The sequence below is a fragment of the Fistularia commersonii genome, chromosome 24 (assembly GCF_037954325.1).
Source record: "Fistularia commersonii isolate RoL2024-O1a breed Wild chromosome 24, RoL_Fcom_v1.0, whole genome shotgun sequence".
In the NCBI taxonomy this organism is placed as follows: domain Eukaryota; kingdom Metazoa; phylum Chordata; class Actinopteri; order Syngnathiformes; family Fistulariidae; genus Fistularia; species Fistularia commersonii.
This window is the reverse complement of record NC_141307.1, coordinates 7333250-7461319: the sequence shown is the minus strand read 5'-3', so window position 1 is coordinate 7461319 and position 128070 is coordinate 7333250. Positions and strand designations below refer to the sequence as shown.

General features: G+C 46.4%; 22 non-coding genes and 1 pseudogene across 22 annotated transcripts; all 23 read left to right on the top strand.

Moving 5' to 3' along the window:
• Positions 1-23459: 23459 nt before the first annotated feature.
• Positions 23460-23650, top strand: LOC147219863 (U2 spliceosomal RNA). The gene has a single exon (XR_015108161.1). It is a non-coding gene; the product is annotated as a U2 spliceosomal RNA (small nuclear RNA).
• Positions 23651-24275: 625 nt separating this feature from the next.
• On the top strand, positions 24276-24439 carry LOC147219862 (U1 spliceosomal RNA). The gene has a single exon (XR_015108517.1). It is a non-coding gene; the product is annotated as a U1 spliceosomal RNA (small nuclear RNA).
• A 4380-nt stretch (positions 24440-28819) lies between these two features.
• Positions 28820-28984, top strand: LOC147219861 (U1 spliceosomal RNA). The gene has a single exon (XR_015108259.1). It is a non-coding gene; the product is annotated as a U1 spliceosomal RNA (small nuclear RNA).
• Positions 28985-29278: 294 nt separating this feature from the next.
• On the top strand, positions 29279-29469 carry LOC147219860 (U2 spliceosomal RNA). The gene has a single exon (XR_015108154.1). It is a non-coding gene; the product is annotated as a U2 spliceosomal RNA (small nuclear RNA).
• A 654-nt stretch (positions 29470-30123) lies between these two features.
• On the top strand, positions 30124-30287 carry LOC147219859 (U1 spliceosomal RNA). The gene has a single exon (XR_015108406.1). It is a non-coding gene; the product is annotated as a U1 spliceosomal RNA (small nuclear RNA).
• Positions 30288-32865: 2578 nt separating this feature from the next.
• On the top strand, positions 32866-32984 carry LOC147219858 (5S ribosomal RNA; annotated as a pseudogene).
• Positions 32985-34351: 1367 nt separating this feature from the next.
• On the top strand, positions 34352-34470 carry LOC147219857 (5S ribosomal RNA). The gene has a single exon (XR_015108654.1). It is a non-coding gene; the product is annotated as a 5S ribosomal RNA (ribosomal RNA).
• Positions 34471-40433: 5963 nt separating this feature from the next.
• On the top strand, positions 40434-40552 carry LOC147219856 (5S ribosomal RNA). Its single transcript, XR_015108310.1, has one exon. It is a non-coding gene; the product is annotated as a 5S ribosomal RNA (ribosomal RNA).
• Positions 40553-42403: 1851 nt separating this feature from the next.
• On the top strand, positions 42404-42594 carry LOC147219855 (U2 spliceosomal RNA). The gene has a single exon (XR_015108179.1). It is a non-coding gene; the product is annotated as a U2 spliceosomal RNA (small nuclear RNA).
• A 993-nt stretch (positions 42595-43587) lies between these two features.
• On the top strand, positions 43588-43706 carry LOC147219854 (5S ribosomal RNA). Its single transcript, XR_015108634.1, has one exon. It is a non-coding gene; the product is annotated as a 5S ribosomal RNA (ribosomal RNA).
• Positions 43707-46134: 2428 nt separating this feature from the next.
• Positions 46135-46253, top strand: LOC147219853 (5S ribosomal RNA). Its single transcript, XR_015108556.1, has one exon. It is a non-coding gene; the product is annotated as a 5S ribosomal RNA (ribosomal RNA).
• A 4082-nt stretch (positions 46254-50335) lies between these two features.
• trnap-ugg (transfer RNA proline (anticodon UGG)) lies at positions 50336-50407 on the top strand. The gene has a single exon. It is a non-coding gene; the product is annotated as a tRNA-Pro (tRNA).
• A 19050-nt stretch (positions 50408-69457) lies between these two features.
• LOC147219851 (U2 spliceosomal RNA) lies at positions 69458-69648 on the top strand. The gene has a single exon (XR_015108141.1). It is a non-coding gene; the product is annotated as a U2 spliceosomal RNA (small nuclear RNA).
• A 628-nt stretch (positions 69649-70276) lies between these two features.
• On the top strand, positions 70277-70440 carry LOC147219850 (U1 spliceosomal RNA). The gene has a single exon (XR_015108198.1). It is a non-coding gene; the product is annotated as a U1 spliceosomal RNA (small nuclear RNA).
• A 25846-nt stretch (positions 70441-96286) lies between these two features.
• Positions 96287-96477, top strand: LOC147219849 (U2 spliceosomal RNA). The gene has a single exon (XR_015108162.1). It is a non-coding gene; the product is annotated as a U2 spliceosomal RNA (small nuclear RNA).
• A 598-nt stretch (positions 96478-97075) lies between these two features.
• LOC147219848 (U1 spliceosomal RNA) lies at positions 97076-97239 on the top strand. The gene has a single exon (XR_015108247.1). It is a non-coding gene; the product is annotated as a U1 spliceosomal RNA (small nuclear RNA).
• Positions 97240-98448: 1209 nt separating this feature from the next.
• On the top strand, positions 98449-98567 carry LOC147219847 (5S ribosomal RNA). Its single transcript, XR_015108438.1, has one exon. It is a non-coding gene; the product is annotated as a 5S ribosomal RNA (ribosomal RNA).
• A 1380-nt stretch (positions 98568-99947) lies between these two features.
• On the top strand, positions 99948-100066 carry LOC147219846 (5S ribosomal RNA). Its single transcript, XR_015108309.1, has one exon. It is a non-coding gene; the product is annotated as a 5S ribosomal RNA (ribosomal RNA).
• Positions 100067-101448: 1382 nt separating this feature from the next.
• Positions 101449-101567, top strand: LOC147219845 (5S ribosomal RNA). The gene has a single exon (XR_015108425.1). It is a non-coding gene; the product is annotated as a 5S ribosomal RNA (ribosomal RNA).
• A 1378-nt stretch (positions 101568-102945) lies between these two features.
• On the top strand, positions 102946-103064 carry LOC147219844 (5S ribosomal RNA). The gene has a single exon (XR_015108415.1). It is a non-coding gene; the product is annotated as a 5S ribosomal RNA (ribosomal RNA).
• Positions 103065-104444: 1380 nt separating this feature from the next.
• On the top strand, positions 104445-104563 carry LOC147219843 (5S ribosomal RNA). The gene has a single exon (XR_015108308.1). It is a non-coding gene; the product is annotated as a 5S ribosomal RNA (ribosomal RNA).
• Positions 104564-105939: 1376 nt separating this feature from the next.
• On the top strand, positions 105940-106058 carry LOC147219842 (5S ribosomal RNA). Its single transcript, XR_015108479.1, has one exon. It is a non-coding gene; the product is annotated as a 5S ribosomal RNA (ribosomal RNA).
• A 1380-nt stretch (positions 106059-107438) lies between these two features.
• On the top strand, positions 107439-107557 carry LOC147219841 (5S ribosomal RNA). Its single transcript, XR_015108307.1, has one exon. It is a non-coding gene; the product is annotated as a 5S ribosomal RNA (ribosomal RNA).
• Positions 107558-128070: the final 20513 nt, after the last annotated feature.

Sequence of the window (128070 nt, the reverse complement as noted above, 5' to 3'; positions counted from 1 at the left end):
ATGCTGTCTGGCAACACTCTCACCTACAACTGCTTTGCAGTCACTGATCTCTTTCACGTTACCTCGTCTATACAAGATGTAGTCTAGCTGCGTGCTCCTACCTCCGCTCTTATAAGTTACCCTATGTTCCTTTTTTTCTGGAAAAAGGTGTTCACTACAGCCATTCCCATCCTTTTTGCAAAATCTACTACCATCTGTCCCTCTGCATTCCTATCCTAGATACCTAATCTGCCCATCACTTCTTCATCCCCTCTATTGCCTTCACCAACATGTCCGTTGACGTCTGCACCAATTACCACTCTCTCATTTCTGGGAATATTCTGCATCACTTCATCCAACTCATTCCAGAACTTCTCCTTCTCTTCAGATTCACATCCCACCTGCGGGGCATAGCCACTAACAACATTGAGCATCACACCTGCAATTTCCAATTTCAGACTCACAAGTCTGTCTGACATTATTTTCACCTCTTGGACGTTCCTTACAAACTCCTCCTTCAAGATAACTCCTACTCCATTTCTCTTCTTGTCAGTACCATAATAGTACAACTTAAAGCCTGCTCCTAAGCTTCTAGCCTTACTACCTTTCCACCTGGTCTCCTGGACACACAGCATATCCACCCTCCTTCTCTGCATCATGTCGACCAACTCTCTACCTTTTCCTGTCATAGTCCCAATATTCAAAGTCCCTACTCTCAGTCCCAGGCTCTTTCCTTTCCTCCTCTCTCTCTGCTTCCGAACACGCACTCTTCTTCTTGTTCTTGTTCTTCGACCCACAGTAGCCCAATTTTCATTAGTACCCTGTAGGTCCTCAGTACCAATGGCGGTCGTTGTTAACCCGGTCCGCGACCGAGCCGGAATGGTATAGTTTTGGTTGACTCGCATGTTTGGTTTAGGCAAAACTTTAACGCCGGATGCCCTTCCTGACGCAACCCTCTGCATTTACGCTTGGGACCAGCTCAGGGAGACACTGCTCCATGCCCCCCCGAAGGCAGGCTTGGAGAGACACGGGCCAGTGCCGCACTGAGGCTGCATTCCAATGCTGCTCCAAATCAACTCATAAAATCTATTAACCAAATAAATGTCAACTTTATCTGGAGGAACAGACCACACAATCTAAAAAAAAAATCACATTTGGCGAAAGAAACAAGTGAAGGAGAGCTGAAAGTGATAGATTTTGACTGCCTGGATGGGACATTGAAGGTGAACTGGTTGAAATCCTGGATCAAACATCATCATTCTTTCTGGTATTGTATTCCAAACTACTTATTCAACAAAGTCGGTGGCCTAAGTCTTCTGCTCATCTCTGACTTTGAAAATTTGACAGGAATCTTGTTGATATCAGAGTTCCATATACAAATTTTATTATACTGGAAAATGATATATATACACACACAATTTCTCACCACATAGTACAATAATTTGGATCAATAGACATGTACTGCATCACAACAAATCTCTATTTTACAAGGAATGGTTTGAGAAAAGTATATGGTCAATAATTGACTTGATGGATGACAATGGCAGTCTTCTAGACTATGAACAATTCTGTACTAAATCCAGATTTAACCCTCCCATATTAGAGTTCATAAAGTTACGAAACGCACTACCTCGACAATTTGTATTCCTGACCAAAAATATAATGCATACCAAACCATATAACCACAGTTACCCCAACTATAACTCCAGGGAATCTCAATTCTGGACAGAAAGTGCAGCAACTCCTTTATTAGGAAATGTTTCACCCCTGGATGTCAAAACAAAAATAATGTTTAATAAATTTGATAAGGAATCGATTGCCACGCTGCGAACTATGTATCTGACTCTACCCATACCCCCCCCAGGGTAAAAGGGACCCACTTCAAAATTATGAGTGACATCTACCCATCTAAGGAATTATTGAGGGTACTCTTTAATTTTGAAGATAATGTTTGTACATTTTGTGAAGATAACACTGACTGTCACGAACCGCTGGGGCGGACTCGGGCAGGGAACCACGCTTCGGGGCAGAGATGGGTTGAAAGCGCTTTTATTGGGGTTGAAATGGCGGAACGGGATGCAGACGGGATGGGTTGCAGACGGGACGGGATGCAGACGGGACTGCAGAGGCTGGGTCTCACCAGTGCGGGTTGCAGACGGGACTGCAGAGGCTGGGTCTCACCAGTACGGGATGCAGACGGGACTGCAGAGGCTGGGTCTCACCAGTGCGGGTTGCAGACGGGACGGGTTGCAGACGGGACTGCAGAGGCTGGGTCTCACCAGTACGGGATGCAGACGGGACTGCAGAGGCTGGGTCTCACCAGTGCGGGTTGCAGACAGGACGAGTTGCAGACTGGACAGGATACAGACTGGACGGGTGTGCAGACGGGACGGGTGTGCAGACGGGACTGCAGAGGCTGGGCCTCACCAGTACGGGTTGCAGACGGGACACGGGAGGGGACAGAGGCTACACCAGCCGACTTGGTCCGGTCGTAACGAGGGATGGGACAGAGGTTACACCTGGGGTCCGGTCTTAGCAAGGGATGGGGTCCTGGTCGTGGCAAGGGATGGGGGTCCTGGTCGTGGCAAGGGATGGGGGTCCTGGTCGTGGCAAGGGATGGGGGTCCTGGTCGTGGCAAGGGATGGGGGTCCTGGTCGTGGCAAGGGCTTCACAGTGGTCTGTGACAGCCACAATCCCCCAGCGCCAGGCAGAGCGTGCTGCTGCCCTTTATAGGGATCTTGATTAGCGGCATCTGCTGCAGCTGGTGCGGATTACAATGGGGATCAGGTGTGAACCCTGACAATACCCCCCCCTCAATGGGCGCCTCCTGGCGCCCCACGGAGCCGGCCTGGGTGGGTGGGTGTGGTTCCCCGAGTCCATGTTGGCCGGGGGATTCTGTCATGAACCACTGGGGCGGACTCGGGCAGGGAACCACGCTTCGGGGCAGAGATGGGTTGAAAGCGCTTTTATGGGGGTTGAAATGGCAGAACGGGATGCAGACGGGATGGGATGCAGGGTCTCGCCAGAACGGGTTGCAGATGGGGCTGGTTGCAGACCGGGCTGCGGACTGGACGGGTGTCCAGACGGGACTGCAGAGGCTGGGTCTCACCAGTACGGGTTGCAGACGGGACGGGTTGCAGACGGGACTGCAGAGGCTGGGCCTCACCAGTACGGGTTGCAGATGGGACGAGTTGCAGACTGGACGGGATGCAGACTGGACGGGTGTGCAGATGGGACGCAGGGGCTCACCGGGGCGGGTATGCAGACAGGAGGCAGACACCCAGACACACTTGGTCCGGTCGTAACGAGGGAGGGGACAGAGGTTACACCGGCCGACTTGGTCCGGTCGTAACGAGAGACGGGACAGAGGTTACACCTGGGGTCTGACACCACTGACCATATATTTTTCTTATGTGAAAAAGTACAGGGCTTTTGGGCTAAAACTCAAAAATGGGTTAAAGATAATTTTCCATCGTCACCACTTTCCTTCTCAAGAGATGATATAACATTTGGACTACTTTTAAGCAACAAAAGAGATGAACTCTGTGTCAATGTTATTTTAGGCCTGTCCAAGTTCATCATTCACAAAAACAGAATGCAAAAATGTTCCCCAAATTTTAATTTCTTCAAAAACGATTTTGAATTATATGAAAAAAAGTCTTAAAACTTATGGAAAAATCCAAAAACCAAAACATATACAGTTTGATGGCTGAGATTCCTTGTGAACCGCCAACTTAATGACATGTTATATTCCCCTTGCAATTTTTTTTTTTTTTTTCGTTTTAATCTTATTTGTCTATCTCTTTATTCAATTATTTCCTTTTAATTTCTTTCTTTTTTGTCTAGCATTATAAATTTCTCACAAACCGTGAACACTATTAACTTCTGATTACATCCAGAACGAATGTCCTTATGTCCTTTGCTTCCTCATCCCTGGTTGTTTCATTGACATTCAGTTCTACCTTGCCATGTTTATGTGTACATTTGTATAATTGCGTGTACTATTTATCTTCAATAAAAAAAAAAAAAAAATGAGAGGCTGAGAGAACTTCCTTGTCTCTCTCGCCCCCTCCCCCCTTAACGCCCCCCTCTTCTTCCTCACGGCGGCCGATGGGACGCGATTCTCGCCGTTGTCGTGGGAGTAGGGTAAAGGATTCCCCACGTCGGTGCGAGCGATGGGTTTCGAGGCGTATTGCATGTGTGTGTGGATGGGGGGGGTTGACAACCACCCCCTCCCTCCCCCAGCACAGCAACGACGTACTTCCCCAGCCTAAAATCCAAGTCGAAAGCAATTCAGTCTTGTTTTAAGACGGTGTGAGGGTGACAGCAATTGTCCAAGAAGCTTTCTTCGGTTATTTTTGAGGTTTCTCAATGTACTCCTAATGGGAGAGAAGGTAAAGCCCACAGTAAAGGCTACAGGCTTTGCCCTTGTCCGCGCTGCAAGGGACTTTACCCGGTTTTCGAGGGGACCTCCTGCGTAATGGTGTTGAATTGACCGTCTGCTAGGGTGGTTTGATTTTCTCCCTTGAAGCTTTGCCCACATGGGGTGTTCCCTGTTTGTGGGGTCCCCTGACTCTAGATGACCTTGAGCATTGCTGGCCCTCCATGGTGTTTGTCTCATTTGAATGTCTGCCCTATCACCTTTCAATGGTACTTTCACTGTTACCCATGGTCACCATGGTAGGCACAATCAGGGTTTTATTCTGGAGAGGGAGCCTGAGAAACGGCTACCACATCCAAGGAAGGCAGCAGGTGTTACCTACTCCCGACCCGGGGAGTTAGTGATGCAAAATAACAATACAGGACTCTTGAGGCCCTGTAATTGGAAAGAGTACACTTTAAATCCTTTGGCAAGGAACGATTGGAGGGCAAGTCTGGTGCCAGCAGCTGTGGTAATTCCAGCTCCAATAGTGTATCTTAGTTGCTGCAGTTAAAAAGCTCGTAGTTGGATGTCGGGATTGAACTTATGGTATCTCCCCTCCTGACGTATGCGTGGCCCTGTCGAATATGACCTCGGATGAGACGACCCACTAAATTTAAGCATTAAGCGGAGGAAAAGAAACTAACCAGGGTTCCCTCAGTAGCAGCATGGAGGGCAGAGCCCTGTGCCAAATCCCTGCTGGACAGGCTGGTGCATGACATGTAGTGTATCGAAGTCTGCTCGCCCGGTGTGGCTCGGTGGCCTGAGTCCTTCTGATTGAGGCTCAGCCCGTGGACGGTATGAGGCCGGTAAGGGCTCCTGTTGCGCCGGGGTGCGGTCTTCTTGGAGTTGCGTTGCTCTGGAATGCATCCCAAAGCGGGTGGCAAACTCCATCTGAGGCTTAATACCGGCATGAGACCAATAGTTGACAAGTACCTTAAGGGATAGTTGAAAAGAACTTTGAAGAGAGAGTTCAAGAGGGTGTGAAACGGGTAGGGTCGGCGCAGTCCACCTGGGGGATTCAACTTGGTGGGCCAGGGTCAGCAACTTGGATCCCCTCATGGGATCTCTGCCTGGGTGGTGCCGGCCCACTGAGTGCGTTTCCTCCAAGGCTGGTGCGCCATGACCGGCTGTGGGTCGGCTTAGAAAGGCTTGGGACGAAGGTGGCATGTGGCCCAGGGGGCTTTACAGCTACCCCCTCCCGCCTGCACCTCGCTCCCGGGGTGGACTGTCCTTACTACGCCATGCCGTCAAAGGCAGGGAGTGGCCCACGTCTTCCCTGAGGCGCCAGGGGTCAGCAGCAATGTCGGCTACCCACGTGACCCGTCTCGAAACACGGACCAAGGAGTCTAGCGCACGTGCAAGTCAGAGGGTCAGTGACAAGCCCGTGGTGCAATGAAAAGATCAGGAGTACCAGGCCCCGCAGCGAGGAGCAGAAGCCTGGCCCACGATTCGCCCAAGTCCCCTGGATCAGGAGTACCAGGCCCCAGGGCGGAGGACTGGAGGAGCAGAGGAGAGCAGAAGCATGGCTCGCGATTCACCTGAGTCCCCCGGATTGGGAGTACCAGGACCAGGAGTGGAGGAGAGCAGAAACACATTCCGCGATTCGCCTAAGTCCCCTTGATCGCGAGTTTCAGGGCCCGGGGCGGAGGAGCGGAGGAGAGCAGAAGCATTGCCCGCGATTCGCCTGAGTCTGGCGGATCGGGAGTCCCAGGACCATGAGTGGAGGAGCGGAGGAGAGCTGAAGCTCGGCCCGTGATTCGCCTTAGTCCCCTTGATCGCGAGTGCCAGGGCCCGGGGCGGAGGAGTGGAGGAGCGGAGGAGAGCAGAAGCCCGGCCCGTGATTGGCCTAAGTCCCCCGGATCGCGAGTACCAGGACCAGGAGCGGAGGAGCTTTGTCATTTGATTGACTTCCTCACTCAGCCGCCAGTTCTGGGATATCCAGTTTTTGAACAGCCCTTCACGGTACACTGTGATGCTACGCAGGAGAGATTTCGGGCTGTGCTATAACAGCGACAGGGTGGAAAGCTGGTTGTGATTGCTTACGGATCAAGAACTCTGACTTTCTTTTTTTTTTTTGAACTTTTATTAGAACAGGTTCCTCAGCAGAGTCGCACACATTCTTACAAAACCTCATAACAAGATACACATTATACTATATTCTTTATAGGTCACTTATTTCCTCACTAGTGCGCGAAAAATAAAATAAAAAAAAATAAAAAAATAAAAAATAAAAAAAATAAAACACAAAAACAAACAAACAAAAAAAAAACATCTAACTCAGTCAAATAGAGATAATATCTTCAACTCTCCAAATATTTTTTAATGGGTGCCCATTTGTCAAGATATAGGTCTGTCTGAAGTCGTAAGTTTTTTCTGTTATGCGTTCCATGCAGTTTACATCCTTAAGTCTCTGACGCCACTGGTCCAGGGAAGGTGGGGGGGGTTTGAGCCAGTTTACTGTGATCATTTTATGTGCAATTAATAGAAGAACTCTAAGCGTAAACACCTGTTTTTTCCTTAGGCCGCTTGTTGATGCTGTACCCATAATAAATTGCTGTGGATCAATTGGTCTGTTTAATTTCAAAATCTCACTTATTTGTTTTTTTACCTCTTCCCAGAATTTCATCAGTTTAGGGCAGTCCCAAAAAATGTGGGAAAAGTCCCCCGTTATGCCACAGCCCCTCCAACACAGGGGAGAACAGTTATTATCATACGAAGCTATTATCAAGGGAGATTTAAAATACCTTATTCTTAACTTCCAGCTGAACTCCCTCCATGTTGGGCTGCTTAAACATTGTTGCCAGGGCAACCAAGAACTCTCCCGTTCTCCATCAGCAATCATGGCATTAGATTGCAGTTCCCACTTAGCTTTCACATCCAGTGTGTCTACTGAAGTGTCCATATGTATCCTGCCATATATATCTGATATTGTATTTTTAATGTTCATTTTGTTCTCAACTATCTCAGTCCAATATTGTTCAAAATTAGTTGAAGCTTCTTTAATATTGTCCCATTCTTTGTGTGTCATCAAATAATGTCGAATTTGAAAATATCAAAATAAATCCTTAGAATCAATGTCGTATTTTGCCTGAAGTTGTGAAAAAGCCCTCAGAGTTCTTCCTTCAAATAACTGATTTATTGTGATTAAACCTTTCCCTGCCCATCTAATGAAACCACCGTCCATCTTTGCTGGCAGAAAGTCACCTGCTGCTGTTATTTTTGCTGCCCTCGATAGAGCTAGAGGTAGATTCAGGAATCGTCTTGTCTTTTCCCAAACCTTAAGTGTATGGTTGACATATTCATTTTGTATCTTAAGTCCACGTCTTGCTTTTGAATTTAGAAAGGGGAGAGTTGAAAGCGAAACATTTTTATCTGAACCTTGCTCTATATGCACCCATCTTGTGTCCATATCTAGTTTTATCCATGAGACCATTTTTCCAAGTTGTGCTGGCAGGTAGTAACTTCTTAAGTGTGGCAAGGCCAATCCGCCCTTATCTCTGGGTGCACAGAGTATTTTCAATCTCACTCTGGGCCTCTTGTTCTGCCATATATATTTGGAAATGAGCTTATCCAGTAATGTAAAGGTAGATACAGGAACAGTGATAGGCAGAGCATTGAACAGAAACAGCATTCTAGGTAGGACATTCATCCTGATACTTTCTATCCTCCCAACTAAGGACAAAGGAAGCACCTCCCATCTTTCCATGTCATTTTTGATCTGAGAAATTAGTTTGCCATAATTTGCCTTATATAGCTGACTTGTGTCGTGTGTGAGAATGATTCCCAGGTATCTAAAGCCCCCTTTTGACCACTTGAATTTCACCTGTCCGTCCAAGCATGTCGGCCAGCATCCTGTTATCATCATTGCTTCTGATTTCCCCTCATTCACCTTGTACCCTGACACCTCCCCATAGTCCCTCAGGCATTGCATAAGGGCCGGTATAGATGACTGAGGGTTTCTTATAAACAAAAGAACGTCATCCGCGAACAACGAAATTTTGTGTATCTCCCCTTCTTCATCTACTATTACCTCGATCTGATCGTTTGTCCTTATCAATTCAGCAAGCGGTTCGATACACAATGTGAACAAAATAGGTGAGATTGGGTTCCCCTGCCTGACTCCTTTTTTAAGGTGGAAAAATTGGGAGCGGTACCCATTCACCCTGACCCTTGATATTGGGTCTTTATTCAGTGCTTCAATCCATTTATAAATGTCATATTAAATCCCATTTGTTCCATAGTAAATTTCAGATATGTCCAGTCCACTCTGTCGAACGCCTTCTCAGCATCTAGACTGAGAAGCATTGACGGGTGAACTGAATGTCTTGCCACTGATTGTACATTTAATGCTCTTCTAATATTTGCTCCTTGTCGACCTGGTATGAAACCGGTCTGGTCTGGATTAATCAATTTACCTAAATACTTCTGCATTCTATTTGCTAATATGGCACTAATAATCTTTACGTCATTCCCCAACAAACTGATTGGCCTATAGGCACCACAATCTAATGGATCTTTCCCCTCTTTGTGTATAACCGCTATTACTGCCTCAGACCAGGTCTTAGGTGGGTCAGATAGGTGGGTTTTCTCAGATAGGAGCTATTAATTCGTCCGCCTCAGATGCAGAGAGTTTTCTTAAATCAAGATTTTTGAATATATCTTCTAATTTCCTTTTGTCTTGTGTTTCTCCTGATGTATCATAAAGGTTTTTATAGTAAGTTTGGAATGCCTCAGCTATCTCCTCTGGGTGGGAGACCTCGGTCAGAGAGGAGGGGTGTTTTATCTTAGGGACAATACGGCTTGATTGTTGTTTCCTCAGTTGAAAGGCAAGTAGCCGGCTTGCCCTATTTCCCTTTTCATAGTACCTTTGGCTTGTATATCGAAGTGCTCCCTCTGCTTTTTGTGTGAGAAGTTCATCCAAGGAGGTTTTACTTTCTTGTATTTGTTTAAAGACATTTTTGTCCCTTGTCATTTTGTGTTCATGTACTAGTCTTTTTATGTCACTTTCCAGCTGTTTTTCCTTTTCCATTCTCTGTCGGTTTAATCTAATCGCAATTTCAATACATTTCCCTCTCAGCACCACCTTTGCCCCCTCCCAAAGAGTCGAGGGGGATACTGATCCATTATCATTAATTTTGAAGTACTCATCAATTGCTTTTTTTATGTTTTCCTTTATACTTGAATCTGTCAACAATAAAATATTTAGTCTCCAGTATTTGAAGTGCCAACCAAAGCCTAAATTTAATTTCATATATACAGGACCATGATCAGATAGGGTACCAGGTTCAATAACACATTCTATGACTTTATATAAGCTTTGTTTTGAAATGCAAATCAAATCAATTCTTGGGTATGACCCATGTACCATGGACAGAAAGGTGAAATCTCTCGTGGTCGGGTTCTTAGCCCTCCAAACATCCACAAGTCCTAATTCTTCCAACATATGTTTTGCTGCCCTGGATTTCCTGCTAATGGGCCCATAATCATAAGGAGTTTTATCCAATTTTACATTTAAAACACAATTGAAATCTCCTCCTAAAATTATAGTACCTCTGGCTTCTCTTGCCATTACAGTTGCCACTTCTTTAAAGAAATTGGGGTCATCTTCATTAGGGGCATAGATATTCATGATAGTTAGCTCTACTCCACTCAAGGTTCCCATAATAAGTATATATCTCCCCGCTTTATCCTTCACTTCTCTCTGAATTGCAAAACTAATTGAATGACTAATTAAAATTGCTACTCCTCTTTCTGCTGTTTGAAGAAAAAGCATAGAATACCTGTGCAACCCAGTCTCTCCTCAATTTCTTATGTTCTACCTCATTTAAGTGAGTTTCCTGTGGTAACGCTATTGAGCAATTAAATTTCTTCAACTGAGTCAGCATTTTCTTTCTTTTTATAGGATTATTTAATCCTTTGACATTATAACTGACAATCCCTACCGCTGACATAAATCGGTATTTCCTATTTTCATTTTACTCTCCCCAGATTCACCTTTGCATAAAGTAACTATCCTTGCCCTCGTAGTAACAAAAATCACTTGTGCCGACCTAACCGACATGTCAAGGAAATAAGAACTCTTAAAACACAGAACAGAAAAAATAAAGTAAACATATGTGACTTCCAATAGTCCAGCTGAGTACAGAGATCTGTCCAGCTCCTGTTGTAATGCAGGCAGAGGGTTGGGATTTAAGATTCCCTCTGGGCAAAGTGCACTGAGTGCTGTCCAAACCACAGACCAAAGAAAAAAACAAAATCTTTGGTGAGGCGGTGATCCCAACACGGGTCTCATCGTAAAAAAATATTAATTGAAAATAATAGCAAAGTTAACTCTCCTCTCCTCTCAATAACTTTACAATATGATTCACTTAACTTCAGCATATTTGGCTGTTTAAACTATGAACAGTAATACACATAGAACTTTAAGATTGACAGTAATAACATTATCTAATTATTTTAACATTACCCGGGCACAGTACTCCTCATCATTTTAGTCCAGCAAAACAGCCCGCAGGTCTGCGGCGGACAGTGATGTGTCCTTTCTTTCTCTCTTCCCACCATCCTGTCTTGTATGTATCATGTATCTTTTGAGAGTTCCCATTCCAGTCTCTCTCTCTTGCGAACCTGCAACTCGATGCCCAGCTTCTTCAACGTTGGCACAGCATCCACCAGCGGAGGAAATGTTTTCACTCCCGACTCCAAGTTGATTCTCAGCTGCGCCGGATAGCGGCACATTGCCCGGATCTCCTTCTCCTTCAGCTGCTTGATCACTCCTCGGACCCGCGTTCTCTTCCTCTGTATTTCTGGAGAGTAATCCTGGTTAAAGTAAATCACTCCCTTCTGGAACTTCACTCGTTTTTGGGCCCATGCTTGTCGCAGCACTGCTTCCTTTACTGTATAATCCAGAAACCTCACGATAATGGAGCGCGGAGGCGCTGAACTCGCAGGCTTTAGCCCCAGTGATCTGTGTGCCCTCTCGATTTTTATATTTAGCTCGGGCGGGAGTTGTAGCGCCGTCTCAATTAAGTTCCTCACAAAACCAATCATGCCACCTTTCTCACTTTCCTCGGGGACTTGATAAATTCTCAGATTGTTGCGGCGCATCCGGTTCTGTAGATCATCGCACATGTTCTTCAGGGCCGCCTCCCGTTTCAACAGGTGCCTCAGCATCCTCTCATGGTGCTGGCTTGTGTCTTCCACCTGGCATACCCTGGTCTCCACTTCCTCAGTTCTCCGCTCTAGCTTCTCCATCCTTTGAATCAAGTCCGTGACCGACACCTCCAGTCTAGTTAATTGTTCCTTGTGTCTGCAAATGCTTGCTTATTTTCTTTCCTCAACTCTTTCAACTCGCGAAGAATGTTCTCCATGTTCTGTTCATCCGTTTTTCCGCTCACCTGGCTTGGGGAAGATGGCGGCCGATGTTTTCCTTTCGCTTCTTCTTGCTGTTTTTGCTATTTTGCTGCATTCCGTGTGTCTCTGACCGTGCTCATCCCAATCTGCAATGCTTCAGACCCACTTTTCCACCATTAAATTGTCAAGTATTTTTTCATAAACAGCCGAATACTACCAATTTTCAGGAGAGCTCAACTCCGTGCCTGTGTCTCAGTACATTGCGTCACCGGAAGCCCCATGTGGAGGATTTTTGCTACAAGTCTCACTAGTGTTTGGCTTGCAGCCGATGACCTACAAGACAGACGAACGGAAGATAGCATATACCATCAGTCTACTCACCGGAGCTGCACTACGCTGGGGGTCGGCGGTGTGGCGGAGAGACGGACTGCGACGATCTACAGAATGCCTATGCCGCTTTCACCACCGAGATGAGAGAAGTTTTCGACCACCCTCTCCAGGGAGACGACGCAGCGAAACGCTTGGATGACCTCAGTGTGGCTGAGTATGCTGTTGAGTTTCAGACCCTGGCGGCAGCGTGTGACTGGAATGACCCGGCACTACGATACACCTTTCAGAGGGGGCTCAATGATGAGCTGAAGGATGAGCTGGCGGGGAGGGACGGACCTCCGGACCTGCATGCACTGATCAACCTCGCAATCCGGATAGACAATCGGCTCCGCGAGAGGCGGCGGGAGAAGAAAGCCCCGGGACCCCCTTCGTACCGAACCTCAGCCCTGCCTCGCCCCTATCCCGGCTCCCGTAACCCCACTTCACCACTCCGCCCGAATTCCAGCCCCGGGTCCCGCCGCGTCAGGGGAGGAGCCCATGCAGCTGGGCCGAGCGCACCTCACCGCTGAGGAGAAGACTGCCCGGCGGCACCGGAACGCCTGTCTCTACTACGGTGAGGTGGGCCACTACACCGCCACCTGCTCGGCCAAGCTGGGAAAAGCCAAGGCTCGCCAGTGACTCGCCAGTGATCTCCTCCCCGCTGGCTCACCTACGGGTGCCAACCTCGCTGGAGTGGGGCATGCACCAGCGCTCGGTCTCGGCGCTGGTAGACTCAGGGGCAGAGGGCAACTTCATAGACGAGGCCCTGGTTAAAGAGCTCCTCATCCCCACCACAGCTATCCAACCACCCCGCTGCGCCCTGTCATTGAACAACCGCCGGCTGGCCCATGTACAGCGCCAGACCGTCCCTGTCCGTATCCGGATTTCTGGTAACCATTCCGAATCAATCTCCTTCGCCATCCTGTCTGGACTTCACTCCCCCCTGGTGCTCAGGTTCCCCTGGCTGCAACTACAAAATCCCCACATCGACTGGGCCGCCGGCAAAATCCGGACCTGGAGCACATCATGCCATGCAACCTGCCTGACCTCCGCCCCAACCCCAGGTAGTTCCGCAGCCCCAGATCGACCATTAACCCTGGACCTATCCTGCGTCCCTTCCGGGTATCATGACCTCACCCGGGTCTTCGACAAGGACAAAGCCCTGACCCTCCCCCCTCACCGGCCTTATGACTGCGCCATAGACCTCCAGCAGGACGCAGTTCTACACAGAGGTCGACTATATAATCTGTCAAGACCCGAGAGAACCGCCATAGAAGAGTATATCAGAGATTCCCTGGCGACGACCATCCACCTCTCCGGCCGGGGCGGGGTTCTTCTTCGTGGGGAAGAAGGATGGGGGCCTCAGACCCTGCGTGGACTACCGGGGTCTGAACAGGATCACCATCCGGAACAAGTACCCACTTCCCCTTATTGACTTGGCTTTTACTCTGCTCCACGGGGCCCAGATTTTCACGAAATTGGATTTAAGAAATGTGTATCATTTGCAATATCTGGTGGACTGGAAGGGCTATGGTCAGGAGGCAAGATCCTGGGTTTCGGCTCGGCGGATCCTGGACCCCTCGTTAATACGGCAATACCACCACGACCGCCCAGGCCGGCTCCGTGGGGCGCCGGGAGGCGCCCGTTGAGGGGGGGGTACTGTCAGGATCTCCTCTCGGCAGCCGAGAGGAGACATGGCTGGGTCCAATTGAGAATCAGCAGCCAGCTGCCGCTAATCAACATCCCCATAAAGAGCAGCGGCACGCACTGCCTGGCGCCAGAGAATTGTAACTCTGCTATAACTCTACTGAGACCCTGCCTAAATAAAGAGATCGGATTCCAGCCCTGTTGGTGTGGTTCCCTGCCCGAGTCCGCCCCCGACCCGTGACACTATCCTTTCAACATATAGCATGATTTCAGTAAATGTGAAAGATAGCGTATAGAATCACATCCTATTCAGCATAATTCAGCACCAGACACCAGCATTAACCATTTCCAAAGTTATTTACAACTTGTGCCAAAATCTTTCAAATTCGTGAGACAAACACTTTTGGACCATATAGCTTTATCTCTGAAACCTGCGGATTGATTTCATTAAATCTGACATAAATTTTGTAGAATCACATCTTGTTCAGCATATTTAAGCACCAGACACCAGCTTTAGAGAATTATCTTGGGATTTAAAAGGTGTTCCAATAAGCGTAAACTTGGTTAGATAAACTATTTAACCAAATGGCTTTATCTTTTGAACCTGCGTCTGGATTTTGGGAAGTGTGAAGTATTTTGTGTAGTATCACATGCCATTAAGCATATTTCAGCACCAGACATGAGTTTTAATGATTTCCAAAGTTATTTTCAACTTGCGTGAAAGAGCTTCAAACTGTGGAGGTAAACACTTGTTTACCAAATTGCTTTATCCTTTAAACCTGATGCATGGTTTCAGTAAATGTGACATATATTTTATGGAATGATATTCTTTTAAACGTTTTTGACCACCACATACCTGCTTTAACGAATCGCGTAGTTATTTCCAACTTGTACCAAAGTCTTTCAACCTCGTGTGTTTAACACTTTTTGACCAAATGGCTTTATCTCTGAAACTTGCGGCTTGATTTCAGTTAATGTGACATAAATTGTGTAGAATCACATTCTATTCAGCATATTTCATCACCAGACACCAGCTTTAAAGAATTCCAAAGTTATTTACAACTTCTGCCTAAAACCTCAAACCTCTTGAGATAAACACATTTTTTTTCCAAATGGCTTTATCCTCTTAACCTTCGGCTGGATTTAAGAATAAGAATAAGAATAAGAATAAGAATAAGAACAACCTTATTAATCCCGAAGGAAATTGCTGTGCCAGAGTTACAGAAAAATATAACAGTAATAAATAATAAAGAAAGGCAGAATTAGAAATAAAAATAAACTATAAACTATAAAGTGTCTCAGTGAAACTATAAAGTGTCTTAGTAAGCAGTGATAAAACTATAAGTGTCTTAGTAACAAGTGAGGTAAGGAGTGCACAATAGTATGATAGAAGGGAACGTTGTAGTGTAGCTGTTATGAGATGAGATGAAATATTGCACAGTGTAGCTGTTATGAGATGAAATATTGCACAGTTTCTGAATATTGCACAGAAATTAGATATTGCACATTTTTGTTTGTTTTTAGGTTAAAGATAGGATGTCAGATTTCAGTAAATGTGACATTAAGTGTGTAAAATCACTTCCTATCTAGCACATTTCAGAAACCGACACTTGCTTTAAAGAATCCAAAAGTAATTTACAACTTGTTCCAAATTCATTCAATTTGGCAAGATGAACATTTTTTACCAAATGGCTTTATCTTTCATTCTTCGGCTGGATAATAATGAATTTATGCATTGTGTGGATTTAAGATTGTGTATAATCACATCCATTTCAACATATTTCAACAAAAGAAACGAGCCTCAAAGAATTCCAAAGTAATTAACAACTTGTTCCAAAACCTTTCAATTGTGAGATAATTTTTTTGGAAATAATGGCTTTATCTTTCATTCTTGCAACTGGATTTTAGTGATTTTATACATTGTGTGGATTTGATGTTGTGAAGAATCAGATAAAATTCAGCATATCTAATCCCCAGACACCAGGTTTAATGAATTACAAATTTATTGACAGCTTCTGCCAAAAACCTTCATGTTGGTGAGATAAACACTTACCGTCCAACTGGCTCTTTATTTTAAACCTGAGGCTGGATTTAAGTAAATATAATATATATAGTGTAGATTCACATCCTATCCAGTATATGTCAGCAACAGACACCAGGTTTAAAGAATCCAAAAGTTATTTACAGTTTGTGCCAAAAATCTTCATCTTGGTAAGATAAACACTCTTGACCAAATGGCTATTTCTTTCATTCATATGGCTAGATTTGAGTGAATTTATACATTGTGTTTATTCTGTATTGTGTAGAACCACATCCTTATCAGCAAATTTCATTACCAGACACCAGCTTAAAAGAATGAAAAAATAATTACAACTTATTCCAAATGACTTCAATTTGGTGAGATAAATACTTGATGTCCAACTGGCTTTATCATTTAAACCTGCGGCTGGATTATTGTAAATTCAACATACATTGTGTAGAATCCCGTTCAATTCGACATATTTAACCACCAGACACCAGTTTTAAAGAATTCCCTTGATATTTAAAACATTTCCCAAGATGCTTCAACTTGGTGAGATAAATAATTTTGACCAAATGGTTCTATCTTTTACAACACAGGGCTGGATTTCAGTAAATGTAAAATATATAATGCGAAGTCCCGTCCAATCCAGCATATGTCAGCAACAAACACCAGATTTAAAGAATGCCTTCAACTTGGCAAGATAAACATTTTTTACCAAATGGCTTTATCTTCCATTCTTGGGACTGAATTTGAGTGAATTTATACAGTATGTGGTTTTAATATTGTGTAGTCATTCCTAATCAGCATATTCGTTCACCAGATCTTCTTCTTCTTTCGGCTTTTCCCTTCAGGGGTCGCCACAGCGGGTCAACTTTCTCCATCTAACTCTATTCTCTTATCCTCCTCTCTCACACCAACTACCTTCATATCCTCTCTCACTACGGCCATAAATCATTACATTACATTACATTACATTACATTGCATTTGGCAGACGCTTTTATCCAAAGCGACTTACAATAGAGGACATAGGGACTGCAAATACACTTGCAAATACACCTGCAAAATACACGATGCACATGAAATATACAGAACAGTAAGCTTGGGTTAGTGAGCTTTTTTTTTTTGTTTTTTTTTTGACAAAGACATACACAAACGTACACACACACACACACACACACTGCATAGCCTAACTTGCTGCCTAACCTGACTTGGGGCATCAGCGCAGTAAAAAGTCCTGAAAGAGAACAGTTTTTACCTGTTTCTTGAAGGTTGAGATAGGTGACGCTAGTCTTGTTGCTTCTGGAAGTTTGTTCCACCACTGAGGTAGTAGAACTGAGAACAGTTTTGCCTGAGATCGCTTAGAGCGAGCAAAAGGTACTGCTAGTAGGTTTGTATTAGAGGAACGCAGCTCTCTGCCGGGAGCATAAGGTCTTATCATTTTGTTCAGATATGCTGGACCTGTTCCTGAGGTGGTTTTGAATGCCAGGGTCAGGGCCTTATGCTTGACACTTGTTGGCTTCCAACTTCTTCTTCCCCAGGTAGTGTTGGAGTGAAGCTTCTCCAGCTGGCATTTGATAGAAGTGATGGTGGGGATCTAGGTGGTCATTTCATGTTCTTTGACTTTTGTACTGGGGGGCTTTTCCAATAATTATTTGGAGGCACGAATCGGAGGCAGCCGCTGTCAAGCCTGCAGTAGCTCCCCTCCGTCGTTCCACCGAGATGCACCGGTGATCATCTCCATTGCCATGGTAAAGGCTAGAGGGGATGTGGCGCAGCCTGCCCTGAAGCCCACTTCCAATGATCACCATGTTTTGTACTCTGTGGTTATTTTACAGAAGAAGAAATGCTGGAGGAAGCTTCTGACCAGGTTTGTGGTGGTTTCATGCACTTGCAAGAGGTTGAAGGCCTCCCAGATGACAGATGTGGGGATGGATTAAGAAGCCTTGGCTCGGTTGAGGAATAAAACATGCAGGTCTCTTCTGTACCCTTTGAAGATTTTATTTGTTATTGTGTTTCAGGTAAGTTTGGAGTGAGAAGTTATGACTTGTTATCGCAAAGACATGCACCGGGGGTTCAAGATATGTTTAAAGAGGACAGAATTCACGCAGAGGTGCACTGTTTGTCATAGCTTAATTTTGACATTGATTTTCAGTCCAGTCAAGGTGCTGTGAGACTTCAGTGTGTTGTTGGTGCTGATTGCTATCACCCTGTTCATAGGTGAAACTAAAAACGTGAATGTCGTATTTGAATATTTGACAATTTGATTAAAATAAGCTCAAAATGATCATTACAATCCAAATCAGCTCATTTCAAAATGTTGATTTGAATAGGTGTCAGTGCCCAGTATCCAGATAAAGTGGGGCAAAACAGTATTTAGTCAGCCAACAATTGTGCAAGTTCTCCCACTTAAAAACATGATAGAGGTCTTTCATTTTCATCATTGGTATACTTCAACTATGAGAGACAGAAAATCACATTGTCTGATTTTTAACAAACTTATTTGGACATAATGATGGAGAAGAAGTCGTTGGTCAGGAACAAACATTCATTGCAATACTTTCATATATACCTTTTGCTGGCAATGACAGGTCAAAGGTTTTCTGAAAGGCTTCATAAGGTATTCCAGGGGCGGGCAAACTTTTTGGCTCAGGGGCCGGATTGACTTTGAAAATTTGACAATATGATACATGTAAAACAAAAAATGTATTTGTGAACAGTACATATCAGACTCTTTTGATATTTGCTTTGAAAATAAAACCAACTTGGTTTTGAAGGCTCTGACGTTTGCTTGCATTTCATTCACAAACCGTTTTTTTGGTTGGATCTTCACGTCCAGCTCATTCATGTGTGTCAGTAGGTCCACAGTAAATGTTAAATAACAAAGCCAATCCGTGTCATTCAGTTCAGGATAAATTCTCAAGAGTTCTGAAGTAGCTCCAAAAATTGATAATCTCCAGTTTGAGCTCCCACATTTGTTGATCCAATCATACATATCAAGCATGAATTCTGTACCAATCTTTGATGGGCCAGATGTGGCCTGTTTAAGAATAAGAATAAGAACAACTTTATTTATCCCAAAGGAAATTGTTGTGCCAGAGTTTCAATTAAAACATAACAATAATAAATAATAGTCGGAAGGAGGGAGAATAAGAAATACAAATAAAACCATAAAGTGTCAAAGGCAAGGCTATAAAGTGTTTTAAGGTCTTAAAAAGTACAAAGATTTGAATATCCCCTTCGGCTGAAGGGTTTGCCTACCCTTGATGTATTCACAGGGTTTTTACACACTGTTGCTGGTAGTTTGGCCCAGTCCTCCATGCAGACCTCTTACCTCTTGTAGATCCTGCCTACAAAGCCACTCCTTCATTGCCCGGGCGGTGTGTTTGGGATCATTGTCATGCTGAAACCCAGCCACGTTTCATCTTCAATGCTCCTGCAAATGGAAGGAGATTTTCACTCCAAATCTCAGAATCCATGGCCGCATTAATTCTTTCCTTTCAGCCTTTCTGATCAGTCGTTTGGTCCCTTTGTAGAAAAACAGCCCCAAAGCAATGCTTCACACTGGAAATGGTGTTATTTTGAATGCGATTCAGCATTCCTTCCCCCAGCTACGACACACTTAGCTTTTACTAAAAAGTTGTATTTTGGTTTCATCTGACCATAGGACATTCATAGTCCTCTTTTGGATCATCCAAATGCCCTCCAGTAAATTTTGATGACGTGATGGGACACATACTATCTCAGTAGAGGGACACATTTGGCACTTCAGGGTTTGAGTACCTGGCGGCGTAGTGTGTTACTGATGGTAGCCTTTATTACTTTGGTCCCAGCTCTCTGCAGCTCATTCTCTAGGTCCCCCTGTGGGCGCCTCATCATTTTGACCCCTCGGGGTGAGCTCTTGTGTGGAGCCCAAGATGGAGGGAGATTATTAGTGGTCTTGTATGTCTTCCATTTTCTAATAATTGCTCTCACAGTTGATGTCTTCACACCAAGCTGCTTTCCTAGTCCAGATTCAGTCTTCCCAGCCTGGTGCCGGTTTACATTTTTGTTTATGGTGTCCTTAGACAGCTCTTTGGTCTTGGCCTGATTGAGTTTGGAGTGTGACGGTTTGAGGTTGTGGACAGGTGTCTTCTATCCTGGTAACCAGTTCAAACAGGTGCCATTAATACAGGTAAGGTGTGGAGAACAGAGGGGCATCTTAAAAAAGAAGTTACAGGTCTGTGGGAGCTCTGTGATATCTTGTTTATTGGTAACCAAATACTTATTTTACTGAAGAATTTACCAGTTAATTTATTAAATATCTTTAACCCCAGCACTGTCTCTCATAGTTAAATAGCAACAGAGGGTCAAATGTGCAAAGCCAAAAATGACTCAGATTGGGACAAAGTGGGGATAAAAAATGGATGAACTTTTCCTTGTTTTATTCATTATGGACATTTTCCATCAGCCATGTTACAGGCACTGCTTTTCACTGACATATTTGCAAATGTTACCATTATGTATTTAATTAGAAGAAAAAAAAAAGGTTAATGTGTAAATATCTCGTTACAATGCAACACCTGCAGTTCACAGACAAGTGCAGCTTATGTGTTTGTGTTTTTACCCGCTGTGGTTTATATTCAGATGAGCTCCAGATGTCCAGATGTCACTTTCTAGGACTTTCAAGTTGCACAACAGTCCTCATTATCACGGCATCTCCTCTGGTCCTGCTCACTCTCGGTGAACAGCAGGGGGTCCAGGGCGGGTCTGTGTTGGATCTCAGGTAAGACAGAACAACAAGGTGCTCAGAGGACGTCAGTCACTCCTACAGAGCCAGGATGGAAGATCTGTACCCAGGGTCCTGTGGTTCCTTGTTTTCCTGCAGACGGGGATGATGTTGGAGGTCTTGGAGCAGACCGGCGCACAGAAGGAGACTCCTGGGCTGCTGGGTGACTGGACTTGGACCTGATTCATCAACAGTGTGTCAGAACTTCTCTCCATTCAGTGCATTTAAAAACCTCTGCATGTCATCGATGGTGGTCTGGCATCAGTTAAGCCACAGAATGCCAGTATAAGAGTCCAGAGAAGCGGGACTCGGGATGAAAGTGTCCACGGAGGGGATTCCACAGGTCCCACATCTCTTTTCTTAATTCATAATTTAAAGTACAGTGAATTCATATGGTTAGAATTAGAATTAATTCATATAGTTTGAAGTAGAATTAATTTATATAGTTCGAAGTAGAATTGAACCGAAGAGTTTATGACCGTTTATGTCGGTCCCTGAAGGCTCCGGGGTTCCACGATGTGTTTCCGGTCAAGAGCGCTGTCCAGCCCCGCGACGTAAGTTCACTTTTACAGAGAATAGTGACGATTTTCTGGACCTACAACCGAATTGACCGTGTTTAAAACAACCGCGAAGCAACTCCCGGTGATTTTTGACGGTAATTGAGGGCCTTTCGGCCGAGAAATCTTGACGACGTCACAGATTTCGTGAGCTGAGGTAAGGCTAGCTAAGCCGCTCCGCTAGCCAAACAGCCTAGCTAGCGGCCTTCCGCCATCTTGCCTTGGAGCGCGTCGGTAATTGAGTGTTGGCGACTCAAACGAGAACGATAAAGCGGTGGTCTAACCGAGTGCGATCGGCTCCGTCCGGATCAGCAGTCGTCGTAACAGCCAGTATTAGCCGGTGCGGGGCGGGGTTAGCGTTCAAGGCCGTCAAAGGCTGTTTGGGGTGCCGGGGTCCAGTGGGTGTTCGCCACGGAACGAGATGATTTACCGTTGTGTTTAGAAATTGTTCTGCTGGTAGTGACGAAAACATGAATGTAATTAAATGTAAATGTGGATTTAAATCCATTTTACTGTTGTCTTGTTTTTGTGACGTTTTTTGAATCGTGTTTCCCGGCGATGAGCGGCGAGTCAATATGAGAGCTGGTCGCATCGATACGGTAACCAGACGGGTTTACAAGATGGTGCCCGTTTGCCGCGCAGTGTATCGTGAGCGGTTCAAACGTCCCGTTTCCACCTGTGTCTTTTCTCCTTACGGACGACTTTTTGCCACATTCCAGGTGGATTTGAAGGGGACACGATTCCTAGGATTCTGGTTGTTGAAGTCCTGGGTTTACTTTGATGCTCCGGCGTCCTGTCGGGGGGCCGTGCACCACGTGACCGGGCAGATACGGAAGATGCATTAGCCATGTTGTTTTTTGTAAAGCAGGAACATCGGCCTCCACCGGGACCTCCGTCTCCGGGGCGAGACGGAGGTCTTATCTTATCTTATCTTGACCTCCACCTGTTTTCTGCTCTCACTACAGATCACAACGGCATCTGCAAAGGTCACGGTCCGTGGAGATTCACGTCTCCCCTCATCCGTCAGGCCGTCCGTCACCATTGCGTACAAGAAGGGGCTCAGGGCCTATCCCCGATGGAGTCCCGCTTCCACCTTGAACTTCTCTGGTCCCGTCTTACAGCATACCGCACCACTGTTTCCCAGCGAGCATACATGTCCTGCACCAGTGTAACACACTTCTCTGCCACTCCAGACTTCCTCAAAGGATACCAGAGCTCCTCTCTTGGCAACCTGTTGTACGCCTTTTCTAGGTGTAAAAAAAGGATATGCGGCTCCCACCGGCCTTCTCTGTACTTCTCTATGAGCATTCTCGGCGCAAATACTGCATCTGTAGTACTCTTCCTTTTTACATGTGTATTTTATTTATTTTTCTCTATCTCTTGTCATTAACTGTCCTGCCGTGCATACGAGTCCTGGTATGGGCTTTAATAGCTCCCTCTTTATAGCTCCCCTAAGGTAAAGAGTGTCTGATGATCGTCTGATCTCGGAAGCCAAGCAGAGTCGGGCCTGGTTAGTACTTGGATGGGAGACCGCCTGGGAATACCAGGTGCCGTAAGCTTTTTCATGTTCGTTCCCTCTGTCAAAAGCAGGGGGTGCTGTCTCTCAAGAGCGCCAACATTTCACACACAGACACACGCCGCTCATTCCCTTGTGTCTGTCCTACCGGAGTCACCGTGAAGCCCGGCGCGACACGCGCTCAGTCATAGTTCCCCGCCTTACCTTTCGGGTCAATTTCCGTTGTCTCGCCGCCTCCGTCCGTCGCTCGCCGCCGTTCTTGTCATCCCCGTACAGTATTTCTCCATGTGTGCTGAATTTCTTTTTCTCTCGTTTATACCTGTCGCTGTTGAATAATCCAACCGCTGATCGCCATACCGCTGGCTCTCCTAGGCACTTCCAGGACTCCACCTGTACGCTACGTCATCGGGACCCACTGCCTTTGAACTCCTCATCCTCTTCGATGCCCCCCTCGCTTCTTTTTACGCTGGTCTCTGCTCCTTTGCGGTCGCCAGTAGTCACCGCTTCTACCCCTGGCTCTCTTTCATTTTTCCCCATTCATTCATTCATCAGGTTCCGAGGAGTCTGCTTGTTGAAGTCCTGGGTTTACTTTGATGCGCCACGTGACCGGGCAGATGCGGAAGATGCATCGGCCATGTTGTTTCTTGTAAAGCAGGAACGTCGGCCTCCACCGGGACCTCCGTCTCCGGGGCGATGGGGGCGATGGGGGAGATGCGCCGTCGCTCCGGGCCGAGCGGCGGAGACGGGGTGGGGGTTGATTTGTGAATGAAGTCGTGAGTGAAGCTGACGGTGCGGGGGATGCGCTGGCGTCGAGCGAGGGCGCGGGGCTATCGCTTCTCGGCCTTTTGGCTAAGATCAAGTGTAGTATCTGTTCTTATCAGTTTGATATCTGATACGTCCCCTATCCAGGGACCAAATATTAAATTGATTTTTGGAACAGGGAGATGGAATAGGGGCTTGCTCCGTCCACTCCGCGCATCGACCCGGTATTGCAGTATCTCTGGGAACAGTGCACCCCCCGCTTTTGTGTCCGATGTCAAGGTTGCCGTGGCCTCCAACAACGTCATACGTAACCAACACACACGGGATCCAGATCTTGCCTGTGTGACCAGCGACACTGTCCCCGTTGTTTCTGCCGGTAGGGAGCGGTAGATAGCGACACACGAGCGTGTCTGCCTGAAACCCTGTCCCTACCATTCGCCCTGTGCAGCCCGATAAAATCCCACTATGGACCAGAACTGAGCCTAAATGGATCGCATTTGAAACGGATGGATTGCCTTGTATAGACTGTGTCAGACTGGGCTCAGGGGGAAGTTCTCCCGGTCGTAGAGCGGCAGAAACCCCTCGCGGCATCAGGAGGACGGACGGAACGTGTTCCGGTTGTCCTCTGACTTCTTCGTGAAAATTAAAGCGTCCGTGTCGTTTTCGGCGTCCCGGCCCGTCAGAACTCAGAGTTGACGGTTTTTTGACGGCGTGTGTGTGTGTGTGTGCGCGTGTGTGTGTGTGTGCGCGTGTGCGTGTGTGTGTGTGTGTGCGCGCGCGAGAGGGATCGTGTGTGAGCTCCCGGAAGAGTCCGCGTGGGTTCCCCCCCGACTGAGAACGGCGTGCGTGTGAAAGCGGTCCGTGCGCGGGACGCGTGCGACTCATACTTACCTGGCAGGGGAGATACCATGATCAAGAAGGTGGTTCACCCAGGGCGAGGCTCAGCCATTGCACTGCGGCTGTGCTGACCCCTGCGAATTCCCCAAATGTGGGAATCTCGACTGCATAATTTCTGGTAGTGGGGGACTGCGTCCGCGCTCTCCCCTGTCGTGCTGTTCAAGAGCAAGTCTGTGTCGCTGGAGGCCGGGTTCACTGTTTATGGTCGCGCGCGCCCACCCTCCCTGGCCGGGCTGTGACCCAACCAGGGAGTTGTCGTTGCACATGGCAGGTGCACCGCAAAAGCGTGGATTTACGATCGGGCCAAAAAACAATCCAGAGTGTCCAAGTCCCTGAAATGCTCCTGCTTCTTGATCTCCACTCCCTGTAGCCTCACCGTTCCACCCGAGTTCCTCTCATCCCCACACATGTATGCTGTCTTGCTGCGACTGACTTTCGTTCCTCTCCTTTCCAGAGCATACCCCCACCTCTCTATAGTTTCACCGAGACACTTTACAGTTTATAGTTTATTTTGATTTCTAATTCTGCCTTTTATTATTTATTACTGTTATATTTTCTGGAACTCTGGCACAACAGTTTCCTTCGGGATTAATAAAGTTGTTCTTATCTTATCTTATCTTATCTTATCTTATCTTATCTTATCTTATCTTATCTCATCTTATCTTATCTTATCTCGACCTCCACCTGTTTTCTGCTCTCACTACAGATCACAACGGCATCTGCGAAGGTGACGGTCCGTGGAGATTCATGTCTACCCTCATCCGTCAGCCCGCCCGTCCGTCACCATTGCGAACAAGAAGGGGCTCAGGGCCTATCCCCGACGGAGTCCCGCTTCCACCTTGAACTTCTCTGGTACCGTCTTACAGCACACCGCAAGCACCACTGTCTCCCAGCTAGCATACATGTCCTGCACCAGTGTAACACACTTCTCTGCCGCTCCAGACTTCCTCATAGGATACCAGAGCTCCTCCCTTGGCAACCTGTCGTACGACTTTTCAAGGTGTACAAAAAGGTAATGGGGCTCCCACGGGCCTTCTCTCTACTTCTTTATGAGCATTCTCGGCGCAAATACTGCATCTGTAGTACTCTTCCTTTTTCCATGTGTATTTTATTTAATTTTCTCTTTCTCTTGTCATTAACTGTCCCGCCGTGCATTTGAGTCCTAGTATGGCCTTTGATAGCTCTCTCTTTACCTTAGGCTTTAGCCTTAGACATATATTGTCACATCCAATCTCGCATATGTCAGCAACAGGAACCAGTTTTAAAGATTTCCCGGGTTTTTTTAAAACTGGTTCCAAAAATCTACAACTTTGTGAGATATTTTTTTTTTTTGACCAAATGGCTTTATCTTTCATTCTTGAGACAGGATTTGAGTGAATCTATACATTGTTTAGATTCTATATTGTGTAGAATCACATCCTATTCAACACATTTGATCCTAACAAACCAACTTTAAAGAATTCCAGTTATTTTCACTTGTGCCAAAAACCTTCAACTTTGTGAGATACATACTTTATGTCCAACTGGCTTTATGATTAAACCTGCGGCTCGATTTTAGTAAATATGATGTATGTGGTGTAGATTCAAGTCCTAACCAACATGTTTTAGCAACAGAGTTTTAAAGAATTCTCTTTTTTTTTTATAAACTTGTTCCAAAATTCTTCAACTTGGTGAGATGAAATTTTTTGACCAAATGCCATTATGCTTCATTCTTGCGTCTTGATATGACTGAACTTATGCATTTTGCAGATTCTACATTGTATAGAATCACATCCTATTCAGCTCAATCTAATACCAGGCACCAGCTTTAAAGAATTCCAAAGTTATGGACAACTTCTGCCAAAATCCTCAAACCTCTTGAGATAAACAGTTTTTCTACAAATGGCTTTATCTTTTAAACCTGCGGCTGGATTTCAGTAAATTTGAAATTTAATTGTGTAGAATCACGTCCTAGTCAATATACACTCACCGGCCACTTTATTAGGTACATCATGCTAGTGACGGGTTGGACCCTCTTTTGCCTTCAGAGCTGCCTCAATTCTTTATGGCATAGATTCAAAAAGGTGATGGAAGCATTCCTCAGAGAGTTTGGTCCATATTGACATGATGGCATCACACAGTTGGCGCAGATTTGACGGCTGCACATCCATGATGCGAATCTCCCGTTCCACCACATCCCAAAGATGCTCTATTGGATTAAGATCTGGTGACTGGGGAGGCCATTTGAGTACAATGAACTCATTGTCATGTTCAAGAAACCAGTCTGAGATGATTCCAGACATGCTGAAAGTAGCCATCAGAAGTTGGGTACATTGTGATCATAAAGGGATGGACATGGTCAGCAACAATACTCAGGTAGGGTGTGGCGTTGCAACAATGCTCAAATGGTACCAAGGTGCCCAAAGAGTGCCAAGAAAATATTCCCCACACCATTACACCACCACCGCCATCCTACAAAGCAGGATGGATCCATGCTTTCATGTTGTTGACGCCAAATTCTGACCCGACCATCCGAATGTCGCAGCAGAAATCAAGACTCATCAGACCAGGCAACGTTTTTCCAAACCTCTATTGTCCAATTTCGATGAGCTTGTGCAAATTGTAGCCTCAGTTTCCTGTTCTTAGCTGAAAGGAGTGGCACCCGGCGTGGTCTTCTGCTGCTGGAGCCCATCTGCCTCAAAGTTGGACGTACTGTGCGTTCAGAGATGCTCTTCTGCCTACCTTGGTTGTAACGGGTGGTTATTTGAGTCACTGTTGCCTTTCTATCAGCTCGAACCAGTCTGGGCCATTCTCCTCTGACCTCTGGCATCAACAAGGTATTTCCGCCCACAGAACTGCCGCTCACTGGATATTTTTTCTTTTTCGGACCATTCTCTGTAAACCCTAAAGTCACTCAAATCATCTTTCTTCCCCAGACTGATGCTCGGTTTGAACTGCAGGAGATTGTCTTGACCATGTCTACATGCCTAAATGCACTGAGTTGCCGCCATGTGATTGGCTGATTAGAAATTAAGTGTTAACAAGCAGTTGGACAGGTATACCTAATAAAGTGGCCGGTGAGTGTATGTTGAATATGATGTAATTCTTCGTCACATTTAGTGTAATCCAGCCGCAAGTTTAAAAATTAAGCCATTTGGATATAAAGTGTTTAGCTCACAACGTTGAAGTCATTTGGAACAAGTTGTAAATAACTTTTTAATTCTTTAAAGCTGGTGTCTTGAGAAGAAATATGCTGATTAGGATGTGATTCTACACAATATATGTCACCTTTACTAAAATCCAGCCACAGGTCAAAAAGATAATGCCATTTGGACAAAAATGTTTATCTTACCAATTTGTAGGTTTTTGGCACAAGTTGTAAATAACTTAGTAATTCTTTAAAGTTTTTGTTATAATTTTTTTTAAATAGGATGTGAATTTACACTATATAGGTCACATTTACTGAAATCCAGCAGCAGGTTTCAAAGATAAAGCCCTTTGTTATTTTTTTTTTTTTTATCTCACCAAGTTGAAGTTATTTGGAAATAGTTGTAAATCACATTGGAATTCCTTCAAGCTGGTGTCTGTTGCTGAAATATGCTGAATAGCATGTGATTCTTTGAAATAAATGTCATAATTACTGAAAATCAGCCGCACGTTTAAAAATAAAGCCATTTGGAAACAAAATGTTTATCTCACCATGATGAAGGATATTGGGCAAAAGTTCCAAATAACTTTGTAATTCTTTAAAGCTGGTGTCTGGAGAAGATATATGCTGATTAGGATGTGATTTTACACAAAAAATATGTCATGCTGAAATCTAGCTGCAGGTTAAAAACGATAATTCCATTTGGCCAAAAAAGTTTATCTTACAAATTTGAAGGTTTTTGGATAAAGTTGTAAATAACTTTGTAATTCTTTAAAGCTTGTGTCTGTTGCTGAAATTTGTTGAATAGGAGGTGAATTTACACTTTGAATGGCACATTTCCTGAAATCCAGCGGCAGGTTTCAAAGATAAGGTCAGTTTTTCAAATTTCTTTATCTCACCAAGTTAAAGCTTTTTGGAACAATTTTTAAATTTCAAGAGGATTCCTAACAGCTGATGTCGAGTTCTAAATATGTTGGATTGGACGTGATTCTACACAATATATGTCACATGTGCTGATATCCAGACACAGGCTTAAACAATAAACCATTGGGATATAAAGTGTTTATCTCACTATATTGAAGGTTTTTTGGCACAAGTTATAAATTACTTTGGAATTCTGTAAAGCTGGTGTCTGGTGATGAAATATGTTGATTGGGAAAATTGAAGCGTCCGTGTCGTTTTCGGCGTCCCGGCCCGTCAGAACTCAGAGTTGACGGTTTTTTGACGGAGTGTGTGTGTGTGTGTGTGTGTGTGTGTGTGTGTGTGTGTGTGTGTGTGTGTGTGTGTGTGCGCGTGCGCGAGAGGGATCGTGTGTGAGCTCCCGGAAGAGTCCGCGTGGGTTCCCCCCCGACTGAGAACGGCGTGCGTGTGAAAGCGGTCCGTACGCGGGACGCGTGCGACTCATACTTACCTGGCAGGGGAGATACCATGATCAAGAAGGTGGTTCACCCAGTGCGAGGCTCAGCCATTGCACTGCGGCTGTGCTGACCCCTGCGAATTCCCCAAATGTGGGAATCTCGACTGCATAATTTCTGGTAGTGTGGGACTGCGTCTACCCCTGGCTCTCTTTCATTTTTCCCCATTCATTCATCAGGTTCCGAGGAGTCTGCTTGTTGAAGTCCTGGGTTTACTTTGATGCGCCACGTGAGCGGGCAGATGCGGAAGATGCATCGGCCATGTTGTTTCTTGTAAAGCAGGAACGTCGGCCTCCACCGCGACCTCCGTCTCCGGGGCGATGGGGGAGATGCGCCGTCGCTCCGGGCCGAGCGGCGGAGACGGGGTGGTGGTTGATTTGTGAATGAAGTCGTGAGTGAAGCTGACGGTGCGGGGGATGCGCTGGCGTCGAGCGAGGGCGCGGGGCTATCGCTTCTCGGCCTTTTGGCTAAGATCAAGTGTAGTATCTGTTCTTATCAGTTTAATATCTGATACGTCCCCTATCCGGGGACCAAATATTAAATTGATTTTTGGAACAGGGAGATGGAATAGAGGCTTGCTCCATCCACACCGCGCATCGACCCGGTATTGCAGTATCTCTGGGAACGGTGCACCCCCCGCTTTTGTGTCCGATGTCAAGGTTGCCGTGGCCTCCAACAACGTCATACGTAACCAACACACACGGGATCCAGATCTTGTCTGTGCCCTGCGTGACCAGCGACACTGTCCCCGTTGTTTCTGCCGGTAGGGAGCGGTAGATAGCGACACACGAGCGTGTCTGCCTGAAACCCTGTCCCTACCATTCGCCCCGTGCAGCCCAATAAAATCCTACTATGGACCAAAACTGAGCCTAAATGGATCGCATTTGAAACGGATGGATTGCCCCCGATAGACTGTGTCAGACTGGGCTCAGGGGGAAGTTCTCCCGGCCGTAGAGCGGCAGAAACCCCTCGTGGCATCAGGAGGACGGACGGAACGTGTTCCGGTTGTCCTCTGACTTCTTCGTGAAAATTGAAGCGTCTGTGTCGTTTTCGGCGTCCCGGCCCGTCAGAACTCAGAGTTGACGGTTTTTTGACGGAGTGTGTGTGTGTGTGTGCGTGTGTGCGTGTGTGCGCGTGTGCACGTGTGCGTGTGTGTGTGTGTGCGTGTGTGTGTGTGCGCGCGCGCGCGAGAGGGATCGCGTGTGAGCTCCCGGAAGAGTCCGCGTGGGTTCCCCCCCGACTGAGAACGGCGTGCGTGTGAAAGCGGTCCGTGCGCGGGACGCGTGCGACTCATACTTACCTGGCAGGGGAGATACCATGATCAAGAAGGTGGTTCACCCAGGGCGAGGCTCAGCCATTGCACTGCGGCTGTGCTGACCCCTGCGAATTCCCCAAATGTGGGAATCTCGACTGCATAATTTCTGGTAGTGGGGGACTGCGTCCGCGCTCTCCCCTGTCGTGCTGTTCAAGAGCAAGTCTGTGTCGCTGGAGGCCGGGTTCACTGTTTATGGTCGCGCGCGCCCACCCTCCCTGGCCGGGCTGTGACCCAACCAGGGAGTCGTCGTTGCACATGGCAGGTGCACCGCGAAAGCGTGGATTTACGATCGGGCCAGAAAACAATCCAGAGTGTCCAAGTCCCTGAAATGCTCCTGCTTCTTGATCTCCACTCCCTGTAGCCTCACCGTTCCACCCGAGTTCCTCTCATCCCCACACATGTATGCTGTCTTGCTGCGACTAACTTTCGTTCCTCTCCTTTCCAGAGCATACCCCCACCTCTCTATAGTTTCCCCGAGACACTTTACAGTTTATAGTTTATTTTGATTTCTAATTCTGCCTTTTATTATTTATTACTGTTATATTTTCTGGAACTCTGGCACAACAGTTTCCTTCGGGATTAATAAAGTTGTTCTTATCTTATCTTATCTTATCTTATCTTATCTTATCTTATCTTATCTCGACCTCCACCTGTTTTCTGCTCTCACTACAGATCACAACGGCATCTGCGAAGGTCACGGTCCGTGGAGATTCATGTCTACCCTCATCCGTCAGCCCGCCCGTGCGTCACCATTGCGAACAAGAAGGGGCTCAGGGCCTATCCCCGACGGAGTCCCGCTTCCACCTCGAACTTCTCTGGTACCGTCTTACAGCACACCGCACGCACCACTGTCTCCCAGCTAGCATACATGTCCTGCACCAGTGTAACACACTTCTCTGCCGCTCCAGACTTCCTCATAGGATAGCAGAGCTCCTCTCTTGGCAACCTGTCGTAGGCCTTTTCTAGGTGTACAAAAAGGCAATGCGGCTCCCGCCGGCCCCCTCTGTACTTGTCTATGAGCATTCTGGGCGCAAATACTGCATCTGTAGTACTCTTCCTTTTTCAATGTGTATTTTATTTAATTTTCTCTTTCTCTTGTCATGAAGTGTCCCGCCGTGCATACCAGTCCTGGTATGGCCTTTGGCAGCTCCCCCTTTACCTTCGGTAAAGAGTTTCTGATAATTTTTGGTTAGAGTAGCCTTGGGCGCCACTGGCTGTAATCATGGAAACGCAATAGAGGGAGCTCCTGACAGATGTGGAAATGACTGGAGGTGGAAAAGACGGATGAGGGCTGCTTATAAAATGCCCTTCCGCGTAGACTCCGCCTTTTTTATGTTCGTCCCCTCTGTCAACAGCAGGAGGTGCTGTCTCTCAAGAGCGCCAACATTTCACACGCGGACACACGCCGCTCATTCCCTTGTGTCTGTCCCACCGGAGTCACCGTGAAGCCCGGCGCGACACGCGCTCAGTCATAGTTCCCCGCCTTACCTTCTTCGGTCACTTTCCGTTGTCTCGCCGCCTGCCTCCGTCCGTCGCTCGCCGCCTTTCTTCTCATCCCCGTACAGTATTTCTCCATGTGTGCTGAATTTCTTTTTCTCCCGTTTGTGTCTCTCGCTGTTGAATAATCCAGCCGCTGACCTCCGTACCGCTGGCTCTCCTAGGCACTTCCAGGCCTCCACATGTACGGTACGTCATCAGGACCCACTGCCTTTGATCTCCTCATCCTCTTCGATGCCCTCCTCGCTTCTTTTTACACTTGTCTCTGCTCCTTTTGTGATCGCCAGTAATCAGCGCTTCTACGCTTGGCTCTCTTTCATTTTTCCCCATTCATTCATCATATTCCTAGGAGTCTGGTTGTTGAAGTCCTGGGTTTACTTTGATGCTTTGGCGTCCTGTCGGGGGGCCGTGCACCACGTGACCGGGCAGATGCGGAAGATGCATCAGCCATGTTTTTTTTTTGTAAAGCAGGAACATCGGCCTCCACCGGGACCTCCGTCTCCGGGGCGAGACGGAGGTCTTATCTTATCTTGTCTTATCTTGACCTCCACCTGTGTTCTGCTCTCACTGCAGATCACAACGGCATCTGCAAAGGTCACGGTCCGTGGAGATTCACGTCTACCCTCATCCGTCACCGTTGCGAACAAGAAGGGGCTCAGGGCCTATCCCCAACAGAGTCCCGCTTCCACCTTGAACTTCTCTGGTCCCGTCTTACAGCACACCGCACCACTGTCTCCCAGCTAGCATACATGTCCTGCACCAGTGTAACACACTTCTCTGCCGCTCCAGACGTCCTCATAGGATACCAGAGCTCCTCTCTTGGCAACCTGTCGTAAGACTTGTCAAGGTGTACAAAAAGGCAATGCGGCTCCCACTGCTCTTCTCTGTACTTCTCTATGAGCATTCTCGGTGCAAATACTTCATCTGTAGTACTCTTCCTTTTTACATGTGTATTTTATTTAATTTTCTCTTTCTCTTGTCATTAACTGTCCCGCCGTGCATACGAGTCCTGGTATGGCCTTTGCTAGCTCCCTCTTTACCTTAGGCTGCAGCTTAAGGTAAAGTATGTCTGATGATTTTTGGTTCGAGTAACCTTGGGCGCCACTGGCTGTAATCATGGAAACTAAATAGAAGGAGCTTCCAGACAGATGTGGGAATGACTGGAGGTGGAAAACAAAGAGGACGGCTGCTTATAAAATGCCCTTCCGCGTAGGCTAGTCTCGTTTACGGCCATACCACCCTGAACACGCCCGATCTCGTCTGATCTCGGACGCCCAGCAGGGTCGGGCCTGATTAGTACTTGGATGGGAGACTGCCTGGGAATACCATGTGCCGTAAGCTTTTTCATGTTCGTCCTCTCTTTCGACAGCAGGGGGTGCTGTCTCTCAAGAGCGCCAACATTTCACACACTGACACACGCCGCTCATTCCCTTGTGGTTGTGCCACCGGAGTCACTGTGAAGCCCGGCACGACACGCGCTCTATCTTACTTCACCGCCTTACCTTGTTCGGTCACTTTCCGTTGTCTCGCCGCCTTTCTTGTCATCCATGTACAGTATTTCTCCATGTGTGCTGAATTTCTTTTTCTCTCGTTTGTGCCTCTCGCTGTTGAATAATACAAGCCGCTGACCTCCGTACCGCTGGCTTTCCTAGACACTTCCATGCCTCCACATGTACGGTACGTCATTAGGACCCACTGCCTTTGAATTTCTCATCCTCTTCAATGCCCTCCTCGCTTCTTTTTACACTCGTCTCTGCTCCTATTGCGGTCGCCAGTAGTCAGCGCTTTTACCCTTGGCTCTCTTTCATTTTTCCCCATTCATTCATCAGATTCCTAGGAGTCTGGTTGATGAAGTGTAGGGTTTACTTTTATGATTCGGCGTCCTGTCGGGGGGCCGTGCACCACGTGACCGGGCAGATGCGGAAGATGCATCAGCCATGATGTTTTTTGTAAAGCAGGAACATCAGCCTCCACCAGGACCTCCGTCTCCGGGGCGAGACGGAGGTCTTATCTTATCTTATCTTATCTTGACCTCCACCTGTGTTCTGCTCTCACTGCAGATCACAACGGCATCTGCAAAGGTCACGGTCCGTGGAGATTCACGTCTACCCTCATCCGTCACCGTTGCGAACAAGAAGGGGCTCAGGGCCTATCCCCAACAGAGTCCCGCTTCCACCTTGAACTTCTCTGGTCCCGTCTTACAGCACACCGCACAACTGTCTCCCAGCTAGCATACATGTCATGCACCAGTGTAACACACTTCTCTGCCGCTCCAGACTTCCTCATAGGATACCAGAGCTCCTCTCTTGGCAACCTGTCGTATGACTTTTCAAGGTGTACAAAAAGGCAATGCGGCTCCCACCGGCCTTCTCTGTACTTCTCTATGAGCATTCTCGGCGCAAATACTGCATCTGTAGTAATCTTCCTTTTTCCATGTTTATTTTATTTAATTTTCTCTTTCTCTTGTCATTTACTGTCCTGCCGTGAATTCGAGTCCTGGTATGGCCTTTGCTAGCTCCCTCGTTACCTTAGGCTGCAGCCTAAGGTAAAGTGTGTCTGATGATTTTTGGTTATAGTAACCTTGGGTGCCACTGGCTGTAATCATGGAAACGCAATAGAAGGAGCTCCAGACAGATCTGGAAATGACTGGAGGTGGAAAAGACGGAGGACGGCTGCTTATAAAATGCCCTTCCGCGTAGGCTAGTCTCGTTTACGGCCATAACACCCTGAACACGCCCGATCTCGTCTGATCTCGGAAGCCAAGCAGTGTCGGGCCTGGTTGGTACTTGGATGGGAGACCGCCTGGGAATACCAGGTGCCGTAAGCTTTTTCATGTTCGTCCTCTCTGTCCCCAGCAGGGGGTGCTGTCTCTCAAGAGCGCCAACATTTCACACACGGACACACGCCGCTCATTCCCTTGTGTTTGTCCCACCGGAGTCACCGTGAAGCCCACCTGTTTTCTGCTCTCAGTACAGATCACAACGGCATCTGCAAAGGTCACGGTCCGTGGAGATTCACGTCTACCTTCATCCGTCACCATTGCGAACAAGAAGGGGCTCAGGGCCTATCCCCGACGGAGTCCCGCTTCCACCTTGAACTTCTCTGGTCCCGTCTTACAGCACACCGCACGCACCACTGTCTCCCAGCTAGCATACATGTCCTGCACCAGTGCAACACACTTCTCTGCCATAGGATACCAGAGCTCCTCTCTTGGCAACCTGTCGTATGACTTTTCAAGGTGTACAAAAAGGCAATGCGGCTCCCACCGGCCTTCTCTGTACTTCTCTATGAGCATTCTCGGCGCAAATACTGCATCTGTAGTACTCTTCCTTTTTCCATGTGTATTTTATTTAATTTTCTCTTTCTCTTGTCATTAACTGTCCCGCCGTGCATGCGAGTCCTGGTATGGCCTTTGATAGCTCCCTCTTTACCTTAGGCTTTAGCCTTAGGCTGTAGCCTAAGGTAAAGAGTGTCTGATGATTTTTGGTTAGAGCAGTGTAGCACCCAACCTCTTAGTTATTGCAGTGATAGTACAATGGTTTGGGCCCTGGGAACGTTACTTCGATGAAATTTTCAATGGTAAACAGGAGAAACAATAATACCTAATTTTTTGATAACTTAAACTTATTTATGCTTTTTGATTATAGCAGTGCCTCCATCTCCTAAGGATAAAATATGAATTAAGACAAACACAGATCTCTTTAAGTACAAATTTAAAGTTTAGTTTCACAAAATTAAAAGAAAGAAAAATGAAATAAAATTGGTAGTGCGTTCATTTGAGATTTTGTCGCTTTGCAACTACATAAACATATTCAAAAACCATGTACATCCCTTCAAGTTCAGTCCAGTTCAAAAACCATAACCTTAAAGTCCTTTTTGTTTTTCTCAGAAAGTTCAATCGTGGCAGGCCTGATTCGATGCTCGGGATCGTTGGACCAGAAAAACAGAAAATGTCCGTTTCACTTGTTCACAAGCCCCAAAATAAAATGCATGTGCTTTGATGTACTCACTAATCCTTTTGGTGTTGAAGCAATGGATAGTCAAATGTTGTCCATCACCATGCGATTCCCTCTCGGCAAACGGGTTAGCAATGACTTGGCATCACGGCATCACGAAGTGCACTCGGTGAAACTCATCGGTTAAGCCTCAGCAGAAACGTCCAGAGAATTCCTCTCGGTCCACTGAGCGTCAAAGGTCTCCAATTCCAAGCTCATATACTTTACATACAGAGTATGAAATTAACTCGTGGTAAAATGCTAACAATGCTAACGCTCGATTAGCATCGCATATGTGCACTTAAACATATCGTCTTAGCATAAAAATCATATACACACCCTATATTGTGATTAAATCACAGGGTTAAATAGTCGAAAACAGCAACGTAGACTCTGCATCCACAATGTTTTATGACCATTCTCCTTTCAGCTTAGCTTCACAAACTTCCCTCGGCAAACGCAGCAGTCGAATGCCTCGCGCCTAGATGTTCTATTGCCTTCCTCATTCAGATCCGGCCCTCATGCATGGGTTCGGACACTAAGTGTACATCAACCAATACAATTCAAGAAAATACCATATTGACACTTAACAAGTTCGGATGCAAACAAAAGCACATGTTGAGCTGTACGTTTCACACAAGCTTGTGGCAATTAAAAGCACGATTCCCAAATAAATGACAAAAACCTTAGATAAGATTAAACCTTGTTTTTAACCATTTATGAACACATTTTAAACATGAAATATTAAATGTTTTACAGCCATTTCAGTCTTATTTCATTTTACTTAAATGTTAAAACATCTTTACATTTTAGCCTGTATGGTCTGTAATGAAATTTTAGACGGGCTACATCCTCCCCCTTCTAAAAGGTGTAGATGTCCTCATCTAACTGTACTGTTTAGACTTAGATCTGTAGGGGCATGTTTTAGGATGTTTCACAAGATCAGGGTTTCCTCTGGCACTGAGGTTCAAGTGAATGACCATGCTCTGGTGCACAATAGTCACAGGTTCCCCAGCTTGAGTTCCAGGTTTATCATAGGTCAAGCGGATCACTGGTTTTACTTCACACGTTGACTTTCTGCTTCTAGGGCTCGTTTGAGTTCTCAACTCCACATCAGTGTCTTCAGCTGTATCATTGGTATCTGCGTCCTCGTTGGAGGACTGATATTCCTCTTCCTGTGAACTGACAGAATGTACTTTCTCCACCTCCGGTTCACTCTCAGATGAGGGGAAATTTTCAAAGGGAGTATGCTCTGGGGTGGTTCGGTCTGGTATGGACAGTGGTTTCCTGACCTTATCATAGGTTGGGCACTCGTAGACACACTCATACTCAGATTCAGAGTTTGAAGAGATGTCAGATGTCTGATCATTTTGGTGATGTGTTTGATGTCTTAGAGTATGTTGTCTCCTGGTAACTGGTGTTCTGACTCTTTTAGTTTGTTCAGAATTATCAGGAATCCTGACAAGATAACCAATTTGTAGAAGGTGGTCTCTGTGTTGAGTTTTGACACTTCCAGTTCCTTGTTCGGGTTTGACTCTGTCTACAGGTAAGTTGGAAAACTTTTTAATCACAATATAGGGTGTGGATTTCCATCTATCTTGTAGTTTATGTTTCCCAGTGAGGCCAACATTTCTTACGAGGACTCGGTCTCCTTCTTGTAGAGGTTGGTCTCTTACTCGTTGATCATAACAGGTTTTGTTTCTCAGATGGCTCTTAGTTGCACACTCTGCAGCTAAATGGTAAGCTTTTTGGAGTTCTTTTCTCATTTTGTCCACATACTGTAGGTGAGACGTCTCTGAATTACCGTCGAGAGCTGTACCAAAACAGAGGTCAACAGGCAATCTGGCATTGCGCCCGAACATTAAGTAGTATGGGGAATATCCAGTGGACTAATTTTTAGTGCAGTTATACGCATGTACTAACTGACTGATATGTTGACTCCAGTTTTGTTTCTGCACATTTTCAAGCGTTCCAAGCATTGAGAGAAGTGTTCTGTTGAAATGTTCTGGTTGAGCATCACCTTGCGGATGATAAGGTGAGGTGCGCGACTTTCTTACTCCAAGCATGGATAAGAGTTCTTTTATAAGGCGGCTTTCAAAATCTCTACCTTGGTCTGAATGTATTCTAGCGGGTAGGCCATAATGAACAAAGTACTTTCCCACAATACTTTGGCAACTCTAACTGACTTTTGGTCCTTTGTAGGAAATGCCTGAGCATACCTTGTATAACAGACCTGGGAATTGTACAGCCCACGGGCCACATCCGGCCCGCGGGATGGCACTGACTGGCCCGTATGACAGACCTGGGCATTGTATGGCCCGGGCCACATACCTTTGGTTGACTCTGACCGCCAGTGTAAGGTTAATTGGAAATTACAAAATAAACATACTTTCTAATTTCACCTCATCCATGGGCTAAAGCTGCACTGCTTTTATTCTGAAGTTGTTTTTTTTTCTAATTCACGCACATAATAACGTAATGCGTATATCAAGACATGCGCGCGATTGAATCACAAGAAGACAACTTTCACCCTCAAAAATGTCCACTCAGGCTAAAAAAAGAAAGGTAGATGCCGAATGTAGGATTTTCAACAAAAATTGGACAGCTAAGTATTTATTTACTGAAGTTGGAGGTAAAGCTGTGTGTTTAGTTTGCGGGGAGCAGATCGCCGTGTTTAAGGACTACAATTTGAGTCGGCATTACCAGACAAAACATGCAGAGAAATATAAAAACCTGACTGATGACGAAAGAGCGCGGACATTGGAAGCTTTGCTAGCTAAGCTGCAAACGCAGCAAGGCTTTTTTACCAAGCTTCATACATCCAGGGATCTAGCAACCAAGACCAGCTTTGTGATATCCCACAAAATAGCCAAAAACAGCAAGCCATTCGCAGAGGGGGAGTTTGTGAAAGAGTGCTTGGTAGACTCTGCAGCACTAATATGCCCTGAAAAAAAAGCGGCATTTGAGCAAGTCCCGCTGTCCAGGCGAACCGTGGCGAGAAGGATCGAGGACATTGCGGGGAATCTGGAGCTACAGCTGCAACGTGAAGTGCCAAGTTTTGACTTTTTCTCCTTGGCTTTGAACGAGAGTTGTGATGTCCGCGACACAGCCCAGCTACTCGTATTTGTCCGTGGGATAGCGCCGGACTTCAAGATTACGGAGGAGCTGGCAGCAATGCGGTCGTTAAAAGGGATGACGACAGGGAGCGATCTCTTCACTGAGGTAAATGCTTGTATGGACACGTTGGGACTGAAATGGGACAGACTGGCAGGTGTCACCAAGGACGGTTGTCCAAATCTTACAGGGAAAAATGTCGGACTTTTAAAACGCATGCAGGATAAAGTGACTGAAATTGACCCTGATCAGAAATTGGTATTTTTACATTGTATTTTACACCAACATGTGTTGTGCACATCAGTGCTAAAAATTAACCATGTTATCGATGTTGTTACTATAATAGTTAACTTCATCAGGGCGCGGGCACTGAATCACAGACAGTTTATAACACTTATGGAGGAGCATGAGAGTGAGCACAGCGACATTGGCTACCACACTTCTGTGAGATGGCTCAGCCTGGGCAAAGTGCTAAAAAGAGTCTGGGATCTGAAAGCAGAAATCCAGGAGTTTTGTGAGACAAAAGGCAAGGCCATCCCAGAGCTTGCAGATGAGGACAGGATGGCAGATTTTGCATTTGCTGTTGATGTGACTGCACTGATGAATGAACTGAACACCAAGCTGCAAGGCAAGGGCCTTTTTGTGCATGAAATGCACAGCCCGGTGAAGGCTTTCATGAGAAAGATACAGTTGCTTTCAAGACAACAGGAGAGCAACACTCTCACTCACATGCTGACCCTGAAAGAAGTCACACCATCAGCTGATAACCTCTGCAGGTACTCATCCATGTGAGGAGCATTGTATTGTGAGTTTTCAAGGCAATTTGAGGATCTTAGAACAATGGAAGATGACATGCACATGATTTCTTCTCCCTTTACCTTCCATGTGGATGATGCACCCAGTGATTTTCAGCTGGAACTCATTGACCTGCAGTATGATGTAGTACTGGCAGAGCACTTTAAGTCAGGATCTCTGCTGGATTTCTACTCTTCTCTCAAGGAGGAGAACTTTCCAAACATTAGGAGACATGCTCAGAAGATGTTTGTTCTCTTTGGCTCTACCTACATTTGTGAACAAACATTTTCAATGATGAAGTTTACAAAATCCAGGTATAGATCCTCTCACTGATGATCATCTGTCAGCTGTGCTTCACATCTCCACTTCAGACATTCAACCTGACTTAGATGCACTTGTTAAAGCCTAGCAGAGATTAGATTTCTCTCACTGAACAAGAAAGAAGAACTTTAAAACACCATATGAGGTAGCTAGAGCTCCTCTCTTGGCAACCAGTCGTACGTCTTTCCTAGGTGTACAAAAAGGCAATGGGGCTCCCACGGGCCTTCTCTGTACTTCTCTATGAGCATTCTTGGCGCAAATACTGCATCTGTAGTACTCTTCCTTTTTCCATGTGTATTTTATTTAATTTTCTCTTTCTCTTGTCATTTACTGTCCCGCTGTGAATTCGAGTCCTGGTATGGCCTTTGCTAGCTCCCTCTTTACCTTAGGCTGCAGCCTAAGGTAAAGTGTGTCTGATGATTTTTGGTTATAGTAACCTTGGGTGCCACTGGCTGTAATCATGGAAACGCAATAGAAGGAGCTCCAGACAGATCTGGAAATGACTGGAGGTGGAAAAGACGGAGGACGGCTGCTTATATAATGCCCTTCCGCGTAAGCTAGTCTCGTTTACGGCCATACCACCCTGAACACGCCCGATCTCGTCTGATCTCGGAAGCCAAGCAGGGTCGGGCCTGGTTAGTACTTGGATGGGAGACCGCCTGGGAATACCAGGTGCCGTAAGCTTTTTCATGTTCGTCCTCTCTGTCCCCGGCAGGGGGTGCTGTCTCTCAAGAACGCCAACATTTCACACACGGACACACGCCGCTCATTCCCTTGTGTCTGTCCCACCGGAGTCACCGTGAAGCCCGGCGCGACACGCATTCAGTCATAGTTTCCCGCCTTACCTTTCGGGTCACTTTCCGTTGTCTCGCCGCCTCCGTCCCTCGCTCACCGCCTTTCTCGTCATCCCTGTACAGTATTTCTCCATGTGTGCTGAATTTCTTTTTCTCTCGTTTGTGCCTCTCGCTGTTGAATAATCCAGCCGCTGACCTCCGTACCACTGGCTCTCCTAGGCACTTCCAGGCCTCCACATGTACGGTACGTCATCAGGACCCACTGCCTTTGAACTCCTCATCCTCTTCGATGCCCTCCTCGCTTCTTTTTACACTTGTCTCTGGTCCTTTTGCGGTCGGCAGTAGTCAGCGCTTCTACCCTTGGCTCTCTTTCATTTTTCCCCATTCATTCATCATATTCATAGGAGTCTGGTTGTTGAAGTCCTGGGTTTACTTTGATGCTTCGGCGTCCTGTCGGGGGGCCGTGCACCACGTGACCGGGCCGATGCGGAAGATGCATCAGGCATGTTGTTTTTTGTAAAGCAGGAACATCGGCCTCCACCGGGACCTCTGTGTCCGGGGCGTGACGGAGGTCCTATCTTATCTTATCTTGACCTCCACCTGTTTTCTGCTCTCACTACAGATCACAACGGCATCTGCAAAGGTCACGGTCCGTGAAGATTCACGTCTACCCTCATCCGTCAGGCCATTCGTCACCGTTGCGAACAAGAAGGGGCTCAGGGCCTATCCCCGACGGAGTCCCGCTTCCACCTTGAACTTCTCTGGTCCAGTCTTACAGCACACCGCACCACTGTCTCCCAGCTAGCATACATGTCCTGCACCAGTGTAACACACTTCTCTGCCGCTCCAGATTTCCTCATAGGATACCAGAGCTCCTCTCTTGGCAACCTGTCGTAGGCCTTTTCTAGGTGTACAAAAAGGCAATGCGGCTCCCGCCGGCCCCCTCTGTACTTGTCTATGAGCATTCTGGGCGCCAATACTGCATCTGTGGTACTCGTCCTTTTTTCCATGTGTATTTTATTTATTTTTCTCTTTCTCTTGTCATGAACTGTCCCCGCGTGCATACCAGTCCTGATATGGCCTTTGGCAGCTCCCCCTTTACCTTAGGCTGCAGCCGAAGGTAAAGAGTGTCTGATGATTTTCGGTTCGCCGCCTTTCTTGTCATCCCTGTACAATGTTTCTCCATGTGCGCTGTATTTCTTTTTCTCTCGTTTGTGTCTCTCGCTGTTGAATAATCCAGCCGCTGACCTCCGTACCGCTGGCTCTCCCAGACACTTCCATTCCTCCACCTGTACGGTACGTCATCGGGACCCACTGCCTTTGAACTCCTCATCCTCTTCGATGCCCTCCTCGCTTCTTTTTATGCTGGTCTCTGCTCCTTTGCGGTCGCCAGTAGTCACCGCTTCTACCCCTGGCTCTCTTTCATTTTTCCCCATTCATTCATCAGGTTCCGAGGAGTCTGCTTGTTGAAGTCCTGGGTTTACTTTGATGCTCCGGCGTCCTGTCGGGGGGCCGCGCGCCACGTGAGCGGGCAGATGCGGAAGATGCATCAGCCATGTTGTTTCTTGTAAAGCAGGAACGTCGGCCTCCACCGGGACCTCCGTCTCCGGGGCGATGGGGGCGATGCGCCGTCGCTCCGGGCCGAGCGGCGGAGACGGCGTGGGGGTTTATTTGTGAATGAAGTCGTGAGTGAAGCTGACGGTGCGGGGAATGCGTTGGTGTCGAGCGATGGCGCGGGGCTATCGCTCCTCGGCCTTTTGGCTAAGATCAAGTGTAGTATCTGTTTTTATCAGTTTAACATCTGGTACGTCCCCTATCCTTGGACCTAATATTAAATTGATTTTTGGAACAGGGAGATGGAATAGGGGCTTGCTCCGTCCACTCCGCGCATCGACCCGGTATTGCAGTATCTCTGGGAACGGTGCACCCCCCGCTTTTGTGTCCGGTGTCAAGGTTGCCGTGTCCTCCAACAACGTCATACGTAACCAACATACATGGGATCCAGATCTTGTCTGTGCCCTGCGTGACCAGCGACACTGTCCCCGTTGTTTCTGCCGGTAGGGAGCGGTAGATAGCGACACACGAGCGTGTCTGCCTGAAACCCTGTCCCTACCATTCGCCCCGTGCAGCCCAATAAAATCCCACTATGGACCAGAACTGAGCTTAAATGAATCGCATTTGAAACGGATGGATTGCCCCCGATAGACTGTGTCAGACTGGGCTCAGGGGGAAGTTCTCCCGGCCGTAGAGCGGCAGAAACCCCTCGCGGCATCAGGAGGACGGACGGAACGTGTTCCGGTTGTCCTCTGACTTCTTCGTGAAAATTGAAGCGTCCGTGTCGTTTTCGGCGTCCCGGCCCGTCAGAACTCAGAGTTGACGTTTTTTTGACGGAGTGTGTGTGTGTGAGAGATTCACGCAGGGCGGTGTGTGTGTGTGTGTGCGAGACGGATGGTGTTTGAGCTCCCGGATCCTGCAGTATTTGTGAAGAGTCCGCGTGGGTTCCCCCCCCCGATTGAGTACGCGGTGCATACCCCCACTTCTCTAGATTGACCTCCACCTGTTTTCTGCTCTCACTACAGATCACAACGGCATCCGCAAAGGTCACGGTCCGTGGAGATTCATGTCTACCCTCATCCGTCAGCCCGTCCGTCACCATTGCGACCAAGAAGGGGCTCAGGGCCTATCCCCGACGGAGTCCCGCTTCCACCTTGAACTTTTATGCTATGGCCTTTGCTAGCTCCCTTTTTACCTTAGGCTGTAGCCTAAGGAGTGTCTGATGATTTTCGGTTCGAGTAGCCTCGGGCGCCACTGGCTGTAATCATGGAGACTAAATAGAAGGAGCTCCTGACAGATGTGGAAATGACTGGAGGTGGAAAAGACAGAGGACGGCTGCTTATAAAATGCCCTTCCGCGCGGGTATCCCTCGTTTACGGCCATACCACCCTGAACACGCCCGATCTTGTCTGATCTCGGAAGCCAACCAGGGTCGGGCCTGGTTAGTACTTGGATGGGAGACCGCCTTGGAATACCAGGTGCCGTAAGCTTTTTCATGTTCGTCCTCTCTGTCCCCAGCAGGGGGTGCTGTCTCTCAAGAGCGCCAACATTTCACACACGGACACCCGCGCTAATTCCCTTGTGCCTGTCCCACCGGAGTCACAGTGAAGCGCTCATTCATAGTTCCTCGCCTTACCTTTCGGGTCACTTTCCGTTGTCTCGCCGTCTCTGTCTGTCGCTCGTCGCCTTTCTTGTCATCCCTGTACAGTATTTTTCCATGTGTGCTGTATTTCTTTTTCTTTTGAATCATCCAGTCGCTGACCTCCGTACCGCTGGCTCTCCTAGACACTTCCATGCCTCCACATGTACGGCATGTCATCAGGACCCACTGCCTTTGAACTCCTCATCCTCTTCGTTGCCTTCCTCGCTTCTTTTCTTAAGAATAAGAATAAGAATAAGAACAACTTTATTAATCCCGAAGGAAATTGCAGTGCCAGAGTTACAGAAAATATAACAGTAATAAATCATAAAAGAAAGTTGTCGTTGCACATGGCAGGTGCACCGCGAAAGCGTGGATTTACGATCGGGCCAGAAAACAATCCAGAGTGTCCAAGTCCCTGAAATGCTCCTGCTTCTTGATCTCCACTCCCTGTAGCCTCACCGTTCCACCCGAGTTCCTCTCATCCCCACACATGTATGCTGTCTTGCTGCGACTAACTTTCGTTCCTCTCCTTTCCAGAGCATACCCCCACCTCTCTATAGTTTCACCGAGACACTTTACAGTTTATAGTTTATTTTGATTTCTAATTCTGCCTTTTATTATTTATTACTGTTATATTTTCTGGAACTCTGGCACAACAGTTTCCTTCGGGATTAATAAAGTTGTTCTTATCTTATCTTATCTTATCTTATCTTATCTTATCTTATCTTATCTTATCTTATCTTATCTTATCTTATCTTATCTTATCTTATCTTATCTTATCTTATCTCGACCTCCACCTGTTTTCTGCTCTCACTACAGATCACAACGGCATCTGCGAAGGTCACGGTCCGTGGAGATTCATGTCTACCCTCATCCGTCAGCCCGCCCGTCCGTCACCAAGGCGAACAAGAAGGGGCTCAGGGCCTATCCCCGACGGAGTCCCGCTTCCACCTTGAACTTCTCTGGTACCGTCTTACAGCACACCGCACGCAGCACTGTCTCCCAGCTAGCATACATGTCCTGCACCAGTGTAACACACTTCTCTGCCGCTCCAGACTTCCTCATAGGATACCAGAGCTCCTCTCTTGGCAACCTGTCGTAGGCCTTTTCTAGGTGTACAAAAAGGCAATGGGGCTCCCGCCGGCCCCCTCTGTACTTGTCTATGAGCATTCTGGGCGCAAATACTGCATCTGTGGTACTCGTCCTTTTTTCCATGTGTATTTTATTTATTTTTCTCTTTCTCTTGTCATGAAGTGTCCCGCCGTGCATACCAGTCCTGATATGGCCTTTGGCAGCTCCCCCTTTACCTTAGGCTGCAGCCGAAGGTAAAGAGTGTCTGATGATTTTCGGTTCGCTGCCTTTCTTGTCATCCCCTGTACAGTGTTTCTCCATGTGCGTTGTATTTCTTTTTCTCTCGTTTGTGTCTCTCGCTGTTGAATAATCCAGCCGCCCACCTCCATACCGCTGGCTCTCCTCGACACTTCCATGCCTCCACCTGTACGGTACGTCATCGGGACCCACTGCCTTTGAACTCCTCATCCTCTTCGATGCCCTCCTCGCTTCTTTTTACGCTGGTCTCTGCTCCTTTGCGGTCGCCAGTAGTCACAGCTTCTACCCCTGGCTCTCTATCATTTTTCCCCATTCATTCATCAGGTTCCGAGGAGTCTGCTTGTTGAAGTCCTGGGTTTACTTTGATGCTCCGGCGTCCTGTCGGGGGGCCGCGCGCCACGTGAGCAGGCAGATGCGGAAGATGCATCAGCCATGTTGTTTCTTGTAAAGCAGGAACGTCAGCCTCCAACGTGACCTCCGTCTCCGGGGCGATGGGGGCGATGGGGGAGATGCGCCGTCGCTCCGGGCCGAGCGGCGGAGACGCGGTGCATACCCCCACTTCTCTAGATTGACCTCCACCTATTTTCTGCTCTCACTACAGATCACAACGGCATCCGCAAAGGTCACGGTCCGTGGAGATTCATGTCTACCATCATCCGTCAGCCCGTCCGTCACCATTGCGACCAAGAAGGGGCTCAGGGCCTATCCCCGACGGAGTCCCGCTTCCACCTTGAACTTTTCTGCTATGGCCTTTGCTCGCTCCCTTTTTACCTTAGGCTGTAGCCTAAGGAGTGTCTGATGATTTTCGGTTCGAGTAGCCTCAGGCGCCACTGGCTGTAATCATGGAGACTAAATAGAAGGAGCTCCTGACAGATGTGGAAATGACTGGAGGTGGAAAAGACAGAGGACGGCTGCTTATAAAATGCCCTTCCGCGCGGGTATCCCTCGTTTACGGCCATACCACCCTGAACACGCCCGATCTCGTCTGATCTCGGAAGCCAACCAGGGTCGGGCCTGGTTAGTACTTGGATGGGAGACCGCCTTGGAATACCAGGTGCCGTAAGCTTTTTCATGTTCGTCCTCTCTGTCCCCAGCAGGGGGTGCTGTCTCTCAAGAGCGCCAACATTTCACACACGGACACCCGCGCTCATTCCCTTGTGTCTGTCCCACCGGAGTCACAGTGAAGCGCTCAGTCATAGTTCCTCGCCTTACCTTTCGGGTCACTTTTCGTTGTCTCGCCGTCTCTGTCTGTCGCTCGTCGCCTTTCTTGTCATCCCTGTACAGTATTTTTCCATGTGTGCTGTCTTTCTTTTTCTTTTGAATCATCCAGTCGCTGACCTCCGTACCGCTGGCTCTCCTAGACACTTCCATGCCTCCACATGTACGGCATGTCATCAGGACCCACTGCCTTTGAACTCCTCATCCTCTTCGTTGCCTTCCTCGCTTCTTTTCTTAAGAATAAGAATAAGAATAAGAATAAGAACAACTTTATTAATCCCGAAGGAAATTGCAGTGCCAGAGTTACAGAAAATATAACAGTAATAAATCATAAAAGAAAGGCAGAATTAGAAATAAAAATAAACTATAAACTATAAAGTGTCTCAGTGAAACTATAGAGTGTCTTAGTAAGCAGTGATAAAACTATAAGTGTCTTAGTAACAAGTGAGGTAAGGAGTGCACAATAGTATGATAGAAGGGAACATTGTAGTGTAGCTGTTATGAGATGAGATGAAATATGATGAAATATTGCACAGTGTGACTGTTATGAGATGAAAGATTGCACAGTTTCTGAATATTGCACAGAAATGAGATATTGCACATTTTTGTTTGTTTTTAAGTTAAAGATAGGTTGTTATGGTTGCCGGCAGCTGAATGGAGAGGAGTTAGAGGAGAGGAGTCTGATCGCCTCAGGAGGAAAGACCTCCTGTGGCGTTCAGTGGAGCTTCTCGGTGGTATCAGTCTACGGCTGAAAGAGCTCTGACAGGACGTCAGTGTGGCATGCAGGGGGTGATGGATGTTGTCCATGATGCTGAGGAGCTTCTTCAGCATCCTCCTCTCTGACACCTGCACCACAGACTCCTGCTCCACGCCCAGGACAGATCCAGCTCTCCTGATGAGCTTGTTGAGTCTGTTAGCATCAGCTGTCTTGAGCCTGCTGCCCCAGCACACAACAGCGTAGAAGATGACGCCGGACACCACCGAGTGGTAGAACATCTGCAGCATGGTCCTGCAGACATTGAAAGATCTGAGCCTCCTGAGGAAGAACAGGCGGCTCTGACCCTTTTTGAAGATGGCGTTGGTGTTAATAGTTGTAAAGTTGTAAATAGTTGACAAGTTGTAAATTACTTTGGAATTCTTTAAAGCTGGTGTTTGGTGTTGAAACATGCTGAATTTAATGTGATTCTCCACAATATATACTTCATATTTATTGAAATCCAGCCACAATTTAAAATAATAAAGTCATTTGGTCAGGAAGTGTTTATCTCACCAAGTCTAATGTTTTTGGCACAAGTTGAAAATGATTTTGGAAGTCTTTCAAGCTGGTGTCTGTTGCTGAAATATGCGTAATAGGACATGATTCTACACAATATAATTCATATTTACTTAAATCCAGCTGCAGCATTAAAGGATAAAGCCATTTGGTCAAAATTGTTTTTCTCATCAATTTGATGGTTTTTGACAAAAGTTGTAAATTTCTTTGGAATTCTTTAAAACCGGTTTTTGTTGCTGAAATATGCTGACTAGAATTTGAATCTACAGGATAGTTGTCAAATTTACTGTATTCCAACCACAGGATTAAAATATAAAGCAATATGGTCAACTAGTGTTTATCTCACCAAGTTGAAGGTTTTTGGCACAAGTTGTAAAGAACTCGAATTCTTTGAAACTGGTGTCTGGTGCTGAATTATGCTGAATATATGTAGTTCTACATAATATATGGAACATTTACTCAAATATAGAAGCATATTCAAAAGATAAAGCCAGCTGGACATAAAGTGTTTACCTCACCAAGTTGAAGGTTTTTGGGTAAAAGCTGTAAATAACTGTAATTCTTTAAAGCTGGTGTCTGTTGCTGAAATATTACTGAACTGGACGTGAATTTATATTATATATGTCACATTTACTGAAATCCAGCCGCAAGTTAAAAAGATAAAGCCCTTTGGTCATTTTTTTTTTTTTTTATCCCACCAAGTTGAAGCTTTTTGGAACAACTTTTAAATAAAAAGGGGATTTTTTTAAAATTGTGACCTTTGCAGAAATATGTTGAATAGGACGTGATCCTACATAATATATGTCACATTTACTAATCTCCAGCCGCAGGTTTAGACGATAAAGCCCAATGGACACAGAGTATTTATCCCACCGAGTTGAAGGTTTTTGGCAAAAGTTGTATATAACTTTGTAATTCTTTAGAGTTAGTGTCCGGTACTTAGATAGGATGTGAATATACACTATATATGTCACATTTACTGAAATCTCGCTGCATGTTTAAGGGATAAAGCCATCGGGTTATATTTTTATCTTATCAAGTTGAAGCTTTTTGAATAAGTTTTAAGTAACAAGGGAATTCTTTAAAACTGGTGTCTGGTATTAAAATATGTCTAATATGACATGGTTCTTCAGAATATAGGTCACATTCACTTCAATCCAGACGCAGGTTTAAACTAGAGGGACTAAGGAGGGATCATTTGATCCCTAACCTTTGGAGACTACAGAGGGGTCATTTGATCCCCCTGCCATGGAATGTGGTCTGTCCAGTATGCTAATAATGTGGCAGCCCTCCTGCTGGGAGTTGAATGCAGTTTATCAGAGGAGCAGCTCTGGGAGGAGGGGGGAGAAAGAAGTGTGAATCAGTTTTACATGGATTTCACCTAATCAAGGGTAATTGTAACTTCATTGCTTCTGACTCTGATCTTTCTCTTGAAAGCTTGAATGTGCTTGTTTTTTTTTTGGAAATATTCTGCATTGCTTGATGCTGGATAACCACTTCTTGTGCAGGCTTGATACAGCACATGGGTGTTCAGGGTTGCCATGTCGACCATGTTATGGAACACAGTGCCTGGCCATTTTCGTGTTCCTGCCCGCAGGCTGTACTCGCGCACCATCTGATCCAAGGCAACGACACCGGATTTTGTGGAATGTTACTGGGTGATGGTGCTTGGCTTTCTTTTGTGGCTGTCCTCAGTCTGAACCACACCGTGTATACTGCTCATAACGTAGACAGTCTTCTTCCAGCTGGCTGCATACACTGTCAGGGTGGTGTCAGTCGTTGAAAACACCTGAGTGCTGAACTCATTGCATTTCATCTCCTGAGCCGAAGGGGGAATATCTCTGCAAATCTTATTGAGTGGCCCAAGACGGGTAGTTTTCCCGGTGAGCAACTTTTTGCAAGTGAAATTGAGGTGAAAAAAGTGTCCGTTGTGACAGTTCTGCCCTGGTTCAGAAATGGTCCCATCAACTTCATTACCACACTCTCGGACAGTCTCTCCTCTTTGGGACGACCAGGTTCTTTGCAAACATATGGAAATACATTGCAGATATATTTGATGTCAAATCACAAGCCACCCAGAACTTGATGCCAAACTTATCTGGTTTTGTAGCAATATATTGAATCAAAGGGCAACGTTTCTGATGGGTAAAGCTGTTCATCAATTGTGATGTGACGACCAGGTCTGTACAGTCATGGCCAAAAGTTTGGAGAATGACACAACAATAGAACCATCTGGCAAACACCTAAAAACCATGAAGGAACAGACATTGTGAAAGTGGCAATCTCAAAACTTTTGGCCATGACTGTAGAATGTGAAGACCAAGGCCTCAGCTACATTTCACACCTTGCATTGTACTCCCAGCAAGTGGCTGCCTGCCATTAGTGCCATATTAGAATAAAAGCAGGTGGTCATCAGAAGGAAACCCCAAGGCTCAGGAATCTCATATCAGTTTCGAGCTGGTAAAGGGCAGTGTTTCCTCAAAGCGTCTCCGAGTGCTTGTTTATTCGGGAATGTGGGTATTCTGTAAGTCTTTCCAAAGAGTGTGGTTCAGTCCTGCTCTATATTTGTACAGCATCATGGAAACGCTGTGTTGGTGTTTGGTGCTATATGAATAATCAAATTTGATTCGTCGTGACTCAACTCAGCAAGCGTTTGTGGCTCGTTGGTCTAGGGGTATGATTCTCGCTTTGGGTGCGAGAGGTCCCGGGTTCAAATCCCGGACGAGCCCGAGCCCTTCCAATGCTACATTCTGCTGTGTCATACGGACGTATCCGGTCTGCTCTTCGCACACACCTTGCGTACTCTGCTTCAGCAGCGATGTTCAACCATCACAGACTTTTCCACCCAATGATTACTTATATAGAAGAAAAAACTCCCAAGTGTCAGCTTCACAAGGAAGACACCTTTGTAGTATTTGGTTCTCAGGACCACCTCGCTATAATGTCATCCAGAATGGTGAGACTGAAAATAGAGTCTACTCGTAAGCCCTTTAGTACCAGGGCTTACAATGGGCCCATGGCATTGCTGGCTACCTTCTCGTTTTCCATTGCAGTAACCAGGCACTTCACCGTTTGCTTGGGGCAACAGGTGAATCTGCCTTCAGATTAGCATGCAGGCTCTGATTATTCTTCAGGGGAGCCTGGTCTTACAGCCCTCAAGGATTTTCTTTGGGATTGCTTCGGCAGGACACTGGAAACAGGCTGGATCCTCTCCAAAATACTTTTGTACTTTGGCAGGAGGGGGCAGGACATCATACATGGATCTGATGGTCAAGCTCAGCTTGTGGCCTCCATGTTCCACTGCCGCTCCAAAAGATCATACAACTTTTTACACCATCTCAGCTCACCCAGCGGCCATGCTTGGTGAGGGACAAAGCTCTGGCAATTCAGTCTGCTTCTTCCTGGTGGTGCATGTCCAGTACCACCAGCTGGTGCTGCTCAGCGGGAGAAGCCTTCCGTCATGTGGGATATGTTTGTTTTCCTGCACCTCTTGCCATGTTGAATTGGCCCACAATGTCCCTTTGTCTCACGGCAGAATTTGCCTTTGCTTTACTTTTCATTTTCTCCCAGTCTCTACGGTAGAAGCAGCACTGCCGCTGAAGAGATGTTGGGACTCTTTGACATTGTCTCATGTCTTGCTTAGTAATACTTGTATTTCTCCACCAGGCCCAATTATGGTGGGGATAGGGCTCCATTGATTGTGATCAGCGTTGCAGAGAAAATCAAGTCACATCTCATTTGCCATTAGGTTTTCTCACATTCAATACCTTTTCAAGGGTGACATTTTACCAGTTCTTCGGTCTTCCCTGTTCGGTCAACGTCAAGGTACGCTCTCACCTATCAGTTGTCTTCAACGTAGGTATCCTGTGCAACAAAGGAGTCGGAGCTAATATCCCGGTTCAAATGACAACAAAACAAAACAAACGTACTTGCTCACATTACAGCGCTGTGAAAAAGTAGGAGCAAACAAGATGAGAGTCAGGGAATCATCAGTGATTTGAATCCGGGACCTCTCGCACCCTAAGCGAGAATCATACCCCAAGACCAACGAGCCACGCCCACTGCTTGCATGTTGACTCTTTTTCGCGCTTTATTAAATCTCTATTTTAGTTTGTTTTCTTTATTTATATTCCCTTCATCCACCTGGATGAGCCCATGAGGTGGGGCAGCTAAATGACTCTGGTGACAAGGAAGATGAAGAGGACAAAGGCAGAGCAGAGGACAAAGTGGTGGGAGCTGAAAAGGGAGGAGTGTTGCATGGTTTTAAGGGAGGAGTTGAGAAAGGGTCTGGGTGGTCACGGTGAGCTTCCAGATGATTGGACAACAGCAGCTCGAGTTATCAGGGAGACAGATAGGAGAGTACTCGGTGTGTCATCTGGAAGAAAAGTAGACAAGGAGACTTGGTGGTGGAATGAGGAAGTGCAGGAGTGTATACAGAGAAAGCGGTTAGCAAAGAAGAAGTGGGATACTGAGAGGACTGAAGAGAACAGACAGGAATTCAGGGAGATATAGCGAAAGGTAAAGATAGAGGTAGCAAATGCAAAACAAAAAGCGTACGGTGACTTGTATGCTCGGATGGATAGAAAGGAGGGTGAGAATGATCTATACAGGTTGGCGAAAACAGAGAGATAAATATGGAAAGGATGTACAACAGGTCCGGGTGATTAAGGACAGAGAAGGAAATGCATTGACAGATGCTAGAAGAGTGATGAGAAGATGGAAAGAGTACTTTGAAGAGCTGATGAATGGGGAAAATGAAAGAGAGGCAAGGGTAGAAGAGGGGACTATTGTAGACCACAAAGTAGCACAAATTAGTAAAAGTGAAGTGAGGAAGGCATTGAAGAGGATGAAGAGGGGAAAAGCAGTTGGTCCTGATGATATACCTGTGGAGGTGTGGAAGTGTCTAGGAAAGGGAGCAGTAGATTTTCTGACTAGATTATTCAACAGGATCTTAGAGGGTGAGAAGATGCCTGAAGAATGGAGACAAAGTGTGATGGTGCCTATTTTTAAGAATATAGGGGATGTGCACAATTGCGGCAACTATAGAGGGATAAAGTTGATGAGCCGTACAATGAAGTTATGGTAAAGAGTAGTGGAAACTAGACTGAGAGCAGAAGTCAGCATTTGTGAAAAGCAGTATGGCTTCATGCCGAGGAAGAGTACTACAGATGCAGTATTTGCGTTGAGAAAGCTAATAGAGAAGTACAGAGAAGGCCAGAGGGAGCTGCATTGTGTTTTTGTAGACCGAGAAAAAGCATATGACAGGGTGCCAAGAGAGGAGCTCTGGTATTATATGAGGAAATCTGGAGTGGCAGAGAAGTATGTTAAACTGGTGCGCGACATGTATGCTAGCTGTGAGACATTGGTACGGTGCGCTGTAGGGGTAACAGAGAAGTTTAAGGTGGAGGAGGGACTCAACCAGGGATCAGCTCTGAGCCCGTTCTAGTACGCAATGGTGATGGACAGATGAGGTTAGACAGGAAACCCCTTGATGTTTGCGGATGACATTGTGATCTGTAGTGAGAGCAGAAAACAGGTAGAGGAAAATCTAGAGAAGTGGAGGTGTGCCCTGGAAGGGAGAGGAATGAAAGTTAGTTGCAGCAAGACAGAATATATGTGTGTGAATGAGAGGAACTCGGGTGGAACGGTGAGGCTACAGGGAGTGGAGATCAAGAAGTTGGAGGATTTCAGGTACTTGGGGTCAAAAGTCCAGAGTAACGGAGAGTGTGGAAAAGAGGTGAAGAGACGGGTCCAAGCAGGTTGGGATGGGATTGAGAAAAGTGTCAGGGGTACTATGTGATAGAAGACTATGGGCCAGAATGAAAGGAAAGGTGTACAAGACTGTGGTGAGACCAGCGATGCTGTATGGCCTAGAAATGTTTGGAACAAGGTGTAAATTACTTTGGAGTTCTTTAAAGAATTCTAAAATAATTTTAAACTTGTTCCATTAACCTTCAACTTGTTGAGATTAACACTTTTTGACCAAATGGCTTAATCTTTTATCCCTGCGACTGGATTTCAGTAAATGTGACATATTGTAATAGAATTACGTCTTACTCAAAACATTCTAACTCCAGACACTAGTTTTAAAGACTTCCATTGTTATTTAAACTTGCTCAGAAAAGATTCAACTTGGTGAGATAAACACTTGCTGACTAATTTCCTTTATCTTTAATCCTGTTGCTGGTTTTCAGTAAATATGACATTTAATCTGTAGAATCACATTCTATTCATCATATATCAGCACCAGACACCAGCTATAAAAGAAGTACAAAATTAAAAAATGCTAAAAAAAAATGTGATGCTCAACAATATATAGTTTATATTTAATGAAATCCAGCCACATGTTTAAATGGTAAAGCAATTTGTTCAGGAAGTGTTTATCTCACCAAATTGAAGGTTTTTGGCACAAGTTAAAAATAATTTTGGAAGTCTTTCAAGCTGGTGTCTGTTGCTGAAATATGCGTAATAGGACATGATTCAACACAATATATTTCATATTTACTAAAATCCAGCCGCAGGATTAAAGGATAAAGCCATTTGGTCAAAATTGTTTTTCTCATCAAGTTGATGGTTTTCGTGTCATTCTTTAGAGCTTGTGTCTGTTGATGAAATATGCAGATTTGGATGTGATTCTACACAATACAGAATCTACGCAATGTATGAATTCACTCTAATTTAGCCGCAAGAATGAAAGATGAAGCCATTTGGTCAAAAATGTTTATCTCGCCAAATTTAAGGTTTCTTTGAACAAGGTGTAAATTATTTCAGAATTCTTTAAAGGTAGTTACTTTTGTTGAAAAATGTTGAATAGGATGTGATTCTACACAATAAAAAATCTACACATTGTATAAATTCACTATAATCCAGCAGCAAGAATGAAATATAAAGCCATTTGTCCAATTATGTGTACCCTGCAAAGTGTAAGCTCTTTGGAACAAGTTGTAAATAACATTGGAATTCCTTAAAGCTGGTGTCTGGCGCTGAAATATGCTGATTAAGATGTGATTCTAGACAATATAAAATCTACAAAATGTATACATTCACTGAAATCCAGACGCAAGAAGGGAAGAGAAACCCATTTGATCAAAAATGTTTATTTCGCCAAATTGAAGGCATTTGGAACAAGTTGTAAATTGCTTTGGAATTCTTAAAAGCTGGTGTCTGTTGCTGAAAATTGTTGAATGTGATGTGAATTTGCACTCTATTGGTCAACTGTAATGAAATCCAGGCGGAAGTTTGAAAATAAAGGCATTTGGACCTAAAATGTTTATTTCACTAAGTTGAAGGTTGTTTGGCACAAGTTGTAAATATCTCTAATTCTTTAAAGCTGGTGACCGGTGATGAAATATGCTGATCTGGATGTGATGCTACACATGACAGAATCTACACAATGTATTAATTCCCTCAAATCCAGCCACAAGAAAGATGAAGCCATTTGGTCAAAAATGTTTTTCTTTTTTTTTTGAACATTTATTAGAACAGGTTCCTTAACAGAGTTTTATACATTCTGACAAAACCTCATAACAAGATATACATTATACAATAATCTTTATAGGTCACTTATTTCCTCAATAGCAAGTGAAAAATAAAATAAAACTACAAAAAAACAGAAAAAAAAAAACAAAAAAAAAAACAAAACACAAACACCAAGAAAAGCATCTAACTCAGTCAAATAGAGATAATATCTTCAACTCTCCAAATATTTTTTAATGGGTGCCCATTTGTCAAGATATAGGTCTGTCTGAAGTCGTAAGTTTGCTGTTATGCGTTCCATGCAGTTTACATCCTTAAGCCTCTGACGCCACTGGTCCAGGGTAGGTGGGTGGGGTTTGAGCCAATTTACTGTGATCATTTTATGTGCAATTAATAGAAGAACTCTAAGCGTAAACACCTGTTTTTTTCCTTAGGCCGCTTGTTGATGCTGTACCCATAATAAATTGCTGTGGATCAATTGGTCTGTTTAACTTTAAAATCTCACTTATTTGGTTTTTTTATCTCTTCCCAGAATTTCATCAGTTTAGGGCAGTCCCAAAAAATGTGGGAAAAGTCCCCCGTTATGCCACAGCCCCTCCAACACAGGGGAGAACAGTTATTATCATACAAAGCTATTATCAAGGGAGATTTAAAATACCTTATTCTTAACTTCCAGCTGAACTCCCTCCATGTTGGGCTGCTTAAACATTGTTGCCAGGGCAACCAAGAACTCTCCCGTTCTCCATCAGCAATCATGGCATTAGATTGCAGTTCCCACTTAGCTTTCACATCCAGTGTGTCTACTGAAGTGTCCATATGTATCCTGCCATATATATCTGATATTGTATTTTTAATGTTCATTTTGTTCTCAATTATCTCAATCCAATATTGTTCAAAATTAGTTGAAGCTTCTTTAATATTGTCCCATTCTTTGTGTGTCATCAAATAATGTCGAATTTGAAAATATCAAAATAAATCCTTAGACTCAATGTCGTATTTTGCCTGAAGTTGTGAAAAAGCCCTCAGAGTTCTTCCTTCAAATAACTGATTTATTGTGATTAAACCTTTCCCTGCCCATCTAATGAAACCACCGTCCATCTTTGCTGGCAGAAAGTCACCTGCTGCTGTTATTTTTGCTGCCCTCGATAGAGATAGAGGTAGATTCAGGAATCGTCTTTTCTTTTCCCAAACCTTTAGTGTATGGTTGACATATTCATTTTGTATCTTAAGTCCACGTCTTGCTTTTGAATTTAGAAAGGGAAGAGTTGAAAGCGACACGTTTTTAACTGAACCTTGCTCTATATGCACCCATCTTGTGTCCATATCTAGTTTTAACCATGAGACCAATTTTCCAAGTTGTGCTGCCAGGTAGTAACTTCGGAAATGTGGCAAGGCCAATCTGCCCTTATCTCTGGGTGCACAGAGTATTTTCAATCTCACTCTAGGCCTCTTGTTCTGCCATAAAATTTGGAAATGAGCTTATCCAGTAATGTAAAGGTAGATACAGGAACAGTGATAGGCAGAGCATTGAACAGAAACAGCATTCTAGGTAGGACATTCATCCTGATACTTTCTATCCTCCCAACTAAGGACAAAGGAAGCACCTCCCATCTTTCTTTGTCATTTTTGATCTGAGAAATTAGTTTACCATAATTTGCCTTATATAGCTGACTTGTGTCGTGTGTGAGAATGATTCCCAGGTATTTAAAGCCCCCTTTTGACCACTTGAATTTCACCTGTCCGTCCAAGCATGTCGGCCAGCATCCTGTTATCATCATTGCTTCTGATTTCCCCTCATTCACCTTGTACCCTGACACCTCCCCATAGTCCCTCAGTCATCTATACCGGCCCTTATGCAATGCCTGAGGATTTCTTATAAACAAAAGAACGTCATCCGCGAACAATGAAATTCTGTGCATCTCCCCTCCTTCATCTACTATTCCCTTGATCTGATCGTTTGTCCTTATCAATTCAGCAAGCGGTTCGATACACCATGTGAACAAAATAGGCGAGATTGGGTTCCCCTGCCTAACTCCTTTTTTAAGGTGAAAAAATTGGGAGCAGTACCCATTCACCCTGACCTTTGATATTGAGTCTTTATTCAGTGCTTCAATCCATTTTATAAATGTCATATTAAATCCCATTTGTTCCATAGTAAATTTCAGATATGTCCAGTCGAACGCCTTCTCAGCATCTAGACCAGTGGTTCTTAACCTTGTTGGAGGTACTGAACCCCACCTGTTTTACATGCGCATTCACCGAACCCTTCTTTATTGGATCGAGGATCGTTTCGTTGATGGGTACAAAGAACAGGCAGAGTAGCCTTTTCATCGAATCTGGCTCCCTTCACCTTGAATTCAGCAAGCGCTATGTTCTTGTAGTTCCCATCTCCATGCAGCTTAAGGAAGCTTAGTTTTGCCGGTGCTGGACTAGAATTGCTCATCTTGTCTTTGCAAATCATGCAGTTAGGACATCGATTCCAATCACGTTCCGTCATACATGTGAATCCGTATTGTACGTGTTCTTCCGACCGCTTTCTTTTTTTGCCCGACATAATTAGTATGAAGGGATTAAAATATTAAGAAAGAAATCACATGACGTACCATCACGAGTCACAAGTTACTACAACTGAGCGCGCCAAAATCCCTGCAGCACGGATAGGCCAAGCTATGTTGCATGATCACCTGCAGCCAGTGATGTCATCACCAATGTGTGTCTTGACCTCCGCCGAACCCCTGAGACTGACCCACCGAACCCCTGGGGTTCGATCGAACCCAGGTAATGAACCACTGGTTTAATCTAATCGCAATTTCAATACATTTCCCTCTCAGCACCACCTTTGCCCCCTCCCAAAGAGTCGAGGGGGATACTGATCCATTATCATTAATTTTGAAGTACTCATCAATTGTTTTTTTTATGTTTTCCTTTATATTTGGATCCGTCAACAATGAGATATTTAGTCTCCAGTATTTGAAGTGCCAACCAAAGCCTAAATTTAATTTCATATATACAGGACCATGATCAGATAGGGTACCAGGTTCAATAACACATTATCTGACTTTATATAAGCTTTGTTTTGAAATGCAAATCAAATAAATTCTTGAGTATGACCCATGTACCATGGACAGAAAGGTGAAATTTCTCGTGGTCGGGTTCTTAGCCCTCCAAACATCCACAAGTCCTAATTCTTCCAACATATGTTTTGCTGCCCTGGATTTCCTGCTAATGGGCCCATAATCATAAGGAGTTTTATCCAATTTTACATTTAAAACACAATTGAAATCTCCTCCTAAAATTATAGTACCTCTGGCTTCTCTTGCCATTACAGTTGCCACTTCTTTGAAGAAATTGGGGTCATCTTCGTTGGGGGCATAGATATTCATGATAGTTAGCTCTACTCCACCTACTGTTCCCATGATAAGTATATATCTCCCCACTTTATCCTTCACTTCTGTCTGAATTGCAAAACTAATTGAATGACTGATCAAAGTTGCTACTCCCCTCTTTCTGCTGTTTGAACAAAAAGCATAAAATACCTGTGCAACCCAGTCTCTCCTCAATTTCTTATGTTCTACCTCATTTAAGTGTGTTTCCTGTAGTAACGCTATTGAGCAATTAAATTTCTTCAACTGAGTCAGCATTTTCTTTCTTTTTATAGGATTATTTAGTCCTTTGACATTATAGCTGATAATCCCTACCTCTGACATAAATCAGTATTTCCTATTTTCATTTTACTCTCCCCAGATTCACCTTTGCATAAAGTAACTATCCTTGCCCTAGTAGTACCAAAAATCACTTGTGCCGACCTAACCGACATGTCAAGGAAATAAGAACTAAATAAGAACAAAACAGAAAAAATAAAGTAAACATATGTGACTTCCAATAGTCCAGCTGAGTACAGAGATCTGTCCAGCTCCTGTTGTAATGCAGGCAGAGGGTTGTGATTTAAGATTCCCTCTGGGCAAAGTGCACTGAGTGCTGTCCCAACCACAGACCAAAGAAAAAAACAAAATCTTTGGTGAGGCGGTGATCCCAACACGGGTCTCATTGTAGAAAAATATAAATTGAAAATAATAACAGAGTTAACTCTCCTCTCCTCTCAATAACTTTACAATATGATTCACTTAACTTCAGCATATTTGGCTGTTTAAACTATGAACAGTAATACACATAGAACTTTAAGATTGACAGTAATAACGTTATCTAATTATTTTAACATTACCCGGGCACAGTACTCCTCATCATTTTAGTCCGGCAAAACAGCCCGCAGGTCTGCGGCGGACAGTGATGTGTCCTTTCTTTCTCTCTTCCCACCATCCTGTCTTGTATGTATCATGTATCTTTTGAGAGTTCCCATTCCAGTCTCTCTCTCTTGCTAACCTGCAACTCGATGCCGAGCTTCTTCAACGTTGGCACAGCATCCACCAGCGGAGGAAATGTTTTCACTCCCGACTCCAAGTTGATTCTCAGCTGCGCCGGATAGGGGCACATTGCCCGGATCTCCTTCTCCTTCAGCTGCTTGATCACTCCTCGGACCCGCGTTCTCTTCCTCTGTATTTCTGGAGAGTAATCCTGGTTAAAGTAAATCACTCCCTTTTGGAACTTCACTCGTTTTTGGGCCCATGCTTGTCGCAGCACTGCTTCCTTTACTGTATAATCCAGAAACCTCACGATAATGGAGCGCGGAGGCGCTGAACTCGCAGGCTTTAGCCCCAGTGATCTGTGTGCCCTCTCGATTTTTATATTTAGCTCGGGCGGGAGTTGTAGCGCCGTCTCAATTAAGTTCCTCACAAAACCAATCATGTCACCTTTCTCACTTTCCTCGGGGACTTGATAAATTCTCAGATTGTTGCGGCGCATCCGATTCTGTAGATCGTCGCACATGTTCGTCAGGGCCGCCTCCCGTTTCAACAGGTGCCTCAGCATCCTCTCATGGCGCTGGCTTGTGTCTTCCACCTGGCATACCCTGGTCTCCGCTTCCTCAGTTCTCCGCTCTAGCTTCTCCATCCTTTGAATCAAGTCCGTGACCGACACCTCCAGTCTAGTTAATTGTTCCTTAGTGTCTGCAAACGCTTGCTTATTTTCTTTCCTCAACTCGCGAAGAATGTTCTCCATGTTCTGTTCATCTGTTTTTCCGCTCACCTGGCTTGGGGAAGATGGCGGACGATTTTTTCCTTTCGCTTCTTCTTGCTGTTTTTACTGTTTTGCTGCGTTCCGTGTGTCTCTGACCGTGCTCATCCCAATCTGCAATGCTTCAGACTCACTTTTCCACCATTAAACTGTCAAGTATTTTTTCATAAACAGCCGAATACTACCAATTTTCGGGAGAGCTCAACTCCGTGCGTGTGTCTCAGTACATTGCGTCACCGGAAGCCCCATGTGGAGGATTTTTGCTACAAGTCTCACTAGTGTTTGGCTTGCAGCCGATGACCTACAAGACAGACGAACAGAAGATAGCATATACCATCAGTCTACTCACCGGTGCTGCACTACGCTGGGGGTCGGCGGTGTGGCGGAGAGACGGACTGCCGTGCCGGTCCTATGCCGCTTTCACCGGCGAGATGAGAGAAGTTTTCGACCACCCTCTCCAGGGAGACGACGCAGCGAAACGCTTGGGCGACCTCACCCAAGGGGGACAGAGTGTGGCTGAGTATGCTGTTGAGTTTCAGACCCTGGCGGCAGCGTGTGACTGGAACAACCCGGCACTACGATACGCCTTTCAGAGAGGACTCAATGATGAGCTGAAGGATGAGCTGGCGGGGAGGGACGGACCTCCGGACCTGCATGCACTGATCAACCTCGCAATCCGGATAGACAATTGGATTTAAGAAATGTGTCTCATTTGCAATATCTGGTGGACTGGAAGGGCTATGGTCAGGAGGGAAGATCCTGGGTTCCGGCTCGGCGGATCCTGGACCCCTCGTTAATAAGGCAATTCCACCCTGACCGCCCAGGCCGGCTCCGTGGGGCGCCGGGAGGTGCCCGTTGAGACACTATCCTCGGCAGCCGCGAGGAGACACGGCACGGTCCAATTGAGAATCAGCGCCCAGCTGCAGCAGCGGCCAGCTGCCGCTAATCAACATCCCCATAAAGAGCAGCGGCACGCTCTGCCTGGCGCCAGAGAATTGTAACTCTGCTATAACTCTACTGAGACCCTGCCTAAATAAAGAGATCGGATTCCAGCCCTGTTGGTGTGGTTCCCTGCCCGAGTCCGCCCCCGACCCGTGACACTATCCTTTCAACATATAGCATGATTTCAGTAAATGTGAAATATAGCGTATAGAATCACATCCTATTCAGCATAATTCAGCACCAGACACCAGCATTAACCATTTCCAAAGTTATTTACAACTTGTGCCAAAATCTTTCAAATTCGTGAGACAAACACTTTTGGACCATATAGCTTTATCTCTGAAACCTGCGGATTGATTTCATTAAATCTGACAAAAATTTTGTAGAATCACATCTTGCTCAGCATATTTAAGCACCAGACACCAGCTTTAGAGAATTATCTTGTGATTTAAAAGGTGTTCCAATAAGCTTAAACTTGGTTAGATAAGCTATTTAACCAAATGGCTTTATCTTTTGAACCTGCGTCTGGATTTTGGGAATTGTGAAGTATTTTATGTAGTATCACATGCCATTAAGCATATTTCAGCACCAGACATGAGTTTTAATGATTTCCAAAGTTATTTTCAACTTGCGTGAAAAAGCTTCAAACTGTGGAGGTAAACACTTGTTTACCAAATGGGCTTATCCTTTAAACCTGATGCCTGGTTTCAGTAAATGTGACATATATTTTATGGAATGATATTCTTTTAAACGTTTTTGACAACCACATACCTGCTTTAACGAATCGCGTAGTTATTTCCAACTTGTGCTATTTGTGTTATTTCTTTCAACTTTGTATGTTTAACACTTTTTGACCAAATGGCTTTATCTCTGAAACTTGCAGCTTGATTTCAGTTGATGTGACATAAATTGTGTAGAATCACATTCTATTCAGCATATTTCATCACCAGACACCAGCTTTAAAGAATTCCAAAGTTATTTACAACTTCTGCCTAAAACCTCAAACCTCTTGAGATAAACACATTTTTTTTCCAAATGGCTTTATCCTCTTAACCTTCGGCTGGATTTAAGAATAAGAATAAGAATAAGAATAAGAATAAGAATAAGAATAAGAATAAGAATAAGAATAAGAATAAGAATAAGAATAAGAATAAGAATAAGAATAAGAACAACCTTATTAATCCCGAAGGAAATTGCTGTGCCAGAGTTACAGAAAAATATAACAGTAATAAATAATAAAGAAAGGCAGAATTAGAAATAAAAATAAACTATAAACTATAAAGTGTCTCAGTGAAACTATAAAGTGTCTTAGTAAGCAGTGATAAAACTATAAGTGTCTTAGTAACAAGTGAGGTAAGGAGTGCACAATAGTATGATAGAAGGGAACGTTGTAGTGTAGCTGTTATGAGATGAGATGAAATATTGCACAGTTTCTGAATATTGCACAGAAATTAGATATTGCACATTTTTGTTTGTTTTTAGGTTAAAGATAGGATGTCAGATTTCAGTAAATGTGACATTAAGTGTGTAAAATCACTTCCTATCTAGCACATTTCAGAAACCGACACTTGCTTTAAAGAATCCAAAAGTAATTTACAACTTGTTCCAAATTCATTCAATTTGGCAAGATGAACATTTTTTTACCAAATGGCTTTATCTTTCATTCTTCGGCTGGATAATAATGAATTTATGCATTGTGTGGATTTAAGATTGTGTATAATCACATCCATTTCAACATATTTCAACAAAAGAAACGAGCCTCAAAGAATTCCAAAGTAATTAACAACTTGTTCCAAAACCTTTCAATTGTGAGATAATTTTTTTGGAAATAATGGCTTTATCTTTCATTCTTGCAACTGGATTTTAGTGATTTTATACATTGTGTGGATTTGATGTTGTGAAGAATCAGATAAAATTCAGCATATTTAATCCCCAGACACCAGGTTTAATGAATTACAAATTTATTGACAGCTTCTGCCAAAAACCTTCATGTTGGTGAGATAAACACTTACCGTCCAACTGGCTCTTTATTTTATACCTGAGGCTGGATTTAAGTAAATATAATATATATAGTGTAGATTCACATCCTATCCAGTATATGTCAGCAACAGACACCAGCTTTAAAGAATCCAAAAGTTATTTACAGTTTGTGCCAAAAATCTTCATCTTGGTAAGATAAACACTCTTGACCAAATGGCTATTTCTTTCATTCATATGGCTAGATTTGAGTGAATTTATACATTGTGTTTATTCTGTATTGTGTAGAACCACATCCTTATCAGCAAATTTCATTACCAGACACCAGCTTAAAAGAATGAAAAAATAATTACAACTTATTCCAAATGACTTCAATTTGGTGAGATAAATACTTGATGTCCAACTGGCTTTATCATTTAAACCTGCGGCTGGATTATTGTAAATTCAACATACATTGTGTAGAATCCCGTTCAATTCGACATATTTAACCACCAGACACCAGTTTTAAAGAATTCCCTTGATATTTAAAACATTTCCCAAGATGCTTCAACTTGGTGAGATAAATAATTTTGACCAAATGGTTCTATCTTTTAAAACACAGGGCTGGATTTCAGTAAATGTAAAATATATAATGCAAAGTCCCGTCCAATCCAGCATATGTCAGCAACAAACACCAGATTTAAAGAATGCCTTCAACTTGGCAAGATAAACATTTTTTACCAAATGGCTTTATCTTCCATTCTTGGGACTGAATTTGAGTGAATTTATACAATATGTGGTTTTAATATTGTGTAGTCATTCCTAATCAGCATATTCGTTCACCAGATCTTCTTCTTCTTCTTCTTTTGGCTTTTCCCTTCAGGGGTCGCCACAGCGGGTCAACTTTCTCCATCTAACTCTATTCTCTTATCCTCCTCTCTCACACCAACTACCTTCATATCCTCTCTCACTACGTCCATAAATCATTACATTACATTACATTACATTGCATTTGGCAGACCCTGTTATCCAAAGCGACTTACAATAGAGGACATAGGGACTGCAAATACACTTGCAAATACACCTGCAAAATACACGATGCACATGAAATATACAGAACAGTAAGCTTGGGTTAGTGAGCTTTTTTTTTTTGTTTTTTTTTTGACAAAGACATACACATACGTACACACACACACACACACACACTGCATAGCCTAACTTGCTGCCTCACCTGACTTGGGGCATCAGCGCAGTAAAAAGTCCTGAAAGAGAACAGTTTTTACCTGTTTCTTGAAGGTTGAGAGAGATGATGCTAGTCTTGTTGCTTCTGGAAGTTTGTTCCACCACTGAGGTAGTAGAACTGAGAACAGTTTTGCCTGAGATCGCTTAGAGCGAGCAAAAGGTACTGCTAGTAGGTTTGTATTAGAGGAACGCAGCTCTCTGCCGGGAGCATAAGGTCTTATCATTTCGTTCAGATATGCTGGACCTGTTCCTGAGGTGGTTTTGAATGCCAGGGTCAGGGCCTTATGCTTGACACTTGTTGGCTTCCAACTTCTTCTTCCCCAGGTAGTGTTGGAATGAAGCTTCTCCAGCTGGCATTTGGTAGAGGTGATGGTGGGGATCTAGGTGGTCATTTCATGTTCTTTGACTGTTGTACTGGGGGGCTTTTCCAATAATTATTTGGAGGCACGAATCGGAGGCAGCCGCTGTCAAGCCTGCAGTAGCTCCCCTCCGTCGTTCCACCGAGATGCACCGATGGTCATCTCCATTGCCATGGTTAAGGCTAGAGGGGATGTGACGCAGCCTGCCCTGAAGCCCACTTCCAATGATCACCATGTTTTGTACTCTGTGGTTATTTTACAGAAGAAGAAATGCTGGAGGAAGCTTCTGACCAGGTTTGTGGTGGTTTCATGCACTTGGAAGAGGTTGAAGGCCTCCCAGATGACAGATGTGGGGATGGATTAAGAAGCCTTGGCTCGGTTGAGGAATAAAACATGCAGGTCTCTTCTGTGCCCTTTGAAGATTTTATTTGTTATTGTGTTTCAGGTAAGTTTGGAGTGAGAAGTTATGACTTGTTATCGCAAAGACATGCACCGGGGGTTCAAGATATGTTTAAAGAGGACAGAATTCACGCAGAGGTTCACTGTTTGTCATAGCTTAATTTTGACATTGATTTTCAGTCCAGTCAAGGTGCTGTGAGACTTCAGTGTGTTGTTGGTGCTGATTGCCATCACCCTGTTCATAGGTGAAACTAAACACTTGAATGTTGTATTTGAATATTTGACAATTTGATTAAAATAAGCTCAAAATGATCATTACAGTCTAAATCAGCTCATTTTAAAATGTTGATTTGAATAGGTGTCAGTGCCCAGTATCCAGATAAAGTGGGGCAAAACAGTATTTAGTCAGCCAACAATTGTGCAAGTTCTCCCACTTAAAAACATGATGGAGGTCTTTCATTTTCATTATTGGTATACTTCAACGATGAGAGACAGAAAATCTCATTGTCTGATTTTTAACAAACTTATTTGGACATAATGATGGAGAATAAGTAGTTGGTCAGGAATAAACATTCATTGCAATACTTTCTGATATACCTTTTGCTGGCAATGACAGGTCAAAGGTTTTCTGAAAAGTCTTCATAAGGTATTCCAGGGGCGGGCAAACTTTTTGGCTCAGGGGCCGGATTGACTTTTAAAATTTGACAATATGATACATGTAAAACAAAAAAATGTATTTGTGAACAGTACATATCAGACTCTTTTGATATTTGCTTTGAAAATAAAACCAACTTGGTTTTGAAGGCTCTGACCTTTGCTTGCATTTCATTCACAAACCATTTTTTCGGTTGGATCTTCACGTCCAGCTCATTCATGTGTGTCAGTAGGTCCACAGTAAATGTTAAATAACAAAGCCAATCCGTGTCATTCAGTTCAGGATAAATTCTCAAGAGTTCTGAAGTAGCTCCAAAAATTGATAATCTCCAGTTTGAGCTCCCACATTCGTTGATCCAATCATACATATCAAGCATGAATTCTGTACCAATCTTTGATGGGCCAGATGTGGCCTGTTTAAGAATAAGAATAAGAACAACTTTATTTATCCCAAAGGAAATTGTGCCAGAGTTTCAAGTAAAACATAACAATAATAAATAATAGTCGGAAGGAGGGAGAATAAGAAATACAAATAAAACCATAAAGTGTCAAAGGCAAGGCTATAAAGTGTTTTAAGGTCTTAAAAAGTACAAAGATTTGAATATCCCCTTCGGCTGAAGGGTTTGCCTACCCTTGATGTATTCACAGGGTTTTTACACACTGTTGCTGGTAGTTTGGCCCATTCCTCCATGCAGACCTCTTACCTCTTGTAGATCCTGCCTACAAAGCCACTCCTTCATTGCCCGGGCGGTGTGTTTGGGATCATTGTCATACTGAAACCCAGCCACGTTTCATCTTCAATGCTCCAGCAAATGGAAGGAGATTTTCACTCCAAATCTCAGAATCCATGGCCGCATTAATTCTTTCCTTTCAGCCTTTCTGATCAGTCGTTTGGTCCCTTTGTAGAAAAACAGCCCCAAAGCAATGCTTCACACTGGCAATGGTGTTATTTTGAATGTGATTCAGCATTCCTTCCCCCAGCTACGACACACTTAGCTTTTACTAAAAAGTTGTATTTTGGTTTCATCTGACCATAGGACATTCATAGTCCTCTTTTGGATCATCCAAATGCCCTCCAGTAAATTTAGATGACGCGATGGGACACATGCTATCTCAGTAGAGGGACACATCTGGCACTTCAGGGTTTGAGTACCTGGCAGCGTAGTGTGTTACTGATGGTAGCCTTTATTACTTTGGTCCCAGCTCTCTGCAGCTTATTCTCTAGGTCCCCCTGTGGGCGTCTCATCATTTTGAGCCCTCGGGGTGAGCTCTTGTGTGGAGCCCAAGATGGAGGGAGATTATCAGTGGTCTTGTATGTCTTCCATCTTCTAATAATTGCTCCCACAGTTGATGTCTTCACACCAAGCTGCTTTCCTAGTCCAGATTCAGTCTTCCCAGCCTGGTGCCGGTTTACATTTTTGTTTATGGTGTCCTTAGACAGCTCTTTGGTCTTGGCCTGATTGAGTTTGGAGTGTGACGGTTTGAGGTTGTGGACAGGTGTCTTCTATCCTGGTAACCAGTTCAAACAGGTGCCATTAATACAGGTAAGGTGTGGAGAACAGAGGGGCATCTTAAAAAAGAAGTTACAGGTCTGTGGGAGCTCTGTGATATCTTGTTTATTGGTAACCAAATACTTATTTTACTGAAGAATTTACCAGTTAATTTATTAAATCTCTTTAACCCCAGCACTGTCTCTCATAGTTGAATAGCAACAGAGGGTCAAATGTGCAAAGCCAAAAATGACTCGGATTGGGACAAAGTGGGGATAAAAAATGGATGAACTTTTCCTTGTTTTATTCATTACGAACATTTTCCATCAGCCGTGTTACAGGCACTGCTTTTCCAGGACATATTTGCAAATGTTAACAGTATGTATCTAATTAAAAGTAAAAAAAAAAAAGGTTAATGTGTAAATATCTCGTTACAATGTGAACACCTGCAGTTTACAGACAAGTGCAGCTTATGTGTTTGTGTTTTTACCCACTGTGGTTTATATTCAGATGAGCTCCAGATGTCCAGATGTCACTTTCTAGGACTTTCAAGTTGCACAACAGTGCTCATTATCACAGCATCTCCTCTGGTCCTGCTCACTCTAGGTGAACAGCAGGGGGTCCAGGGCGGGTCGGTGTTGGATCTCAGGTAAGACAGAACAACAAGGTGCTCAGAGGACGTCAGTCACTCCTACAGAGCCAGGATGGGAGATCTGTTCCCAGGGTCCTGTGGTTCTTTGTTTTCCTGCAGACGGGGATGATGTTGGAGGTCTTGGAGCAGACCGGCGCACAGAAGGACACTCCTGGGCTGCTGGGTGACTGGACTTGGACCTGATTCATCAACAGTGTGTCAGAACTTCTCTCCATTCAGTGCATTTAAAAACCTCTGCATGTCAACAATGGTGGTCTGGCATCAGTTAAGCCACAGAATGCCAGTATAAGAGTTCAGAGAAGCGGGACTCGGGATGAAAGTGTCCACGGAGGGGATTCCACAGGTCCCACATCTCTTTTCTTAATTCATAATTTAAAGTACAGTTAATTCATATGGTTAGAATTAGAATTAATTCATATAGTTTGAAGTAGAATTAATTTAAATAGTTCGAAGTAGAATTGAACCGAAGAGTTTATGACCGTTTATGTCGGTCACTGAAGGCTCCGGGGTTCCACGATGTGTTTCCGGTCAAGAGCGCTGTCCAGCCCCGCGACGTAAGTTCACTTTTACAGAGAATAGTGACGATTTCTCGACCTACAACCGAATTGACCGTGTTTATAACAACCGCGAAGCAACTCCCGGTGATTTTTGACGGTAATTTAGGGCCTTTCGGCCGAGAAATCTCGACAACGTCACAGATTTCGTGAGCTGAGGTAAGGCTAACTAAGCCGCTCCGCTAGCCAAACAGACTAGCTAGCGGCCTTCCGCCATCTTGCCTCGGAGCGCGTCGGTAATTGAGTGTCGGCGACTCAAACGACAACGATAAAGCGGTGGTCTAACCGAGCGCATCGGCTCCGTCCGGACCAGCAGTCGTCGTAACAGCCGGTATTAGCCGGTGCGGGGCAGGGTTAGCGTTCAAGGCCGTCGAAGGCTGTTTGGGGTGCCGGGGTCCAGTGGGTGTTCGCCACGGGACGAGATGATTTACCGTCGTGTTTAAAATTTGTTCTGCTGGTAGTGACGAAAACATGAATGTAATTAAATGTAAATGTGGATTTAAATCCATTTTACTGTTGTCTTGTGTTCGTGACGTTTTTTGAATTGTGTTTCCCGGCGATGAGCAACGAGTCTCTGTGAGAGCTGGTCGCAACGATGCGGTAACCAGACGGGTTCACAAGATGGCGCCCGTTTGCAGCCCAGTGTATCGTGAGCGGTGCAAACGTCCCTTTTCCACCTGTGTCTTTTCTCCTCACGGGCGACTTTTTGCCACATTCCAGGTGGATTTGAAGGGGACACGATTCCAAGAGTCTGGTTGTTGATGTCCTGGGTTTACTTTGATGCTTCGGCGTCCTGTCGGGGGGGCGTGCACCACGTGACCGGGCAGATGCGGAAGATGCTTTAGTCATGTTGTTTCTTGTATGAAGTCGTGAGTGAAGCTGACGGTGCGGGGAATGCGCTGGCGTCGAGCGAGGGCGCGATGTTAACGCTTCTCGGCCTTTTGGCTAAGATCAAGTGTAGTATCTGTTCTTATCAGTTTAATATCTGATACGTCCCCTATCCGGGGACCAAATATTAAATTGATTTTTTGAACAGGGAGATGGAATAGGGGCTTGCTCCGTCCACTCCGCGCATCGACCCGGTATTGCAGTATCTCTGGGAACGGTGCACCCCCCGCTTTTGTGTCCGATGTCAAGGTTGCCGTGTCCTCCAACAACGTCATACGTAACCAACTCACACGGGATCCAGATCTTGTCTGTGCCCTGCGTGACCAGCGACACTGTCCCCGTTGTTTCTGCCGGTAGGGAGCGGTAGATAGCGACACACGAGCGTGTCTGCCTGAAACCCTGTCCCTACCATTCGCCCCGTGCAGCCCGATAAAATCCCACTATGGACCAGAACTGAGCTTAAATGGATCGCATTTGAAACGGATGGATTGCCCCCGATGGACTGTGTCAGACTGGGCTCAGGGGGAAGTTCTCCCGGTCGTAGAGCGGCAGAAACCCCTTGCGGTATCAGGAGGACGGACGGAACGTGTTCCACTTGTCCTCTGACTTCTTCGTGAAAATTGAAGCGTCCGTTTCGTTTTCGGCGTCCCGGCCCGTCAGAACTCAGAGTTGACGTTTTTTTGACGGAGTGTGTGTGTGCGTGTGTGCGCGTGTGCGTGTGTGTGTGTGTGTGTGTGTGTGTGTGTGCGCGCGAGAGGGATCGTGTGTGAGCTCCCGGAAGAGTCCGCGTGGGTTCCCCCCCGACTGAGAACGGCGTGCGTGTGAAAGCGGTCCGTGCGCGGGACGCGTGCGACTCATACTTACCTGGCAGGGGAGATACCATGATCAAGAAGGTGGTTCACCCAGGGCGAGGCTCAGCCATTGCACTGCGGCTGTGCTGACCCCTGTGAATTCCCCAAATGTGGGAATCTCGACTGCATAATTTCTGGTAGTGGGGGACTGCGTCCGCGCTCTCCCCTGTCGTGCTGTTCAAGAGCAAGTCTGTGTCGCTGGAGGCCGGGTTCACTGTTTATGGTCGCGCGCGCCCACCCTCCCTGGCCGGGCTGTGACCCAACCAGGGAGTTGTCGTTGCACATGGCAGGTGCACCGCGAAAGCGTGGATTTACGATCGGGTCAGAAAACAATCCAGAGTGTCCAAGTCCCTGAAATGCTCCTGCTTCTTGATCTCCACTCCCTGTAGCCTCACCGTTCCACCCGAGTTCCTCTCATCCCCACACATGTATGCTGTCTTGCTGCGACTAACTTTCGTTCCTCTCCTTTCCAGAGCATACCCCCACCTCTCTATAGTTTCACCGAGACACTTTACAGTTTATAGTTTATTTTGATTTCTAATTCTGCCTTTTATTATTTATTACTGTTATATTTTCTGGAACTCTGGCACAACAGTTTCCTTCGGGATTAATAAAGTTGTTCTTATCTTATCTTATCTTATCTTATCTTATCTTATCTCGACCTCCACCTGTTTTCTGCTCTCACTACAGATCACAACGGCATCTGCGAAGGTCACGGTCCGTGGAGATTCATGTCTACCCTCATCGGTCAGCCCGCCCGTGCGTCACCATTGCGAACAAGAAGGGGCTCAGGGTCTATCCCCGACGGAGTCCCGCTTCCACCTTGAACTTCTCTGGTACCGTCTTACAGCACACCGCACGCACCACTGTCTCCCAGCTAGCATACATGTCCTGCACCAGTGTAACACACTTCTCTGCCGCTCCAGACTTCCTCATAGGATACCAGAGCTCCTCTCTTGGCAACCTGTCGTAGGCCTTTTCTAGGTGTACAAAAAGGCAATGCGGCTCCCGCCGGCCCTCTCTGTACTTGTCTATGAGCATTCTGGGCGCAAATACTGCATCTGTGGTACTCGTCCTTTTTTTCCATGTGTATTTTATTTATTTTTCTCTTTCTCTTGTCATGAAGTGTCCCGCCGTGCATACCAGTCCTGGTATGGCCTTTGGCAGCTCCCCCTTTACCTTAGGTAAAGAGTTTCTGATAATTTTTGGTTAGAGTAGCCTTGGGCGCCACTGGCTGTAATCATGGAAACGCAATAGAGGGAGCTCCTGACAGATGTGGAAATGACTGGAGGTGGAAAAGACGGATGAGGGCTGCTTATAAAATGCCCTTCCGCGTAGACTCCGCCTTTTTTATGTTCGTCCCCTCTGTCAACAGCAGGAGGTGCTGTCTCTCAAGAGCGCCAACATTTCACACACGGACACACGCCGCTCATTCCCTTGTGTCTGTCCCACCGCAGTCACCGTGAAGCCCGGCGCGACACGCGCTCAGTCATAGTTCCCCGCCTTACCTTCTTCGGTCACTTTCCGTTGTCTCGCCGCCTGCCTCCATCCGTCGCTCGCCGCCTTTCTTCTCATCCCCGTACAGTATTTCTCCATGTGTGCTGAATTTCTTTTTCTCCCGTTTGTGTCTCTCGCTGTTGAATAATCCAGCCGCTGACCTCCGTACCGCTGGCTCTCCTAGGCACTTCCAGGCCTCCACTTGTACGGTACGTCATCAGGACCTACTGCCTTTGAACTCCTCATCCTCTTCGATGCCCTCCTCGCTTCTTTTTACACTTGTCTCTGCTCCTTTTGCGATCGCCAGTAATCAGCGCTTCTACCCTTGGCTCTCTTTCATTTTTCCCCATTCATTCATCATATTCCTAGGAGTCTGGTTGTTGAAGTCCTGGGTTTACTTTGATGCTTTGGCGTCCTGTCGGGGGGCCGTGCACCACGTGACCGGGCAGATGCGGAAGATGCATCAGCCATGTTTTTTTTTTGTAAAGCAAGAACATCAGCCTCCACCGGGACCTCCGTCTCCGGGGCGAGACGGAGGTCTTATCTTATCTTATCTTGACCTCCACCTGTTTTCTGCTCTCACTACAGATCACAACGGCATCTGCAAAGGTCACGGTCCGTGGAGATTCACGTCTACCCTCATCCGTCAGGCCGTCCGTCACCGTTGCGAACAAGAAGGGGCTCAGGGCCTATCCCCAACAGAGTCCCGCTTCCACCTTGAACTTCTCTGGTACCGTCTTACAGCACACCGCACAACTGTCTCCCAGCTAGCATACATGTTCTGCACCAGTGCAACACACTTCTCTGCCGCTCCAGACTTCCTCATAGGATACCAGAGCTCCTCTCTTGGCAACCTGTCGTATGACTTTTCAAGGTGTACAAAAAGGCAATGCGGCTCCCGCCGGCCTTCTTTGTACTTCTCTATGAGCATTCTCGGCGCAAATACTGCATCTGTAGTACTCTTCCTTTTGCCATGTGTATTTTATTTAATTTTCTCTTTCTCTTGTCATTAACTGTCCCGCCGTGCATACGAGTCCTGGTATGGCCTTTGATAGCTCCCTCTTTACCTTAGGCTTTAGCCTTAGGCTGTAGCCTAAGGTAAAGAGTGTCTGATGATTTTTGGTTAGAGCAGTGTAGCACCCAACCTCTTAGTTATTGAAGTGATAGTACAATGGTTTGGGCCCTGGGAACGTTACTTAGATGAAATTTTCAATGGTAAACAGGAGAAACAATAATACCTAATTTTTTGATAACTTAAACTTATCTATGCTTTTTGATTATAGCGGTGCTTCCATCTCCTAAGGATAAAATATGAATTAAGACAAACACAGATCACTTTAAGTACAAATTTAAAGTTTAGTTTCACAAAATTAAAAGAAAAAAAAATGAAATAAAATTGGTAGTGCGTTCATTTGAGATTTTGTCGCTTTGCAACTACATAAACATATTCAAAAACCATGTACATCCCTTCAAGTTCAGTCCAGTTCAAAAACCATAACCTTAAAGTCCTTTCTGTTTTTCTCAGAAAGTTCAATCGTGGCAGGCCTGATTCGATGCTCGGGATCGTTGGACCAGAAAAACAGAAAATGTCCGTTTCACTTGTTCACAAGCCCCAAAATAAAATGTATGTGCTTTGATGTACTCACTAATCCTTTTGGTGTCGAAGCAATGGATAGTCAAATGTTGTCCATCACCATGCGATTCCCTCTCGGCAAACGGGTTAGCAATGACTCGGCATCACGGCATCACGAAGTGCACTCGGTGAAACTCATCGGTTAAGCCTCAGCAGAAACGTCCAGAGAATTCCTCTCGGTCCACTGAGCGTCAAAGGTCTCCAATTCCAAGCTCATATACTTTACATACAGAGTATGAAATTAACTCGCGGTAAAATGCTAACAATGCTAACGCTCGATTAGCATCGCATATGTGCACTTAAACATATCGTCTAAGCATAAGAATCATATACATCGAGTACTCACTCATCACAGGGTTAAATAGTCGATAACAGCAACGTAGACTCTGCATCCACAATGTTTTATGACCATTCTCCTTTCAGCTTAGCTTCACAAACTTCCCTCGGCAAACGCAGCAGTCGAATGCCTCGCGCCTAGATGTTCTATTGCCTTCCTCATTCAGATCCCGCCCTCACGCATGGGATTGGACGCTAAGTGTACATCAACCAATACAATTCAAGAAAATACCATATTGACACTTAACAAGTTCGGATGCAAACAAAAGCACATGTTGAGCCGTACGTTTCACACAAGCTTGTGGCGATTAAAAGCACGATTCCCAAATAAATGACAAAAACCTTAGATAAGATTAAACCTTGTTTTTAACCATTTATGAACACATTTTAAACATGAAATATTAAATGTTTTACAGCCATTTCAGTCTTATTTAATTTTACTTAGATGTTAAAACATCTTTACATTTTAGCCTGTATGGTCTGTAATGAAATTTTAGACGGGCTACATCCTCCCCCTTCTAAAAGGTGTAGATGTCCTCATCTAACTGTACTGTTTAGACTTAGATCTGTAAGGGCATGTTTTCGGATGTTTCACAAGATCAGGGTTTCCTCTGGCACTGAGGTTCAAGTGAATGACCATGCCCTGGTGCACAATAGTCACAGGTTCCCCAGCTTGAGTTCCAGGTTTATCATAGGTCAAGCGGATCACTGGTTTTACTTCACGCTTTGACTTTCTGCTTCTAGGGCTCGTTTGAGTTCTCAACTCCACATCAGTGTCTTCAGCTGTATCATTAGTATCTGCGTCCTCGTTGGAGGACTGATATTCCTCTTCCTGTGAACTGACAGAATGTACTTTCTCCACCTCCGGTTCACTCTCAGATGAGGGGACATTTTCAAAGGGAGTATGCTCTGGGGTGGTTCGGTCTGGTATGGACAGTGGTTTCCTGACCTTATCATAGGTTGGGCACTCGTAGACACACTCATACTCAGATTCAGAGTTTGAAGAGATGTCAGATGTCTGATCATTTTGGTGATGTGTTTGATGTCTTAGAGTATGTTGTCTCCTGGTAACTGGTGTTCTGACTCTTTCAGTTTGTTCAGAATTATCTGGAATCCTGACAAGATAACCAATTTGTAGAAGGTGGTCTCTGTGTTGAGTTTTGACACTTCCAGTTCCTTGTTCGGGTTTGACTCTGTCTACAGGTAAGTTGGAAAACTTTTTAATCACAATAGAGGGTGTGGATTTCCATCTATCTTGTAGTTTATGTTTCCCAGTGAGGCCAACATTTCTTACGAGGACTCGGTCTCCTTCTTGTAGAGGTTGGTCTCTTACTTGTTGATCATAACAGGTTTTGTTTCTCAGATGGCTCTTGGTTGCACACTCTGCAGGTAAATGGTAAGCTTTTTGGAGTTCTTTTCTCATTTTGTCCACATACTGTAGGTGAGACGTCTCTGAATTACCGTCGAGAGCTATACCAAAACAGAGGTCAACAGGCAATCTGGCATTGCGCCCGAACATTAAGTAGTATGGGGAATATCCAGTGGACTAATTTTTAGTGCAGTTATACGCATGTACTAACTGACTGATATGTTGACTCCAGTTTTGTTTCTGCACATTTTCAAGCGTTCCAAGCATTGAGAGAAGTGTTCTGTTGAAATGTTCTGGTTGAGCATCACCTTGCGGATGATAAGGTGAGGTGCGCGACTTTCTTACTCCAAGCATGGATAAGAGTTCTTTTATAAGGCGGCTTTCAAAATCTCTACCTTGGTCTGAATATATTCTAGCGGGTAGTCCATAATGAACAAAGTACTTTCCCACAATACTTTGGCAATTGTAACTGACTTTTGGTCCTTTGTAGGAAATGCCTGAGCATACCTTGTATAACAGACCTGGGCATTGTACGGCCCACGGGCCACATCCGGCCTGCGGGATGGCACTGACGGGCCTGTATGACAGACCTGGGCAATGTATGGCCCGGGCCACATACCTTTGGTTGACTCTGACCGCCAGTATAAGGTTAATTGGAAATTACTAAATAAACATACTTTCTAATTTCACCTCATTCATGGGCTAAAGCTGCACTGCTTTTATTCTGAAGTTGTTTTTTTTTTAATTCACGCACATAATAACGTAATGCGTATATCAAGACATGCGCGCGATTGAATCACAAGACAACTTTCACCCTCAAAAATGTCCGCTCAGGCTAAAAAAAGAAAGGTAGATGCCGAATGTAGGATTTTCGACAAAAATTGGACAGCTAAGTATTTATTTACTGAAGTTGGAGGTAAAGCTGTGTGTTTAGTTTGCGGGGAGTAGATCGCCGTGTTTAAGGACTACAATTTGAGTCGGCATTACCAGACGAAACATGCAGAGAAATATAAAAACCTGACTGATGACGAAAGAACGCGGACATTGGAAGCTTTGCTAGCTAAGCTGCAAACGCAGCAAGGCTTTTGTACCAAGCTTCATACATCCAGGGATGCAGCAACCAAGACCAGCTTTGTGATATCCCACAAAATAGCCAAAAACAGCAAGCCATTTGCAGAGGGCGAGTTCGTGAAAGAGTGCTTGGTAGACTCTGCAGCACTAATATGCCCTGAAAAAAAAGCGGCATTTGAGCAAGTCCCGCTGTCCAGGCAAACCGTGGCGAGAAGGATCGAGGACATTGCGGGGAATCTGGAGCTACAGCTGCAACGTGAAGTGCCAAGTTTTGACTTTTTCTCCTTGGCTTTAGACGAGAGTTGTGATGTCCGCGACACAGCCCAGCTACTCGTATTTGTCCGTGGGATAGCGCCGGACTTCAAGATTACGGAGGAGCTGGCAGCAATGCGGTCGTTAAAAGGGATGACGACAGGGAGCGATCTCTTCACTGAGGTAAATGCTTGTATGGACACGTTGGGACTGAAATGGGACAGACTGGCAGGTGTCACCAAGGACGGTTGTCCAAATCTTACAGGGAAAAATGTCGGACTTTTAAAACGCATGCAGGATAAAGTGACTGAAATTGACCCTGATCAGAAATTGGTATTTTTACATTGCATTTTACACCAACATGTGTTGTGCACATCAGTGCTAAAAATTAACCATGTTATCGATGTTGTTACTATAATAGTTAACTTCATCGGGGCGCGGGCACTGAATCACAGACAGTTTATAACACTTCTGGAGGAGCATGAGAGTGAGCACAGTGACATTGGCTACCACACTTCTGTGAGATGGCTCAGCCTGGGCAAAGTGCTAAAAAGAGTCTGGGATCTGAAAGCAGAAATCCAGGAGTTTTGTGAGACAAAAGGCAAGGCCATCCCAGAGCTTGCAGATGAGGACAGGATGGCAGATTTTGCATTTGCTGTTGATGTGACTGCACTGATGAATGAACTGAACACCAAGCTGCAAGGCAAGGGCCTTTTTGTGCATGAAATGCACAGCCCGGTGAAGGCTTTCATGAGAAAGATACAGTTGCTTTCAAGACAACAGGAGAGCAACACTCTCACTCACATGCAAACCCTGAAAGAAGTCACACCATCAGCTGATAACCTCTGCAGGTACTCATCCATGTGAGGAGCATTGTATGGTGTGTTTTCAGAGCGATTTGAGGATCTTAGAATAATGGAGGATGAAATGCACATGATTCCCTCTCCCTTAACCTTCGGTGTGGATGATGCACCCAGTGATTTTCAGCTAGTTGACCTGCAGTCTGATGTAGTACTGGCAGAGCACTTTAAGTCAGGATCTCTGCTGGATTTCTACTCTTCTCTCAAGGAGGAGAACTTTCCAAACATTAGGAGACATGCTCAGAAGATGTTTGTTCTCTTTGGCTCTACCTACATTTGTGAACAAACATTTTCAATGATGAAGTTTACAAAATCCAGGTATAGATCCTCTCACTGATGATCATCTGTCAGCTGTGCTTCGCATCTGCACTTCAGACATTCAACCTGACTTAGATGCACTCGTTAAAGCCCAGCAGAGATTAGATTTCTCTCACTGAACAAGAAAAAAGAACTTTAAAACACCAAATGAGGTAGCTAGACCACAAATGTAGGCATGTTAAGGCACCAGATAACAGTGAACTGGGACACTTTTTCTCAAAATCACAGTTCAGTGACAGTCAATATGGAACTCAAAATGTATTTTGAAGTGAATGTGACTGAAAATGTTCACTAATATGAGTCACAAATAGTAAAAAATGTTTAAATTTTGTCTACCATTGTGCTGAGAAATTTGAATGAATAAATTTTTGTAAGGCAACCTCATTTTTTCATTGCTTAACCTTAACATATACTCTTGCCAGCTTGTCAAAACAGTGCTATTTACTGCTTTTTATAGAGAAATACAATTAATATTATACAGAATTGAGTTCAGCCTTTTGGCCCGGCCCTCCACAATATTTTATGTTTCTTATGTGGCCCCATGGAAAAAAATAATTGCCCACCCCTGGCCTAATGGGTTGTATGCCATGAGTCATGTTATGCTCTGGTATAAAAGTCATGGCGCTTCCTCATCGGCCCAAATAGCATGTGCCACACCAGTGTTGGGGCAGATACAGAAATGCTCATCTGCCACAAATCCATACATGTGTTTTTGGGCATGGATAACCGTATTTATGTGGGAATGCGAAAATCCTCCATGGTGGAATACCAAATTTGGTGAGGTTTGTTTCAATACCCAATAATGGCTTGAGGGCAGTCAGATTCATGGCGCACGCATCCATTCCCCACTTTCCAACCTCACATATACTATTACTATAGTAGTCATAAGTTTTCCTAACTAGTCTATCCGTTTCCATATTTAGCACAGTGTCACACTTAAGTTGGCCCAGATAATGATCCTTTTTACCACACTGTCGTTTCATGCAAAATGGTGGTGTCTTTTTCATTTTAATCAGAATGAATCCCTCAATGACAGTTCTGTTGGTTGCCATAGAATAATTAGCTGGTAATCGCCAATTTGATGGATTGTAAGGCAGAAAGGGAAGGACTGAGGTACTTGTTATATTCTGAAAAATTCAAAATCTCTGATTCAGTCCTTGGGAATACACCCATATTATGGACAAGGTTTCACTTTCATTAATTGGATGAGGTTGTATAGTCGGGTTAGGTGACACTGATATTTGCATTACAGTACAAACATAACAATCAGTTTGGTCTCCTGCTGTTATATTTATCAATCGCCACCAGAGACTGTCACGATGTGGAGCATTGTTCTCATTTCATAGTTCTTTATAAGTTTGAGATAGGCCCTTCTTTACTCATCAGACTTGTCATTGTTTGTCTCTGCCTTCTCCTGCTGGGTTGGGTGCTCCTGTTTTGGCTGGCTCATCCTGGACCCTTCCAACCTAAACGGTTAGGGATCTGGTGGTTTCTTCACTAATGCAGCCGATGCCTTGAGACGAGTAAGACTATCCTTCTTACTCCCCTTTGTAGTCAGCCTTCCCCTCTGGCCAGTGTTAGTAGGATCAACAGGAGTACCTTACAGTGTGATTATGAATCCAAGTGGATCGTTCCGCAGTTTTCACTGCAGTCAGCATGGTCAGAAGTACTTGGAATGGTCCTTCCCAGCGTGCTGAACTCCAACAGCTTCTCTTTATGACTTTCACGAAGATCCAATCACCAACTTGGACCTTCACCTGTGGAGCAGATTGAGATTCAGGCAGATCATTTGCGTCTGTTACATCTCGTTGCCTTCGTGTATTTCTAATGTATTCCACTAAGTTTCTTCTGTGTGGGCCTTCTCTAGGTCTGGATGTGTCATCAGTAACCTGAATGGTCCACCATGTATTATCTATAATGGTGTCAAACCATTCACTGTGGTAACTATGTACATATACATTTTTATCATATATATGCACTCGTGCCATGTCTTTCCTGTATGTTCCATACATTTTCTTAGTCTGTTTTTTACAGTTTCATTTGTTCTTTCCACTAACCCTGCAGTTTGTGGATGATAAGAACAATGTCTCTTTAAGTCAATGTCCATAACTTGAGGTTAATGGTGTAGAAGTGTTTTGACATAAGTACCTCCAGCCCTCCTGTTGACACATGGGAAGGCCCATGAGTCAAAAGAGCTGCTGCTCTAAATAATGATTTGGGTAGGTTCAGTTTTGTATTTGTCATCAAATTCCAGAGAAGTTTGTTGTTTGTCGGGATTGTCTTTCAGCAGCTGACGGGTTTTCCTGTGCACCTATTAGTAAATAATTGTCAATTAAAGATGGTGTAGTAGCCAGTTTTTCAGCATGCATGCTGTATTTTTCTGTTTACTTAGCTATTTTGTCAGCAAGGGCATTTCCTTTTGTAAATTTATCTGTTCTACAAACCACACACAACCATTAGGTATTGGTGTGTCTTGCAAATCTGGTCTTGGTAGAACTACTTGTGATGTTTCTGTTATGCAATCATGAGGTGTGCCATCTATTGGTAAAGGTAAAAATGTAGCTGGATTGAGTTGTGTACATCGTTTGATGGTAAGATGTGGTTGACTTAGCAGCACCGCTGTAAAATTGATTTGTCAATTTGAGACAATTTGCTTGCAGTAGGAGAACATCAACTGCATGTGATACTGATAGTTCAAATGGATGAACTACATCAGCCGAATTTTCTACAGCTAGAGCGGCTGCTGCTACTGCTTGTACACATGGTGGGAAAGCCCTAGCGACACTGTCCAACTGTTTTGAGTGGTAAGCTACTGGTCTAAATTTATCCCCACATTTCTGTAAGAGTAAGAACGTCATGTGTGACTGTTTACAGTCCACAGTTAGGATACATGGGTTCTTGTTGTGTAGATGTGCAAGTACGGATACACTACAAAGTTGTTGTTTGATTTCCGCAAACACTCCATCTGCTTCTGGTGTCCAGGTGAGAGAACATCAGTCATAGCCAATGGGTTTTCACATACCACTTTCAAAAGCGGTGCAGTTATGATTGCAAATTCTGCGATGAATGCTGTACAATAGTTACATAAACCAAGGACAGACACCATTTCTTTCTTTGTTCTTGGTTTAGGAGCTTTCTTCACAGTGTTTTTTCCTGCTTCAGGCCGTAAATCAGCAATGACCTTTTGAATTTCTGCTGCAAAAATTAATGGACTTTCTACATACCCCTGTGACATTCAGGTGTGCCGTGGCGGAAGCCACAAAAACGGACAGAAGCCACAATAAATGCCTTTATAGCAAATGTATGCGACACATAAAAAAACCCAACCTTATAAGCTTTCCATATTATTAAGGAAAATAGCAGTATTTTACTCACTCAAATTCTGATGATTTGTAGACAAAATCCATCCTCCTTCCTTTCCTCAAATAGAGTTCTATTATCCTGTCGCACAGATCATCCCTGCGCTTCGTCTCCAAGCACTCCCAGCAATACAATTTGCAGTGTACCTCGGAGCCTGTGACCCAGGGGTACCGGTCGTAGTTCGTGGCTTGGAAATGTTGGACAAATCCTTTTCCTGTTTGTGACAGGTTCACGAGCTTAGGAGTTGCCCGACCTTTCTTTACTATGTCCAGCTTTTCTTCAAAAAGAAAATCACTTGAACAATATGTTAGTAACTAAATCAGTTTCTTCTCCTCCTGCAGCCATTGTGGGTTGAAAAAAACCAAATTAAACAAACACAACTATATTTCTGTTCACAACTCGCTAGTACGCTTCTCCTCAAAATCTACGCCAGCTCAAAATCTGATTGGTTGAAGCAACAGCATCATCAACACTTTTTTTGCGTAAAGGGCTTGCAGAACCGATTGTGCAGGCCCCCCCCAGGCAGATTCCTTTGACTATGACCCTGCCTAGCAACAGATTATGGCTGAAAAGTGTTTGGTTAAAAGCTTTAGTATGAAAATGCTTGTCTGGAAGCGGCACAACCAGGAGAAAAGCTATGAATGGAAGTGAACAGACCGTTTGGAATTATTTAATAAGTATTCATGGACAAATTTTAATTAACGTTTGTGATTCAGGTATTTTTTTAGGCCAGCAGAGAAGGCCTTGCAGGCCCTGACAGCCCACCACTGGTATATGGTTTAGAAATCCCTTTCTTTACAAGTCTCATTTAATCTTGAAGTGCTTTTCTATATTTTTCAATACCAATTACTTGTTAAAGTTTTGTGCCTTTGTAAGATCAGTGGGATCAGTTGCAATGCATACATGTGAATGATAAAAGTAAATTACACGTTTGTCCAAGGAAATATTTGGTGTTTCATGAAATGTTTTGTAAAAGGATTGTTCATTAAATTCCAAGATTTTCCAAATGTCCTTGTACTTCTTCACACCGAAACAGAGAAAAGATATAACATTATGATTATCTATTGCTGAGTATGCTATTTTTTCAATGTTCCGGCCCACTTGAGTTTGACCCTCCTGGTCTAAGGGCAGTTTTGATGTAGGGTTGATTAACACCCCGCCTGTCGAGCTTGCATTTAAACAAGAAATAATTATAACCCACAATATCCGTTTAAATCAGATGCAGCAGAGGGCATCCGTGAGACCATAGCCGATTTGATAGAAGCTGGTGTGTTGCTTCCCACTAATTCGATATCAAACACCCCATTGCTGCCAGTTAGAAAACCCGATGGATTCTGGCGAATGGCACACGGCTTGAGGGAAGTCAATGCTCAGTGTGTGAAGGCTTTAGAAGCCGTTCCTAATCCACTGCTTATTTTTGGCACAATAATGCCAGCCAAAACATGGTTTAAGGCGCTCGATTTATCCACTGCTTTTTTGTATCCCACTGCATGACAACAGCCGAGACCAACTCACATTTACGTGTTACAGAAACATGAATAAGTACACTCGTCTCCCTCAGGACTTGGCTAATTCTCCAGGTATATTCAGTCGTTGCGTACGTGCTTTGTTGAATGACGTACAAATCCCTAATGAGGTTGAGGTCATCCAATATGTCGATGAGATCCTAATTGCAGCTACGAATCCCCAATCATGTCTTGAAGCCACCAAGAATGTCCTACTGCCCCTAGCGGCCCATGGCCACAATATGTCGAGGAAAAAACTTTAATGTGTGCGTCAATCAGTGGTATTCCTCGGACGCCTACTTTCCCCAGCAGGGCTATCCCTTACAACCATCCAAATGACCTCGATTCTGCAATATGCTAGGCCAGAAACTGTACGTGATATGATGGGATTTCTTGGACTTCTGAACTATCACAGCCACCACATCCCTAATTTCGTGGACTAGACGGCTCCCATGAGACAGATGATGGCCAAGGCAGGATACTCTAACCTCTCAGCTCCCCTTTCGTAGACTACACAAATGGAAGTGCATTTCATCAAAAATTAAAGGCCTGATTAGCCAAGCAATCGCCCTTGCCGTGCCAGATTACTCTAAACCCTTTTATTTGGAAGTGGCTGTCAACGCCGTTCTTTTTCAGCAGAGAGGGAGTGGACAGGCAAAGGATCAAAAATAAGTGTTGATGTACTACAGCTCAAAATTGGACTCCACTGAAATGTCGCAGTGACAATGCATCACCCATTAATAGTGTATACAACACATGGGGTGCAAGCGTTCTTGGAGTCCACAGCCATCTCCATGACATCGTTAAGGTGTCAAAGCAAAATATTGCTGAGGCCAAACGTCTCATTCCAAACACCTGACGTTCTGCTGGCAGATGAGATCTCGCTGTTTCCATTGCACAAATGCACCCCAATTGTGCGCCAAGACGTGAAGTTCCAAACCGACCTCCGAGCTGACTCGCTACTAGGCGATAGGAGAGTACTGTCCATCGATGGCTGTTGCCACCGCACAACGTGTAGCACATACGACTTGAGAGCAGGCTAGGCAATTGTGGAGAGAAGAGAAGGAACATGGCAGGTGGTTAAAGCGAAAATGCTGGAAGAGGATGAGAAACTCTCAGCCCAGAGAGCTGAACTAGAGGCCATGGTGGGAGCACTCATAGAGCTCAAAGGTCAGAGAGGAGAGATCTGAACAGACTCCCAATATTCATATGGTTTATGCCATATAGGATCGGCAGGAATGTCCAGGTCTGGACGGACTATATCAGCAGGAACACCATGTAAGCACAGAGACCTGGTGATACGACTGGCACGAGAAATCCTGGAACCAGATGAACTGGCAGTCAGAAATATAACAGCACGCTCCGGGGGCCTGGATGAAGATTCAAAAGGGAACGAACAAGCAGACAGATATGCGAAATTAGTTGCAGGATTTCCAGCGGATGGTGAACTACCGCTAATGCTAAACGAGATGGAGCAGGAAGCCTCCCAAGCGGAAATAGAACAAAGCTCCTGGACAAGCGTGAACCCTGACCAACTAAAGCAGCTGCAAGAACCGGGCACCCCATGGGAAAAGTCTGTCTGGACGGGGCACGGAGCAAGAAAGAACAACGAAGGGTTCTGGCAGACACCGACGGGAGAAATGGCGCCGCCTTTGGAAGCCGCACATGGTGTATTTCAAGAAGCACACGGCCCAACTCACAATACAATAAAACAATAAGGTGGCTCAGGGGTTGGTGGTTGCCATATTTCAAACAAAGGATAAAGGAAACATTGGATGGTTGTACAGTATGTAGCCAACACAACCCCAAACCAGGACTAAGGACAAAGAAAGATCTGTTCCCACTACAAATTGACATGGCTTGAAGCATTAGTCATCGCACTGCATAATATCAGAAATAAAGCCCAGAATGATTGATATTGGTACACGCCGCACCAGCTTCCTACCAGAAGAGGGTATGAACATCCTGTTGGTGGGGTCCGGACAATGTCAGGACCCCTCCCGCTGTTAAAAAAAGCATATTGGGCTGCACTAACAGAATCTGTAGTGTTTCTGTCTTCTCCCAGGCCTGGACCAGACTGTCACGGGCTGGGGGCAGACTCAGGCAGGGAACCACACCACCAAGGCTGAAATCAGGGTAGGAACTCTTTTATTTAGGTAGGCAGGGTGTCGCAGGCAGAGTTACAGGAAGGGTCACAAGACAGGGTCTCGCAAGCAGGCTCACAGGCAAGCTCTCAATACAGAATCACGATATATTTGCAATTCTCTGGTGCCAGAGCAGTGCGTGCCACTGCTCTTTATGGAGATTGTGATTAGCGGCAGCTGGCCGCTGCTGCAGCTGGCACTGATTTTTAATTGAACTCAGCTGTGTCTCCTCTCGGCTGCCGAGAGGAGATCCTGACAGTAGCCCCCCTCAACGGGCGCCTCCCGGCACCCCACGGAGCCGGCCTGGGTGGTCGCGGTGGAATTGCCGGATCAACGAGGGGGCCAGAATCTGCCGAGCCGGAACCCAGGATCTCTCCTCCAGACCATAGCCCTCCTAGTCCACCGGATATTGCAGCCCCCTACCCCGCCGGTGAACATCCAGGAGGCTGGAGATGGTGTAAATGGGATCACCATCTAGAACGCGAGGAGGAGGGGGAGTGGAAATGGGAGGGGCCAGGGGATCTTTACGGACCGGTTTGACCTGGGAAACGTGAAACGTGGGGTGGAGCTTTAGTGAAGGCGGGAGTCGGAGACGGATAGAAGACGGATTGATAATAGCAGTGATCTCAAATGGGCCAATGAATTGCGGGGAGAGTTTTTTGGGGGATGCCTTCAAAGGAAGGTCCCAGGTGGAGAGCCAGACTTTGCGACCGGGGGCGTAGATTGGCGCCTCAGATCGGCGGCGGTTAGCCTGGGTCTGAGTTCGCCGGGAAGCACGGAGGAGGGCGGCGCGTGCCTGGCGCCAGGTCCGAGCGCACCTGCGGAGATGGACGCCGACCGAGGGAACCAATCTCTCATTCGTGTTCGGGAAACAAGGGAGGCTGGTAGCCGTACGCGCAATGGAAAGGCGAGGGCTGGGTAGCGGCGCTGGGGAGGGTGTTGTGCACGTACTCCACCCAGGGAAGGTGATCACTCCAGGAGCTGGGGTTTCTAGAGGTGACGCAGCGGAGGGCCGCCTCCATCTCCTGGTTCAGCCGCTCCGTCTGGCCGTTACTTTGGGGGTGGAACCCGGACGACAGGCTGACCTTGGCCCCAATTGCTAAACAAAAGACCTTCCAAACGCTGGACGTGAACTGGGGACCTCTATCGGAAACGATGTCGGGGATGCCATGAGCGCGGAAAACGTGAGAAACTAATAATTTAGCCGTGTCTAGTGCAGAGGGAAGTTTGGGAAGTCGAATAAAGTGCGTGAATTTAGAAAAACGATCAATGATGGACAGGATAACTGTGTGCCCCTTAGAGGGGGGTAAACCGGTAACGAAATCTAAGGCAATATGGGACCAAGGTCGCCAGAGAATCGGGAGGGGCAGTAGCCACCCCGAGGTAGGTTGAGTAGAGGACTTAGACTGCTCTTAGACTGAGCAGGCTGAAATGTACCGGCACAAGGACATGGAGGGCCACCAGAATCTCTGCCGCGCCACCCTCAGAGTTCTGTACCTCCCTGGGTGGCATGATAGCTGGCTGGAGTGGGCCCACCGGAGGACGTCGGCCCGGGCTGTCTCCGGGACGAACGTCGTCCCCGGGGGACCGGCCTCCGGAAATACCTGGTTCTGTTGAGCCTGTCGGACCACGGTTTCTACATCCCAGACCAAGCAGGCCAGGTGGCATGGAGACAGGATGGGCTCGGGGGGCTCGGAACCCCCCTCTTTAGAGTGGACACGGGACAGGGCATCAGGCTTAATGTTTCGATTACCAGGTCGGTATGACAAAGAGAAACTAAAACGATCGAAGAAGAGTGCCCACCTGGCCTGTCTGGGGTTCAATCTTTTGGTGGTCCGCAGGTACTCCAGGTTCCGGTGGTCGGTCCAGACCAGGAACGGCATCTCCGCCCCCTCCAGCCAGTGTCTCCACTCCTCCAGCGCCAGCTTGACGGCCAGCAGCTCCCTATTTCCCACGTCATAGTTCCGCTCGGCCGGCGACAGTTTTTTCGAAAAAAAAGGCACAGGGATGGAGCTTGCTGTCCCCGCGGGAGGGCTGAGACAGCACCGCCCCCACTCCGGTATCCGAGGCGTCGACCTCCACGATAAACTGACGTGAGGTGTCGGGCTAAGTGAGGATTGGGGCGGTGGTGAACCGAGTTTTGAGGGTTAGGAATGCGTTGCGGGTGGCCGGGGTCCATGAGAAGCGAATCTTGCTGGAGGTGAGTGCGGTGAGGGGTGCGGCAATTTGGCTGTAGTTCTGAATTAAGCGGCGGTAGAAATTGGCGAAGCCCAAGAACCGCTGCAACTGCTTGCGGTCCCCGGGCTCCGGCCAGTCCCTCACCGCCGCTCTCTTGGAGGGGTCCATCCCGATCTTTCCCGCAGTGATGATGTAACCCAAGAAGGACACCGACGGCACATGAAACGCCCACCTCTCCGCCTTTGCGAAGAGGCGGTTCTCTAGAAGGCGCTCCAACATCTGTCTCACGTGCCGCCGGTGCTCTTCCTCGCCGCGGGAGAAGATCAGGATGTCGTCTAGGTAAACAAAAACAAACCAGTCCAAGAAGTCCCGCAGGACGTCATTGACGAGATGCTGGAAGACGGCGGGGGCGTTGGTTAGGCCAAAGGGCATTACTAGATACTCAAAATGCCCCAGGGGCGTATTAAAGGCCGTCTTCCATTCCTTAAATCCAATTTTGTGAAAATCTGGGCTCCGTGGAGGGGGGTAAAAGCCGAATCGATAAGGGGAAGTGGGTACTTGTTCCGGATGGTGATCCTGTTCAGACCCCGGTAGTCCACGCAGGGTCTGAGGCACCCATCCTTCTTCCCCACGAAGAAGAACCCCGCCCCGGGAGGTGGATGGTCGAATCAAGCCCGTCGCCAGGGAGTCTGTAATATACTCTTCCATGGCGGTTCTCTCAGGTCTTGACAGATTATATAGTCGACCTCTGTGTAGAACTGTGTCCTGCTGGAGGTCTATGGCGCAGTCATAAGGCCGGTGAGGGGGGAGGGTCAGGGCATTATCCTTGTCGAGGACCTGGGCGAGATCATGATACTCGGAAGGGACGCAGGATAGGTCCGGGGTTGACGGTCGACTCTAGGGCTGCGGAACTACCGGGGGTCGGGGCGGAGGTCAGGCAGGTTGAATGGCATGATGTGCTCCAGGTCCAGATTTTGCCAGCGGCCCAGTCGATGTGGGGATTGTGTAGTTGCAGCCAGGGGAACCCGAGCACCAGGGGGGAGTGAAGTCCAGACAGGATGGCGAAAGAGATTGATTTGGAATGGTTACCGAAAATCCGGATGCGGACGGGCGCGGTCTGGCGCTGTACATGGGCCAGCCGGCGGTTGTTCAATGACAGGGCGCAGCGGGGCGGTTGGATAGCTGTGGTGGGGATGAGGAGCTCTTTAACCAGGGCCTCGTCTATGAAGTTGCCCTCTGCCCCTGAGTCTACCAGCACCGAGACTGAGTGCTGGTGCATGCCCCACTCCAGCGAGGTTGACACCCGTAGGTGGGCCAGCGGGGGGGAATCACCGTATGACTCACCAGGACCCTCCCAGTCACTGGCGAGCCTCGGCTTTTCCCAGCTTGGCCGAGCAGGTGGCGGCGTAGTGGCCCACCTCACTGCAGTAGAGACAGGCGTTCCGGCGCCACAGGGCAGTCTTCTCCTCAGCGGTGAGGTGCGCTCGGCCCAGCTGCATGGGCTCCTCCCCTGACGCGGCGCGACCTGAGGCTGAGGGCAAAGGACGGGCAAATGAACTCGGGCGGAGTGGAGAAGTGGGGTTACGGGAGCCGGGATAGGGGCGAGGCAGGACTGGGGTTCGGGCTCGGTCCGAAGGGGGTCCCTGGGTCTTCTTCACCCGCCGCCTCTCGCAGAGACGATTGTCTATCCGGATTGTGAGGTTGATCAATGCATGCAGGTCCGGAGGTCCGTCCCTCGCCGCCAGCTCGTCCTTCAGCTCCTCATTGATTCCCCTCAGAAAGGCGTATTGTAGTGCTGGGTCATTCCAGTCACAAGCTGCCGCCAGGGTCCGAAACTCAACGGCATACTCAGTGACACTCCGCCCCCCTTGGGTGAGGTCGCCCAAGCATTTCACTGCGTCGTCTCCCTGGAGAGGGTGGTCGAACACTTCTCTCATCTCGGCGGTGAAAGCGGCATAGGACCGACACGGCAGTCCGCCTCACCGCCGACCCCAGCGTAGTGCAGCTCCGGTAAGTAAACTGATGGTGTAAGCTATTTTCTGTTCATCCCTCTGGTAGGTCATCGGCTGCAAGCCAAACACTAGTGAGACCTGTAGCAAAAATCCTCCACATTTGCCTTGGTCTCCGGAGTATCGCGGGGGGTCAGGTACATGCGGTTCCTTTGCGGGTTGATGTCGAGGGGCGGGGGCTGGTTCCGGACCAGGGGTCGGCGGAGCGGAAGGATTCTGCTGCAACGATCTCTGGGCTAGGACAGAGGAGATCTGGCTCAACCGGGCGAAGATGTTTTCCACTTGCCCCTGAGTCTGGTGTAGAGAGGCAGCCAGGTCGCGTAGTGTCTGGCTGTGCCTATCTAAGGTGTCCGGGGTGGTGGCTAGCTGCGCAAGCCTGTTGGAGATGGACTCCAACCTGCCATGGCCTGACATCCGGCATCTGCTAACTCTCCCAGAATACTCTCGTGTTGTCCAAGCACTTGGCTGTGTATGGTCAGGGCGGCTTGGAGATCCATTTCGGGGCTGAGACCGGGTCCCGGTGGTGGGCTCCCCGAGTCCATATTGGCCAGAGAATTCTGTCACGGGACGGGGGTGGACTCGGGCAGGGAACCACACAACCAAGGCTGAAATCAGGGTCGGAACTCTTTTATTTAGGTACGCAGGGTGTCTCAGGCAGGCAAGCAGGCAGGGTGCCTCAGGCAGGCAAGCAGGCAGGGTGTCTCAGGCAGGCAGGCAGGCAAGCAGGCAGGGTGTCTCAGGAAGGGTTACAGGAGGGGTCCCAGGCAGAGTTATAGGAAGGGTCCCAGGCAGAGTTACAGAAAGGGTCCCAGGTAGAGTTACAGAAAGAGTGTTGCCAGAAAACATAGGATGGTGGTTTGTAGGATGACTCTGGTGACAAGGTAGATGAAGAGGACAAAGGCAGAGCAGAGGACAAAGTGGTGGGAGCTGAAAAGGGAGGAGTGTTGCATGGTTTTCAGGGAGGAGTTGAGAAAGGGTCTGAGTGGTCAGGGTGAGCTTCCAGATGATTAAACAACTACAGCTAGTGTTATCAGGGAGACAGGTAGAAGAGTACTTGGTGTGTCATCTGGAAGGAAAGTAGATAAGGAGACTTGGTGGTGGAATGAGGAAGTGCAGGAGTATATACAGAGAAAGCGGTAAGCAAAGAAGAAGTGGGATACTGAGAGGACTGAAGAGAACAGACAGGAGTTCAGGGAGATGCGGCGAAAGGTAAAGATAGAGGTAGCAAAGGCAAAACAAAAAGCGTACGATGACTTGTATGCTCGGTTGATAGTAAGGAGGATGAGAATGAGCTATACAGGTTGGCGAAACAGAGCGATGATGATGGAAAGGATGTACAACAGGTCCAGGTGATTAAAGATAGCGAGGGAAATGTATTGAGAGATACTAGAAGAGTGATGGGAAGATGGAAAGAGTACTTTGAAGAGCTGATGAATGTGGAAAATGAAAGAGAGGCAAGGGTAGATGCCACAATTCTGCACATCCCCTTTATTCTTAAAAATAGGCACCATCACACTTTGTCTCCATTCTTCAGGCATCTTCTCACTCTATAAGATCATGTTACATTACATCACATTACATTACATTGCATTTGGCAGACGCTTTTATCCAAAGCGACTTACAATAGAGGACATAGGGACTGCAAATACACTTGCAAATACACGATGCACAGGAAATATACAGAACAGTAAGCTTGGGTTACTGAGGTTTTTTTTTTTTTTGACGAAGACATACACAAACGTACACACACACACACTGCATAGCCTAACTTGCTGCCTAACCTGATCTGGGGCATCAGCGCAGTAAAAAGTCCTGAAAGAGAACAGTTTTTACCTGTTTCTTGAAGGTTGAGATAGATGATGCTAGTCTTGTTGCTTCTGGAAGTTTGTTCCACCACTGTGGTAGTAGAACTGAGAACAGTTTTGCCTGAGATCGCTTAGAGCGAGCAAAAGGTACTGCTAGTAGGTTTGTATTAGAGGAACGCAGCTCTCTGCCGGGAGCATAAGGTCTTATCATTTCGTTCAGATATGCTGGACCTGTTCCTGAGGTGGTTTTGAATGCCAGGGTCAGGGCCTTATGCTTGACACTTGTTGGCTTCCAACTTCTTCTTCCCCAGGTAGTGTTGGAGTGAAGCTTCTCCAGCTGGCATTTGGTAGAGGTGATGGTGGGGATCTAGGTGGTCATTTCATGTTCTTTGACTGTTGTACTGGGGGGCTTTTCCAATAATTAAGTGAATACCAACCGTGCTGCAGCATTCTGTACTGACAAAGCAGGAATAGGAAATGGATGGACTTCTCCCTGTGTGATTTAGACAAGCGGGCCATATCTATTTATGAGTTTACGGTAATTTAACTTTGGTGACTGACAACAGGGTGGCGATAGTGGCGAACGCAGTCGAAGGTACGGCTGATAGAGGTTTCCCGGTCGAGGTGTCCCACGGTTTAAATTACATTTATATCCAGTTGACAGTTTGCTTGTGTCCATTGCGCTTTTTGCATCTCGTTTCCCGTGGATGAGCGCCAAGTCTCCACGAGAACGGGTCGAGTAGACACAGTAACCGGTGGTGTCCACAAGATGGCGCCCGTTCATCGTCCCGTGGATTTGAGGAGGATTTCCATGTGTCTGATTGTTGATTTTTTTTATGCTTCGGCGTCCTATTGGTCGGCCGTGCACCACGTGACCGGGGAGATGCGGAAGATGCATCAGCGATGTTGTTTTAAGTGAAGCTGACGGTGCACCCTCTCAAATTGCAAATAATAACATATTCGATGGGAGACATCTCAAAGATCGTGGAGACGAATGTTTAACGTGCCATTTGGTGCGTCTACTGTATTGTGTTGGTAGATGATAATGCAAAGAGGCAGGAGGGTTGTGGGTGACGTGTGACATAAGTTTGTTAACTGGACAACCTGTCTCTACGCCTTGCTTCCGTGTACCGAAGTAAATTCCCACCAAGGAATCTGATCTTCGCGCAAATGGATTGTGTTTGACGACAAAAGACGACAGCCCTGATCCGTCCACCACACTGGTCGCGTTTAAAGACTGTCAGACCGGGATCGTGGCAAAGTTCTCCCGTTTGTAAAACAATAGAAACCAATTGTGGCATCAGGAGGATGGACGGAATGTGTTCTGTGTTCTGACTTCTTCATGAAAAATGAAGCGACTGTGTCGTTTCGGTCATTCTGGCCCATCGGAACTCAGAGTTGACGTTTTTCTTGTCGTTGAATGGCTGCGATGGCTGACCCTGGATCAGCTTCTGAATGGAGCAATGCATGACTCAAAAACTTTTGTATTAGTGGTTGTATTTGTACTTAGGAATCAATTACATGCTTGTGGTCATGTGGCACTCTCGTCTGTTGTTTGTACACATTTTCATCTACTTGTTCATATGGGAAACGAAAACATTATTATTGAAAATCTCTGGTAAAACTGCTACAATGTTTTTTTTTTTATTTTACTGAGTTCTAAATCCACCTTTCTGTGAAAAGGATTTTTTAATCATCTCTGAACAAGCAAGGCTGATTTGTAGCGACTTGCACAAAGATCTACAGACACATTTTTAATTGCGTATTGTAAATGTGTAATACTGAAACACATCTCTTGTGTGTTTTGTAATAAATTTCAGGATGAGTAGAAAAGTCTGATGTTTACTACCTTTCAAGGGAAATCCTGCTTTTCCAATCCAATCTGTATCCTGTCCTACAACCCACTGAAGGGATTCAATGCAGCGTTGGTCTGTTCTGCATCTGAGGCTTCCACCATCCAAGGCTGGACCTGCAGCTCTGATATCAAAGGAATGGCTGTTTCGACGAGGTGGAACCGTGGCCAGTAAGCTTTCCTTTCACGATGGAAATGCTCCCTTACTTGTTGGCTTCCAACTTCTTCTTCCCCAGGTAGTGTTGGAGTGAAGCTTCTCCAGCTGGCATTTGGTAGAGGTGATGGTGGGGATCTAGGTGGTCATTTCATGTTCTTCAACTGTTGTACTGGGGGGCTTTTCCAATAATTATTTGGAGGCACGAATCGGAGGCAGCCGCTGTCAAGCCTGCGGTAGCTCCCCTCCGTCGCTCCACCGAGATGCACCGATGATCATCTCCATTGCCATGGTAAAGGCTGGAGGGGATGTGACGCAGCCTGCCCTGAAGCCCACTTCCAATGATCACCATGTTTTGTACTCTGTGGTTGTTTTACAGAATAAGAAATGCTGGAGGAAGCTTCTGACCAGGTTTGTGGTGGTTTCATGCACTTGGAAGAGGTTGAAGGCCTCCCAGATGACAGATGTGGGGATGGATTAAGACGCCTTGGCTTTGTTGAGGAATAAAACATGCAGGTCTCTTCTGTACCCTTTGAAGATTTTATTTGTTATTGTGTTTCAGGTGAGTTTGGAGTGAGAAGTTATGACTTGTTATCGCAAAGACATGCACCGGGGGTTCAAGATATGTTTAAAGAGGACAGAATTCACGCAGAGGTGCACTGTTTGTCATAGCTTAATTTTGACATTGATTTTCAGTCCAGTCAAGGTGCTGTGAGACTTCAGTGTGTTGTTGGTGCTGATTGCCATCACCCTGTTCATAGGTGAAACTAAAAACTTGAACGTCGTATTTGAATATTTGACAATTTGATTAAAATAAGCTCAAAATGATCATTACAGTCTAAATCAGTTCATTTTAAAATGTTGATTTGAATAGGTGTCAGTGCCCAGTATCCAGATAAAGTGGGGCTAAACAGTATTTAGTCAGCCAACATTTGTGCAAGTTCTCCCACTTAAAAACATGATAGAGGTCTTTCATTTTCATCATTGGTATACTTCAACTATGAGAGACAGAAAATATCATTGTCTGATTTTTAACAAACTTATTTGGACATAATGATGGAGAATAAGTAGTTGGTCAGGAACAAACATTCATTGCAATACTTTCTTATATACCTTTTGCTGGCAATGACAGGTCAAAGGTTTTCTGAAAAGTCTTCATAAGGTATTCCAGGGGCGGGCAAACTTTTTGGCTCAGGGGCCGGATTGACTTTTAAAATTTGACAATATGATACATGTAAAACAAAAAATGTATTTGTGAACAGTACATATCAGATTCTTTTGATATTTGCTTTGAAAATAAAACCGACTTGGTTTTGAAGGCTCTGACATTTCTTGCATTTCATTCACAAACTGTTTTTTTGGTTGGATCTTCACGTCCAGCTCATTCATGTGTGTCAGTAGGTCCACAGTAAATGTTAAATAACAAAGCCAATCCGTGTCATTCAGTTCAGGATAAATTCTCAAGAGTTCTGAAGTAGCTCCAAAAATTGCTAATCTCCAGTTTGAGCTCCCACATTCGTTGATCCAATCATACATATCAAGCATGAATTCTGTACCAATCTTTGATTGGCCAGATGTGGCCTGTTTAAGAATAAGAATATGAACAACTTTATTTATCCCAAAGGAAATGGTTGTGCCAGAGTTTCAAGTAAAACATAACAATAATAAAGAAAGCGGGGATAAAAAATGGATGAACTTTTCCTTGTTTCATTCATAATGAACATTTTCCATCAGCCGTGTTACAGGCACTGCTTTTCCAGGACATATTTGCAAATTTTAACAGTATGTATTTAATTAAAAGTAAAAAAAAAAAAAGGTTAATGTGTAAATATCTCGTTACAATGTGAACACCTGCAGTTCACAGACAAGTGCAGCTTATGTGTTTGTGTTTTTACCCGCTGTGGTTTATATTCACATGAGCTCCAGATGTCCAGATGTCACTTCTAGGACTTTCAAGTTGCACAACAGTGCTCATTATCACAGCATCTCCTCTGGTCCTGCTCACTCTAGGTGAACAGCAGGGGGGCCAGGGCGGGTCGGTGTTGGATCTCAGGTAAGACAGAACAACAAGGTGCTCAGAGGACGTCAGTCACTCCTACAGAGCCAGGATGGAAGATCTGTACCCAGGGTCCTGTGGTTCTTTGTTTTCCTGCAGACGGGGATGATTTTGGAGGTCTTGGAGCAGACCGGCGCACAGAAGGAGACTCCTGGGCTGCTGGGTGACTGGACTTGGACCTGATTCATCAACAGTGTGTCAGAACTTCTCTCCATTCAGTGCATTTAAAAACCTCTGCATGTCAACAATGGTGGTCTGGCATCAGTTAAGCCACAGAATGCCAGTATAAGAGTTCAGAGAAGCGGGACTCGGGATGAAAGTGTCCACGGAGGGGATTCCACAGGTCCCACCTCTCTTTTCTTAATTCATAATTTAAAGTACAGTTAATTCATATGGTTAGAATTAGAATTAATTCATATAGTTTGAAGTAGAATTAATTTATATAGTTCAAAGTAGAATTGAACCGAAGAGTTTATGGCCATTTTCCGAACATACCCCGTTAACGGAAGTGAAGAAGGGAGCTGTCGGTCCCTGAAGGCTCCGGGGTTCCGCGATTTGTTCCCGGTCAAAAGCGCCGTCCAGCCCCACGACGTAAGTTCACTTTTACAGAGAATAGTGACGATTTCTCGACCTACAATCGGATTGACCGTGTTTATAACAACCGCGAAGCAACTCCCGGTGATTTTTCACGGTAATTGAGGGCCTTTCGGCCTAGAAATCTTGACAACGTCACAGATTTCGTGAGCTGAGGTAAGGCTAGCTAACAACCTAGCTAGCGGCCTTCCGCCATCTTGCCTCGGAGCGCGTCGGTAATTGAGTGTTGGCGACTCAAACGACAACGATAAAGCGGTGGTCTAGCCGAGCGCGATCGGCTCCGTCCGACCAGCAGTCGTCGTAACAGCCGGTATTAGCCGGTGCGGGGCGGGGTTAGCGTTCAAGGCCGTCGAAGGCTGTTTGGGGTGCCGGGGTCCAGTGGGTGTTCGCCACGGGACGAGATGATTTACCGTCGTGTTTAGAAATTGTTCTGCTGGTAGTGATGAAAACATGAATGTAATTAAATGTAAATGTGGATTTAAAACCATTTTACTGTTGTCTTGTGTTCGTGCCGTTTTTTGAATCGTGTTTCCCGGCGATGAGCGGCGAGTCTCTGTGAGAGCTGGTCGCATCGATACGGTAACCAGACGGGTTCACAAGATGGCGCCCGTTTGCCGCGCTGTGTATCGTGAGCGGTTCAAACGTCCTGTTTCCACCTGTGTCTTTTCTCCTCACAGGCGACTTTTTCCCATATTCCAGGTTGATTTGAAGGGGACACGATTCCTAGGAGTCTGCTTGTTGAAGTCCTGGGTTTACTTTGATGCTTTGGCGTCCTGTCGGGGGGGCGTGCACCACGTGACCGGGCAGATGCGGAAGATGCTTTAGCCATGTTGTTTCTTGTCAAGCAGGAGCATCGGCCTCCACCGGGACCTCCGTCTCCGGGGCGATGGGGGCGATGGGGGAGATGCGCCGTCGCTCCGGGCCGAGCGGCTTAGACGGGGTGGGGGTTTATTTGGGAATGAAGTCGTGAGTGAAGCTGACGGTGCGGGGAATGCGCTGGCGTCGAGCGAGGGCGTGGGGCTATCGCTTCTCGGCCTTTTGGCTAAGATCAAGTGTAGTATCTGTTCTTATCAGTTTAATATCAGATACGTCCCCTATCCGGGGACCAAATATTAAATTGATTTTTGGAACAGGGAGATGGAATAGGGGCTTGTTCCGTCCACTCCACGCATCGACCCGGTATTGCAGTGCCTCTGGGAACGGTGCACCCCCTGCTTTTGTGTCCGATGTCAAGGTTGCCATGTCCTCCAACAACGTCATACGTAACCAACATACACGGGACCCAGATCTTGTCTGTGCCCTGTGTGACCAGCGACACTGTCCCCGTTGTTTCTGCCGGTAGGGAACGGTAGATAGCGACACACGAGCGTGTCTGCCTGAAACCCTGTCCCTACCATTCGCCCCGTGCAGCCCAATAAAATCCCACTATGGACCAGAATTGAGCCTAAATGGATCGCATTTGAAACGGATGGATTGCCTTGTATAGACTGTGTCAGACTGGGCTCAGGGGGAAGTTCTCCCGGTCGTAGAGCGGCAGAAACCCCTCGCGGCATCAGGAGGACGGACGGAACGTGTTCCGGTTGTCCTCTGACTTCTTCGTGAAAATTGAAGCGTCCGTGTCGTTTTCGGCGTCCCGGCCCGTCAGAACTCAGAGTTGACGTTTTTTTTTGACGGAGTGTGTGTGTGTTTGTGTGTGTGTGTGTGTGCGAGAGGGATCGTGTGTGAGCTCCCGGAACAGTCCGCGTGGGTTCCCCCCCGACTGAGAACGGCGTGCGTGTGAAAGCGGTCCGTGCGCGGGACGCGTGCGACTCATACTTACCTGGCAGGGGAGATACCATGATCAAGAAGGTGGTTCACACAGGACGAGGCTCAGCCATTGCACTGCGGCTGTGCTGACCCCTGCGAATTCCCCAAATGTGGGAATCTCAACTGCATAATTTCTGGTAGTGGGGGACTGCGTCCGCGCTCTCCCCTGTTGTGCTGTTCAAGAGCAAGTCTGTGTCGCCGGAGGCCGGGTTCATTGTTTATGGTCGCACGCGCCGACCCTCCCTGGCTGGGTTGTGACCCAACTAGGGAGTTGTCGTTGCACATGGCAGGTGCACCGCAAAAGCGTGGATTAAGATCGGCCCAAAAAACAATCCAGAGTGTCCAAGTCCATGAAATGTTCCTGCTTCTTGATCTCCACTCCCTGTAGCTTCACCGTTCCACCCGAGTTCCTCTCATCCCCACACATGTATGCTGTCTTGCTGCGACTAACTTTCGTTCCTCTCCTTTCCAGAGCATACCCCCACCTCTCTATAGTTTCACCGAGACACTTTACAGTTTATAGTTTATTTTGATTTCCAAGTCTGCCTTCTATTATTTATTACTGTTATATTTTCTGTAACTCTGGCACAACAGTTTCCTTCGGGACAAATAAAGTTGTTCTTATCTTATCTTATCTTATCTATCTTATCTTATCTTATCTTATCATATCTTATCTTATCTTATCTTGGCCTCCACCTGTTTTCTGCTCTCACTACAGATCACAAAGGCATCTGCAAAGGTCACGGACCGTGGAGATTCACGTCTACCCTCATCTGTCAGGCCGTCCGTCACCGTTGCGAACAAGAGGGAGCTCAGGGAATATCCCCGACGGAGTCCCGCTTCCACCTTGAACTTCTCTGGTCCCGTCTTACAGCACACTGCACTACTGTCTCCCAGCTAGCATACATGTCCTGCACCAGTGTAACACACTTCTCTGCCGCTCCAGAAATCCTCAAAGGATACCAGAGCTCCTCTCTTGGCAACCTGTCGTATGACTTTTCAAGGTGTACAAAAAGGCAATGCGGCTCCCACCGGCCTTCTCTGTACTTCTCTATGAGCATTCTCGGCACAAATACTGCATCTGTAGTACTCTTCCTTTTTCCATGTGTATTTTATTTAATTTTCTCTTTCTCTTGTCATTAACTGTCCCGCCGTGCATTTGAGTCCTGGTATGGCCTTTGCTATCTCCCTCTTTACCTTAGGGTGCAGCCTAAGGTAAAGTGTGTCTGATGATTTTTGGTTATAGTAACCTTGGTTGCCACTGGCTGTAATCATAGAAACGCAATAGAAGGAGCTCCTGACAGATCTGGAAATGACTGGAGGTGGAAAAGACGGGGGACGGCTGCTTATAAAATGCCCTTCCGCGTAGCCTATTCTCGTTTACGGCCATACCACCCTGAACATGCCCGATCTCGTCTGATCTCGGAAGCCAAGCAGGGTCGGGCCTGGTTAGTACTTGGATGGGAGACCGCCTGGGAATACCAGGTGCCGTAAGCTTTTTCATGTTCGTTCCCTCTGTCAAAAGCAGGGGGTGCTGTCTCTCAAGAGCGCCAACATTTCACACACGGACACACGCCGCTCATTCCCTTGTGTCTGTCCCACCGGAGTCACCGTGAAGCCCGGCGCGACACGCGCTCAGTCATAGTTCCCCGCCTTACCTTTCGGGTCACTTTCCGTTGTCTCGCCGCCTCCGTCCGTCGCTCGCCGCCGTTCTTGTCATCCCCGTACAGTATTTCTCCATGTGTGCTGAATTTCTTTTTCTCTCGTTTATACCTGTCGCTGTTGAATAATCCAACCGCTGATCTCCATACCGCTGGCTCTCCTAGGCACTTCCAGGACTCCACATGTACGGTACGTCATCAGGACCCCCTGCCTTTGAACTCCTCCTCCTCTTCGATGCCCTCCTCGCTTCTTTTTACACTCGTTTCTGCTCCTTTTGCGATCGCCAGTAATCAGCGCTTCTACCCTTGGCTCTCTTTCATTTTTCCCCATTCATTCATCATATTCCTAGGAGTCTGGTTGTTGAAGTCCTGGGTCTACTTTGATGCTTTGGCGTCCTGTCGGGGGGCCGTGCACCACGTGACCGGGCAGATGCGGAAGATGCATCAGCCATGTTGTTTTTTTTAAAGCAGGAACATCAGCCTCCACCGGGACCTCCGTGTCCGGGACGAGACGGAGGTCTTATCTTATCTTATCTTGACCTCCACCTGTTTTCTGCTCTCACTACAGATCACAACGGCATCTGCAAAGGTCACAGTCCGTGGAGATTCACGTCTACCTTCATCCGTCACCGTTGCGAACAAGACGGGGCTCAGGGCCTATCCCCAACAGAGTCCCGCTTCCACCTTGAACTTCTCTGGTCCCGTCTTACAGCACACCTTACAACTGTCTCCCAGCTAGCATACATGTCCTGCACCAGTGCAACACACTTCTCTGCCGCTCCAGACTTCCTCATAGGATACCAGAGCTCCTCTCTTGGCAACCTGTCGTATGACTTTTCAAGGTGTACAAAAAGGCAATGCGGCTCCCACCGGCCTTCTCTGTACTTCTCTATGAGCATTCTCGGCGCAAATACTGCATCGGTAGTACTCTTCCTTTTTCCATGTGTATTTTATTTAATTTTCTCTTTCTCTTGTCATTAACTGTCCCGCCGTGCATTTGAGTCCTGGTATGGCCTTTGCTAGCTCCCTCTTTACCTTAGGCTGCAGCCTAAGGTAAAGTGTGTCTGATGATTTTTGGTTATAGTAACCTTGGTTGCCACTGGCTGTAATCATGGAAACGCAATAGAAGGAGCTCCTGACAGATCTGGAAATGACTGGAGGTGGAAAAGACGGGGGACGGCTGCTTATAAAATGCCCTTCCGCGTAGCCTAGTCTCGTTTACGGCCATACCACCCTGAACACGCCCGATCTCGTCTGATCTCGGAAGCCAAGCAGGGTCGGGCCTGGTTAGTACTTGGATGGGAGACCGCCTGGGAATACCAGGTGCCGTAAGCTTTTTCATGTTCGTTCCCTCTGTTAAAAGCAGGGGGTGCTGTCTCTCAAGAGCGCCAACATTTCACACACGGACACACGCCGCTCATTCCCTTGTGTCTGTCCCACCGGAGTCACCGTGAAGCCCGGCGCGACACACGCTCAGTCATAGTTCCCCGCCTTACCTTTCGGGTCACTTTCCGTTGTCTCGCCGCCTCCGTCCGTCGCTCGCCGCCGTTCTTGTCATCCCCGTACAGTGTTTCTCCATGTGTGCTGAATTTCTTTTTCTCTCGTTTATACCTGTCGCTGTTGAATAATCCAACCGCTGATCTCCATACCGCTGGCTCTCCTAGGCACTTCCAGGACTCCACATGTACGGTACGTCATCAGGACCCCCTGCCTTTGAACTCCTCCTCCTCTTCGATGCCCTCCTCGCTTCTTTTTACAATCGTTTCTGCTCCTTTTGCGATCGCCAGTAATCAGCGCTTCTACCCTTGGCTCTCTTTCATTTTTCCCCATTCATTCATCATATTCCTAGGAGTCTGGTTGTTGAAGTCCTGGGTTTACTTTGATGCTTCGGCGTCCTGTCGGAGGGCCGTGTACCACGTGACCGGGTAGATGCGGAAGATGCATCAGCCATGTTGTTTTTTTTAAAGCAGGAACATTAGCCTCCACCGGGACCTCCGTGTCCGGGACGAGACGGAGGTCTTATCTTATCTTATCTTGACCTCCACCTGTTTTCTGCTCTCACTACAGATCACAACGGCATCTGCAAAGGTCACAGTCCGTGGAGATTCACGTCTACCTTCATCCGTCACCGTTGCGAACAAGAAGGGGCTCAGGGCCTATCCCCAACAGAGTCCCGCTTCCACCTTGAACTTCTCTGGTCCCGTCTTACAGCACACCGCACAACTGTCTCCCAGCTAGCATACATGTCCTGCACCAGTGCAACACACTTCTCTGCCGCTCCAGACTTCCTCATAGGATACCAGAGCTCCTCTCTTGGCAACCTGTCGTATGACTTTTCAAGGTGTACAAAAAGGCAATGCGGCTCCCACCGGCCTTCTCTGTACCTCTCTATGAGCATTCTCGGCGCAAATACTGCATCGGTAGTACTCTTCCTTTTTCCATGTGTATTTTATTTAATTTTCTCTTTCTCTTGTCATTAACTGTCCCGCCGTGCATTTGAGTCCTGGTATGGCCTTTGCTAGCTCCCTCTTTACCTTAGGCTGCAGCCTAAGGTAAACTGTGTCTGATGATTTTTGGTTATAGTAACCTTGGTTGCCACTGGCTGTAATCATAGAAACGCAATAGAAGGAGCTCCTGACAGATCTGGAAATGACTGGAGGTGGAAAAGACGGGGGACGGCTGCTTATAAAATGCTCTTCCTCGCGTAGCCTAGTCTCGTTTACGGCCATACCACCCTGAACACGCCCGATCTCGTCTGATCTCGGAAGCCAAGCAGGGTCGGGCCTGGTTAGTACTTGGCTGGGAGACCGCCTGGGAATACCAGGTGCCGTAAGCTTTTTCATGTTCGTTCCCTCTGTCAAAAGCAGGGGGTGCTGTCTCTCAAGAGCGCCAACATTTCACACACGGACACACGCCGCTCATTCCCTTGTGTCTGTCCCACCGGAGTCACCGTGAAGCCCGGCGCGACACACGCTCAGTCATAGTTCCCCGCCTTACCTTTCGGGTCACTTTCCGTTGTCTCGCCGCCTCCGTCCGTCGCTCGCCGCCGTTCTTGTCATCCCCGTACAGTGTTTCTCCATGTGTGCTGAATTTCTTTTTCTCTCGTTTATACCTGTCGCTGTTGAATAATCCAACCGCTGATCTCCATACCGCTGGCTCTCCTAGGCACTTCCAGGACTCCACATGTACGGTACGTCATCAGGACCCCCTGCCTTTGAACTCCTCCTCCTCTTCGATGCCCTCCTCGCTTCTTTTTACAATCGTTTCTGCTCCTTTTGCGATCGCCAGTAATCAGCGCTTCTACCCTTGGCTCTCTTTCATTTTTCCCCATTCATTCATCATATTCCTAGGAGTCTGGTTGTTGAAGTCCTGGGTTTACTTTGATGCTTCGGCGTCCTGTCGGAGGGCCGTGTACCACGTGACCGGGTAGATGCGGAAGATGCATCAGCCATGTTGTTTTTTTTAAAGCAGGAACATCAGCCTCCACCGGGACCTCCGTGTCCGGGACGAGACGGAGGTCTTATCTTATCTTATCTTGACCTCCACCTGTTTTCTGCTCTCACTACAGATCACAACGGCATCTGCAAAGGTCACAGTCCGTGGAGATTCACGTCTACCTTCATCCGTCACCGTTGCGAACAAGAAGGGGCTCAGGGCCTATCCCCAACAGAGTCCCGCTTCCACCTTGAACTTCTCTGGTCCCGTCTTACAGCACACCGCACAACTGTCTCCCAGCTAGCATACATGTCCTGCACCAGTGCAACACACTTCTCTGCCGCTCCAGACTTCCTCATAGGATACCAGAGCTCCTCTCTTGGCAACCTGTCGTATGACTTTTCAAGGTGTACAAAAAGGCAATGCGGCTCCCACCGGCCTTCTCTGTACTTCTCTATGAGCATTCTCGGCGCAAATACTGCATCGGTAGTACTCTTCCTTTTTCCATGTGTATTTTATTTAATTTTCTCTTTCTCTTGTCATTAACTGTCCCGCCGTGCATTTGAGTCCTGGTATGGCCTTTGCTAGCTCCCTCTTTACCTTAGGCTGCAGCCTAAGGTAAAGTGTGTCTGATGATTTTTGGTTATAGTAACCTTGGTTGCCACTGGCTGTAATCATAGAAACGCAATAGAAGGAGCTCCTGACAGATCTGGAAATGACTGGAGGTGGAAAAGACGGGGGACGGCTGCTTATAAAATGCTCTTCCGCGTAGCCATCTCGTTTACGGCCATACCACCCTGAACACGCCCGATCTCGTCTGATCTCGGAAGCCAAGCAGGGTCGGGCCTGGTTAGTACTTGGATGGGAGACCGCCTGGGAATACCAGGTGCTGTAAGCTTTTTCATGTTCGTTCCCTCTGTCAAAAGCAGGGGGTGCTGTCTCTCAAGAGCGCCAACATTTCACACACGGACACACGCCGCTCATTCCCTTGTGTCTGTCCCACCGGAGTCACCGTGAAGCCCGGCGCGACACGCGCTCAGTCATAGTTCCCCGCCTTACCTTTCGGGTCACTTTCCGTTGTCTCGCCGCCTCCGTCCGTCGCTCGCCGCCGTTCTTGTCATCCCCGTACAGTATTTCTCCATGTGTGCTGAATTTCTTTTTCTCTCGTTTATACCTGTCGCTGTTGAATAATCCAACCGCTGATCTCCATACCGCTGGCTCTCCTAGGCACTTCCAGGACTCCACATGTACGGTACGTCATCAGGACCCCCTGCCTTTGAACTCCTCCTCCTCTTCGATGCCCTCCTCGCTTCTTTTTACACTCGTTTCTGCTCCTTTTGCGATCGCCAGTAATCAGCGCTTCTACCCTTGGCTCTCTTTCATTTTTCCCCATTCATTCATCATATTCCTAGGAGTCTGGTTGTTGAAGTCCTGGGTTTACTTTGATGCTTCGGCGTCCTGTCGGAGGGCCGTGTACCACGTGACCGGGCAGATGCGGAAGATTTATCAGCCATGTTGTTTTTTTTAAAGCAGGAACATCAGCCTCCACCGGGACCTCCGTGTCCGGGACGAGACGGAGGTCTTATCTTATCTTATCTTGACCTCCACCTGTTTTCTGCTCTCACTACAGATCACAACGGCATCTGCAAAGGTCACAGTCCGTGGAGATTCACGTCTACCTTCATCCGTCACCGTTGCGAACAAGAAGGGGCTCAGGGCCTATCCCCAACAGAGTCCCGCTTCCACCTTGAACTTCTCTGGTCCCGTCTTACAGCACACCGCACAACTGTCTCCCAGCTAGCATACATGTCCTGCACCAGTGCAACACACTTCTCTGCCGCTCCAGACTTCCTCATAGGATACCAGAGCTCCTCTCTTGGCAACCTGTCGTATGACTTTTCAAGGTGTACAAAAAGGCAATGCGGCTCCCACCGGCCTTCTCTGTACCTCTCTATGAGCATTCTCGGCGCAAATACTGCATCGGTAGTACTCTTCCTTTTTCCATGTGTATTTTATTTAATTTTCTCTTTCTCTTGTCATTAACTGTCCCGCCGTGCATTTGAGTCCTGGTATGGCCTTTGCTAGCTCCCTCTTTACCTTAGGCTGCAGCCTAAGGTAAAGTGTGTCTGATGATTTTTGGTTATAGTAACCTTGGTTGCCACTGGCTGTAATCATAGAAACGCAATAGAAGGAGCTCCTGACAGATCTGGAAATGACTGGAGGTGGAAAAGACGGGGGACGGCTGCTTATAAAATGCTCTTCCGCGTAGCCTAGTCTCGTTTACGGCCATACCACCCTGAACACGCCCGATCTCGTCTGATCTCGGAAGCCAAGCAGGGTCGGGCCTGGTTAGTACTTGGATGGGAGACCGCCTGGGAATACCAGGTGCCGTAAGCTTTTTCATGTTCGTTCCCTCTGTCAAAAGCAGGGGGTGCTGTCTCTCAAGAGCGCCAACATTTCACACACGGACACACGCCGCTCATTCCCTTGTGTCTGTCCCACCGGAGTCACCGTGAAGCCCGGCGCGACACGCGCTCAGTCATAGTTCCCCGCCTTACCTTTCGGGTCACTTTCCGTTGTCTCGCCGCCTCCGTCCGTCGCTCGCCGCCGTTCTTGTCATCCCCGTACAGTATTTCTCCATGTGTGCTGAATTTCTTTTTCTCTCGTTTATACCTGTCGCTGTTGAATAATCCAACCGCTGATCTCCATACCGCTGGCTCTCCTAGGCACTTCCAGGACTCCACATGTACGGTACGTCATCAGGACCCCCTGCCTTTGAACTCCTCCTCCTCTTCGATGCCCTCCTCGCTTCTTTTTACACTCGTTTCTGCTCCTTTTGCGATCGCCAGTAATCAGCGCTTCTACCCTTGGCTCTTTCATTTTTCCCCATTCATTCATCATATTCCTAGGAGTCTGGTTGTTGAAGTCCTGGGTTTACTTTGATGCTTCGGCGTCCTGTCGGAGGGCCGTGTACCACGTGACCGGGTAGATGCGGAAGATGCATCAGCCATGTTGTTTTTTTTAAAGCAGGAACATTAGCCTCCACCGGGACCTCCGTGTCCGGGACGAGACGGAGGTCTTATCTTATCTTATCTTGACCTCCACCTGTTTTCTGCTCTCACTACAGATCACAACGGCATCTGCAAAGGTCACAGTCCGTGGAGATTCACGTCTACCTTCATCCGTCACCGTTGCGAACAAGAAGGGGCTCAGGGCCTATCCCCAACAGAGTCCCGCTTCCACCTTGAACTTCTCTGGTCCCGTCTTACAGCACACCGCACAACTGTCTCCCAGCTAGCATACATGTCCTGCACCAGTGCAACACACTTCTCTGCCGCTCCAGACTTCCTCATAGGATACCAGAGCTCCTCTCTTGGCAACCTGTCGTATGACTTTTCAAGGTGTACAAAAAGGCAATGCGGCTCCCACCGGCCTTCTCTGTACTTCTCTATGAGCATTCTCGGCGCAAATACTGCATCGGTAGTACTCTTCCTTTTTCCATGTGTATTTTATTTAATTTTCTCTTTCTCTTGTCATTAACTGTCCCGCCGTGCATTTGAGTCCTGGTATGGCCTTTGCTAGCTCCCTCTTTACCTTAGGCTGCAGCCTAAGGTAAAGTGTGTCTGATGATTTTTGGTTATAGTAACCTTGGTTGCCACTGGCTGTAATCATAGAAACGCAATAGAAGGAGCTCCTGACAGATCTGGAAATGACTGGAGGTGGAAAAGACGGGGGACGGCTGCTTATAAAATGCTCTTCCGCGTAGCCATCTCGTTTACGGCCATACCACCCTGAACACGCCCGATCTCGTCTGATCTCGGAAGCCAAGCAGGGTCGGGCCTGGTTAGTACTTGCATGGGAGACCGCCTGGGAATACCAGGTGCTGTAAGCTTTTTCATGTTCGTTCCCTCTGTCAAAAGCAGGGGGTGCTGTCTCTCAAGAGCGCCAACATTTCACACACGGACACACGCCGCTCATTCCCTTGTGTCTGTCCCACCGGAGTCACCGTGAAGCCCGGCGCGACACGCGCTCAGTCATAGTTCCCCGCCTTACCTTTCGGGTCACTTTCCGTTGTCTCGCCGCCTCCGTCCGTCGCTCGCCGCCGTTCTTGTCATCCCCGTACAGTATTTCTCCATGTGTGCTGAATTTCTTTTTCTCTCGTTTATACCTGTCGCTGTTGAATAATCCAACCGCTGATCTCCATACCGCTGGCTCTCCTAGGCACTTCCAGGACTCCACATGTACGGTACGTCATCAGGACCCCCTGCCTTTGAACTCCTCCTCCTCTTCGATGCCCTCCTCGCTTCTTTTTACACTCGTTTCTGCTCCTTTTGCGATCGCCAGTAATCAGCGCTTCTACCCTTGGCTCTCTTTCATTTTTCCCCATTCATTCATCATATTCCTAGGAGTCTGGTTGTTGAAGTCCTGGGTTTACTTTGATGCTTCGGCGTCCTGTCGGAGGGCCGTGTACCACGTGACCGGGCAGATGCGGAAGATTTATCAGCCATGTTGTTTTTTTTAAAGCAGGAACATCAGCCTCCACCGGGACCTCCGTGTCCGGGACGAGACGGAGGTCTTATCTTATCTTATCTTGACCTCCACCTGTTTTCTGCTCTCACTACAGATCACAACGGCATCTGCAAAGGTCACAGTCCGTGGAGATTCACGTCTACCTTCATCCGTCACCGTTGCGAACAAGAAGGGGCTCAGGGCCTATCCCCAACAGAGTCCCGCTTCCACCTTGAACTTCTCTGGTCCCGTCTTACAGCACACCGCACAACTGTCTCCCAGCTAGCATACATGTCCTGCACCAGTGCAACACACTTCTCTGCCGCTCCAGACTTCCTCATAGGATACCAGAGCTCCTCTCTTGGCAACCTGTCGTATGACTTTTCAAGGTGTACAAAAAGGCAATGCGGCTCCCACCGGCCTTCTCTGTACCTCTCTATGAGCATTCTCGGCGCAAATACTGCATCGGTAGTACTCTTCCTTTTTCCATGTGTATTTTATTTAATTTTCTCTTTCTCTTGTCATTAACTGTCCCGCCGTGCATTTGAGTCCTGGTATGGCCTTTGCTAGCTCCCTCTTTACCTTAGGCTGCAGCCTAAGGTAAAGTGTGTCTGATGATTTTTGGTTATAGTAACCTTGGTTGCCACTGGCTGTAATCATAGAAACGCAATAGAAGGAGCTCCTGACAGATCTGGAAATGACTGGAGGTGGAAAAGACGGGGGACGGCTGCTTATAAAATGCTCTTCCGCGTAGCCTAGTCTCGTTTACGGCCATACCACCCTGAACACGCCCGATCTCGTCTGATCTCGGAAGCCAAGCAGGGTCGGGCCTGGTTAGTACTTGGATGGGAGACCGCCTGGGAATACCAGGTGCCGTAAGCTTTTTCATGTTCGTTCCCTCTGTCAAAAGCAGGGGGTGCTGTCTCTCAAGAGCGCCAACATTTCACACACGGACACACGCCGCTCATTCCCTTGTGTCTGTCCCACCGGAGTCACCGTGAAGCCCGGCGCGACACGCGCTCAGTCATAGTTCCCCGCCTTACCTTTCGGGTCACTTTCCGTTGTCTCGCCGCCTCCGTCCGTCGCTCGCCGCCGTTCTTGTCATCCCCGTACAGTATTTCTCCATGTGTGCTGAATTTCTTTTTCTCTCGTTTATACCTGTCGCTGTTGAATAATCCAACCGCTGATCTCCATACCGCTGGCTCTCCTAGGCACTTCCAGGACTCCACATGTACGGTACGTCATCAGGACCCCCTGCCTTTGAACTCCTCCTCCTCTTCGATGCCCTCCTCGCTTCTTTTTACACTCGTTTCTGCTCCTTTTGCGATCGCCAGTAATCAGCGCTTCTACCCTTGGCTCTTTCATTTTTCCCCATTCATTCATCATATTCCTAGGAGTCTGGTTGTTGAAGTCCTGGGTTTACTTTGATGCTTCGGCGTCCTGTCGGAGGGCCGTGTACCACGTGACCGGGCAGATGCGGAAGATGCATCAGCCATGTTGATTTTTTTAAAGCAGGAACATCAGCCTCCACCGGGACCTCCGTGTCCGGGACGAGACGGAGGTCTTATCTTATCTTATCTTGACCTCCACCTGTTTTCTGCTCTCACTACAGATCACAACGGCATCTGCAAAGGTCACAGTCCGTGGAGATTCACGTCTACCTTCATCCGTCACCGTTGCGAACAAGAAGGGGCTCAGGGCCTATCCCCAACAGAGTCCCGCTTCCACCTTGAACTTCTCTGGTCCCGTCTTACAGCACACCGCACAACTGTCTCCCAGCTAGCATACATGTCCTGCACCAGTGCAACACACTTCTCTGCCGCTCCAGACTTCCTCATAGGATACCAGAGCTCCTCTCTTGGCAACCTGTCGTGTGACTTTTCAAGGTGTACAAAAAGGCAATGGGGCTCCCACCGGCCTTCTCTGTACTTCTCTATGAGCATTCTCGGCGCAAATACTGCATCGGTAGTACTCTTCCTTTTTCCATGTGTATTTTATTTAATTTTCTCTTTCTCTTGTCATTAACTGTCCCGCCGTGCATTTGAGTCCTGGTATGGCCTTTGATAGCTCCCTCTTTACCTTAGGCTTTAGCCTTAGGCTGTAGCCTAAGGTAAAGAGTGTCTGATGATTTTTGGTTAGAGCAGTGTAGCACCCAACCTCTTAGTTAATGCAGTGATAGTACAATGGTTTGGGCCCTGGGAACGTTACTTCGATGAAATTTTCAATGGTAAACAGGAGAAACAATAATACCTATTTTTTGATAACTTAAACTTATTTATGCTGTTTGATTATAGCGGTGCCTCCATCTCCTAAGGATAAAATATGAATTAAGACAAACACAGATCTCTTTAAGTACAAAGTTGAAGTTTAGTTTCACAAAATTAAAAGAAAGAAAAATGAAATGAAATTGGTAGTGCGTTCATTTGAGATTTTGTCGCTTTGCAACTACATAAACATATTCAAAAACCATGTACATCCCTTCAAGTTCAGTCCAGTTCAAAAACCATAACCTTAAAGTCCTTTTTGTTTTTCTCAGAAAGTTCAATCGTGGCAGGCCTGATTCGATGCTCGGGATCGTTGGACCAGAAAAACAGAAAATGTCCGTTTCACTTGTTCACAAGCCCCAAAATAAAATGCATGTGCTTTGATGTACTCACTAATTCTTTTGGCGTTGAAGCAATGGATAGTCAAATGTTGTCCATCACCATGCGATTCCCTCTCGGCAAACGGGTTAGCAATGACTTGGCATCACGGCATCACGAAGTGCACTCGGTGAAACTCATCGGTTAAGCCTCAGCAGAAACGTCCAGAGAATTCCTCTCGGTCCACTGAGCATCAAAGGTCTCCAATTCCAAGCTCATATACTTTACATACAGAGTATGAAATTAACTCGCGGTAAAATGCTAACAATGCTAACGCTCGATTAGCATCGCATATGTGCACTTAAACATATCGTCTAAGCATAAAAATCATATACATCGAGTACTCACTCATCACAGGGTTAAATAGTCGAAAACAGCAACGTAGACTCTGCATCCACAATGTTTTATGACCATTCTCCTTTCAGCTTAGCTTCACAAACTTCCCTCGGCAAACGCAGCAGTCGAATGCCTCGCGCCTAGATGTTCTATTGCCTTCCTCATTCAGATCCCGCCATCACGCATGGGATTGGACACTAAGTGTACATCAACCAATACAATTCAAGAAAATACCATAATGACACTTAACAAGTTCGGATGCAAACAAAAGCACATGTTGAGCTGTACGTTTCACACAAGCTTGTGGCGATTAAAAGCACGATTCCCAAATAAATGACAAAAACCTTAGATAAGATTAAACCTTGTTTTTAACCATTTATGAACACATTTTAAACATGAAATATTAAATGTTTTACAGCCATTTCAGTCTTAATTAATTTTACTTAAATGTTAAAACATCTTTACATTTTAGCCTGTATGGTCTGTAATGAAATTTTAGACGGGCTACATCCTCCCCCTTCTAAAAGGTGTAGATGTCCTCATCTAACTGTACTGTTTAGACTTAGATCTGTAGGGGCATGTTTTAGGATGTTTCACAAGATCAGGGTTTCCTCTGGCACTGAGGTTCAAGTGAATGACCATGCCCCGGTGCACAATAGTCACAGGTTCCCCAGCTTGAGTTCCAGGTTTATCATAGGTCAAGCGGATCACTGGTTTTACTTCACGCATTGACTTTCTGCTTCTAGGGCTGGTTTGAGTTCTCAACTCCACATCAGTGTCTTCAGCTGTATCATTAGTATCTGCTTCCTTGTTGGAGGACTGATATTCCTCTTCCTGTGAACTGACAGAATGTACTTTCTCCACCTCCGGTTCACGCTCAGATGAGGGGAAATTTTCAAAGGAAGTATGCTTTGGGGTGGTTCGGCCTGGTATGGACAGTGGTTTCCTGACCTTATCATAGGTTGGGCACTCGTAGACACACTCATACTCAGATTCAGAGTTTGAAGAGATGTCAGATGTCTGATCATTTTGGTGATGTGTTTGATGTCTTAGAGTATGTTGTCTCCTGGTAACTGGTGTTCTGACTCTTTTAGTTTGTTCAGAATTATCGGGAATCCTGACAAGATAACCAATTTGTAGAAGGTGGTCTCTGTGTAGAGTTTTGACACTTCCAGTTCCTTGTTCGGGTTTGACTCTGTCTACAGGTAAGTTGGAAAACTTTTTAATCACAATATAGGGTGTGGATTTCCATCTATCTTGTAGTTTGTTTCCCAGTTACGCCAACATTTCTTATGAGGACTCTTCTTGTAGAGGTTGGTCTCTTACTCATTGATCATAACAGGTTTTGTTTCTCAGATGGCTCTTGGTTGCACACTCTGCAGCTAAATGGTAAGCTTTTTGGAGTTCTTTTCTCATTTTGTCCACATACTGTAGGTGAGACGTCTCTGAATTACCGTCGAGAGCTGTACCAAAACAGAGGTCAACAGGCAATCTGGCATTGCGCGCGAACATTAAGTAGTATGGGGAATATCCAGTGGACTAATTTTTAGTGCAATTATACGCATGTACTAACTGACTGATATGTTGACTCCAGTTTTGTTTCTGCACATTTTCAAGAGTTCCAAGCATTGAGAGAAGTGTTCTGTTGAAATGTTCTGGTTGAGCATCACCTTGCGGATGATAAGGTGAGGTGTGCGACTTTCTTACTCCAAGCATGGATAAGAGTTTTTTTATGAGGCGGCTTTCAAAATCTCTACCTTGGTCTGAATGTATTCTAGCGGGTAGTCCATAATGAACAAAGTACTTTCCCACAATACTTTGGCAACGGTAACTGACTTTTGGTCCTTTGTAGGAAATGCCTGAGCATACCTTGTATAACAGACCTGGGCATTGTATGGCCCGGGCCACATACCTTTGGTTGACTCTGACCGCCAGTGTAAGGTTAATTGGAAATTACAAAATAAACATACTTTCCAATTTCACCTCATTCATGGGCTAAAGCTGCACTGCTTTTATTCTGAAGTTGTTGTTTTTTTTCTTAATTCACGCACATAATGACGTAATGCGAATATCAAGACATGCGCGCGATTGAATCACAAGAAGGCAATTTTCGCCCTCAAAAATATCCGCTCAGGCTAAAAAGAGAAAGGTAGATGCCAAATGTAGGATTTTCAACAAAAATTGGACAGCTAAGTATTTATTTACTGAAGTTGGAGGTAAAGCTGTGTGTTTAGTTTGCGGGGAGCAGATCGTCGTGTTTAAGGACTACAATTTGAGTCGGCATTACCAGACGAAACATGCAGAGAAATATAAAAACCTGACTGATGACGAAAGAACGCGGACATTGGAAGCTTTGCTAGCCAAGCTGCAAACGCAGCAAGGCTTTTTTACCAAGCTTCATACATCCAGGGATGCAGCAACCAAGACCAGCTTCGTGATATCCCACAAAATAGCCAAAAACAGCAAGCCATTCGCAGAGGGGGAGTTTGTGAAAGAGTGCTTGGTAGACTCTGCAGCACTAATATGCCCTGAAAAAAAGCGGCATTTGAGCAAGTCCCGCTGTCCAGGCGAACCGTGACGAGAAGGATCGAGGACATTGCGGGGAATCTGGAGCTACAGCTGCAACGTGAAGTGCCAAGTTTTGACGTTTTCTCCTTGGCTTTGGACGAGAGTTGTGATGTCCGCGACACAGCCCAGCTACTCGTATTTGTCCGTGGGATAGCGCCGGACTTCAAGATTACGGAGGAGCTGGCAGCAATGCGGTCGTTAAAAGGGATGACGACAGGGAGCGATCTCTTCACTGAGGTAAATGCTTGTATGGACACGTTGGGACTGAAATGGGACAGACTGGCAGGTGTCACCAAGGACGGTTGTCCAAATCTTACAGGGAAAAATGTCGGACTTTTAAAACGCTTGCAGGATAAAGTGACTGAAATTGACCCTGATCAGAAATTGGTATTTTTACATTGCATTTTACACCAACATGTGTTGTGCACATCAGTGCTAAAAATTAACCATGTTATCGATGTTGTTACTATAATAGTTAACTTCATCAGGGCGCGGGCACTGAATCACAGACAGTTTATAACACTTCTGGAGGAGCATGAGAGTGAGCACAGTGACATTGGCTACCACACTTCTGTGAGATGGCTCAGCCTGGGCAAAGTGCTAAAAAGAGTCTGGGATCTGAAAACAGAAATCCAGGAGTTTTGTGAGACAAAAGGCAAAGCCATCCCAGAGCTTGCAGATGAGGACAGGATGGCAGATTTTGCATTTGCTGTTGACGTGACTGCACTGATGAATGAACTGAACACCAAGCTGCAAGGCAAGGGCCTTTTTGTGCATGAAATGCACAGCCTGGTGAAGGCTTTCATGAGAAAGATACAGTTGCTTTCAAGACAACAGGAGAGCAACACTCTCACTCACATGCTGACCCTGAAAGAAGTCACACCACCAGCTGATAACCTCTGCAGGTACTCATCCATGTGGGGAGCATTGTATGGTCAGTTTTCAAGGTGATTTGAGGATCTTACAGCAATGGAGGATGACATGCACATGATTTCTTCTCCCTTTACCTTCCGTGTGGATGATGCACCCAGTGATTTTCAGCTGGAACTCATTGACCTGCAGTCTGATGTAGTACTGGCAGAGCACTTTAAGTCAGGATCTCTGCTGGATTTCTACTCTTCTCTCAAGGAGGAGAACTTTCCAAACATTAGGAGACATGCTCAGAAGATGTTTGTTCTCTTTGGCTCTACCTACATTTGTGAACAAACATTTTCAATGATGAGGTTTACAAAATCCAGGTATAGATCCTCTCACTGATGATCATCTGTCAGCTGTGCTTCACATCTCCACTTCAGACATTCAACCTGACTTCGATGCACTCGTTAAAGCCCAGCAGAGATTAGATTTCTCTCACTGAACAAGAAAGAAGAACTTTAAAACACCAAATAAGGTAGCTAGACCACAAATGTAGGCATGTTAAGGCATCAGATAACAGTGAACTGGGACACTTTTTCTCAAAATCACAGTTCAGTGACAGTCAATATGGAACTCAAAATGTGTTTTGAAGTGAATGTGACTGAAAATGTTCACTAATATGAGTCACAAATAGTAAAAAATATTTAAATTTTGTCTACCATTGTGCTGAGAAATTTGAATGAATAAATTTTTGTAAGGCAACCTCATTTTTTCATTGCTTAACTTTAACATATACTCTTGCAAGCTTGTCAAAACAGTGCTATTTACTGCTTTTTATAAAGAAATACAATCAATATTATGCAGAATTGAGTTCAGCCTTTAGGCCCGGCCCTCCACAATATTTTATGTTTCTTATGTGGCCCCATGGAAAAAATAATTGCCCACCCCTGGCCTAATGGGTTGTATGCCATGAGTCATGTTATGCTGTGGTATAAAAGTCATGGCGCATCTTCATCGGGCCAAATTGCATGTGCCACACCAGTGTTGGGGCAGATACAGAAATGCTCATCTGCCACAAATCCATACATGTGTTTTTGGGCATGGAGAACCGTATTTATGTGGGAATGCGAAAATCCTCCATGGCGGAATACCAAATTTGGTGAGGTTTGTTTCAATACCCAATAATGGCTTGAGGGCAGTCAGATTCATGGCGCACGCATCCATTCCCCACTTTCCAACCTCACATATACTATTACTATAGGAGTCATAAGTTTTCCTAACTAGTCTATCCCTTTCCATATTTAGCACAGTGTCACACTTAAGTTGGCCCAGATAATGATCCTTTTTACCACACTGTCGTTTCATGCAAAATGGTGGTGTCTTTTTCATTTTAATTAGAATGAATCCCTAAATGACAGTTCTGTTGGTTGCCATAGAATAATTAGCTGGCAATCGCCAATTTGATGGATTGTAAGGCAAAAAGGGAAGGACTGAGGTATTTGTTATATTCTGAAAAATTCAAAATCTCTGATTCAGTCCTTGGGAATACACCCATATTATGGACAATGTTTCACTTTCATTAATTGGATGAGGTTGTATAGACGGGTTAGGAGACACTGATATTGGCATTACAGTACAAACATAGCATCAGTTTGGTCTCCTGCTGTTATATTTATCAATCGCCACCAGAGACTGTCACGGTGTGGAGCATTGTTCTCATTTCATAGTTCTTTATAAGTTTGAGATAGGCCCTTCTTTACTCATCAGACTTGCCATTGTTTGTCTCTGCCTTCTCCTGCTGGGTTGGGTGCTCCTGTTTTGGAGGGCTCATCCTGGATCCTTCCAACCTAAACGGTTAGGGACCTGGTGGTTTCTTCACTAATGCAGCCGATGCCTTGAGACGAGTAAGACGATCCTTCTTACTCCCCTTTGTAGTCAGCCTTCCCCTCTAGCCAGTGTTAGTAGGATCAACAGGGAGTACCTTACAGTGTGATTATGAATCCAAGTGGATCGTTCCGCAGTTTTCACTGCAGTCGGCGTGGTCAGAAGTACTTGGAATGGTCCTTCCCAGCGTGCTGAACTCCAACAGCTTCTCTTTATGACTTTCACGAAGATCCAATCACCAACTTGGACCTTCACCTGTGGAGCAGATTGAGATTCAGGCAGATCATTTGCGTCTGTTACGTCTCATTGCCTTAGTGTATTTCTAATGTATTCCACTAAATTTCTTCTGTGTGGGCCTTCTCTAGATCTGGATGTGTCATCGGTAACCTGAATGGTCCACCATGTATTATCTATAATGGTGTCAAACCATTCACTGTGGTAACTATGTGCATATACATTTTTACCATATATATGCACTCTCGCCATGTCTTTCCTGTATGTTCCATACATTTTCTTAGTCTGTTTTTTACTGTTTCATTTGTTCTTTCCACTAACCCTGCAGTCTGTGGATGATAAGAACAATGTCTCTTTAAGTCAATGTCCATAACTTGACCCATTGTGTACAACTTCATTTATTCTCTGCAGTATGCCATGGGTTGGCAGAATATATTTACAGATAGGTTTAACTACAGCTTCTGCATCAGCTTTTGTAGTGGTTGTGTTGCACACGTGAATGATGATGATTCAGTGTGTAGGTTTTGCGGGTTTTGTTGTCGGCTGTAACACAGACATTAGCCACATTACTGACGTCCAACACAGCACTGAACTAATGCTGTGACGGCGTCTCGGCAAACTAATCACAGTTGGTTTCACGCCATCCTGTGGTGGAATGTGGTACTACATACTTACGAACAGTGAGTGAGAGGAAAGGAGCAAGTTGCTAACTCAGGAAATAAAATACATTAAATTTAAAAAAAAGAGAGGGGGATGTCTGGTCTTTGCGCCGTCATCGTTGCAATTTCCACCCATTTGCTGTGGCTGTCAATCATTACCAAACAATATCTATATTTTCCTACAGAATTGAATTCAATAAAATCCATGTCCATCACTTCTAAAGGATATTGTGGATCTGGAAACCTTCCTTTCTTTGGTCTTAGTTTCCTTGAGTATTATTTTTAAAGCATGTTATACATTGTGCACACGATTTTTTTTAAGTAGGAATTTAGGATAATGGTATAGAAGTGTTTTGACGTAAGTACCTCCATCCCTCCTGTTGACACATGGCAAGGCCCATGGGTCATTTTCATTTATCATCAAAATTCCATTGAAGTCTGTTGCTCCTCTCTTGAGCCAGGATTGTCTTTCAGCAGCTGACGCATTCTCCTGAGCATCTTTTAGTACATCATTGTCAATTAATGATGGTGTGGTAGATAGTTTTTCAGCATGCATGCTGTATTTTTGTTTTTCTGTTTCCTTTGCTATTTTGTCAGCAAGGGCATTTCCTTTGTAAAATCATCTGTTCCTGAGTGATGTGCTCTACGTTTTACTACTGCTAATTTTCGTGGGAGCAGTATAACTTCTAGTAGTTTTGTTAAGAGTGCTGCGTGTGTCACTGTTTTTCCTGTAGTCGTCACCATGCCTCGCTGTTGCCACATTTTTGCAAATACAAAGAGTGTGGAATAGGCATATTGGCAATCAGTGTAAATTGTTACATCAATCCCTTCTGCTACTTGGCAGGCTTCTATCAATGCTATAATTTCAGCTGCTTGGGCTGATAGTGATGTTGGTAACGCCCTTGAAGTTATGACCTGGTTCGGGAGTTCTACCACAGCACAGCCTGTGTGTGTGACTCCTCTGTCATCTTTAAAAGATGATCCATCTACAAACCACACACAACCATTATGTAGTGGTGTGTCTTGCAAATCTGGTCTTGGTAGAACTACTTGTTATGTTTCTGTTATGCAATCATGAGGTGTGCCATCTATTGGTAAAGGTAAAAATGTAGCTGGATTGAGTTGAGTACATTGTTTGATGGTAAGATGTGGTTGACTTAGCAGCACCGCTGTAAAATTGATTTGTCTAGCTGGAGATAGAAAAGACAATTTGCTTGCAGTAGGAGAACATCAACTGCATGTGGTACTAATAGTTCAAATGGATGAACTACATCAGCCGAATTTTCTACAGCTACAGCGGCTGCTGCTACTGCTTGTACACATGGTGGGAAAGCTCTAGCTACACTGTCCAACTGTTTTGAGTGGTAAGCTACTGGTCTAAATTTATCCCCACATTTCTGTAAGAGTAAGAACGTCATGTGTGGCTGTTTACAGTCCACAGTTACGATAAATGGCTTATTGTAGTTTAGATGTGCCAGTACGGATACACTGCAAAGTTGGTGTTTGCTTTCCGCAAACAATTCATCTGCTTCTGGTGTCCAGGTGATAGAACATCATTCATAGCCAATGGGTTTTCACATACCACTTTCAAAAGCGGTGATGATTGCAAATTCTGCGATGAATGCTGTACAATAGTTACATAAACCAAGGACAGACACCATTTCTTTCTTTGTTCTTGGTTTAGGAGCTTTCTTCACAGCGTTTTTTTCCTGCTTCAGGCCGTAAATCAGCAATGACCTTTTGAATTTCTGCTGCAAAAATTAATGGACTTTCTACATACCCCTGTGGCATTCAGGTGTCCCGTGGCGGAAGCCACAAAAACGGACAGAAGCCACAATCAATGCCTTTATAGCAAATGTATGCAACACATAAAAAAACCCAATAATAACCTTATAAGCTTTCCGTATTATTAAGGAAAATAGCAGTATTTTACTCACTCAAATTCTGATGATTTGTAGACAAAATCCATCCTCCTTCCTTTCCTCAAATAGAGTTCTATTATCCTGTCGCACAGATCATCCCTGCGCTTCGTCTCCAAGCACTCCCAGCAATACAATTTGCAGTGTACCTCGGAGCCTGTGACCCAGGGGTACCGGTCGTAGTTCGTGGCTTGGAAATGTTGGACAAATCCTTTTCCTGTTTGTGACAGGTTCACGAGCTTAGGAGTTGCCCGACCTTTCTTTACTATGTCCAGCTTTTCTTCAAAAAGAAAATCACTTGAACAATATGTTAGTAACTAAATCAGTTTCTTCTCCTCCTGCAGCCATTGTGGGTTGAAAAAAACGAAATTAAACAAACACAACTATATTTCTGTTCACAACTCGCTAGTACGCTTCTCCTCAAAATCTACGCCAGCTCAAAATCTGATTGGTTGAAGCAACAGCATCATCAACACTTTTTATGCGTAAAGGGCTTGCAGAACCGATTGTGCAGGCCCCCCCCAGGCAGACTCCTTTGACTATGACCCTGCCTAGCAACAGATTATGGCTGAAAAGTGTTTGGTTAAAAGCTTTAGTATGAAAATGCTTGTCTGGAAGCGGCACAACCAGGAGAAAAGTTATGAATGGAAGTGAACAGACCGTTTGGAATTATTTAATAAGTATTCATGGACAAATTTTAATTAACGTTTGTGATTCAGGTATTTTTTTAGGCCAGCAGAGAAGGCCTTGCAGGCCCTGACAGCCCACCACTGGTATATGGTTTACAAATCCCTTTCTTTACAAGTCTCATTTAATCTTGAAGTGCTTTTCTATATTTTTCAATACCAATTACTTGTTAAAGTTTTGTGCCTTTGTAAGATCAGTGGGATCAGTTGCAATGCATACATGTGAATGATAAAAGTAAATTACACTTTTGTCTCAGGAAATATTTGGTGTTTCATGAAATGTTTTGTAAAAGGATTGTTCATTAAATTCCAAGATTTTCCAAATGTCCTTGTACTTCCTCACACCAAAACAGAGAAAAGACATGACATTATGATTATCTATTGCTGAGTATGCTATTATTTTAATGTTCCGGCCCACTTGAGTTTGACCCTCCTGGTCAAAGGGCAGTTTTGATGTAGGGTTGATTAACACCCCACCTGTCGAGCTTGCATTTAAACAAGAAATAATTATAACCCACAATATCCGTTTAAACCAGATGCAGCAGAGGGCATCCGTGAGACCATAGCCGGTTTGATATCGAATTAGTGGGAAGCAACACACCAGCTTCTATCAAACACCCCATTGCTGCCAGTTAGAAAACCCGATGGATTCTGGCGAATAGCACACGGCTCGAGGGAAGTCAATGCTCAGTGTGTGAAGGCTTTAGAAGCCGTTCCTAATCCACTGCTTATTTTTGGCACAATAATGCCAGCTCAAACATGGTTTAAGGCGCTCGATTTATCCACTGCTTTTTTGTATCCCACTGCATGACAACAGCCGAGACCAACTCACGTTTACGTGTTACAGAAACAAGTATATGTACACTCGTCTCCCTCAGGGCTTGGCTAATTCTCCAGGTATATTCAGTCGTTGCGTACGTGCTTTGTTGAATGACGTACAAATCCCTAATGAGGTTGAGGTCATCCAATATGTCGATGAGATCCTAATTGCAGCTACGAATCCCCAATCATGTCTTGAAGCCACCAAGAATGTCCTACTGCCCCTAGCGGCCCATGGCCACAAGATGTCGAGGAAAAAACTTTAATGTGTGCGTCAATCAGTGGTATTCCTCGGACGCCTACTTTCCCCAGCAGGGCTATCCCTTACAACCATCCAAATGACCTCGATTCTGCAATATGCTAGGCCAGAAACTGTACGTGATATGATGGGATTTCTTGGACTTCTGAACTATCACAGCCACCACATCCCTAATTTCGTGGACCAGACGGCTCCCATGAGACAGATGATGGCCAAGGCAGAATACTCTAACCTCTCAGCTCCCCTTTCGTGGACTACACAAATGGAGGTGCATTTCATCAAAAATTAAAGGCCTGATTAGCCAAGCAATCGCCCTTGCCGTGCCAGATTACTCTAAACCCTTTTGTTTGCTGAAAAAGAACGGCGTTGACAGCCACTTCCAGAGAGGGAGTGGACAGGCAAAGGATCAAAAAGAAGTGTTGATGTACTACAGCTCAAAATTGGACCCCACTGAAATGTCGCAGTGACAATGCATCACCCATTAATAGTGTATACAACACATGGGGTGCAAGCGTTCTTGGAGTCCACAGCCATCTCCATGACATCGTTAAGGTGTCAAAGCAAAATATTGCTGAGGCCAAACATCTCATTCCAAACACCTGACGTTCTGCTGGCAGATGAGATCTTGCTGTTTCCATTGCACAAGTGCACCCCAATTGTGCGCCAAGACGTGAAGTTCCGAACCGACCTCCGAGCTGACTCGCTACAAGGCGATAGAAGAGTACTGTACATCAATGGCTGTTGCCACGGCACAATGTGTGGCACGTATGAATTGAGAGCAGGCTTCGCAATTGTGGAGAGAAGAGAAGGAACATGGCAGGTGTTTAAAACGAAAACGCTGGAAGAGGATGGGAAACTTTCAGCCCAGAGAGCTGAACTACAGGTCATGGTGGGAGCACTCATAGAGCTCAAAGGTCAGAGAGGAGAGATCTGAACAGACTCCCAATATTTATATGGTTTATGCCATATAGGATCGGCAGGAATGTCCAGGTCTGGACAGACTATATCAGCAGGAACACCATGTAAGCACAGAGACCTGGTGATACGACTGACACGAGAAATCCTGGAACCAGATGAACTGGCAGTCAGAAATATAACAGCACGCTCCGGGGGCCTGGATGAAGATTCACAAGGGAACGAACAAGCAGACAGATATGCGAAATTAGTTGCAGGATTTCCAGCGGATGGTGAACTACCGCTAATGCTAAACGAGATGGAGCAGGAAGCCTCCCAAGCGGAAATAGAACAAAGCTCCTGGACAAGCATGAACCCTGACCAACTAAAGCAGCTGCAAGAACCAGGCACCCCATGGGAAAAGTCTGTCTGGACGGGGCACGGAGCAAGAAAGAACAACGAAGGGTTCTGGCAGACACCGACGGGAGAAATGGTGCCCCCTTTGGAAGCCGCACATGGTGTATTTCGAGAAGCACACGGCCCAACTCACAATACAATAAAACAATAAGGTGGCTCAGGGGTTGGTGGTTGCCATATTTCAAACAAAAGGTAAGGGAAACATTGGATGGTTGTACAGTATGTAGCCAACACAACCCCAAACCAGGACTAAGGACAAAGAGAGATCTGTTCCCACTACAAATTGACATGGCTTGAAGCATTAGTCATCGCACTGCATAATATCAGAAATAAAGCCCAGAATGATTGATATTGGTACACGCCGCACCAGCTTCCGACTAGAAGAGGGTATGAACATCCTGCTGGTGGGGTCCGGACAGTGTCAGGACCCCTCCCGCTGTTAAAAAAAGCATATTGGGCTGCACTAACAGAATCTGTAGTGTTTCTGTCTTCTCCCAGGCCTGGACCAGACTGTCACGGGCCGGGGGCGGACTCAGGCAGGGAACCACACCACCAAGGCTGAAATCAGGGTAGGAGTTCTTTTATTTAGGTAGGCAGGGTGTCGCAGGCAGAGTTACAGGAAGGGTCGCATTGATAATAGCAGTGATCTCGAATGGGCCAATGTATTGCGGAGAGAGTTTCTTGGGGGATGCGTTCAGAGGAAGGTCCTGGGTGGAGAGCCAGACTTTGTGACCGGGGGCGTAGATCGGCGCCTCTGATCGGCGGCGGTTAGCTTGTGTCTGAGTTCGCCGGGAAGCACGGAGGAGGGCGGCGCGTGCCTGGTGCCAGGTCAGAGCGCACCGGCGGAGATGGACGCCGACCGAGGGAACCGCAATCTCTCGCTTGTGTTCGGGAAACAAGGGAGGCTGGTAGCCGTTCGCACAATGGAAAGGCGAGAGCTGGGTAGCGGCGCTGGGGAGGGTGTTGTGCGCGTACTCCACCTAGGGAAGGTGATCACTCCAAGAGCTGGGGTTTCTAGAGGTGACGCAGCGGAGGGCCGCCTCAATCTCCTGGTTCAGCCGCTCCGTCTGGCCGTTACTTTGGGGGTGGAACCCGGACGACAGGCTGACCTTGGCCCCAATTGCTAAACAAAAGACCTTCCAAACGCTGGACGTGAACTGGGGACCTCTATCGGAAACGATGTCTACGGGGATGCCATGAGCGCGGAAAACGTGAGAAACTAATAATTTAGCCGTGTCTAGTGCAGAGGGAAGTTTGGGTAGTCGAATAAAGTGTGTGAATTTAGAAAAACGATCAGTGATGGACAGGATAACTGTGTGCCCCTTAGAGGGGGGTAAACCGGTAACGAAATCTAAGGCAATATGGGACCAAGGTCGCCAGAGAATCGGGAGGGGCAGTAGCCACCCCGAGGTAGGTTGAGTAGAGGACTTAGACTGCTCTTAGACTGAGCAGGCTGAAATGTACCGGCACAAGGACATGGAGGGCCACCAGAATCTCTGCCGCGCCACCCTCAGAGTTCTGTACCTCCCTGGGTGGCATGATAGCTGGCTGGAGTGGGCCCACCGGAGGACGTCGGCCCGGGCTGTCTCCGGGACGAACGTCGTCCCCGGGGGACCGGCCTCCGGAAATACCTGGTTCTGTTGAGCCTGTCGGACCGCGGTTTCTACATCCCAGACCAAGCAGGCCAGGTGGCATGGAGACAGGATGGGCTCGGGGGGCTCGGAACCCCCCTCTTTAGAGTGGACACGGGACAGGGCATCAGGCTTAATGTTTCGATTACCAGGTCGGTATGACAAAGAGAAACTAAAACGATCGAAGAAGAGTGCCCACCTGGCCTGTCTGGGGTTCAATCTTTTGGCGGTCCGCAGGTACTCCAGGTTCCGGTGGTCGGTCCAGACCAGGAACGGCATCTCCGCCCCCTCCAGCCAGTGTCTCCACTCCTCCAGTGCCAGCTTGACGGCTAGCAGCTCCCTGTTTCCCACGTCATAGTTCCACTCGGCCGGCAACAGTTTTTTCGAAAAAAAAGGCACAGGGATGGAGCTTGCTGTCCCCGCGGGAGGGCTGAGACAGCACCGCCCCCACTCCGTTATCCGAGGCGTCGACCTCCACGATAAACTGACGTGAGGTGTCGGGCTAAGTGAGGATTGGGGCGGTGGTGAACCGAGTTTTGAGGGTTAGGAATGCGTTGCGGGCGGCCGGGGTCCATGAGAAGCGAATCTTGCTGGAGGTGAGTGCGGTGAGGGGTGCGGCAATTTGGCTGTAGTTCTGAATTAAGCGGCGGTAGAAATTGGCGAGGCCCAAGAACCGCTGCAACTGCTTGCGGTCCCCGGGCTCCGGCCAGTCCCTCACCGCCGCTATCTTGGAGGGGTCCATCCCGATCTTTCCCGCAGTGATGATGTAACCCAAGAAGGACACCGACGGCACATGAAACGCCCACCTCTCCGCCTTTACGAAGAGGTGGTTCTCTAGAAGGCGCTCCAACATCTGTCTCACGTGACGCCGGTGCTCTTCCTCGCCGCGGGAGAAGATCAGGATGTCGTCTAGGTAAACAAAAACAAACCAGTCCAAGAAGTCCCGCAGGACGTCATTGACGAGATGCTGGAAGACGGCGGGGGCGTTGGTTGAGCCAAAGGGCACTACTAGATACTCAAAATGCCCCAGGGGCGTATTAAAGGCCGTCTTCCATTCCTTAAATCCAATTTTGTGAAAATCTGGGGTCCGTGGAGGGTGGGTAAAAGCCGAATCGATAAGGGGAAGTGGGTACTTGTTCCGGATGGTGATCCTGTTCAGACCCCGGTAGTCCACGCAGGGTCTGAGGCACCCATCCTTCTTCCCCACGAAGAAGAACCCCGCCCCGGGAGGTGGATGGTCGAATCAAGCCCGTCGCCAGGGAGTCTGTAATATACTCTTCCATGGCGGTTCTCTCGGGTCTTGACAGATTATATAGTCGACCTCTGTGTAGAACTGTGTCCTGCTGGAGGTCTATGGCGCAGTCATAAGGCCGGTGAGGGGGGAGGGTCAGGGCTTTGTCCTTGACAAAGACCGGGACGAGGTCATGATACTCGGAAGGGACGCAGGATAGGTCCGGGGTTGACGGTCGATCTGGGGCTGCGGAACTACCGGGGGTTGGGGCGGAGGTCAGGCAGGTTGAATGGCATGATGTGCTCCAGGTCCAGATTTTGCCAGTGGCCCAGTCGATGTGGGGATTGTGTGTTGCAGCCAGGGGAACCCGAGCACCAGGGGGGAGTGAAGTCCAGACAGGATGGCGAAAGAGATTGATTTGGAATGGTTACCGGAAATCCGGGTGCGGACGGGCGCGGTGTGGCACTGTACATGGGCCAGCCGGCGGTTGTTCAATGACAGGGCGCAGCGGGGTGGTTGGATAGCTGTGGTGGGGATGAGGAGCTCTTTAACCAGGGCCTCGTCTATGAAGTTGCCCTCTGCCCCTGAGTCTACCAGCGCCGAGACTGAGCGCTGGTGCATGCCCCACTCCAGCGAGGTTGGCACCCCTAGGTGGGCCAGGGGGGAATCACCGTACGACTCACCAGGACCCCCCGAGTCACTGGCGAGCCTTGGCTTTTCCCAGCTTGGCTGAGCAGGTGGCAGCGAAGCGGCCCACCTCACCGCAGTAGAGGCAGGCATTCCGGCACCGCTGGGCAGTCTTCTCCTCAGCGGTGAGGTGCGCTCGGCCCAGCTGCATGGGCTCCTCCCCCAACGCGGCGGGACCTGAGGCTGAGGGCAAAGGATGGGCAAATGAACTCGGGCGGAGTGGAGAAGTGGGGTTACGGGAGCCGGGATAGGGGCGAGGCAGGACTGGGGTTCGGGCTCGGTCCGAAGGGGGTCCCTGGGCTTTCTTCTCCCGCCGCCTCTCGCGGAGACGATTGTCTATCCGGATTGCGAGGTTGATCAATGCATGCAGGTCCGGAGGTCCGTCCCTCGCCGCCAGCTCGTCTTTCAGCTCCTCATTGATTCCCCTCAGAAAGGCGTATTGTAGTGCTGGGTCGTTCCAGTCACAAGCTGCCGCAAGGGGCCAAAACTCAACGGCATACTCAGCGACACTCCGCCCCCCTTGGGTGAGGTCGCCCAAGCATTTCGCTGCGTCGTCTCCCTGGAGAGGGTGGTCGAACACTTCTCTCATCTCGGCGGTGAAAGCGGCATAGGACCGACATGGCAGTCCGCCTCACCGCCGACCCCCAGCGTAGTGCAGCTCCGGTAAGTAAACTGATGGTGCAAGCTATTTTCTGTTCATCCCTCTGGTAGGTCATCGGCTGCAAGCCAAACACTAGTGAGACCTGTAGCAAAAATCCTCCACATTTGCCTTGGTCTCCGGAGTATCGCGGGGGGTCAGGTACATGCGGTTCCCTTGCGGGTTGATGTCGAGGGGCGGGGGCTGGTTCCGGACCAGGGGTCGGCGGAGCGGAAGGATTCTGCCGCAACAATCTCTGGGCTAGGACAGAGGAGATCTGGCTCAACCGGGCGAAGATGTTTTCCACTTGCCCCTGAGTCTGGTGTAGAGAGGCAGCCAGGTCGCGTAGTGTCTGGCTGTGCCTATCTAAGGTGTCTGGGGTGGTGGCTAGCTGCGCAAGCCTGTTGGAGATGGACTCCAACCTGCCATGGGCCTGACATCTGGCATCTGCTAACTCTCCCAGAATCCTCTCGTGTTGTCCAAGCACTTGGCTGTGTATGGTCAGGGCGGCTTGGAGATCCATTTCGGGGCTGAGACCGGGTCCCGGTGGTGGGCTCCCCGAGTCCATATTGGCCAGAGAGTTCTGTCACGGGGCGGGGGTGGACTCGGGCAGGGAACCACACCACCAAGGCTGAAATCAGGGTAGGAACTCTTTTATTTAGGTAGGCAGAGTGTCTGGCAGGCAAGCAGGCAGGGTGTCTCAGGCAGGCAGGCAGGCAAGCAGGCGGGGTGTCTCAGGAAGGGTTACAGGACGGGTCCCAGGCAGAGTTATAGGAAGGGTCCCAGGCAGAGATACAGAAAGGGTCCCAGGCAGAGTTACAGAAAGAGTGTTGCCAGACAGCATAGGATGGTGGTTTGTAGGATGACTCTGGTGACAAGGTAGATGAAGAGGACAAAGGCAGAGCAGAGGACAAAGTGGTGGGAGCTGAAAAGGGAGGAGTGTTGCATGGTTTTCAGGGAGGAGTTGAGAAAGGGTATGAGTGGTCACGGTGAGCTTCCAGATGATTAAACAACTACAGCTAGTGTTATCAGGGAGACAGGTAGAAGAGTACTTGGTGTGTCATCTGGAAGGAAAGTAGATAAGGAGGCTTGGTGGTGGAATGAGGAAGTGCAGGAGTATATAGAGAGAAAGCGGTAAGCAAAGAAGAAGTGGGATACTGAGAGGACTGAAGAGAACAGACAGGAGTTCAGGGAGATATAGCGAAAGGTAGAGATAGAGGTAGCAAAGGCAAAACAAAAAGCGTACGATGACTTGTATGCTCGGTTGATAGTAAGGAGGATGAGAATGAGCTATACAGGTTGGCGAAACAGAGCGATGATGATGGAAAGGATGTACAACAGGTCCAGGTGATTAAAGATAGCGAGGGAAATGTATTGAGAGATACTAGAAGAGTGATGGGAAGATGGAAAGAGTACTTTGAAGAGCTGATGAATGTGGAAAATGAAAGAGAGGCAAGGGTAGATGCCACAATTCTGCACATCCCCTTTATTCTTAAAAATAGGCACCATCACACTTTGTCTCCATTCTTCAGGCATCTTCTCACTCTCTAAGATCATGTTACATTACATCACATTACATCACATTGCATTTGGCAGACGCTTTTATCCAAAGCGACTTACAATAGAGGACATAGGGACTGCAAATACACTTGCAAATACACCTGCAAAATACACGATGCACATGAAATATACAGAACAGTAAGCTTGGGTTAGTGAGCTTTTTTTTTTTTTTTGACAAAGACATACACAAACATACACACACACACACTGCATAGCCTAACTTGCTGCCTAACCTGATCTGGGGCATCAGCGCTGTAAAAAGTCCTGAAAGAGAACAGTTTTTACCTGTTTCTTGAAGGTTGAGATAGATGACGCTACACTTGTTGCTTCTGGAAGTTTGTTCCACCGCTGAGGTAGTAGAACTGAGAACAGTTTAGCCTGAGATCGCTTAGGGCGAGCAAAAGGTACTGCTAGTAGGTTTGTATTAGAGGAACACAGCTCTCTGCCGGGAGCATCCGTTGCTCCACCAAGATGCACCGATGATCATCTCCATTGCCATGGTAAAGGCTAGAGGGGATGTGGCGCAGCCTGCCCTGAAGCCCACTTCCAATGATCACCATATTTTGTACTCTGTGGTTGTTTTACAGAATAAGAAATGCTGGAGGAAGCTTCTGACCAGGTTTGTGGTGGTTTCATGCACTTGGAAGAGGTTGAAGGCCTCCCAGATGACAGATGTGGGGATGGATTAAGAAGCCTTGGCTCGGTTGAGGAATAAAACATGTAGGTCTCTTCTGTACCCTTTGAAGATTTTATTTGTTATTGTGTTTCAGGTAAGTTTGGAGTGAGAAGTTATGACTTGTTATCGCAAAGACATGCACCGGGGGTTCAAGATATGTTTAAAGAGGACAGAATTCACGCAGAGGTGCACTGTTTGTCATAGCTTAATTTTGACATTGATTTTCAGTCCAGTCAAGGTGCTGTGAGACTTCAGTGTGTTGTTGGTGCTGATTGCCATCACCCTGTTCATAGGTGAAACTAAAAACTTGAATGTTGTATTTGAATATTTGACAATTTGATTAAAATAAGCTCAAAATGATCATTACAGTCTAAATCAGCTCATTTCAAAATGTTGATTTGAATAGGTGTCAGTACCCAGTATCCAGATAAAGTGGGGCAAAACAGTATTTAGTCAGCCAACAATTGTGCAAGTTCTCCCACTTAAAAACATGATGGAGGTCTTTCATTTTCATCATTGGTATACTTCAACTATGAGAGACAGAAAATCTCATTGTCTGATTTTTAACAAACTTATTTGGACATAATGATGGAGTATAAGTAGTTGGTCAGGAATAAACATTCATTGCAATACTTTCTGATATACCTTTTGCTGGCAATGACAGGTCAAAGGTTTTCTGAAAAGTCTTCATAAGGTATTCCAGGGGCGGGCAAACTTTTTGGCTCAGGGGCCGGATTGACTTTTAAAATTTGACAATACGATACATGTAAAACAAAAAATGTATTTGTGAACAGTACATAT